Below are 144,179 nucleotides of genomic sequence, written 5' to 3'. Positions count from 1 at the left end.
CTAAAAAAGCAGACCAACAATAAGGGACATTTTATCATGTTTGGTGGATTCATGAAAAATCTAGAAAATTTTGGATTCAAATATACACATTTCAGAGAATTTTAAAAAATAAATATACAATTAAGACCAGAGGCTTTTCTTTTGGGGCTGATGGACAAACAACGGGGAAAAAAGTCATAGAACTTTTTTTTACATGATGATGAAGCGAAATTATTATGTTCACAAAGATACAAAGATCTGGCAATAGCTATAATGGCTGATGAAAATGATGAAATTTGCTGAGATGATTAAACTCATTTCTTTGATCAGAGAAATGTCAATTTCTATTTATTGCTGGAAACTCTTTATGGACTTTTTGCTAACAAAAGCGGGGGGGAATGAAGTTATGATTATTTTAGGGTTTTGATTATTAGACAGGATAATTTATAGAAAGAAGAGTGATATATTATAGTCATAGAATAAGAGATAAATTTATAATTGTATTTATATCTGCTTTTTTATACGGAAAAGGAATTGAAACACTTTTCTTAATTCCAGACAATGAGATAACATTTGGAAGCGGCTCGAGCAAATGCTGCCATTCACTACAGCAGACTGGCTGAGGAATTCTGGGAACTGAAGTCCACAAATCTTTGACAAACACTATGGTAGAATATAAGAAGGAGGGAGATAAGGACAACTGCAAGATTCTGTTATTAAAGCCAATCTCAATTCAAGTAGTTTTAGCCTTTTTGTGGAGTTAGCTTTCTGGTCTGGCCTGCCTAATAGGGCTGACAGCTATGCATTGCGTGCTTAACAACAAAGCTTATAATATTAAAAACAGGATCATATGATAAAATAAGTACTTTATTATCATTCTTTCATGTATTTTTTAATACCTGTGTACCATGTCTCATATTTCACTGGTTGGTTTTCTCTCTCATTCTGCTATTCTATAAAATTGTTTTATAAATATAACAAGACAGCATCTTGTCTGAGAAAAATGCTCTCTTCAAACATATGGGCCAAACCCATATAAATCCATATAAAAGTTTTAGTACAAATGCAGAGAAGTCAGCTGAGCACATATTCATGGATAAAACAATATAACCATCTAGAAGCATATTTGGGTAACCCTACAGCGTTCAATTGACTAATGTGGCACGATCATATTTTCAGCAGTTTTAAGCAATTACTTCAGGTTCATTACTCCCTGCTTAGATTTCAAAAGAGCACAGAATTTGGGCCCTGCTGTTCATCAGATTAATCTGCCCTTCTGCCAACCATGTAGAGCTTTTTCTCTTTCACAACAGAATACAAGAGAATTGTCCTAAGCTTTGCAAAATGCACAAGTGCTTGGTGCGCAGCCCAGCAGTATTGCAACAGCCCCATATGCAAAGCAGCCTGCTTATTAACCAGAGGTCTTATTAGAATCCAGCCCCGATTAGACGAGGCAAAAGCTACTGTCATCTGGCGCTGAAAGCCCCGCGCAGCCGCTGCTGTGCACAAGCCTTTTAATATTCCTTCATTTCCCATGCAAGCCTTCATCCACAATGGGTGCCTAAGCTCTTACTCTCTGGCAAATTACATTTAAAACTCTTTCAGGCTAGAGCGCCTGCACTGCTCCTCAGACGAGGGGTGTGAGTTTTGCAGAGGGCATAGAATAAATTCGACGTGAACCCTGAGATGCACGGTGGGCCCTGGGGAGTTCAGCAAATGAAACGCCTATCAGTCTCTGACACAGCAGACGCTCTTGACAATTGGCAGCTTCACGCTTCATTATGCATGGATCAGATAGATAGGTATGGCCTCAGGCTAACTCCCTGGTATAAGGAAGAGAGGCATGCTGGGAAAAGGCAAATGGTCTTTGCCCACGAGTTAGAAATATGAAGGAGCAAGGGGGGAGGAGGAAGAACTATACGAATACTCCATACCTCTCTTAGGAGACCTGTATGCACACACCATGCCACGGTGTGTATGTAGACGCACATACACGTGATATTATAGATATACAGATACACGTGAATGCATACATGTAAATACAAAGAGAAATGCACGCATGCAGTATTGAGAGGCAGGGAGGACAGAAAGGGGGAACATAAAGCTACTATTATGGCAGAGAGCAATTATTCTGGTGTGAAACAATTATTTGTTCCACAAAAGAAAAACTATTGCTTTAATTCCATTTTTTCACCACACATGCACAGAAACAGCAAACTTAAAGAAAAAAAAAACTGGAAGGAGGAAGACTCAGTGCTGAGAGCAAAAAAGTCAGCTATTCGCAAAATTCTGTAATGTAGCCTTACAATAAAGTAGAATTAGCTCATCTAGTTCTGTTTCCTAACTGGTTTCTCTGGAAGGACTGACATCAACCTTGCAAGTCTGAAAGTATAAACTTCCTGCCTGCTATTTTTAACTGTCTGATGCGTTAGGGCTAGTGAGTCCTTTCTCAGTTTCTTTCCGTGGTCATTAAGCAATTGTGGGCTTTTGCCCCTCTCGTCCAATTGTTTCCTAGGCAGCATCTTTCTTTCTTTTTCTTCAAAGCCACTGATGCATTCTACAATATCTGTTAACCAGGAACTTCAGGACTCAGTCCCAATTCTGAAAAGGCTGGGAAAGACTGATCTAAACTCTCATGAAGGATGATAAAAGTAAATTTTGTGCTATTATTTTCCAAACAGGATAGGAATGGAGTAGGAGAGGTCATGTTTATTTATGTGGAGGAGAACTCTAATGGAAAATAATAAAGCCCGAAATATGTACATTCAGTCATGGAAAGTTTTAAAAACTGGACTACACATCAATCTCAAATACATGTATTTGTTTTCAGTTGTAAAGTCTTTTTTTTTTTTACTTGTACATACAATATACAGTATCTTCCAGAAAACACTCATATCTCTTCAAGTGGCAGTAAGTGGTTCATTTTGTGAGAACTTTCATGTTAATCTATGAAACGAAGCAGGTCCAGGCCTCATTAGTGTTTGGATGGGCAACAGCCATGTAATCCCAGGACTATAGTCAACCCACTTCCATAGTCTTTTCCATGAGGTAATTAAACGTCAAGCTTGAATGGAAGACAACTACTCTTTTTACTTTTTTTTACCATTGTTGGTACCCAAGAAAATTAAAATGAATGTATATTATACATTATACATTTCCTGTTAAAAATCAGTAGAAATTATACTAACAACCTTTTGCTTAACAGTTGCTGGATGATGCCACAAAAAAGTCACCTTTTTATCACACCAATTGAGTGTTACTAGATTCTTCCTTAGGGAGCAGAGACTTGTTTGAAAGTTCAAAATAAATTAATACAATCCTCCAAAGCAGAGACATTTAAGAAGCTTAAGCCTTCAACGGGCAGTTTTTAAAGTAAGAACGTAAAAGGGGAAACACTACTAATATTTCTCTCCGTGCTCTATCCAGTGTGTTCAGGCAAGTTGTGGTTAGGAATGTAAAACCTGAATTTAAAGAAAGTGCATCTGGTAGAGATTAAAAAGGATAAAGGGGAGAGGAATAGGTTTGATGTGTACTTCAAAATGCTGCTCATAATGTAGATTGTTCTGTTACATGAAAAAAGGTCTTTCATGTTTTGCTTTTAAACCTAAACTTTTAAAGTACCTTTTTATTTGCTGCTCTTGGTGTAGAATTGCCTTTACCTCTGGCTTTAAATCCAGGTTGAGGACTCTGACTTGATTGGCTTCCTTTGAATAAGCTTCTGAGGTCATATTTTATCTTCTCTTTTCCCCATCAATAGTGTGTGAGAATGCATACCTTTCTTCTACCAAATGGCATTTTATGGCCCAGACAGTCCAAATTTCAATGGAGAAAATCAGCTGACATCAATCAATGATTTTACAAAAAAAGATCTTGCTTTTTTAAATAGATTTGCTGGCAACCACATTTTAGGACATATGTCAAGTATATGATTAAAATATCTTATATATGCTACTAAAAAGACCAGATAATCATTTTACATTTAGTTTAATCACAGAACATTGGAGCATTATGATGATCGGAAAACTATCTTTGGGAGAACAAATTCCAGTTCTTTTTTGTAGTGGGGCAGTCAATAGATATTCTATCGAACTTCCATACTTTTTTTAAGGGATTCAGTCGCTAGATATAAATTTTGGTGCTTAAATTTGACTAAAGTAATAATGTTATTCTGAGACATGTAAAAATAAAAAGGGAGAATGTCTCTGAATATGTGGAGGCTGCATGACTTTCATCATTTTATTTTTATATTTATTTATTTATTTATTTATTTATTTATTTCATCAAATGAGAAACAGCTTAATTCACTTGACGCCCGATCTTAGAAAGGGTGAGGTCAATAGTAGACAGTCTAGTTAAGTTGGTCATCAAATGAAACAGCTTAATTCATTATTACACATTATTATTGCTAGGCCTCAGTCGTTCCTTATGCAATAGCAAGGATGCCTATAATAATGTTTTGTTTCCCAGTATCCACCTATCAATACTGTCAGAAAGAGTAAGAAGAGGGTTGGAAATCAGAACTATACAGATGAAAGGGAGCATTTATACCAGAGAATCCAACCCTCCTTTAAATCAGGAATCTCATTTAAAGCATTCTCAACAAATGGTTTGCTAGTCTGTCTGAATAGCCAATAAATGAAAACAATTTTTTTCCAATATACCTGTGGAATTTCTCTTACTGATAAGTCCAAAAACAGTTTGTTATCAACAGCTATTCCAAGACTCAATTCATAAGTAACATTACGAGCCTTTTTTCTTTCTTTCTATATATATGCATTTGATTTCTGTTTCCAAATGAAGAACTCTGCATTTATGTTGTTTTCTTATTCCTTATGTTGTTCACATTCTGTTTTTTACAATTGTCTGATGCAATTCATATTCTCTTGTTGTAGGATTTCGCGTAGCAGTTGAATTGTTCTCTATTTTTTTTCTATCATTGTTATCTGTTAGCATTTGCCATCTTCACAGAGGAACTTGTATACTGCTTCTTTTCTCTTCCTTTTTTATTTTGAATGTATCTGTCTTGTTCTCTGCATCTTCTGCCAACCATAGCTTATTTTGAGTTTTAACCTTTCTAACACCATCTCTATATATCTGGATCTGTTGTATATATATTCCTTTTGTCCTTTGTGAAATTGTTTGCAATTTTGCTTTCAGTATCTTTAGAATCAACCTGTCTTGTGGCCATGATGATTGTAGGTCTACAGTTCCATTTAAGCAATGCATCATTTTTACACATACATAAAATCATAAATACTTAAAATGAAGATATGTTTTCCTCCTAATAGATACAAGCTAAAATCACTCCAGGGAATGAACTCTCATTGCCAGAGAATGAATCGGTGATAAGTTTCCTTCCTAAAACAAATTAGATTATTTAAAGGAAATAATAAAGAAAAAGAGCTCCAAAATATCTCCTTTTCCTGCACATTAGAATAGGTAGGTGAACAAACACAAAACTTCACACATTCACTAATGGGGTCTGAGCTAATGATAAATAAACAGGAAAAAGATATTGGAGCATGGTGTAATGAATTTGTCAGTGCAGAAGCTTCACTGTGCTCTAGAATCATCTCTTTACTTATGTGATCTCATGCCATCATTTTTGCTTGGCTGATGAGCTAACAATTTATTTCTGTCATATCTGTGATAGAAACCACCCTGATTATTTATCTGATTATTTTCCTTTGGATCACACAGATAAACACAGGTAAATACATGGATGGTGAGACGTATAATATATCTTTATGCTTTTGTGTGAAAGGCAGTTGGGTTTTCCATTATTCCAAGACCTGGGGTAGTTCAGAATAAGATTCCCCCACCCCCAGTGTTTCAAGACCAGCAAAAAGTAAGGATAAATATAAATACAATTAAAATGATTTTTGAGAAATTGGCGAGGGGAAAATATGTTAATGTGAAGATACCTCAAGTATGTGACTGCTGCAAAAATCCATTTGAAGAGATGTATATCAACTGATAACATTATAAAACCTCTGAGACAACTACAAAAGGAAGGGAAAATATACTATATCTCTCGTATGTACACTATGCACACTGTTACAACTAACACCCTCACTTAGCCAATTGAAAGCAGTATTGAGTATGCTACTTGTTTACCAACCTTGATAAAGCTTCTCTCAGAAGTGGCACACGCCTTCTCATTTAAAGCATTAGCAGCTGAATTCCTACAACAATTCTTGTGTCCACAAAGGACTCTCCATATAACCACATTAGTAATACTTTCATAGGATTATTGAAAAGTCTTAATTCCTCCATTTCAGATGTTAATGTACCTCAATATTATGAGAACAAAGAGCCAAGCTACTAAGCAAAGGATCAAAATAAATTTTAAAATCTGAAAGTCTAGGTAGACAGCTTAGATATATATCAGATCAAAGATGTGTGGTGCAGACTACTGAAGGAATTATTGAACCAAATCAAGCTTTGAGTTCTTCTGTGCTGAATGATCTCACATCAGATGAAAAATAGTGATAGAACTGGAGATTATGCATGAGGTCTTGATGATTTCACTATGAGAGGTTTAAGGGTGTGGTTCCTTTCCCCACATCAATCAAGGAAACTTCAAAGTCTGTTGGATCAAGCTTCAAATTTTTAGGACTATTCAACATCCCTCCTGTCCTAAATGGTAACTACAACATATACCGCAGTATAAACAAAAGCAGAAGGAAGTTCTAAATGTTTTCTCAAAAGGTCGTTTAAAATTATTGTCAAAATTAATGCTGTGTATATAATATGAAGCACAATTTTCTAATCCATGATTTCAACTTAACCTTCTGTAGCAATGGTGGAATTCAATTATTTTTAGTACCAGTTCTATGGGAATGGCTTGCTGGGTGTGGCAGGGGAAGGATACTGTAAAATCTCCAGTCAGAGGTGGTATTTGACGGTTCTCCGAACTACTCAAAATTTCTGCTACCGGTTCTCCAGAACTGGTCCGAATCTGCTGAATACCACCTCTGTTCTGTGGGCCAAAAATGCAGTCCACCAATCCTCATCAGTTCAAATATAGCTATAGATGTTGCATGAATTTAACATCCATAGTTTGTAGATTCAGATAACATATATTGGGTGTCCTACTGGACACTGGTAGCTTCATGAAAGGATTGTATTATGTAGTGAGGTATTGTGGAAAAATCTCACCAGGGAAAGGATAAATATTTAAATATTATAGAAAGAAGCACAATATTTGGAAGGATGGGAATATTTTTGTATTTCTTTTTCATGTGAAATAAGAGTTCTTGAGCTGTGGTGGTGCAGTGGTCAGAATGCAGTATTGCAGGCTAATTCTGCTGACTGCCAGCAGTTTGATCCTTACCAGCTCAAGATTGACTCAGCCTTCCATCCTTCCAAAGTTGATAAAATGAGGACCTAGATTGTTGGGGGAAATATGCCAACTCTGTAAACCACTTAGAGAGGGCTATGAAGCACTGTGAAGTGGTAGATAAGTCTAAGTGCTATTGCTATTCCTGGATGAAGGAGCAGTAACGATATTTTACATTCAGGAACTCAAAGCAACATACCTAGCAATTTCTTCTACATTTCTGGAAATTATAGTTCTAATGAGTAAGTAATCATCATTTGTAGCCCCATTTTAATCTTTAATATCTTATTTCACATGTTTTAGTTATCCCATATAACTCAAAAATAAAAGTAAAAACACCCATCTTTCATTCAATAAAAAGGAAGGCTTAAAATTACACATAACCATAGTTGACTATCTAGAATATTAAGACAATATTTGTGAATATTAACACAATTATTTTTTTAAATCTGTAGGGAAAATTTAATGAAAACTCTGTCTTTAAACACACACATATACAAATACAAGAGAGAGAGAGAGAGAGAGAGAGAGAGAGAAAGATTTCACTTCTCCTCAGGGACTATTTAAGCTACATGCATATATGTTGATTTTGTGTATATATGTGAGTCTAATCAGAATGGGTGCATGTGTGTTTCTGCTATCTCTTTAGGTTGCATCTGGGTGTGTATATATATAAGGAGAAGCAGAGGATGGAGTGAAAACACACTGCTTCTGAGTCACATGACTGGGAAGAAGGAGGAGGTGTAGAATGGAGGACTTGGCAGCATTCCGAGGCACTAATTGCCTCTTGCATACAAAAGCAGCCAGGGATATTATTATTATTTCTTTGCAACCCTCATTCTGATCTAGGCCCTTTTTTAAACTCAGTCTTTCTTCTGCTGGTTTCTCTCTCCACATCAAATCTGGTCCTGTTTGATTCAGGTTGCTTTTTTTTTTTTTTTACAATTATCCCTCTGATTAGCAGAAAGAAGATTCACAGATATACAGAACGTTAAGCCTATTTATATAATTTATTTTCATAATTCTCTGTGTTGGAAAGTATGTGTTGTTCTGACCTCACAATGGCTGACTGCTCTTACACTAAAAGAAGGGTTGTTATGATGCTAAATAGGTTGCTTTGATTTGTCCTGGGGGGGACTAAATGCAGAAAGGAAATTATTAGTGTTTGCTATTTGATTATTTATTATCAACTGTATTCAAACACTATATTTTTTTAAAAAAAAATGCAAATCTTTGCCTGCTTTTCTGCACTGGTAGCTAGGGAATTCTGGGAGTTGAAGTCCACAAGTCTTAAAGTTGCCAAGTTTGGAGATTCCTTATCTAGATCAACCCAGCCTTACATGTTAAAGCCGCTCCAGGCTATGGCTTGCCTACAAAAGTGTGCTGCCCACATAGTCGTGGACAATTTCACTTTGTATCCTATGGCTGCTCCCAGTGAGTGTATCTTCTGACATCTGGTACAAGCCACTGCTGCAACTTTTCATGCCAGATTTCTGTATGAATCAAATGACCCATTTCATTTCATTATGGAGAAGCTGTCACAAGAGAAAGCAAGAAGTCCAAAACCTTTGTGCTGAATATACCAAGTATAATACCACACACAGTTGTATGGGGCAAGAATAGAATAAAAGGCCACAAGTCTAGGAACTCTGTCATAATCCCCTGTTCCAATTGTGCTATCTCTATTGATAATCAGTGATATTTTCATATTTTCAATAAGTGATAGTAAAAAAAAAAAAAAAGGTTGGCGCTGGCTCTCATAATACTACAATATATAACACATGCTGTAATTCAATTGTATTAGTAAATTAAGTTGCAAATGTCACTGGAATTTCTGGTCTTTGGCCAGGTTTTTAATGTAAAGGTTTATAAAATGTTTTTTGAGTGCCATATATTAGATAAACTATGCAAGTTGTTAGTATGCTTTGGGGTTAGGCGACAAGACAGTTTCCTTGTTTAATCCTACTTTTATCAACATTGTTTTCCTCCTTCCTTTGCGATACCAGCTGAATGTGTGCAAGTTAATAATCAGTGCTTGTTTTGATTTCTTAACCTCTGGAAAAAGGAGCAGACATAGCTATACATGTTTTTTTTGTAACAACAGTTCAACTCTTGACCTTAATTCTTTCTTAGTTTACCCAAAACAGTTTTTTTCCCTACTAGAATAGCATCCTTCTTGCTTTTACAGCTTCCACTATATAAATGATCTTGCAGCTATTATTATGTTGAACAGTTATATATGACCCTAAAGATGATAATGGAAAGTAACATGATAGTTCCCTTGCATGACAGAACAGCGGCAGTTGATGATATGTGTCTAGAATCAGAATGTGGATATAGAAATATTAATAACCCTAATAAGGCTCTTATTAATCCTATGGAAATCATTGTTTCTGTTTTTACCAGAAAATAAAATCCATTGAATAAAGGAATATAAAACCAAGCAGCCAGAGAATGAATGAGTCCAGATATACTTCATTTATATTAAGAAACATCATAGTTTAATTTAAAATGTGACTCTGCAAAGTTCAGCACAAAGCTCTAGGATTAGTAAGATTATCTAGTGTATTTTACACACAGAATGTCTACAAAAGTCCTATATGCATGTTAAATATTATTATTAGCTTTTGAAATATTGGCAGATATTTTTGGCCACTTAGCTGACCTTGGCTGATCTTGAAAGTTAAGTAGGGTTGGCCCTGGATAGTACTTGGTTATATGAATTCCAGAGGTGATGAGTAGACTAGAAAGAAGGGAAGAAATATCCCAAGCAAAGGCAATGGAAATCACTTCCATAACACTGCCAAGAAAACTAAAATAATGCAGCCATTAAGAGCTGAGGTTGATTCAAAAACATCTTTCTTTATCTTAATGGAGACTGACTGATTGACTGACTGACTGACTGGTTGAATTTATCTGTCTGTCTGTCTGTCTGTCTGTCTGTCTGTCTGTCTGTCTATCTTTATTTTGGTAAAGCTAAAGCAGTATACATACCTAATGCACCCACCTCCAATTTTCCCCATGCAACAACCCTTTTAGCCAAGGGTGGGATTCAAAACATTTTTCTACCGGTTCTGCGGGCGTGGCTTGGTAGGCGTGGCAGGGGAAGGATAATATAAAATCTCCATTCCCACTCCACTAATCTGCTTTCCAGCTCTGTTCTCCTATGGAGGGCAATCAAAGAAGGCCCAGCCAATCAGCTGGGACTCGGGAAGCAGAGAATAGATGGGAGCAGGGCCAGTCACAGGAAGTATTTGCCAGTTCTCCGAACTACTCAAAATTTCTGCTACCGGTTCTTCAGAAGTGGTCAGAACCTGCTGAATACCACCTCTGCTGTGAGCTGAGAGAGAGAGAGTGCCGGGCCCAAAGCCACTCTGCCTGGAAAGACAAAAATTTAGTTTTCCTGGTTTATGTCTAACATGTATTATCAACTATATTAAATTAATATAGCTTGATTTGTTTGACCCAGTCTAGTTAACTAAATCTGAGTTTCAGAACTCCCTGTTGAATATTAATGGGGAACAAAACCCTCACTCCGGCACATATGTAAGAGAGAGGGTTCTGCACCTATTCTCTATTCTCTTTTTAATGTACAAAGATAGTTCTGTTGAAAGGTGAACAAACTGTAAGAGTTTGTATGAATGTCAGAAGAATCTTCTCATTCTTGTCATTCTGCTCTGGCTTTCCAAGTCCGCCAGCATGCCTCTTATTATTGCGTTCATTTTGTGGGCATTAATTTTTGGGGTGAGACAGAAACATGGATAACAAGAAATGAAACAGCCTGGATTTCTTTCTGCTACACAGGTATAGCTTTAGGAAGGGAGGGAGCTTCTGGTGAACCAGTTAGGGAGCCCAGATGGTAAGAAGTAATAGTTTGTTGGACCAGAGTGAGGTGTCTCTTCTTGCTCTACTCCAAAAGCTTCTATATAATCAATAGATTTGTGATCATTTGCATTTCAAATATAATGTATAACTTTTTTCCAGTTGTATGTAACCTTTCCTATTGTCGCTTAGCTGTTAGTTGCAGTTTTTAGTATAGTTCTTAATAATATGTTAATCTGTGTTGTTGTTTTTTTCTACTATTTTAAGTATTTTTACTTGTTTTATAATTTGTGAACCACAGAGTCACTTTGCAGAGCAGATGGATGGCACGAAAAGATGATAGATAGATAGATAGATAGATAGATAGATAGATAGATAGATAGATAGATAGACGGACAGATTGACAGACGAACAATCAGCACAGATACAAGGTTTTCTTCCTTTCCCCACACTTCCTCACATTCTTGCTGCATCATAGATATTTTTTTTTAAATGTAGCTTATGGGATAAACTGATATTTAATTCAGAAATACAAATCAGAAAATTACAGATCTTCAAATGCCTTTAAAAAAAACCATTCTAGTTATTGAATGTAAGGGTTTTAATGAAAGAAACAGCATCTGGCAATGGAATAGAGCTCACATTCTCCTGTGTTGCTCTTGCATATCCCCCCAGGCTGGCTCTGAAAGTTTTGAGGATTCTGTGCAACAGATTTGCAAACATGGAGTGGGGAAGGGAGATGAGAAAAACTGCAGAGATTAGTTCAGACAATCTCCAGGAGTCAGTGCTGACTCAAAGGCACACAGAGAAAAAAAGAAGAAAATCATGTGCATGGAAGAAAAAAAAACTTTTTAAAAAAAAAAAACAAACCCCCAAAACTTTAACCTTAGACTGTCTACTATTGACCTCACCCCTTTCCTAAGAGGTCTGTAGGGGGCGTACATAAGCGCACCAACATGCCTACCGTCCTTGTCCTATTGTTTCTTTTTATTTTTCTTATATGTATCCATTTTATGTATTCATAACTATGTTTTTACTTATACCTATTATCTTATAAGCGATTGACAAATCAAATAAATAAATAAGAAAAGCAGAGTTAATAAGTCTCTTGCCCCTATCTATAATTAGAACTAATAGTGCATTGGGGAAACTGACGGCTAATGATATACTGTAGGTTAATACCTGCAACCATCCCATGGCTTCAACAGAAGTCATACCAGTGCATACCCCACCAGCTTTTAAACTTTAAAATCAATGTCAGAAGGTCAATCACACATCAGATATATTACATCTAATATCTATCTTACTTTCATTTGAAATGGAATAATTTGAAATTATTTTACTACTAGCCAAATGTTTTCCTAGTTCTTACTCTCTCGTTAACAATGCCATCATAATGTTGTGGATATAATTAAGTTCATTTCTGCCATATACAAAAATATCAACATGGGAATTTTGAAAATGCAAATACAGTCAATCCTGTTCAGAGTTCTATAAGTTAACTTTTGGCTAGGTTTTCAAAATAACCCATTTTATGGGAAAAGCAATATTTATTTGTAAAAAGTGATGTGGGAAGCAGCATTTATCTGGTCATTTCAGCATAGAATCTGCTACAAGGAGATATCGGCATAAACAAGTATCTTTCAAGTCAGCATATTTTGTATGATAAGCAAAATGCAGTCAGGCACGCATTAAGCAGCCATCAGACTTCTTTTGCCAATTTCGTATTGAACTAGTGGTTGTCTTCACATGTGTTATGCTTCTCACTGTTTCGTTCAACTTTTTAAGGCTGCATAAAGATATTAGGATCCCTTAGAAGCAAATTCAAATATATGCTTGACAGAGGGTGTGCAGACAAAGCTGCTTCATTCAAAACGCTCACTCTGAATATAGTTGGACTCTTGAGTTCACATTGTCATATCCTGTGTACCCGCTGCTCTGGATTCTCATCGGATGATGGTAAACAATCACAGCAGGAAGCATCTTGCACCCAAGTATGGTTTCCACATAATTAAGTACTGATTTTTTCAGTAGCTCAGCAATTTATCCTCTTCTCAGAACTGATCTGGGCACAATATGAGCTCTTACTTGCATGTAGGAAAATAAAACAACGTTATTAGACCTAGAACGTGACTTTCTCTTATTCTCAGAGATTACAGGATTGCCAGAAATAAACATGGATAGGTTCCTTGGCTTGTCAGATGATATCTGAGATAGAGGGGGAGGGGGAGAGAGCAAAAAAGGGAGAATTACTGGGCCTAAGCAAATCCATGGCCTCATTCACATACTGAGTGGGGGGGCTGCTAGGTTCCCACAATAACATGACGTTTGGGATGACTTCTGCAGCTGCCACTCAATAAAGACCAAAGCATTTCCTTGAGAGTTGGTGGAAGGAGGGTTTCCCATTGCTGGGAACTCTTTCTTCCCTGTTCCTCTCTCCCACTTCTCACATTTCTCTTTGTGAGTCACCACAGCAATTTGCTTGCTGCCATTTCCATGAGACATAAGGTGTCTCTACTGCCCCCCACATAGACACAGTGACTATTTTTCCCTCTTTATTGGTACGAAAACAGATGCAGCAAGCTAAGGCCAAAGATGAGTAGGCAAAGCATGGCTGGTCACATAATTTAGATAATCCCTCTGAATGTTTTACTCACATACAAAATGTTCCTTTGAATGCTTCATACCTCTCTAAAAAAGACCTCTACAGATGAGGACAGTATTCTGTCCCACTCAGCCCACCACATTTCTAATAAATGGTTAATAAATCAGTTGTAATGTAGTCTTCTTAATTAATCTTTTCAGGCTTCTAGGGATAAAAGAATAAAAACATTAATGAGTCCTAATGTTTTATTAAGAGGCAGAAAGGGCAGTAGATACATTTGTGCGCATTCATGCATAGAAATATATAAATACCTGACTGGAGTGCCTTTTCCTCCAAGGTAGTCTTGTGTCAGCTTTACGGACTGATCCTGCAGCTGTCTGGGAGGTCAATCACATATTGCAGAAAAATATATTTAACCGACAGCAGCCACCAAATACTGCATCCATTGCAAGCAATTTCATTAAGAAAGCAGTGTGGTCTGTCCATCACTGGGATCACTGTGCTATTTTTTAATTGGCATGAAGATCCTGGCCTCATCATTTCTTTGAAACCATCAATCCGTTCCAACACTGTCCTCTTGTCAGTAGCAAACAGGAGGTATAACACTTGCTTTATTGCATTAATAATTCAACACTGCCCATGGTTTTCTTTAAAAATTCTCAGGTGGCTATTGGGGCACTGAGTCGGGCCACTAAACCTATCTCCAGTGAGTCAGGTCATATGTTGCCTGGCAACTGAGGCCTAGTTTGACAAAGGCAGGACACCTAACCATTTCCTCCCCCTTCTTTTTTCCCCTCCCTGCAAGAAATCAATATGTCAGACCTGATGTTGGTGATGGGAGATTAGATGAGAGAAAGCATAAAAATTGCTGGAGAGAGTCTATTTAGAAGGGCTGCCTCTAACTACATGACTTCCCTGCAGCTGTGTCATTATGGCTGTCCCTCCACCGGCGGCATTCATTAAAGTCCTATTTGCAAAGGCATTGTTTTGTACAGTACGTCTGCTTCATTTTAAATCTGCTGCCTTTTTTCTCGAATGATTTCATTTAGGGCCGAGGGAGAGAATGTTTCCATCCCCCATGCCACAAGCAACAGGATATGCCCCCTCCCACCTCCTGGCTCTCTCTTCCTCTCCTCATTCGTTACTTGGTTCTAATTTTCAAATCAATTTTTAAGAGATGTTTAAATTAAGTTATGCAGCATATGTGCTTTGCATTGCTCATATTCCTTGCCATAGGCTTCACACGAATTCTTCTTTAACTCCTGTTTGCTCGGGCCTGAATGAAAGTTAAACCTGCAATGGATAAGCCTCGTGGAAAATTTCCAGGCATTCATTAAGCAGTTTTGGCTCAGGCTTCAAAGCCCTTCTGGATTAGGGATTGGTAAAAATTTAATTCAGAAGTGGCCCTACCCGTTTGCTTTCTAGATGCTCAGGTCATCCTATAAAGTCTATCAGTTCTCAACAAGTGGTAAACCATTTCTCTCAAACAGCAATGACGCAACACTTTTCAATTAATTGGAAGTTAATCAGAGCAGTGTGGAAGGTCTGCTGCTGGTTACTTTTCCTGGAGGAACTATGACATCAGTCAATTAGATCTCTAAGGATGCCTTCTACAAAGAAAATGGAACAGGGATTTCCTGATCTGTAATAAATCCAGAAAGCCCTGATCTGTTCTTTTTTAGCACTGCTGGCTATTTAAATAATGTTGCTTCATGGATTGATTTTGTAGAATAATGCCTCATAATCTCTTACACTTTCTCAGAAATGGTCTAATCCTGCAAAAGAGATTCGTCTATTTTTATCTCATCCTCTGGGTATTTTATAATTTTTTAAGAAACGCTGGGGAGACCACATTAGATGTTTAGTAACATGGCTGCATTTATGGCCATTTACAGCATTCCCCGGTCATGTGACTGCATTTTATGACAGTTTTGCTGAAAACAGGAAGTTATTTCTGATTTTCAGCAAAATTACACCATATCAAACAATGGATTTATTTAATGACCGTGGAGTTCATTTCATAATGTCTTATGACTGCCACTTGGCCTCCTATTCTTCGCTATGGGTCTTCTCTAGAAAACATTTGAGACCAACAGGTTAGTAAGAAAGGTGATTATTTTGGTTTGTCACACAGTCAGCCAGATGTTTAGGTTGGACTTGACATTTATATCTGCCTATCAAGCCCTTCCTAAGGATCTGAGATAAGCAGATGTTCTTGTTTGATAGTGTTAAAGAAATCATCACAAGATATAGAGGGTTCCAAAAAAAGCTGCCTTTTGCAATTAACTGGTGGTGATTTTGTCAATGACAATAGTGTTCAAGTGTAGCTGCAAATGTTTTGAGATTTCACCCAAGGCACCTCTTACTATTGGTATTATCTTTGCTTTCTTTTGCCACAATTGTTCTATCTCTATTCCCGAGTCTTTATATTTGGGGATTTTCTCCAGTTCTTTCTCTTCTGCTGTTTCCAAATATTGTAGCATCCACAATCCAGGCGTTTTTCTCTTTCTTAACAACAGTTATTAACTCTGAGATGTTATGTGGCAGGTGCTTGTCAGTTTGAATTCTAAAGTCCTAGAGCACTTTAATTTCTTCATTTTTCTATCACTTTGTCTCTTGCTTGCAGGCAAGCAGTATTTCTTGCAGATATTCCAATGCACCATGGTTGCTACGTTGACAGGCTGTTGTCAATGTTCTTTTTCCGATGTCTGCATTTGTGGGCATTTTGGTGCTCTAAAATACACAGAAAGAGATTTACACATACACTTGTACAAGGGTATGTGTTCATGAAGATCTTCCCACAGGAAGGGAAGCAATTGCCCACTCTGTGCCTGGAAAAGAAAGGGAGAGCTTAGCAGCAGGGGAATTATCCAGTGAGAAGATGTTTTAGTTTACAGTCCAAACTGAACACCTTGCAAGATTTTGCTGAAGTGTCTCAGTCCAAACAAATTTTCTTAACTTGGATTAGAGTCAACTAAGCATGAGTGTAGAACAGGAGCAGTTTAAGGTGCAATGCAGATACGGTGAAGGTATACTAGCATTCACCAGCATCCAAGAACTCTTTCAAAAGCATGCTTCATTCCTGCATTATTTTCAGAGGCTGTGGAGGCCACATAAGGATGGGGTGTGCTCTCACGTGGCCTCCAAAGCAGTGGTGGGATTCAAATTTTTTTACTACTGGTTCTGTGGGCATGGCTTGGTGGGTGTGGCTTGGCGCGGCTTGGTGGGCGTAGCTTGGTGGGCATGGCAGGGAAAGGTTACTGCAAAATCCCATTCCCTCCCCACCTCACTAATCTGCTTTTCAGCTCTGTTCTCCTGTGCAGGGGAACAAAAGAAGACCCAGCCAATCAGCTGGGACTCGGGAGGCAGAGAATAGATGGGGGCAGGGCCAGTCAGAGGTGTGATTTGCCGGTTCTCCGAACTACTCAAAATTTCCACTGCCGGTTCTCCAGAATTGGTCAGAACCTACTGAATGCCACCTCTGCTCCAAACCCTGTGGAAGTTCTGACAAGGGTGCTCTCTTGCATGGCCTCCAGAATCTCTAAACATTGTGTGAGAATGGGGTATGCTTTAATGCAGTTTTCAGAGGCTGCAAAGGCCACAGAAGAGCTTCCTCTAAAGCTGCTTCAAGATTAAAGGCCTTGTGCAACCCAGAGCAGTCTTGGGTAGACCACAGGGACCTGTCAGACTGAAACAAAACACTACCTGAAGGTAAATGTCACACAGCAGGTCCTGGGAAGAACTCACACCCTTTGGGGAATGGCGCAAGGCAGCTTTTTGAATGTCGGTGGGTTGTAGGGTTGAGGCCCAAGGGTCCAGTGTTCTGACCAAGGCTTCCAAGACCGTAATTACGCACACACTTATTTTAAAAACAAGTCTTCTTTTATTGCAACACTAGGAATTATTTTCATTCCCAGCTGGTAATGAATTTCAAATAGTCCCTCGAGATAAGCACCCACCTTTCTTTCCTGTGAAGTGCTGCCAATAACAGAAGTGTCAAATAAACTAGAACAAAAACCAATTGAAGTACGAAGAGCTTCAAGAATGAATCTGAACCAAACAAATGACTTTGCTTCCTGCAAAGGTTTTGTCATCTTTGCCTGTCCTTTATACCTTATGGGAGGGGCAATCACCTTCCAGCCTTACTCCCGAGACACCCCTTTTGTTTCAGTTGCTCTTGCCTTCTAGCAGCTCTGCACACACACATACTGGAAATAGGCTCCCCTGAGTCCTCTGCCTCGCTGCTGCCAGACCCTGGAGACTCCGGAGGCAGCACCCCACTCCCAGGTGGTCATAGCCCCATCTCTGCATCAGATGCAGGACCCTACTCTGAGTCTTCTCCAGACTCCCGGACTGGTCCTCTTTCTTCCCCATTGTCTGATTCCGCTGCCGTCTGCACAGGCTGCCGGCGAACCATAACATCCAGCTTCAGTGCTGCCACTGTTAATGGTAGCTTAAATCAGGGAGTGAGGGATAGAGAATTGTTTCTCTTTTGTTTGAAAGGAGTGACATGCCAGTAGAATCAAGTTAGGTAATTTTTCCAAAATTTTGACACACCAAGTCCAAAGGTTTTGCCATCCCTGAGCTATGCTCTGGCAATACCAAACCCTCCACTTATTTAAAAGTGAGGCCCATTATAAGTTACAGGTAGTCCTCAACGTACAACCACATTTGAGCCCAATTGTTAAGTGAGTTTACCCCATTTTACAACCTTTTTTTGCCACAATTGTTAAGTGAATCGCAGCAGCTGTTGAAGTTAGTAACACTGTTGTTAAATGAATTTTGACTTTGCTTGTCAGAAGCTTGCAAAAGGTGATCTCATGACTCCAGGACACTGCAGCCGTCATAAATACAAGTCAATTCCCAAGCATTTGAATTTTGATCAGATGACCCTTGGGGATGCAATGATCATAAGCGTGAAAAATGGTCATAAGACACTTTTTTCAGTGCCATTGTAACTAAATAAACTGTTGTAACTCAAGGACTACGCTATATTCTTGAGAGACCCAGAGTACAAATAGCACATAAATACATGCTCGCACACACATGTATGCATGTATATTTCAATTCTTGTATATATATATACATTTCAATTCTTTCTTAATATTCGCCAGATGTGGGTTTCACAGTAATTTAGAGAGTTGAAAACCTCTGGTTTCCAGAAAGCAATAAGAACACTTGTGGGAAGAGGAAAAAGTGCTCAAGAAAAGGGTGAGGAAAGAAATGATAATGCTTGGGATCACAACAGAATAAATGCATTAAGAATTGCTTAGTATGCTTAAGAGATTCAGTGTATTTTCCAGTAAATGTCCATGTATCCGGAACATGCTACTTTTTAAAACAGAAACTGGATGTCTTTAGTTTAATCAGCTTTTCATTCCATCCCCTGCCATCATGTCACTAATTCAGAAAAAAAGGGGGACCCATATCATATCTTGGCAAATTAATAGTAATAGATAAAAACCTTCTATAAATATTCATTACATCTCATTACTGTAAATTAATGAGTAGGGTTTTTAAAATTAAGGATAGTCACATTTGGAGACATGTCTCACTTTTCACACAGACTAAGCTTTCAGCATAAATAATTCCAGTGAAAAGGCGGCCTCGCTGACTAGAGAACCGGCCCTCAGGATTATATAGTAAATTCTTTGATAGACAGGAAGCAAATGCTTACTTTACTTTCTAATTTAAAGAAACACATCCAATTAACATTTCAATAATTATGGAAATTAAATATAGTTTAGTAAGTTTAACTTGGATATTATAAGCTCCTTCACTTGCTCTGCATTGACAGTTGGGGGCCGGCAATATCAAAAGATAAATAAGAGTTAATGATGAAGAACCTGCTTTGTCCTCTCAAGGCGCTTCCACATCGCAGCCTCAGTTGAGGGTCTACCTTTCTGCTCATAAATTCCGGTCCAAATGGCTTGGCGGAAGGTTACAGTGTAGCTGGGCTCAATGTGGACTAAGGCCACCAAAAGAACCTGATTAGTCATTCCCCTGCTTTTTATGCTTCCCAAGGCTGGCTCTTGTGGACCAGTTTACGAGTACCTGCTTTTTCCTTTTTAAGAATTGTTCCCTTCTTTGTGGTTCCCATGAAGCTTTCCCAGGTGTTTGCACGCATGGATGCCTTCCCTCCCCCATTATTTCCTTTGACATTTACCCAGATCTTTTTATTATTATTTTCTTCCCTCTCTCTTATAATACCATGATGCTGATGCTGCAAGGCAATAGGTAATAGGTTATTCTTTCATTCCTATGTTCCTCTTAAAGCAGCGTTTCCCAGCCTAGGCAAATTTAAAATGTATGGACTTTAACTCCCAAAATTCTCCAGCTAGCAGTCATAGAAATGAAGCTTCATACAAAACTAAATTACTCAGAAGAATTGATAGCTTGGCTTCAGAGAAATTAATTTCTTCATTTTTTTCTTTTGCTCTTTTTATATTAGTTTGAATTAGTTTTAATTTTGCTTTTTATTTTAAACAAAATATTTGGATATCTGGCAAGTGGCACTTTGGAAGCTATATTTGTGAATATGGCATCTAGAGAAGGAATATATGGCAGATGACAGCTATTTCTTTTGCTACATCTTATGATGGTTCCATGGATTATTTTATGACTTTTAGTTCTTATTGTTTGGTGCAGCATAATTTTTAAGGGAAGAGAGAAAAAGTGAATCAGAGTGACGTACTGATTTTCCCTTCTGAGTGGAGTTTAGGTCATGCTTCTCTTCTTTTATCTGAGTCTTCCTTCCTTCTTTTCTTTCCTTTCCTTTCTTTTTTTTTCTTGTAAGCTAATCAGTCTATCTGTATGGATCCTCTAATGAGGAGTCAAGCCAAAATGTATGTATGTGCAGAGTTTATGGTACTTCTTACAATGAATTAGTATTTCCTGCTTGTTTGTTGACAAGCTGGACAACATGAATGCAGATAGAGGCCCCAGTCTGTCATACCCACAAACCCAACTTCTTTATAAGTGAGCACAAAAAGATGACATCTGATATTTTTCCCAGTTAACAAAGATTATATTTTTGTCAATGCAAATGATTCTTCAAACAAAATCAGATAAGAATAAATTATACTTCTGCTTTGAAATCATAAGGCAACCATCTTGATGATATTTTGATTGCAATGTAGCCATCTTTCCATCCCAAGCCCATTGCAAATATATCCCATATCCATATATTCTGGGTTTGATTCAAAATGGATTTCCCTCACAACATATTTCAATCAGAATAGAACTGGAAAGGACCTTGGAGGTCTTCTAGTCTAACCCCCTGCTCAAACATGAGACCCTACATTATTTCAGACAGGTGACTGTCCAGTCTTTTCTTAAATCTAAAAATCTCCAGTGATGAAGTATCTACAGCTTCTGAAGGCAAGTTGTTCCACTGGTTAATTGTCCTCACATTTAGGCAGTTTCTCCTTAATTCCAGGTTGTTTCTCTCCTTGATTAGTTTCCATCCATTGTTTCTCATCTTGCCTTCTGGTGCTTTGGAAAATAAGTTGACCTTCCCTCCTCTTTGTGGCAGAAAAAGAACAATATTGGAATACTGCTATCATGTTACTCTAGTCCTTCTTTTCTCTAGGCTGCCTATACCCATTTCCTGCAACTGTTCTTCATATTTTGTCTCCAGGCATCTTAGTTGCTCTTCTTTGCACTTTTTCCAAAGTCTCAACATCTTTTTTCTAATGTGGTGACCAAAACTGGATGCAGTATTCCAGATGTGATCTTACTAAGGATTTATAAAGCGATACTGATACTTCATGTGATTTTGATTCTATGCCTCTGTTTATACAAATGAAGATTGTACTAGCTTTTTTGGCTGCTATCATACGCTGCTGGCTCAAGTTTATGTTTTAAATTTTGATTGCACAAAGTTTAATTTTTTTTATCCAACATTTCAACCAAATCAAGATATCAGTATGTATGTATCGCTTGGGCGGGGGGTTGGACTAGATGACCTACAAGGTCCCTTCCAACTCTGATTATCTGTTATCTGTTAAATGTAATTATACACATCAACATTTCATCTCTCCTCCTCTTATTTGGGGGAATATATAATTCGGTCGGAGAGCCAGTTTGTTATAGTGGCTAAGGCCTCAAAATAGAAACTGGGAGACTAAGTTCTAGTCCCTCTTGAGACACCAATCCAGTTGGGTGACCTTGGGCCAGTCACTCTTAGACCTGAGGAGAAGACAGGGGCAAACCACTTCCAAAATCTTGTCAAGAAAATTGTAGTCGCAGTTGCAGTAATGGTTATGGTACAGAGGTGGTATTCAACCAGTTCTGACAGGTTCTGGAGAACTGGTAGCAGAAATTTTGAGTGGTTTGGAGAACCGGTAAATGCCTCACCCCCATCTATTCACTGCCTCCTGAGTCCCAGCTGATTGGCTGGGTCTTCTTTTGTTGCCCTGCACAGGAGAATAGAGCTGGAAAGCAGGTAAGTGGGGTAGGGAGGGAATGGAGATTTTACAGTATCCTTCCCTTGGAGTGGGGTGGAAATGGGGATTTTACAGTATCCTTCCCCTGCCACACCCACCAAGCAACGCCCACCAAGCAACGCCCACAGAACCGGTAGTAAAAAAAAAAATTGAATGCCATCACTGTTGTGGTGGTAGTTGTCAGGAGTCAACACAAACTAGAAGGCCTACTTCCTCCCCAAAAAAACAAAAAAACTGTTCCGGACTAGCGGGCTTGAAAGCCTGCAACTCGGATTGGTCTGTAAACAGCGGGTCGTGATTGGTCGCCTTAGACTGATCTGATTGGCTTGTAAACGGGCTGCCGCGATTGGGCAAACCAAGCGCGGCAAAGTCAAATTGCTGTCATTGGCTGCCTAGCCGCAGCCAGCCCTATAAAAGGGGCTGCTGCGGCTAGGATATTTCGCTCAGATCAGAAGTCACTAATAAAGAGCTGTTGTTACTATCTGAGTCTCGTCTCCGTTCTTGGACCCATCCTCCCATACTTAACACTGGCGACGAGGATGGGATGCGGAGAGAGCAGAGCTGACTGAACACTCGCAGAAGATCGACAAGCACATGGCTGATAGCACGCAGACACCGACGGAATGGCTAGCAATGCTATACCACCCGCCCCGTTCGATCTAGTCAGCGAGGATTGGGACTCATATATGGACAGGTTCCAAATGTTCCTAGAGTCCAACAACTTGAAGGATGCTACCCCTGGAAAAAAACGAGCAGTTTTCCTGACGCATTGCGGACCTGCCGTCTTTAAGATGGCCAAGGCACTAGTGAAGCCAGCTGAAGTCAAAACAATGGATTGGGATACCTTTGCCCCAATCCTTCGCAACCATTACACTCCAGCAGTACCGACTCTCATTCGAAGGCACGATTTTTACCAAAGAGATCAATGTGAAGGTGAGAGCGTCGGGGACTTCATGGCAGACCTAAGGAACTTGGCTGGATTGTGTGGTTTCGCCAATCTAGAAGAAGCCATGCGGGATCGACTCGTCCTGGGACTGAGAGATCAAACAGTCCAAAGCAAGATCATGGCCAAAGGAGACATCTCTCTCGCGGACTCCATAGCTGATGCCACTGCAGCTGAAGCCACCCGCAAATCAGCAGTGCATATGCGCCGAACAAATGGAGCCAACCGCCAACCCACCAACGACATGGCGACATCAGAAAAATACACGTCAGCCACTCACCACGAGGACATCGAATCCTCATCAGATACTGACGAAGAAGACGTTCACAGACTCTGGTCAGATCGAGAGCAACGAGACCGCCGTGGTCGTAAGTCGAATTTCCAATGCACCGGTTGCGACGGAAACCATCCTTGATCTGAATGCAGATTCCTAGACGCCATCTGTCGCTTCTGTGAAAAACGTGGGCATATTGCTAAGGTATGCTGGAACAAGAGAAGCTCCAGCCCCCAAAGGGGAGAGAACAATTCCAGACAAACTGAAGGCACCCCCACCACAAATCGGGACCACTCCAGCAACCAATGGAACCAGTACAACAGACCCCGGAAGTTCACCAGCACACCCAGACGGGAAGAAGCACATCAGACTATCACCATCGGCCACGCTTCATCCTTGGACACAAAAAAATCCGTGTAGAGGTCACCATTGACAATCAACCGTGCATCATGGAAGTGGACTCCGGGTCCTCCCTATCCATGGTCTCCTGGAGAACCCTAAAGCAGATGATTCCCAACTTCCACCGCCAAGACCTCAGCAACCAGAGACTCATATTAAAGGACTACCAGGGCAACCGGATTCCGGTTGTTGGCACCAGTCACTTCCAGGTCTCTTTCAAGGGCCACACTGCAATTCTACCACTCACCATTGTGGATAGAGACCGGCCCAGCCTATTGGGTCTACAGTGGTTCGCGCCATCGAAATGGCAGGCATCAACCAGACTGAAGGCGATGACTGGGAAGCGGCCCTTGTCCAGGACTTCCAAGAAGTATTCAGCGAACATCTAGGCAAGTACAAGGGGTCCCCCATCTCCTTTAATCTCTGCCCTGACATCGCACCCATTCGCCTGAAACCACGCCGAGTCCCTTTTGCTCTCAAACCTAAAATTGATGAGCAACTGGACAAATTAATTGCTCAAGGCATGCTAGAACCCATCGATCATGCCCGATGGGAGACCCCAATTGTTACTCCCATAAAACTTGACGGGTCTTTGAGAATCTGTGGTGATTACAAGGCCACCCTAAACCACACGTTACAGCAGAGCGCCTATCCGGTACCAGTGGTCCAGCACCTCCTACACTCGCTGGCGGGTGGCAGAATATTCGCAAAGCTCGTGGCCCAAGCGTGTCGATGCCGAAACCACTGAAGCCCAAACTATAGTTACACACAGAGGCACCTTCAAATGTAATAGACTCCAGTTTGGAGTCAGTGTAGCTCCAGGCATTTTTCAAAGTCTGATGGAGAGACTGTTATAGGGCATAAAAGGGGTCGTGCCCTACTTTGACGACATATTAATAGCCACCCCAACAAAGAGTCAATTAGAAAAACGACTAAGAACGGTCCTACAAAGGTTCAAAGACGCTGGCCTTAAGGTGAAAAAGGAAAAGTGCCAGCTATGCACAGAAAGGGTTGAATTTCTTGGTTACCTTCTGGACAAACAAGGAATTCACCCTACAGAAAAGAAATTGGCAGCCATCAAAAATGCCCCAAGACCACAAAACAAAACTGACCTACAAGCCTTCCTGGGACTCATTAACTTTTATAACATTTTCTTATCCCAGAAGGCGACCGTTACTGAAACCCTTCATAGACTCCTCAACAAACGGGCTTCCTGGTCCTGGGGACAACGGGAGGAACATGCCTTTCAACAAGTTAAGGACCTTTTAACTTCAGATGCCGTGCTTATCCAGTATAATGAAACACTTCCATTGACTGTAACTTGTGATGCCTCACCTTTTGGAGTCGGTGCCATCCTTAGCCACGTCCTTCCAAACGGTACAGAGGCACCTATTGCATATTTTTCAAGAACCTTGTCAAAAACAGAAAGGAACTATAGTCACCTAGACAAGGAAGCCCTTGCCATTGTACCTGCAATAAAAAGGTTCCACGAGTATGTGTATGGAAGATCTTTCTCCATCACCACAGATCATAAACCATTACTCGGCATCCTGGCGGGCGACAAACCTACTCCACACATTCTATCCCCTAGAATGACAAGATGGTCGGCGTTCCTAGCCGCCTACGACTACCAACTGAGACACCGCCCGGGGAAAACCATTCCTCACACAGACGCTTTGAGCCGCTCTTCACTACCAGAACTGCAGGATGACCCGGCTCCTACACTACAAATACTACAAATTGAGACAATTCCCTCACCTCCACTAACAGCACAGGACATCACATTAGAAACAAGAAAAGACTCATGCTTGGCCCGAGTTCTGGGCTGGGTGGAGAGGGGATGGCCAGAAATTGAACCCAACGAAACCTTTAAACCATTCAAGAACAGACAAACAGAACTTTTTTCCCAAAGATGGTGCGCATTGTGGGGAGACCGAGTGGTCATACCAGCAAAACTACAAAAAAAAAGTCCTACAATTACTGCACGACAGGCACCCGGGCATCATGCGCATGAAAGCACTGGCAAGAAGCTACGCCTGGTGGCCAGGTATGGACAAACAAATTGAAACCTGGGTCGCCACCTGTAGCAGATGCCAAGAGACGCACTCGGCTCCGCCAAAAGCTCCACCAACCAAATGGGAAACACCCAGAGGCCCGTGGTCACGCATCCATATCGATTTTGCGGGACCTACAAAAGGGCATACTTTCCTAATAACAGTAGACGCATATTCTAACTGGCTTGAGGTTAACAAGATGAAAACAACCACCACAGATGCAGTCATCAAGAAATTGAACAGACTTTTTGCAACACACGGCCTACCAGATGTCCTGGTATCCGACAATGGCCCTCAATTTACTGCTCTAGCTTTCGAACAGTACTTAGCAGACCGAGGCATCCGACACGCACTGACTTCGCCGGCTCATCCAGCGGCAAATGGTAGAGCTGAACGAATGGTTCAATTCACCAAAAGAACTCTACAAAAAATGGAACAAGGCAACATCCACTATAAAGTCACCAGAATGCTCCTTCTCCAGCACATCACACCAAACAGCACTACTAACAAGAGCCCAGCGGAACTTTTGATGGCCAGGAAACTCAGATCACCCCTGGACCGCCTCCACCCTGCATACACTCCGGAAAAACCCCTGGGCTCTAGCAGCAAACACCACGCTTTTCAGGTAGGAGATCCTGTATATGCAAAAAACTTTTCAGGAGACCCGTTGTGGATTCCTGCTAAAATAACTCAGATTACAGGCCCCCGCTCCTACCGCCTAGAAACCTCAGATGGGAAAATGTGGAAACGCCACATTGACCAACTACGATCCAGGCTAACCACGTGTCCCACCGGTGACCCTAACCACGACATCAGAGGGGGAAGGGAAACCAGGGATGTGGAAATAGAACCAACATTTGGCTGGGAAAGACAAACCCCACGATCACCACATCACAGCCAACAGAACTCACCAGCTGAAGTGGAGCCTTGGCCAACGGGCGATTCACCTAGAAGCAGCAGCCGAGCCCAAGCAGTAGTAACAAAGCTGGCGACTCAACCATTCCGAGGTCACCAGAAGGGAGTTCCAGCTATGGAACCGGTTCACCGTCCCGGCCGATTCCAGCGAGCATCCCATCGGAAACCGAGACCGAACACAGACATTTTGAACTAAGAAAGTCAGGTAGACAGGTGCGAAGACCCGCCTATCTGCGAGACTATATAACCCCACCCCTTAGACGGAACCTAGAGGGGAGGGGGGTTCCGGACTAGCGGGCTTGAAAGCCTGCAACTCGGATTGGTCCGTAAACAGCGGGTCGTGATTGGTCGCCTCAGACTGATCTGATTGGCTTGTAAATGAGCTGCCGCGATTGGGCGAACCAAGCGCGGCAAAGTCAAATTGCTGTCATTGGCTGCCTAGCCGCAGCCAGCCCTATAAAAGGGGCTGCTGCGGCTAAGATATTTCGCTCAGATCAGAAGTCACTAATAAAGAGCTGTTGTTACTATCTGAGTCTCGTCTCCGTTCTTGGACCCATCCTCCCATACTTAACAAAAACACCTCCTGGAAATGAAACCGAAATTACATTTAGAAACACTAGAGATTTAGAAGTACTCTTTTTTGGAGTATTTACTATCTAACATCTCAGAAAAAGATAGTAAGTAAACCCATAAAAACAAGGAATTCCTCAAACTGAATAATAAATAGCTCATCTGATTGTTGACTGAAAGAATCCCACAAAGATTTTCCTCCTCAAATACTAGTATTACACGTCATGCTTTGGTAACAATGCTTCTATTTGCACGGTTCTAAAGGCAGAGTGCAAAACCTAGATGTATTTTTTTTACGTGTACTGTGTTAACTATGTTTATGTAAGAAGCCTGTTATCAGACTGCATAAGGAATCTGGAAGCAGAATTATTTAGTGTGCCAGAACAATTTATACCTTTCAAACTTTATATGTTAAGAAAAATATTTTAGAGATCAATTTCCTTTTCCTTTGAGAGCCTTTGTTGAGGAATTGCATACATTCCTGAAAGGTTTGGCAAATGTCTTCTTTCCTCACAAAGAAACACCCAGCTCGTTTCCAATTTTCAGAAAGCCAAAGTAAGTATGAGAGGGCATTTGTCTTGCCATTTCATCTGTGGGAAATCAGAAATTACAGCCGTGCTCAAAGGGAATAGGAATCCTGGATACTCATGACCTTCATCAAAACCTCTTTCATCACTTGTCAGTTTTTTTAAGGGGCAATTTAATTGTAACTCTTTGGTGGTGACAAGGTAAATGCTGGCATTTTGGCACTGTCATTCATTAGTGGTGTGCGATGTCAGCAGCAATGCCTCTAACATATCACCATTTCACCTCAGCGATGGCAACTCGGCTTTTGAGATGAATATTATTTGGCTGGTATCTCCTAGAGACAAGTCTGCATGCTTTCATTCAAGTCTATCAGAGCACTGCTTGCTTAGGAGTTTCAGGACGTGTAATACAAGAGTGTTACCTAAGCAATTTGGTGCAATGGAAGAAAAGGGTGTTGCTTCACACTGGCTATGTGGTAGAAGGACCTCCAGCAAAGGGCTAAAGTAGTTCCCCTTGTAGACAGAGCGAGGGTGTTAGACCTGTAAGGCATTTCAGATAAGAAGCACATCCAGAAGTACTAACTCCAATTGTAATCTATGGTTACATTAACAGAATCTTGCAAGTCTGGAGCTATATCTCTCCCCCCTCAACTTTATAGTTCAGAAAACAAGGAAGGTCTCTTCTGAGGTGTTTGCCATGTTTCTTCTATAGATTCAGCTGCCTCCATTCCTTCAGTAGTCTCAACTGCCTCCTTCCTGACAGTTGCCTAATCTGTGGCTATCCTTCCTGCTTCCCAAGGTCATTCCTGCATATTATTTATATTGGACCAACATAAGTTAATTTTCATCACTGTCTCCTTCTCACAACTGCAGCATCCAGTTGCCCATTCTGTGATCGCTGACGGTAGGATTGCTCTGCACACCATCAGCCTTCAGAAGGCAATAGTCTCTTTTAGGGAGATTGGGTGACAAACAGAGACTCTTTTTAAAGAAAAGAACAGTTTGGAATTCCAGGAGGAACAGCCAGGAGGGTGTCATCACTGCTCTCCAATATCTACTCCACTCCACCAGGCAATTGTCTTGCACCAGGTAATGTTAAGTATACTTGAATGTCAGGGAAAGAGGCCAGTGGCTGCATATTCCACTACTGCAGGATTGTTAATGTTTTGGAAGGGTGTTTTGTTGAAAGCTTAAAACAAAAGTTCCAGCTTGAAGCAAAGCCATGGAGTAAAGCAGCTTTCATTCTGGATAGTAGAAAGCAGCACAATGTCTCTCTGAAGAAAGTTGTTTACCAGCTCATCTTTTCTTAAGGCAGAGCCATCAATCTCTGAAAGCTTTCAGCTGAATTGATGCACCTTGAAGAGGCAGATTGATCTATGCATGGCTAACATATGCATAAACACCACTTTATGCAAGTGTTCGCATGTGCATCTAAAGAGTTTCCTGTTTCATCACATAAGGATGCAAGGGTATACATTTCTTCTCTTGCCACAGAGATAAATCTAAATAGATTTTTTTTTCTGTATAAGTAGACATTATGCAAATGTATTGGTTATTTAGGATGACTTTGATGCCTACCTATATAGTTATGTTAATGCTTATGCTTCTTATAAAAAGAGAAGGAAAAAAAATATGGCAAAAAGAATTAAAGAATTTTTTTATGCATATGCAAAATGACCCGTACAAGAATTAGATAAAGCTTTTTACAAGTGCTAATTCCCTTATGAGAGCTTAATTCCTTTCAAACACCTGAAACAGAATAATTATTGAATTGTACAAAGCAAACATATTGAGAATGAGATAAAATGCTTGGCAGATTATTATCCTCTTGGCTGAAACAATTGCAACCATTTAATATTGCTTCTATTATTAGGAACATCTGGAGTAAAATATAAAGTGATTCAGACTCTATAAATCAATTTAAAAATAATATACTGAGTCAATTGTAATAGAGAAGGAAATTAACACATTTTTGCATAATATAGATTTTTCTTAAATGACACATTATTTAGTTGGCTGTTTAGCTTTTCAAGAAATACAATTACTTTCATGAAAATGGAAAAAGTGGCTAGTTGTTTTATGGAATGCTATAAAAGATTTTTGTGCCATTATGAGGTCATAATTATGCCTTTTTCAGCCTCTATACTGAAACCTATGCAGGTAGTCCTTGAAATATAACTGGTCACTGAAAAGTCATTCAGAGTTATGATAGACTCTCCAAAAATTACATACACCTCTGTTTCTAAGTTATGGCTGCTGCAGTGTCCCTGTGGCCATTCACCCTTACAATCAACCACAGGGACTGTGTTTCCCCCCTTTTTGCCCCCCCCCACCCCAATCCTGCCCTGCCAGGACCTGGCAGGGCTTGAGCCTGCTCTCAACACACCTGTCACCCATCACATACTTACCTTTTGAAGATTTCCGGATTTCCTGTTGCAGAAGAAGGACAGACAATGTAATAGTAACGCAGATGCATCTATCATTTTGTCCCACCAGACAAACTACTCCATTTTCCTAAACAAGGTTGCACAGCACTGTAGAAAGCTTCTGAAAGGTGCAGAAAGCACGTAACCATAACGGGCAGTCTGGTCTATTGTAGTTGTGCCTCAAGGACTACCTGTATAACTGACATTTTGAAGGCTAGCCATGCTAATTATTGTGGAAACAACGACTGATTACCTCCTTTTACCGGTCCACAATAGAAAGTGTCCTCGCATATTGCATTGCGGTGTGGTATGCTGGCTTGACAGCCGTGGATAGAAAGACATTACAGAGGGTGGTGAGGACAGCACAAAACATTGTGGGCTGTTCCCTGATACCACTAGATGACATTGCAAGGACTCACTGCCTTAGAAGAGTGAGGAAAATCCTCAGGGACGACTCACATCCCAGTCAGCACTTCTTCACTCTCCTACCATTAGGTAGGAGGTATAGAAGCATAGCCAGCCACACTAACAGGCTGAAGAACAGTTTCTACCCATGGGCTGCCAGACTTCTGAACGGAAAATAACTTTATGTCAACATAGTATGATATGTATGCAGGGCCGGCATGTTGTGCAACAATGTCACATAGTGTAATACGATTGGGGCTGGGTTAGGGTCTTCTGTCCTCACTGTGAGTTGTGTTGGGGGGGTGTGCACGAAGGGAGGCTCAGCCAATCTCATTGTACACATGTTGTACTCTGACTAAAGTAATTATAATTCAAGCTATTATCTAATTTCTTTGCTCATTGTTGACCCCTCCCCAAATAATATCATAGACAAGTCAATATTATGTTCAATTATTTTTCCTGTACAATCTGGTGTTATAAAACCATGATAATAGATTATTGACTTGGTTCTAGATCGAGATCTTGGTTTTACATTCAGAAAAATCACTACTACTTCTATAAGTAGACTCAGTGAATGTATAATATGCTTTTGATATTATACAGTGGAAATACTTTAAATAGGTTTTGATTGAATATGGACTTTATTCCATTTGGATTGATTGGATTAATATGTGCTGTTTTACTACTTATAATTTGTGCACCATTCAGAGTCACTGTGAACTGGGGAACTTTATACATTTTAGTAAATAAATAGAGTACCATAAATAGAATTATTTTCTCATTCATTAAGTTATTTCATTGAATTTATCAAGAATTACTCATATCTTCTGTAACTTTTATCTAGAGTTTAAACCAGACTTATATACTGATAATGTTTTATGCCTTACAGATAACTGTATATATGCTGTGTCAATACTTACTGATATTGTATAGCTGTTCAGTAATATCAGATTGTCAATTGCAATAAACTCCATCTACATTTTTTTAAAAATTTTATTGGTTTTTAAAACAAACATAAACAAACAAAACATAAAAACATCAAGCCATCTTCCATATATATCCATACAGTGTGCCGGTTGGTTTACAAATTGTTTTGTGCTTCCATTTCGTAGTCTTCAATTACAATTACATTGTATATAATCTCGTATTTTCAATCAAATATTAAATACATTAATATCATTATTAATCAATCATTTGACTATACTTTTATTCATTCATGCTTTATGAAATAATCATATTTTACTTAATTTGTTTTATGACAGTTCATATTATCATCCCAAATCTATCCTAGAATCATTTTGTAGATATAATAAGAAAAGAATACATCTTTATATATTTAGTATTTTCTAAAAGTCTACATATTTCATTACTATATTTTATTGTCTAACCATTGATAGAATAGATCCCAAATTTTATAAAATTGTTTATTATCTTGTTCTCTAATTTCAAATGTCAATCTACTCATTTCAGCACATTCCAATATTTTCTTAATAATTTCCTCCTGTGATAGTGTTTTCTCATTTTTCCAGTTTTTAGCAAATACAATCCTAGCCGCTGTTAATACATTTACAAGCAGGTATTTCAAGTCTTTACTATATATTTCAGGTAAAATTCCCAATAAAAATATCTCTGGTTTCAAATCTATATGTGTTTTTGTCATTTTTTCCAACCACGTGTGGATTTTAGTCCAGTATTTTTTAGCATCCGCACAAGTCCACCACCTATGGTAATATGAGCCAGGTGTCTAATGACATTTCCAACATTTTTCGGATTTATTCTTGAACATTCTTGCTATTCTTGTCGGGGGGAAATGCCACCTGTAAAACATCTTATACAAATTTTCTTTATATGCTGTTGACATTGTCATTTTATAATTTTGTGACCACAATTTTTGCCCAAACTCCATCTACTTCTTATGCATTCTAATATTTTTATGCAAATTTGTAACAAATTTGAATTCCAAAGTCATTTGAATTCTTGGGAATAATTATCTCAAACTAAGATTCTTTATTTGAATTCCAGTGAGGTTTTAAGGAAGCATAAATACAATATCAGCAAATATTATTTGAAGATTCTTATATTTAATTAGAGGTATATCAACACTAATACTATCGATTTCATAAAATACAAAGCATTGTTTACAGGATGAATCTTTAGTATCCCTAGTTTTCTTTAACTTATGATTATGATTTAACTATGATAGGGGCTTCACTTTGAATTTTCTAATTTTACTTTCATCATTGGACATTTAGAATATCTAGATTGCCTAAAACGTTGATGTTGCAATTTGCACCAAATTATATTGTGTAAAACTCCTTAATTTTTGGTACTGGCATATGCTTTAACAAATCCTAAACCTAGAATTTTCTTCTATAAGGAGTTAAAGATTATCATTCAACTAGATATTAGTTATTTGCAAGAACTTTTGAATAATGAGTTAGAATATTCTGTATTAGTAAATCAGGAAAGACTTTTTGTTTTTAAGTCAAGTATTTCTTATGATTTTAAGATGAAATTGATTCAATTTTTCCGTGTTTGCTGGATTCTCAGAGAATGTTACAAAAGGACTGGTTTTCAACTCCATTATGCTGGAAGGATAAAATGCAAGAGGAAATGCTTATATATATACACATAGGGACTTATTGTGTTAATGTTCTGTTTTGATTTAGATAACTGTCAGTTTATTAATGTGTTATTACAAAAATTAGTACAATTTAAGGATATGAATGTGCTTCTGAGATTATATATACCAGCATTCAGTGTAGGAAGTCCACATTTCATGAAGAATAAGGAGGACAGCAAAAATATCAGACACAAATTCAATTTACACTTTTGGATCACAATTTCTGCCTACTAGCATGATGGAAGAACTGGTGAATATTTTGTGCGGCCAGTTTAATGGTTTGTTTAGGCAGAATCATATTTCTTGTACCTAGCATACCTTTTTAGTTCTCCCCATCCACAACAAGCCCAAGGGAAAGCTTTAGGAGGATCCTATGTAGTATTAAAAGGAATTTACAAAGGGGTTTCCCAGATCCTTCTCCCTGGTGCACAAGCAGTGCTGATATTGTAGAACTCCAGATGTTGATTCAATGAACTTCTAGTAAGGCAGTGGGCTCAAAAAAGTAATCATTTGTCATCTAATGTCAGGCTCATATAGTATAAAGATTGTTATTTGTATGTATTCTCATCAGTTGGCATTGAATGTTCTTACTGCAGCAAATAATAACAATGCATTAAAGAGATAAAGCATGGATGACATTTTTAAAAGGGAATTGATAACAATCTTCCTAGAAACAGCTGAAGACTTAAAAAAAAATCTCTTGGCCACATTGAAAGGTGAAGAAAGGGAAACACATCCAAGTTCAGCCAAGGCCTGATCACTTGCCAAGTAAAGATAAAATGGCAGATTCCCCAGATAGTGGATGGTGTCTCACTACAAATAGCTAGAAGGTTTCAGTGGATGGTCTTCAACATTAGCCCTGAAACCAGTCCAAAAATCAATTCATATCTATTTCATAGCTAGTCAAATGTAGAGTTTGGCATATTTATAAATTCCATTTCCATGCCAGTCTTTCGCAAAGGAACTCTGAGTGTCTTGGAAAAAAATCCTAAGAATCTCTCAGTTGCTCTGCATTGGATAATTTATTCTGATTTACTTATTTTTATTTAAAACAGTTACATTGCTGCCTATCTTTCAACCAACTCTAGGGGGCTCCCAATCAAAGATAGTTGTAGATAGATAATTTGAAGCTATTGTACAGGTTTCTGTCAAGTAATACAGCACTCTCAATATCCTCTCAATATCCCATTCCCCCTGGAAGAAATCAAATGTTTGATTTCAAGGGAAAGTTTAAAAACATTATTTAAGAAATAGTAAATGGCCTGTACATAATTCAGAATATTTTCTGATACATTTCTCTTTTCCCTGCCTGAGGGAGAAATGTTCATTTCTCAAGAAGTCTGTATTCATTTTCACCATTAAGGTTTAAAACAATGCCTGTGTGGTGTGGTGGCCATGGTAGTGCAGTGATTAGAATGTAGTATTGCAGGCTGACTCTGCCCACTGCCAGGAGTTCAATCTTGGCCGGCTCAAGGTTGACTCAGCCTTCCATCCTTCTGAGGTTGATAAAATAAGAACTCAGATTGTTGGGGGGCAATAGGCTAACTCTGTAAACCGCTTAAAGAGAGTGATAAAGTGGTATACAAATCTAAGTACTATTGCTAACTAGCTGATGATATTTTGACCCATCTGCCCCTTTAAACTGACTTCTACACCACCTCCCATGCTATTCCTCAAGGCACATGAGTGCTCATCAACATTTTCTTATTGGGATGCAACGGGAAGCTTATGTTCTACAAAGAACATCAAAGTCTCATTTCTCTCAGTTGTATCTAGAAAATATATAAGTTCCCTGTTAATTTTAAACATTGATCAATTGATGAACATTTCTTTTCTTGCTTAACAAGAGTTTCCGTTCTTGTCATAATTAATATGGTAACCACCAGTTCTCTATTTCTTAATTTTTGATTGCTTTCTTAATTGAAGAATTCAACCAATGAAGGGTAATATAAAAACTCTTACCCCATTTTCCTATTTTATTTATTTTAATTATGATTTCCTTCTGTCTACCAATAATATAAGAACGTTGATCTAGTAGTCCATTAGTACCAAAACATACAGAATATAATAATATTAATGACAATAGTGGCTTATAATTATTTATTGTTATAGCATTTTATTTAAATATGCCACTAAGAGGCACACACAAAGAAGTACATTTCAAAGGTTGTACGACTTGCACTCTATTTTTAAAACATGAGAAAGAAAGCCATTTTTTTCATCCTTCAGCATCTTTGTTTCACAGATTTATTATGTGAAAATGGAAAGGAACACACAACCACTCTATTTATGATAAAATGCATTTTAATTTGCTGGCTCGAAGTAAGTTCCATATGCAAGCAAAATAACATATGCCGAATGTACAGGAAATTGCTTCCCTAAAAATAACTTTAGTCTTTTGTTTTATCCTGCATGGTATATTGTATTTTTACCCTGCCCTTCCTGAAAGTTTGCACTGTTCACCACTAAACTCCTTAATGCCAGAAGTTGAAGACCTCCAAAGAAAAAGGAAAGGGAAATATATATATTTTTTCAAATGGTTTGAAATTAATATAGCAATGTTAATGCATCAATCTTACATTGTTAAAACTATATGCTACATTTTTAAAAATGGACCCGATTTTGTTCAAGGCATTGTAGTCCTTGAGTCCATTTAAAAATGGTGTATTAACATCCTGTATTAAAATCTGGATCAAATTTCGGGATGTTTCATTTTACTTGCATTTATTCATGCTTAGGCTTATTGTTTATATGACATTTCAAATGACTTCTTCACCATGACTCATCCTGAGGACATGTTAAAATATGAGCACAATTCATAAAAGCACCATAGATTAAAAAAAAATACATCTGTTGTGCCTCCATAACCTGAATATAGTGCAGGCTTCTACATGGATTTCCTGCTGCATTTCCCTTCACTGTTAAGATCCATACAACTTGCTAAATCTAATGTTGCTACAGAAGTCAATAGCAAGGTTTTGGGTATGATAAGGGCAGCTGGGGAAAGCTCACCAATTCTAGCAAGGAATTTGTTCAGCATTATGCAAACTACTTTGGACTTTCCATTTGCCAATGTCATTACCACTACATGCCACTATCTGAAACATCAGGTCCTATCCTGTAGACCAGGGATCATCCAGGGCCCTGCAATACATCAAATGTGGGGGAGCTAATATAATAATAATAATAATAATAATAATAATAATAATAATAATAATAATAATAATAATAATATCTTCACTACTCAGAACACCGCATATTTTAAGAAGATACTTGGTTGATACCTAGGACGCTGGCAGCAACCCGTATCAACCATTAGCACCACTTACTGGTATGTGTGATACATCTTTAAATGTTCAGTTGACTGAGTTTCATGTTTAATGAAGATATAACAACAACAACAACATTTACTTATATATGCCATATTCAATGTTACTGAATGTTATTGTTCAAACTATAATTGGCTTTATATTTATATGTATGTTCATGAAATACAACACTCTGAACTGAAACAATTTTTCTGTGACTTTGAGTTAAATCTGCTCTTATAAATAATAAGAAACAGCTATGTTGGTGCCCTGTGGTGTTTGTGTTTGACTTCCATCAGCGGCAGAGTTTGCTAAAATGTCTGCTTATAGGGTGGCTTGCAACAGCTTTCATTAATAATATGACGGTCTATATAAAAGAAATGACGGGAAATCGTTGTTCTGAAGGCTTCTTTGCATCCTGCCATGTTGGCACAGGTTGGACTAGGTTCACTACTTTCAGCCAAGCTAATTAAATCTTCGTTGCAAAGTATACTAGGGCTAATGTCCATTGTAACACTCTTTTTTTCCTGATTACAAAGTATTGGCAAATCCATCTGAAACTACAGATACAGGTCTCTGTATAAGTGTGTGCGTGCACGTACATATTCAGAATTTTGCTTCAGCAAAATTAAATAAAATATTGGTTCTGAGGCAACATTCATATCTGCACTAAACTTTATCAAAGAAAAAACAACCATGATTTTAAACGATATTATGCAGAAGGAAAGGAAAAGAAATAAAAATAAAAATCTCCTGCCTTACTATACTTTTGACATGATTCTTTCATTTTAAAAGTAAAATGAGGGGAAAAAAAGTTAGACTTTTTTCAGACGAATACGGATTCTGGGAATAGAATTCATCATATACAATGACTTTTATTTCAGAATAAACACACATAGGATTCCTCTATAGGGTTAAGCACCTGGTCCAATTTGGATTTTAACCTCATAGCATGGGGCTAGGTTATCTGAGGGACTGCCTCTCCCCAATTATATTTGTCTCACCAGATCTGGCAGAGTAAGCATGCTGCGGTCCCATCTGCCAGTGAATTACATTTGGTCTGTCCCAGGAGATGGGCCTTTTCTGCTGTGGTACCAACCTTGTGGAATTTTCTCCCCCCAAAAAATAAGGTTAGTTCCTTTCCTCTTAACATTCCACAGGTCCGCCAAAATCAGACCTGGTGGTCTCAAGGCACTGGGGAGACCTTGTGATAGCTCTCTTATAGCCAATGTCCCCCTGTCTTGTTTTTTGTGGGTTTATTTAAAAAATTTTTTTTAAAAAAAAATGTTTTTATATAGTTATTGTTTCTTTTAATTAATCTGGGTGGTTGCACACCAGCCAGAGCCATATTTTGTGAGATGGGTGACCATACCAATTTAATAAATATCAATAATGAATAATAATAATTTGTAGACTAACCTGTGTAATTCAATTCCACAATTCTCAACTATGCCTTGGAAATGCTAGGAGTGGTATACACACATCTGGAAGTTGCACAGATTGAGCAACACAGCTGTTGAGGATCTTCAAGACCTAAAGGAAATAAAGCTATTCAAAGAAATAAGATATGTAAATCAAACAAGCATCTTGACTGGATAAGAAGACCTATGCCCCATCAATATCATTAAACACAATAAATTCAATGTGCTTAGAAATTTGCAGATGACCAAGGTTTATATAAATATAAATATAAATATAAATATAATATAAATAATATAAATATAAATATAAATATATATGTGTGTTTGCGTGTGTGTGAAAGAGAGAGAGAGACAGACAGACAGACAGACAGACAGGACAGACAAATTTTAAATCTATAAATTCTAAAGGAAGTTTGCTTACACTTATTTATCAATTGTTAATGATTACAATTGTAATTGTAATTCAGTTTAAGCAACTTTATTAAATTGTTAAACATATTCAGTGTTTTATATACCAAATCATTACTTTGTTTTAAGGTTTCCTATTCGAAACAATGCACAACTAATTATCAGCACCTATCCTAATCGTGAAAAAAGAGAAGGCAGGTCAGATCTGGTTGGCACTCAGATGGGAGACGAGCAGGAAGTCACAGACCTACTGTATAGACAACTGGAAGGTTTTCTTTAAAAAAAAAAATCCTTTAAATAATTCTTTAAAATAAAAATATAAAAATAAATAAATTTTAAGAATTATTAAAAAAAAATTCTTTTAAAAAAAGTAAGACAAAGGAAAAGTTCTGAGTCACTGAGAAAAATATATGAACATGTCCATCCAGTTACCAAGAATTGAACTCACTTCAAAGAAGATGTTACCTTTAGTCATATGCAATGCAAGGAAATACTTTCCACATTTTTAATAACCATGTTTGCAATTATTGCTGGAATGTCAACAGACCAAATTCTTTGGTTCCCTACTTCCTTTTATAAGCTGTATTCAGCTTACCCATTCTGTCATAAAATATAATGCATATTGAGCAGATGCAATGGTTTCCAATGGTTTTGCCAAAAAGTGTACAATATTGTTCTTATGTTCCTGAATTTCTTTTATTTCCCCCTTAGCTGGAGAAAGAATGAAGCTCTTTTCCAGGCCTTTAGAATTACAATACAGGATTATTATTATTTTTATTTGAGCCTTATCTTTCTTCACTGCAACTATATAAACAATGACCATTCAGCTCTGAAATCTTGGTTTCAAATAGAGATGTCCATGGGAGTCACCTTTCAGAATTCCATCTAAAAGTTTAGCACCAACATATTGGAAGGGTTCTTTTATTAATTCTATTGATTAGCATCCTATAGAAAATAATAGCTAAAAACATGATTTTGAACCTGCTTTCAGTTTTAAAAGTTAACACATTTATAACCTCTAGATGCATGGCATGGAAACACATAAGAAGATAATTGGGCACCTATTAATTCATAGATTCTTTTTTCAGCTCTGGCCTTCAGCAGGAACAGTTTAGTTCAAGTCTGTATTTGTAACAGTTGCTTTTGCCCATCTCAATGTCTCTTCAGGGGTTCATATTTTTCCTCAAAGGAAAAAAAAATAGCCAAGCGTATTCAGGGAGAGAAGCAAAAAGATTATTCATAGGTTATTCTCCCCCTTTTTTAAATTATCACTGCCTTAGGAAATGTTTTTAGTCTGCTTAGTCTGCCTGTCATCTCTGGGTGGTCTCCCATTCACATACTAACCAGGCCCAACCCTATTTAACTTATAAGCCCAGGCAAGATTAACCAGATGCTCTGCCCAAAGGATATAACAATAACCTCTTCAAAGTTTCCTGAGAAATAAAGCCCTCCAGAAGAATGAAAGAAGCCATAGAAGGCAAAACAGACATGGCACTCACACTCTTCTGTCTCCCCCCCCCCCCCTCATATTGACAGACCAATGTAGGTTTGAACCACAGGCAATTTCTAAGTTTTTGGGAGGATATTTTAAAATAAAAATATCCTTTTACTCAAGCTGAACTACATGGTCAACACCATGCAGTTTTCATGACACAGGACTGCAAAGGTTTGTCATTGTCTTATGGGATGTATTAGTTTTTCTGGTCAATTCCTGATCAACTTCAAATACTAATGAGGTCCAACCATGTTTATCTTCCAAGTCCAGACAAGTTAGCCAGATGCTACCACCCACTGAGATAGAGCGCTTTTGTGCATATGAGAACAGTCACCCAATGTTAGCTAGATGTATTTATTTAGGTACCTGAGCAGGAAAAAACTCTGCTAAATAGTCAAACTGGAAAATAGTAAACAATGACAGTTTATCCTAATATTAATTTTCAGATGATTAGTCATGAGTAAGATGATTTAAGAAAAAGAGGAGGGGTAGGGAATTTGGCTCCCTCTTTTTCACGAGTGAAGACAACACATCTTCCTGGGATTAAGCTCAATAGATTCCCACGTAGAGGCTAGATGAAACATAATTTCCAGACAAAGCCTTCTTCTGTATAATTTATTGGTTACCCATTTTTTAATTATTCACTTTTCTGATTAATGAAAATATGCTAATTAAGGATTCAGTGTTTAAAAGGTATAAATATCTTTCATTGCCTAAAGTAATTATGATAAGTAATTATTTAAACATTGTGATTCAGAAGTTAAATAATTTCTATGACAAAAATGGAAGGAAAAAAGATATCTGTGTAGCTTGTACAGGATAATTTAGCCTGTTCGGTGCTAATGAGAGTACAGGCATTCCATTTCAATGAAATGTCTCATAAAAGATTTTGTGGCATCATTTTGCTACTTACATGCAAGCTCATCTTCGCATTCACTGGTGTGAATTTATACAAGGCTGAGCTTCTAGGCACTTATTTAGCTCATTGTCTAACCTGGTCCTCATCAAGTAGATTAAGACTACAACACCCAGAATCCCAAGCCTGCCAAAGCAACATTCAGAACTCTAGGATATGAAATCCCAAACCCATTTGGAGAGGGCCATAGAACACAGAATAACAGAGTTGGAAGGGACCTTGGAGGTCTTCTAATTCAACCTCCCACTTTAGCAGGAGACCCTATACCATTTCAGAGAAGTGGCTGTCCAGTCGCTTCTACAAAGCCTCCAGTGAGGGGGCACCTTCTGAAGGTAATTTACATCCATTATTTCTTGTCTTGCCTTCTGGTTCAAAATACATTGACCCTCCTCATCTTTGAGGTAGCCCCTCAGATATTGGAACACTGCTATCATGTCTCCCCAGTCCTTCTTTTCACTAAACTAGACATACCCAATTTGGCTCTTCATAACCAAAATGGGGAAAGCTGAACCAACAAAATACTTAATAGCTTTCCTGGCCTGATACCAGTAGGAGCAAGCAGTCAAAGTGGAATGCTCCAAGCAACTATTTTGTGGATGTATTTATACAAGTCTTCAGCATTTTACCACCTGGTAGGAAAGTGACCTGAAATGTCAAGCAAACTATTACAGAAAGCTGAAAAATTTTGAAATGGAACTTTGACAGTTGGCCTTATGGAGCAGACCAGACAGGAATCCCAACCAGATGAGCTCATTCTACTTTTTAAAAAAAACAAAAAAAACCTTATGTTGTCAGAATCTTGCAAGTCTAGGACCGTGATGGCAAACCTATGGCACACGTGCCACAAGTGGCACGCAAAGCCATTTGTGCTGGCACACAAGCCACAGGCAAACTTATCTCACTCTGCATGCCTGCTCCTCACCGCTGATTTTTTTTGGTCAGTTTGAGGCCTTTTTAAGCCTCACAGAGGCTTTCAGCCTCTGCAAGTCTTTTCAGGACAAATTATAGGCCCGTTTTGTCACTTCCTGTAATACTGGAAGTGACAAAATTGGCCTATAATTTGTCCTGAGAAGCCTCTCAGAGGCTTTTTGCAAGCCTCTGGGAAGCCAAAAAAGACCTCAAACCAGCCGAAAAATCAGCTGTGAGGTGCAGTGCAGGTAAGGGGATGGTGGGGGATTGTGCATGCATGCGCAGGGACCGTGGGCAGGGGATGTGCATTGCATTCTGGGTGCTGGCATGCAAGTGCATGCACGCAAGTGCGCGCACAATGTTTGGCACAGGAGCCCAAAAAGTTAGTCACCACTGGTCTAGGACAATTCACCATGGCTAACTCACTGTGGCCAACTCACCATGGGAAAACTCACTATGACCAACTTGCTGAGGGACAACTCACTGCAGGACAAAACTTACACTAATATTGAAAAAATTGTGGAATAGAATCATCAAACAAATGATGCAAAAGGAAGGGCAAAATGAAATATGAATGTCAAAAATTAAAATATTTTTTAAAATTATTGTAAATAATTACATTAAGTTGTTGAATTGTCCCACAGCGAGTTGTCCCATAGTGAATTTATTTATTTATTTATTTATTTTATTTTGTCAATTGCTTTCAAGATAATAAGTATAAGTAAAAACATAGTTATGAATACATGGATACATATAAGAAAAATAAAAAATAAAAGAAACAATAGGACAGGGACGGTAGGCGCGTTGGTGCGCTTATGCACGCCCCCTACAGACCTCTTAGAAAAGGGGTGAGGTCAATAGTAGACAGTCTAAGGTTAAAGTTTTTGGGGTTTGGGGAAGAAACCACAGAGTCAGGTAGAGTATTCCAGACATTGACCACTCTGTTGCTGAAGTCATATTTCCTACAATCAAGTTTGGTGCGGTTGACCTTGAGTTTGTATCTATTGTTTGCTCTTGTGTTGTTATGGTTGAAGCTGAAGTATTCATTGACAGGTAGGACATTGCAAAGTATGATTTTATATACTATACTTAGATCAGACCGAAAGCAGCGTAGTTCTAGGTTTTCTAGGTCTAGAATTTCAAGTCTGGTGTCATAAGGTATTCTGCAACGAGTAGAGGAGTGGAGAACTCTTCTTGTGAAATATTTCTGGACTTTCTCAACTGTGTTAATATCAGATACGTTATGTGGGTTCCAGACTGATGAGCTGTATTCGAGTATTGGTCTAGCAAATGTTTTGTATGCTCTAGTTATTAGTGTAATATTAGAGAAAAAGCTATGTAAGATTAGGTTAACAACTCTTAATGCCTTTTTGGCTATGTAGTTACAGTCGGCTCTAGCACTTAGATCATTAGAGATGAGTACTCCAAGATCCTTGACAGAGTTTGGATCATCAAAAAGGTCTTGACTATTCAGCTTGTATTTTATTTTCTGATTATTATTTTTTGCCAATATGTAGGACAGAGCATTTATTTGTTGAGATTTGAAGTTGCCATTTGTTTGACCATTCTGATACATCGTCAAGGTCTTTTTGAAGGGTTGCAGTATTGTCTGTGATGTTGAATAGCTTTATTGGCCATGGTGAGTTGGCCGCGGCAAGTTGGCACTGGCGAACTGGCTGCGGTGAGTTGGCTGTGGCAAGTAGCCCCATTCTGACCTGAAGAAGCTTCCCACTGTACTGAAATTTTCTCTCTTGTACTTGCTGCAACTTTACGGCTCCAACCCAGCAAGGGGTTGATTTCAGGGAGACAACGCTCAGCTCCTTTTACATTCCTGGCTCTTGGCCTGACAGGCCTCACTTCACCACTGTCTCTGCTGATAGTGAAGCAAGTCAGTTGCATATCATGTGTACAGGCAGACTAAAAAAAAAATTGAAGCTCAGGATGATCCAGATTCCTTAGTGTCATCATGAAACACCATGCCAAGAGCTGGGTCAGCGCAGGTTTGTTCTGTGTCACTCTGATTATTGCCAAGTAAATCTCTTACTTGCTAGGCACTGCACAGATTCTGCCTGCTGCAACTCTACCCCGCATGAGCAGCAGCTTCTGTTTGTTTGGAGCAAATATAAATTTCTACCACTCAGAAAAAAATAATAATTGTGTGTGGTTCCTTCAGCAAGCAATTTTTTTCTAAGGAAGGAAGTGAGCAGAATTCTGTGTGTGAACATGTGTATGTTACTTGTGTGTATGCGTGTGTGTTGAACCCCAGGCAAGGCCATTTTCTCATTAAATAGCAATGATTGCATTAAGAAATTAGCAAGCAAGAAGCAATAAAACATGTCAACATGGCTGCTTCTTGTCTCCCTCTAATCTGACAGCAGGGTGTGTTAAAAGCAGCAACAGACCAGTAACTGGGGCCTTGCATGCATGGATCTTTAAAAAAAAAAATCAGCACTTGCTGCATTACTGTATAATTGGCTCATTTATATGAGGTGCTATTCAGGACACTCAAGAAAGCTCCTTCCTGTGGAGAGAGGTTTTTCCGTGATCCCGAAGAGGCGTGGTTTCGGGTGCTGCCTTGTATCCCACAGAAGCCCCCGCAGATGGGGCTTCCCTTGTTTGCATGGCCCGGTTTTGGGCATGCCGTCGACCTGTGCCAGTTCACAGATTGGGGATTAGGGACCCCTGTGCTACATGAATTGGGTTGATGTTCTCAGCTGAGGATCACCCAACACTGCATTCCATAACAGAAAGGATGCAACCAAAACAGGCCCAAAAATGGATTTTTAGAGTGCTCAGTAAAGAGTTCTTTTCTTCTGGATATTTAATCAAGGTAGAATCTAGCATTCTTAAGTGAATTGTACTACAGAGGCCTTTTAGCGATCAATATTAAGTCAGGATAACAAGAGTTCTGTAGTTGGGAGGCAAGATTTACTTATTTAAAGGGATTGCTATTTTTGGTGTTTTCCTTTAATTGCTTTTTCTGAGCTAGCATACAGCACTATTTATTGTGCTAGGGTTTGAAATTAAAAGTGCTTCTGAGTATGGACAGCATATAATTTCATTGTGAATCATTTCATAAAAGAATATAAGGACATATTGCCAATCCGTAGTAGTCTCACTCATTCTCTTTGTAGGCAGCGTAATATATAATCCTCTTGTGATTCTTAGATTATTACAGCACCCAGAATTGCTCTGGGCAACATATAAATTTAATAAATAAATTAAATAAGTAAAAATAAATTTTTCTCTCAAAGGAAACAAATTATTTTGGCTCATTTTTTTATAGTTTTGCTTCTGAATTGGAATAAATCAGGAGATGCTTAGTTCCTCTGCCTCCTTCTCCTTCCAATAACTGTATTATTACTATTTCAGAAGACTAATTTTCAGTGTCCACCTACACCAATTGGTATTTATGGGAGAAAAAAATGTTTTCACCATTATAAAGCTGACCTGCATTTCCTGAAAAAAAGATACCGAGGGCCTTTCCCCATTGCTGAGTAGTCACTTTGCAGAAGGGCAGCTTATAAATTTAATCAATAAACAAAATGCTAGCTGTCTAACTTTGTGCTCATAGAAAACTGTTCCTGCATGATTTGTTGTCCCTATTGCCTCTAAAAAAAGGTTAAAGGTTTCCCCTGTCCAGTTGTGACTGACCTAGGAGGCGATGCTCATCTCCAATCCTCAGCTGAGGGACCCTGTGTTATCTGAGAGACATTTCCATCATCATATGGCCATCATGAAAGTACGGAACATAGTAACTTTCCTGCCATAGCGGTACCCATTTATCTACTCGCATTTGCATGCTTTTGCATGGCTAGGTTGACAGGAGCCGGAGCAAGTAACTGGTTCTCTTTTAGCTTGCTGCTGAATGATAGCATCCTGATTTCATGATCTTAAGCCTAGCAATTCACCCTCTCTTGTTTTATGGACATTGTTAGCCAACAGGCATCCACCCAGCAACCAGGACAATAGGATAGGGATGTCATATGATGGGGCTTTAGATCTCTTGGGAATTTTGACATATGACTGGCTTGGCTGTTCTGTTTTTACCACACATGCCAAAGCAGGAACAGACACTGGGGGGGACAAGGGTGATCAAACAATGATCAGCCTTTTCCATTTTTTTCAAAAATTAGCCATTCAAACAGCTCATTAACAGCTGGGAAAGCCAAATAGCAAAGTAGGATACAAGGAGGCTCCCCCAGCTACTGCTTGGTAGGCTTGTTTCATGCTCCTTCAGAAGATTTTTCAAGAGCAGTGGTACCAGCTGTTAAATCTGGGAGATCGGTCCCGGGTAGATCGGTCCCAGGTAGATTGGGTTGCATTGAGACGCGAGACTCAGAGTGCACATTCAGCTCTTTATTGAATATACAGTTAGGTACAGGACCTGCGCTTAGCGCAGCTTTTCTTATAGAGCCGGCCGGCGGCTCGGCGGCCAATGACAGGGCTTTGAATCTCCCGCGATCGGCTCGGCCAATCGCGGGAGGTTCTTAGCGCACCAATCACGGCAGCTCAGTTGACCAATCGAATTGGGGCCCGTGTGGGCCAATCGGATTGCGAGGTTTGGAGAATGCTAATAGAGAACACCAGCCACTGGGCTCTGTTTTTTTTTCACCTTGAAGAGGAAACAAGGGGTGGGGTAGAATAGAAGCAGAGGAGAAGGCCTGAGAAAGGGCTGTCCTAGCTCATTCTGAACTGGGCCAAACTTATCTCCATGTACTACAGGTGTGCCACTGACAGACCAAGCAGCCAAATGTGTCAGATTTTAAACAACTGCAAACAGTCGTTGGGTGGTACTAGCTTAGGAGAGAATGCAACTGCTTTGAAACTAAGCAGGAACAGCTAAGAATTAAGCCTGTCTTGATTGTGAGCTGAGGATGAGATTTTTAGGCAGCCCACTACACCAGTGATCCCCAACCTTTTTTATGCCGCGGCCCGGTACCGGCATCAGCTGGGCGCCGCGGCCCGGTACCGGCATCAGCTGGGCGCCGCCATCTTTTTTTGATGAAAAAGTGCTTCCAGTGACCTCACCAGAAGCACTTTTCATCAAGAGAGCGGCGCCTTGCGCTTGGTGAGCTTTTCCGGCAGAAATGGCTTTCACCCGGAAAAGCTCACGAAGCGCTGGCGCCGCCATCTTTTTGATGAAAAGTGCTTCCGGTGAGCTTTCTACCGGAAAAGCTCACCGGAGCTGGCGCCGCCATCTTTTTGATGAAAAGTGCTTCCGGTGAGCTTTCTACCCGGAAAAGCTCACCGGAAGCACTTTTTCATCAAAAAAAGATGGCGGCGCCCAGCAACCAGCGGCCCGGTAGGACTTGTTCCGCGGACCGGTACCTGTCCGCGGACCGGTGGTTGGGGACCCCTGCACTACACCACAGAGATAAAGGCAATATAACAAGGACATGGTAAGATCAAAAGCTTGCCAATCAGTGTAACTGGTTTAAGTGCAAATGGAGAGCAGCCTCGAAACAACCCACCACCTGGTTCTCCATATCTATTGTTGGTACAGCAGGGTACTCTGGGTTGCTATAAATCTGATTGAAACCTTCCCATGCATTGATGGCACTTCCCTATGCTGGGACTTTTCCCCCCGTAAAGTTATATATGAAGTGTCTTTCCTTTAAAAATTTCCAACCTCTCTCTGCTTTCTTTGACCTGGCTAATTTGATCCAGATCCAACCTGCTTTCTAGGTTTGTTCAGAACAGCTCCCCTGAAGATGAATCTGAATGCAGGATTATGCTCCAATTTGTCATTCTACACCAGGGGTGTCAAACTCACGTCGTCACAGCGGTGTCATGTGACATATCAGAACTTTTTTTTCCCCTTCACTAAACCGGGCGTGGGCGTGGCCAGCCAGCACATGACGCATCTGGTCCATGGGCCAGGAGTTTGACAGCCCTGTTCTACACTATCTTGAAGCTCAGGATGACATGGTTGCTCCTTCCCAAAGTTCCTACAATTTTTACCTCTTCAAGCAGTTATTCCTTATTGGATAGGATCAGACCTAAGAGAAGAAATCATCTTGGCAATGCAGTGCCAAGGAGACCCTGATTGGTAGGAATTCAGCCAATAGGAAAGCAACCTATCTCCCAGCACGATAGAGATAGATGGATAGATAGATAGATAGATAGATAGATAGATAGATAGATAGATAGATAGATAGATAGATAGATAGATAGATTCAATTCAAGTTTTGCAGTAGAAAAATAATGCTACCGTGAGAATTCCTTTTCAGAAATTTGTACTTATAGTATTTTTACCATATGATGATTAATCCTTAAAATCCACCTTCAGAAATCAAGATAGTGGTTTCTGTTTAGTAGGACATTCACATTTATGGAGTCCTTGAGCTTGGTTGTTTGCTTGCAGATTTTTCATTTACAGGCAAGGTTACATCTTCAATGCACATTCATATTTTACATCCTTCCTATTCTTGGCAGGCTTCTCTGCCACATCCGCATTAATTTGGAAGGCTTCCCTACTAAGATTTTGAGGAGTCAGACACTGGGAGCTGCAGAACCCATGAGATAAAATTCAAAATCAAGTACTGCCCTTTGCAGAAAAAAGAAATGCGTTCCTCTATTTCCATACAATATTGATATGAGTCAAGAATCAGTTGCAACAATCTTATTGAAACTTCACAACTGTCCAAATATTACACCGATAGATTTATTTGTCTTATAGATCAAATAAATATTTTCCTCTCCAGCCACTGTACTTTCCTTCTTGCTGCTAAGCCATTAAGCTGTGTGTTGCTTTAATAATGGTAACCAAAGCTGCATTTCAAAGGGAATAAAAAACAAACACGAGATTTCCTCATCAAATGCCTTTATGAGATGCTCAAGGCAATATAAATCACTAATCCCTGGACGAGTTGTGTAAAGATTTCTCTCCTCCTCCCCCCTTTTCCTTTCCCTTCTTTTCCTCCTGGTTAGATTCTTCCTGAAAATATCATTTAATTAAAGTACCTGATGTGGAAAGCTGAAGCGCTTTGAAGTCAAGCATATGTGTTTCATGTTGAAGAATTTAGAAATCTCTTGCTACATATTTTACCTTTGTACCATTTAAAAAAAAAAAGGATTTATGTGTTTTTAATTATAAACAGCTTGTTGGATGGACAATCCCAATCCTTTATCAAGGTGGTAATATGCTCCAGCTATAGCTAGGAAACTATCTCATAGATGTGATTTCTTTTATTTTGCTAGTAATGTATGTGGCATGTTACAAACATGGTCAATAGTGGCCAGCAAAAAAATGTATAATGTGTTGCCCCAGGAAGGAAGAGAGAACGAAATGAATACAAGAATACAGAATAACAGAGTTGGAAGGGACCTTGAAGGTCCTCTAGTCCAACCCTCTGCTCAAGCTGGAGACCTTAGACCTTAGAGGTGGATATTCAGCAGGTTCTGACCAGTTCTGGAGAACCGGTAGTGGAAATTTTGAGTAGTTCGGAAAACTGGTGGTAACCTTCCCCCAGGAGTGGGGAGGGAATGGGGATTTTGCAGTAACCTTCCCCTGCCATGCCCACCAAGCCATACTCACCAAGCCATGCCACCGCCCACCAAACCACGCCCACAGAACCGGTAGTAATTTTGTTTTGAATCCCACCACTGCCTTAGATAACCTTAGACTGTCTACTATTGACCTCACCCCTTTCCTAAGAGGTCTGTAGGGGGCGTGCATAAGCGCACCAACGTGCCTACCGTCCCTGTCCTATTGTTTCTTTTATTTTTTATTTTTCTTATATGTACCCATGTATTCATAACTATGTTTTTACTTATACCTATTATCTTGTAAGCAATTGACAAAAATAAATAAATAAGATAAATAAATAAAGTGGCTGTCCAGTCTCTTCTTAAAAGCCTCCAGAGTTGGAGCACCCACAACTTCTGAAGGCAAGCTGTCCCACTGATTGATTGTTCCAACTGTCAGGAAATTTCTCCTTAATTCTAGGTTGAATCTCTCCTTGATTACTTTCCACCTGTTACTTCTTGCCTCGCCCCTGTTATTTGAAAAATAGGTAGACCCCTCTCTTCTTTCTGGCAGCCCTCAGATATTGGAACACTGCTATCATGTCACCCTAGTTCTTCTTTTCACTAGACTAGACAAACCCAATTCTGCAACTGTTCTTCATATGTTTTAGCCATTCTTTCATAGTCTCGACATCTTTTTTATATTGTGATATCCAAAACTGGATACAATATTCCAGGTGTGGTCTTACGAAGGCTTTATAAAGCAGTAGTATCAGGAACTTGATTCTATTTCTTTGTTAATGAGAGAAAACAGAATAGAGAAAGGGAGCAAGAAAGATAAGAAGAGAAGATGTTAGAAGAGTGATGGTGAACCTATGTGTGTCACAGGAGACACACTATGTTACATTTGATGACATGCCAGGCTGCCAGGCCCTTTTGCGGGAAGGCCCTGCTCCTGTTTGGCCTCTGGAACATCTGAAAATCATGCAAACATTCTCATGTGATTTTGGGAGGTTCCAGGCATGACTTTCAGAGGGTCTGGAATGTGCTTTATGCTTGGCTTATGACCAGTCACTTAGCCATCATTAAGATAGACCACAAAAAGGGGACTTATAACCCGATTTGACCACAATTGACAACATTTTTGCCAGAAATCAGTGTTTACTGCTGGTTTCTGGCAACAAATGCCTGTAGTGAACAATGGGTTTGCTTAATGACCACGCTGTTCACTTAACAACCATTGCAAAAAAAAAGGTCATAAAATTAGGCATGGTCACATAGTGACCCATTTTATGACCATCCTGACTTACAACCAAAATTGTGATTTACAGTCATAAGTTGAGGACCACTATGTATTTGCTCAATAGTAACTCAAGAGTTTCAATAAGCTGGAAATAACTGTATGTGCGCATGTAAAGTTTCAGTAATATTGTTTAATTTTGTCATCCCCAAAAATGTTATTTCTGCAAATAAGGCAGCTCGTAGTATCTTTTACCATTCAAACTAGTTAAAATTACTGTGGTTCATTTATTACTAGTTAACTTCAGGGTTAGAGAAACAAGAGTCAAATAAATTTACACACACACACACACACACACACAGACATGTGCGTATACATACATACAGGTCTTCTGTCATTTTTTTTAATAGGGGCATTTTGTAATAGATATTTAGAAATATGAGTTTTGGGTAACTTGATTAGAGACAGAGGATTAGCTATGATTTCCTGATGCCAAATGGAAGCTGTTGTAATTTGTGATACCATTTAAGAAATTCTGAGAAACAATAAATGAAGTTGTTTGGAAACATTTGCAGAAGTTGCATCAGCTGCTTTAGAAGTGCTTCATGGTTATACATCTTTTATGTGATAGAGAGCATCGCTTTTCTAGTCTCTAATTCTTAAATAAGATGATTAAAAGAAGCAAAATGCAGCTCTTTGTGTGACAGATCTGCAGCCACAGGAAGGATACTTTAATTAGTGGAAAACCAAGATCAAAGTTAGACGTCATCAGAAGATGACCTTTCTATACACTGTATCTGATAAAGAGAATGCAGATAGTGTATTTTAGGATTATGTCCACCCAAAAGTGTTATGAACCGGCAAACACGATTTAGGCCTAACAGCATTTATGAGGCTAATGGTGCTGTCTTCCTAAAATAATTTATATTGGGTTTATTTTTAAAGGCACCACTTAAATTATAGTTGGTGTAAGATTTAAGAGAAAAGCATTGTCTTGAATTATATAATGGAGTAGTTGTTTGAATTCTTATATTTACTCTTATTGAGTTTTTTATTGCTCTGGTGTGGAAACAGTAATTTCTGTAATTCTGAAAATTATATTTATTTCCTTCCTTCCTTCCTCCCTCCCTCTCTCCCTCCCTCTCTCCCTCCCTTCCTTCCTTGGCTTGAAATCTATAAGGCCAATATTATAAATTGAAGTCCTCCCTGAAATGTCATATTGTTTAATATGTATTCTTCAGTATGAATGAAATAGAAGTAGAGTTAACAAGATAGAAAATTCTGTCAGTCGAAACTCAGTTATAACATAGAGTGAACAATAATAATGCATGAAAACAGTAGTAATGTAAGAAACCAGCTACATTTCCAGCTTCAATCCTTATCTTATCAGTAATAATGTAAGAAACCACCATTCCTTATTCATGACTCAGAAATTTTACATAGCATTTTGGAAAGATGTATACCAAAGAGAGTGTGGCATATAAACAAATGGAATATAGCTGAAGGTTAAAATAATAATTATTAAATTTGCATACTAAATTGCTTCTACCACATAAAGTTGCATGCAACAACATACCTGGATTTATTTGCTTTGGAGTTACCTTTTCAAACATGAGTAAATTATTTGTGATTTTCTGATCCCTTCCTCATGTCAGTTCATTGTTCTTTAAGCTGTCAATATAGTTAACCACAAGCTTCCAGATTTGACCAGCGCATCTTAAATGAATCATTTCATTCTTTTTAGAACAGGTTTTTAACTTACCACTGGATACAATCTATTTCGATAGGTAAATATGCATAGGGCCTACCATCCTTGCTTTCCACATGTTTTGGGAAAGCATTTTAAACCCCCCTTTCCCCAGAAGGCCATCTCGGAACAAGGTAAGCTTACGGAATCTAAAATGCAAAGCCCTTCCCCCTTCATATCGCTTACTGTCTCCGGTACATTGCGTATGGTTGACAACCATTAAGGGCCATGGAAAAGCAGCTGTCAAAAGGAGGAAAATGGCCTCAAAGACTTGCCCCTGGTCTTTGGCAAAGGAGGAGCACGGGGCTTTTTTTTTTTTTTGCACGACTCTGATCATCACAGCTCATGACTAATTCCGTGCTTCATTTGAATTTGCTTTGTTATAGCAGTACCCCTGGGCAATTGCCAGGTCACAGTATGAAGTAGTACATATAAAGATTAAACATGCAGTGCTATAACTCTGTGAACTGTGGCAGAAAGGAACAGCAGGCTCCCTTTCAAATAAAAACAAAGCATAATCTCTTTCTCCAGACGTCCTTCCCTAGCACCATGTATAATTAAACACATTGGAAAGATGGGCTCTTCTTCCTGTCAATCAAGATCAGCAGAGATAGTTAAATCCATTAGATCCAGGAGGATCAATGGATAGCTTTCCTGTTTGAATTCAGAAAGGCAGCAGCATTTGTCTTGGGCCCACAATTCTTTTATTTCCACATGGCTGAATCACATGACGGATGGCCCCAGTGGCTGGATAGAGAGATACAGCAATATAGCCCAAGCATCTAACAGTTAGAGAACTGATTTGCATGTAATAGTTTCCTTCCCTCTTCTGCTTTAAAGTTTCCACTTCGCTTCTTGTAAACACAGTCATTATTTCTCGATTGCAGTCATTGAAAGTTGCAGCCCTGAAACATTAGTCACAAACACGAAACTCGAGAAATAATCATATAAAAATCTAGCAATGTTCCCCAGCATGTATCGATGTTTGCACTTAATGATAAACCTTTAATAATAGTATTTTTTTTCCACATTGCATCGGATGAATTATTCATAGAGGCTAATGAGACATATCAGGTAAGAGGAAGTTCAGGAAAAAAAGGTTTCAAGGGAAAGGAACAGCAAAGGAATTACTCTTTTAAAAAATGCAGTTTGGAGTACAAAAAGCCCTTTCAAAAAAAGCATTTCACACAAATGCCGCAAATTGAAAATGAAAAGAATATCTTTAAAAATCCATTTATTTCTGCCCCGTATTAAAATCACTGCCAATAATGAAGAAAAGTGACTATTAAAAACTGGGTAGAGCTGTTCAGTCAACTCTTTCAACTCTTACAATGCATGACTTCTTACGATGTATGAACTAATTTATTTAAAGGATCTTTACATCCAAAAGGGATTTCAAAATGCTATCGATTGAATGGTTAGTATAGCAAGAAGAAAGCTAAAACTGTAAAATAAGACTAGGAGGCAGAGAAGTGATTTTGTCCAATTAAAAATGCACATTGAAACAGAAAAACACTAGGGTGGAAAAAGCAAAGGCACCTTCAAGTAAAGTTCAATTTCTGGAGATATCCAGGACACATCCATGCAGTTTCCTGGGAAAAACAAAGTTTTTGTTTTATTGGGTATGCCACTCAGACCACTATATGAGATAGGCAGCTATATATATGTGATCAATTAATATTTTACAAAACCTACACAATTGGCCATTGCTTTGTTTCAAGATTTGCTTTTTCACATTACCTTCTTCTCTAGAGGAATCCTACAGAAGTCCTAATTCTGCTTAGGTTTGGAGCCCACACAGGATCAGCCGGGTACAGTACTGCACCTAAGAAAATCATTGCACCCCCACAGAGTTTATCTCCCGCAGGAAGGAATTCCAAATGCAAAACTCTATTTTTGTAATGGCAAGAACAGATTAATACGAAGGACAGCAAGCTTTTAGATGCTTTGGCCCTCCAATCATTTAACCTGTTAACAGGAAATCCCACAATCTGAATTGCTCTCAATCCTAATTAGGCAACCAATGTAGCTCTTCCATATATGAACCAAATATGGTTCAAATTAGGCACATCAAATGGAATTGTACCTATGAACCTATGAACCATTTTCAAAGGAAAAACCTATGTATAGGTAGGCCTTGACTTATTATATGATGGAGCCCATCATAAGTCAAAATGGTCACACACATGATCGGATCCAATTTTATGGCTTTTTTGTGTTGGTTGTTAAGCAAATACCACAGTGAAGCAAATCAATGTATTTTTATAGGCATTTATTTGGCAGAAACCAGCCCCCCCAAAAAAGGGCCATAAATCATGGTCACATGATTCAGTACACCACAACTGGTCATAAGGTGCCAAGTGCCGAAAATGTGATCATGGGACCATGGGGGAGATACGTAGCTTTTGGAGATAAGTGATCAGTCAGAAGACAAGAACTAGTAGCTATATAGGCACTGCAGAAATCCAGTCTAAGGATTTCCAGAATATGAAGAACTGCAATTGAATTATTTCTGGCCAGAAAAGACAACAACTGAGAAATAAATCGAAGATAGTTAAGTGGGCACTCTGGGCACTGGCCTTGCTAGAGATTCAAGTAATAAGGTTGGATCCAAGACCAGAAATTATATAACCTGACAAATCATCTGACAAAAAAAAGAGCAGAAAAAGACTTAGTGGTCCATTGAGTCTTCCCTTTGATTTTTTTCCTTTATATTTTTAATTTTTGTCAGATGATGGACAAATGTTTATCCCAAGGAAGTTTAAACTCAGTTACCTCAGCTGGAAGTTTGTTCCAAGCTTCCACTACTCTTTCTGTGATGTAATACTTTCTAACATTATGGTCAAGATTGAACCGTTTTGCTTCTTTCAAACTCTATCACTACTCAACTTGCCAATAAACTGGGGAGAGGGAAGGGTGAAATGGAATGCTGAGAAGCGGTGTACAGAGCGTGAGAGCCTGGAAACCACTAAGGTCATCACTGCAGGTGCTTGAGAAAGAGATGGACTGTTCCCATAATAAAAGGATGTCTCATAATTGAACAATGTGATCATCTGTGGGGGTGGAGCTTCTGTATTGTTTAACTAAGCAAACATTTGTGCAGGAAAACCAGAGCTGGTTTTGATTCTTCAGTACCAAATAAAGTGTATCCAATGAAGTTTTACTTTTGGGAATTCAAAGCTCCCAAGAGTGTTTCCTTTTTTGGGTTCACTAGTTGGACGGTTGATAAATACTTTTGAACTTTCCTAGTTTCTTTCCTAGTTTTGAACTTTCCTAGTTTATACCCCATCCCACCCCCATATTCTTGATATTAATATTGAAAATACTGCTTAATTGCACCCTTAATGAGGACCCAGGTTGTTGGTGGCAATATGCTGATTCTGTAAACTGCTTAGAGAGGGCTGTAAAGCACTGTGAAGTCTAAGTGCTATTGCTATTGATATATTTAAAGGTTTCAGTCATGCCCCCGTTTTCCCTTCTGTCCTCCAGGCTGTACTTATTCAGTTCCTCCAATTTCTCCTGATGTATTTTGTCCCTCAGACCTTGCACCATTTTTGTAAAACTCCTCCTTTTTAAGGAAAAGGAAGAAAATGATAATGCTTTCATGATGCCTCCATGACTTGTAGGATTCATTCAAAGCAACAGATGAGACTGTGGCCATAAGTGCATAGTGTGAGTACCACGATATCTGCAAGAACACGTGATTTGCATCAGAATAATAAAAGTAAATATGACATCATGTGTGTGACATCATGATACACATAGAAAATGGACAGGGCTTGCAGCATGATGCTGTAACACTGCTGAATCCTTATCCTATCCTGAAAAAATCCCCTTGGAGGAATAACCTGTTTCTGGTATGGGTAATCAGGTGGCTGGTTGCAGTTTCAGATAATTTTTCCTCTGCCTTTGAAGAGACAGACATTTGGGCTTTGCAGACTGAAAAAACAGTAAGATTTATGCAGAGAATTGGACTCACTTTCCATTTGGGTCAGTTTGCAAACCTAATAAGTTGGGATGTGATATGGGAATCATGAAAATAATTTGTTTCTCTAAGTGGAAAGAACATGATGGCAAGATGAAAGCAGAGGAGAGAAAGAGAAAGAGAAAATAGATTGAATAGATAGCTTTCTTATTTAAATCGCCATAATGTATTCAATAAAAACTTCCAAAGGCATAATTACTGTCATGATTATAACGGCTTGCAATCTCATTTACCTGAAGGACCTGGGGATACAAACTTCATTAAAACAAACAGGAGAGATACCAACTTAGAGTGCCATGCAGAATATAGCACAAATTCAGAGCCAGTTCATGCCTTTGCATAAACAGCTTGCTTTAATCCTTAGGTGAGTGGCGTGAATGGGTTGCACTTGGATCTCAGCCTTATATCCAGGGGTGGGCTTCAAAACTTTTAGCAACAGGTTCTCCGCCCAGTTGCTGGTGTGGCCATGGTGGGCGTGGCCTAGTCGGCCTCCTGTACCAGGGTGGGGGGGAAGTTTTTGCCCTCCTCGGGCTTCGGAAGCTTTCCTCAAGCCTCTGGGAGGACGGAAACGGCCTCCCCAGGCTCCGGAGGCTCTCTGGAAGCCAGAAGCAATCCCATTTCCAGCCTCCTCAAATTTCGGAGAGGCCCATTTTTTTGCCCTCCCCGAGCCTCCGCACTCACCCTGCACTTATCTGCATCCAAAACAGGCTGCGTGGGGACTCCTGGAAGGAGCGGGGTGGGGTGGGTGGGGCCAGCCAGGAGTGGGATTTGGGGGTTCTCTGAACTGTGCAGAATCTTAGCTAGAAGTTCTCCCGAACCCCTGCGAACCCCCAGCAGCCCACCCCTGCTTATATACCTTTGATACACCTGGAGGATTTACTTGCACAAGGACAAGATTTAATGTATAAACCACAGGTATCACAGACTGGACAAGGAATGAGTGTCAAGGCTGTATCTACTACTACTACTACTACTACTACTACTACTACTACCACCATTATTATTATTATTATTATTATTATTATTATTATTATTATTATTATTATTATTATTATTATTATTATTCAATGTACTTACTCTCTTTCAAACCCCACTGATGGGAGAAGGGATTGGTGAATTAGATCCAGATTGCTCTGTTTTCCCTTCCTGGATGAAATAAGGAACGAGTGTCAAGGCTGTATCTACTACTACTACTACTACTACTACTACTACTACCACCACCACCATTATTATTATTATTATTATTATTATTATTATTATTATTATTATTAGTATACAATGTGCTTACTCTCTTTCAAACCCCACTGATGGGAGAAGGGATTGGTGAATTAGATCCAGATTGCTCTGTTTTCCCTTCCTGGATGAAATAAGGAACGAGTGTCAAGGCTGTATCTACTACTACTACTACTACTACTACTACTACTACCACCATTATTATTATTATTATTATTATTAGTAGTAGTAGTAGTAGTAGTAGTAGTAGTATACAATGTGCTTACTCTCTTTCAAACCCCACTGATGGGAGAAGGGATTGGTGAATTAGATCCAGATTGCTCTGTTTTCCCTTCCTGGCTGAAACAACAAAAACATTCCCCCTTTTAAAGTTCACAGGAGGGGGTATGATGAGCTCATGATTCTGATCCTTCTGTTGGATCAGAACCAGGGATTTCTGATAATCGTACTTCACAGCATTGGAGATTACGAATGTTATTAAAATTCGGTTCGAACTGAATGGAACAGGAGACAGTTTGGAATCTATACGTAGCTTCTTGCCACAGATTAGCAAAAATTGTTTAACCGTAGCAAGAAAATTAGCATGTTAAACAAAAACTAAGGATAAAATCTACTATGCCTATATTTTAGCCTCAAGATTTTTATCATTATATTACTACATCATTACATTATATATGTGTGTGTGTGTGTGTGTGTGTGTGTGTGTGTGTGTATGTCAGTGGTGCGATTCAATTTTTTTTTTACTACTGGTTCTGTGGGTGTGGCTTGGTGGGCGTGGCAGGGGAAGGATACTGTAAAATCTCCAGTCAGAGGTGGTATTTGCCGGTTCTCCGAACTACTCAAAATTTCCGCTACCGGTTCTCCAGAACTGGTCAGAACCTGCTGATTACCACCTCTGGTGGGTGTGTGTATTATATTATATTCACTGGTTGCCTTTGGCTAGATTTTGAAGGAACTTTATTGGGTAGAATTGTATAGTGAAATCTGTGATCTGTATGTAGTCAGGAGCACTGTTGAATTGGCTCTATAGCCCCAAAAGAAGGATGAATGATTCAGTCTAATTCCAATTCAGTCCAATTCATGATTATTTCACTTTTTTTCCAGTTCATAATCTCATGCTGTCCCATACATAGAAACTGATGAAATTCATCCATTCGTTCATTCATTCGTTCATTCCTTACCTTTATTATTTTCACAAATAACTCAAAATGGCGAACATCTCCAATATACCTTCCTCCTCCTATTTTGCACACAACAGTAATCCTGTAAGGTGGGTTGGGCTGAGAAAGAGTGTCTGGCCCAAGATCACCCAGCTGGCTTTCATGGTTAAAAGGCTTTTCCCACTGCTGAGTGGATGTTACAAACCACTGGTATAACAATAATATTTAGGCTTATATACCTAAGCTACAATCTACCCTTTATATGGCAGAAAATTATGTCAACTTGAAATTTATCTTCTGCACTGCCAAGTCCACCCTGCCTCCTTGGCCTACAGTTATTGAAATTTCTCCAAGGCGATGAGTGACAAAGCCTAATAGATTTTACACACCTTGAGGTTGCCCTTGAATATTATCAGATTAAGAGGGAAAATATTATTTTAACTCAGGTGCTCCTATGGCCAACTTCAGCCTGATCTCACTTGGATGCTGGGGAAGACGAAGACTATATTATGGGCATATGGCAGAAAACAATATTTTTCTGGGTGATGTTAAGGTTTTTCTTTGATGAAACTGGGAATTTTATATATTTTATTTAGCGTATGGCCTCTACAGAGGTCATGCAATCACTGATATACAAAACTAATAAGACACATTATACAGACAGACACAAATGCAACAGGGAAGATGCCCACCCAATGGCCTTAATCAGATGAACGAAAATGGACAAATGCTGCAACAAATATAAAATATGATTCAAGGCATCCTTAACGAATCTTCCATTTTTTTTGTGACCTGGTTTTGACCCTGTCCCACCCCAACCCTCTCCCTCAAACCATTTCAGACCTGCAGCTAGTAGTGCTAAGATGAATCTAGGGCCTTTTCCCCATTAGTGGCATGACATTTTCATGGCTTTGGCCCTCACTCCTCTCTCTCTCTCTCTCTCTCTCACACACACACACACACACACATCACCCAAGTGATAAAAAGCTTCTCCTTGTGGCTGTCGTTTTGGCAGAATGCTTGGATGACTCTCATAGATGCTTGTAGGTAAATAAACTCCAAGGTAGAAAAATCAGGTGGCTTTCCATATAAAACATGGATCCAGTTAGCCTCTTTGTTTTCTGTGGAGATGTCTCTCTGCGTCCCTTCCAAAAACCACCCCTCTGCTAATCATCTATTTTCTACATAACAATAACTAATCTTCTGTTTGATATGTCATGTTGAAAAGAGTGGTGGTGCCATCAAAGCAGCCCTGGGTTGTCTGGTCATAGCTGAGCAGTCGTGGCTCACGGGCTCCTCGATTACAGCTATTGGAAGCTTCACAGCCAAGTCTATGATCAGTCCGGAGCTCCATTAATCTAGTCCTTCTTATCCTTTTCATGTGTCGCATGATAATGATAATGAACCAGGAAGTACCCATTTGTAGACTGCACCGTTGACATCAACAATTCATCATTCTCTGTTTAATTAAGGGACAACAATAAAATGAAAATCACACCAAACAGCTTAGCCTCAGCTGAAGGATTCATGACTCACACTGGAGTAAATGGCACACTGGCCAGCAGTGCCCTCCACAGATGAGCTCCAAGAAACCAAGGTGACGGTAGCGTCTAAAGGGCGCCACAAATCCCAAGGAGGCCTCTGGCTCTGCTCCACCAGTCATGTAAATTGTGGGTTGGGTGTAAAATGTGCATCTGGAACACTGAGAGATAAAGGCACATGGGAATCACAGAAAGGCAAGCAATTAAACAGCTGTTCCTGCCTTGGCAGAACAGACAGGAAGAAATAGGGATGTTCTGGAGATGGAACTGGGTTTGAATTATAATTGTGCTATGCCTGGTTTGGGGGATATTCAAATTCTCTGGCAAAGATTTGGGTTCAGGAAAGACAAGGCATGGGCAAATTTACCCAGTTTTGTTTCACAGTTGTTGTTTTATTTACATTTTAACGAGAATCCACATCATTTAGCAATTTTTTTTTTAAAAAAAAATAGTTTTAGCATGTAGCTTTTGTATAATGTAAAGTGCTTGTATACATTTGTTTCCTCCAATTTTCTGCACAGTTATCTTTAATATATACCTTTTTTGTTCATCCTGTTGAAATAGAGAACTGTATAAGAAAATTCTGGAAAGTTCAAATTGTATTGTACAAGTGAATGCAATGGTTTGGGAAAATGAAAATTAGGCAGGTTAACATAAAAAGTACCAACTTAATAACTTGAAAACCTCAGGCAAAAAAAGTTATTTTTATCCAAGCTTTTCATTAATAATGGATGCCATTTAGTTCATAATTTTATCCTGAGAATTCACAAGAGATTATTTCCCCCCAGAATCATTTCCGTTTTGGTGGTGATCTTGGTAATAAATATAACATCTGCAGAATGAGAGGTCGAGTTCTGAATCCACTGGATAATATCAGATCATTATGTTACCAATTTATTAGCGCTGATGTTGTCTGAGCAGGATTTTGTTAGAACCTTTTGGTTTCAAGATGAGAAAATACATGATGAATGAAGAATTGAGAACAATGGGCTTGCTTGAACTTCTTAGGAGATTCAAAAGAAGTTTCATGTTGTTTTTATGATTATACTCTCTTTTTCAACTGATGCTTTTGCAGTGTGAAGATCCCTGGAGAAATAAAGAAGCCAGCTGTGAAAATTATATGCAAAACTGTATGAATTATATAGGTCTTGGAAACCCTGAAGGCAAAAAAAGAGAGAAGAGGTTAGATAATGGGTTCATGATAGGGAAACCCAGATTCAAATTCACCTTCAGCCATGGAAATTTGTAAAACCAGGAGAAAACCACAGGTAGCCCTCCACTTACGACCATTTTTTAACAACAGTTCGAAGTTATGACAGCCTTAGAAAAAATGACTTACAATCTCTTCTCAAAGTTATGACAGTTGCACCATAGATGTGGTCACATAAATCTGGCTCTTGACAACTGGCTCACATTTACAACAGTTGTGACCTCTTGCAGTCATGTGATCTGCCAGAGATTTGCCACCTTCCTAGCCATTTTCCAACAAGCAAAGTCAGTTAAGGACTTCCAGGAGTGCAATGAATCCTTGAAACATTTCCACGGCATGAGGAAGTAACCACAAGAGATGTAAGATGAAGGAAAGAGAGCTGCAGAAAGTGGAGGCAGAACGATTGTTTAACTTTTTCTCAGCTTTGCAGTGGGGAAGAAGTATTTTTTAACATTAATAGGTTTGTTCCAATACCTCAGGCAGAAGAAAGTCCTACCCAACCTTGAGAGAATGAGGAGGAAGCTATATGTGCTAGGTATCAGTAGGAATGTAACAGAAATCCATTCAAGGTTATTCTTATGTCAAAATGCATTGATCTGCAAATTCTGCCATAGCCTGGGCAATAGCAGGGAAAGAACCTGTGGCTCCTATTTGTCCTTCACCAGAAAAGCTTATAAATATCAGCAAGGAATGTTAAATAAAAAAGAGGGATTATATTTCAAAAAGTAGGTCATTGCTATGACACATTTAATTATAAATTATGTAGAGAAATGTGAAAGAGAAGGGGGGGGAATAACAAAAAGGGAAAATCTTGCTGAAAATGTTGCCCCCAGCAGGAGAGGATATTTCAGATTATTTTTTTTAATAGAACTGGAAAAATCCCAACTTGGATTAGCTCAATCTTCCCTCTCTGTGTTGGATGGGAAGTCTGAGAAATGTAATTCCAGAGAATCATGAGAATATTTATTTAATTTATTATTTGTTTGTCAAACATGTACAAGATAACAAGTATAGGTATGAACATAAGCAAGAACAAAGGAAGTAAATACAAATAAATGGGGACAGTAAGACAGGGACAGTAGGCACCCTGGTGTGGTTATCCATGCCCCCTTTAAGGACCTCTTAGGAATGGGGTGAGGTGCACGGTAGACAGATTGAAGGTGTGCGGATTTAAGGCTGTAACAATTGAGTCAGGTAGGGTGTGATCAGGTGTGACCAGGTGTTGATCACTCTGTTGCTGAAGTCATATTTTCTGCAATCGAGTTTGAAGTGGTTTACCTTGAGTTTGTATTGGTGTATTGTTGTGGTTGAAGCTGTAGAAGTTTTTGACAGGCAAGATGTTGTAGATATCAGGTTAAAGAAGGATTTGCTTCTAAAAGTGAGTAGAAAAAGTGGAAAGAACCACTTCCTTTCAATATTTGTATGGGATATGAAAAGGCACTAAATCCCCAAATTCCCTTGTGGCAGACTTACTCTTCAATTAATGCTCGGGGAGAAATAGTGGAGGCATCCGGCCTTAGTACCAAGTCAAATATTTAGTTAATTGAGGGGTCCCCAAACTTGGCAACTTTAAGACTTGTGGACTTCAACTCGCAGAATTCTTCAGTCAGCTAGCTTTGGGGACTTCTGAGTTAATCGTAATAATTTGTGGTGGCTTTGAAAAACTTCCGGTTTGTCAGCTTCGCGAGTGGCAGGGATTCGCGATACAGCACGATCCCTGCTGCGCTAGTTTCTGGTGCTCCAACCCGGACGGGTCTGGAGCTAAGGCTGCCCTGCAGGGGTGGCTGAAGATAAGGGGATCCGGAGTGAGGTTTGGGGTGTTGCAGACCCCCTTCCCAGCCGGCAGAACCCCTTTTCCCAAGACAGTGCAGCGGCGGTCCGTAATGGCCGCCACAAAGAAGCTGGCAGCCGGGTAAGAATGCGCAGGAGGAAGTGGAGAAAGCTTTTGAAAAGAGAAAGTTTTTTGGTTCCCGGTACTCTGAGATATATTTAACAAAATTCCTGGAAATTATGGCTTTCTGAATGATACCTTCTAGAAGAGAAAATAAGCGGCAATTTGGTGGTGCTGAAAGGAAAGTTTACTCTCCTTCTCTACGGAATTAATAAGTGGATATTAAGAAACTTATTTTTTTAGGCATAAACTGGCTTTAAGTGATAAGTGAGAAGGGAGAGGACTAAAAAAATATTTGTATGCTAAGATTTTGTTGGAGGAGATGCCTTAAGGATTTGAAGACTGAAATATATTGCAATAAGACTTTAAGAAACAGATTTGGACTTCCTTTTTTCTGATTGATACTACCCCAGGAAGAGAAAGTGAGAACTTTGCCTTGGCTTGGACTGATTGATAACTTTGGGACTGTTTTATTTTATTTTTTTGAAATATCTTGGTTGCTGCAAGAAGAAAGAAGGGGAAGAGAAAAGAAAAGATTTATAATGGCTTTTTCTGTTGAGAAACTGAGAAAAGAATATGAGCAAACAAAAAAAGATGGTAAAGATGGTTTGAAAGAAGCCTTCCTTTTCTTAGAAATGGCGCTTGCTAACTATCAACAAACATTACAACAGAAGAAGAAGAAGGAGAGGAAGAAGCCATTTTTAATGAATTTCAGAATTTAACCAAGAAAGAAGGAAGAGGGAAAGGAAGAGAAATGAAGGACTTAAGATTTAAAAAACACTTAAGAAGGGGAAAAATAAGGTGCAAAATCAATATAATGATAGTAAACAAAAGGAAAAGGAACACAACAGAGAAGGGAAGCCAGTAAGGCAGAGGCTAGAAGAAGGTGGGGTAGAAAGGTTTGGTGGGGGAAGAAAGGAAGGAAAAAGGTGGAGAAAAGCCACAAAGTTTTGAAACTAGATGGGAAAAAGGAATCTTTTTAGGGATAAAGGGTAAAGTATAAATTCTTCAAAAATATTTTGCAAGGTACATAAGATGATATCGTAGCATTGTATTAGAAATAGAAAACTAAAATGGTTTAAGAGTTGATAAGAGATCAAAATGTTGAAATGTTTAGTAATGATTGATTTTAAAATTTAATAATATTAAAGGGAAGGTTTAGAATATTGAGTTTTAATTAAAGAGTTTAATAAGATTATGGTATTGATGTTATTATAAAATTTTTATTATAGCATTTGTTTTTGGAAAAGGCAATGGGAATGTTATAAGATTCAATATTTAGATCTACTGCTTAACTATGTATTTAATTATTTTGGATTTACTATTTAGATAGAATGTACCAAGCAGAATCGGATTGGGTATTTGGTGTTATTTTAAATGTTAATTTGATTAATTTAGAGGGGAGATAGAAAGGCATCATACTCTGATTAGTGATTTCAGGAGAAATTCTTTTTTATTATTATAAGGAACGAGACAAAGGGATAATAAAGAATGGACAAAAGATACAAATATAATGACTCAAATTAAGATGGATTAATTAAGATAGAATTAAGAAGAGTGAAATGTGTGGAGAAGCTAATATAGAAGACTTAGAATGGTAAATAAAATAAGTAATGACATGTAAGATGAGCATGAATATAATTGAAGTCCATGAAGAGAGAGATATCTGGGGCCAAGTTACTTTCCTAAAAGATCTTTTTTTTTTTTTTATGTCTTGTGTGTTGTGTGTTTATGTTTCTGGGAGAATTAATAAAACCTTGCAGAAATATAGAATGAGAATAATGGTAACCAAGTCAGAAAGAAATAGATGAAATAATAATAATGAAATTGAATAAGAGTAAAGAGAAGTGAAGAGAAACTGGATAAGAGGTTTTTGTATGCTTATATGGAAATGGTTTAAAATAGAATTATAGGTTTTATCTGACTTGTTAAATTTATAATGGAAAAAGGTTCAAGTATGTAATGGTTAATGATGATTTGTTTGTTTCTGAAAAATTAATAAAACTTGTTTTTTTTTAAAAAAAATAATAATTTGTGGTGGCTTTACAACCAGTCCCAGGAAGAGTCACTGCTGACACAATTTCTTTTATCTAACTAGGGGTCTTGTTATAAGCAGATCTATATATAAGTCAGTTCATCAGCTCAAGATTAAAAAGAAGAAAAAAGGAGGACAGAATGAATGGATCTCCTCAGCTTTTGGCTGTAGGCAGCTGTGACGGGCTAGGTAGTTAACACATTGTACAGATTTCTTATTAATAACTAACTGCCCTTTTTCTGTATAAAAAGAAAAAAACATATTATAAAAATAATTATTGCTAAAGCTTCCTGTACATAGGAAAAATGAACAAAATGAAAAAGAAATCCCAGAGCTGACCCTTGCTTATACCATACATGTAGCTCATTGTACACATCTGTAACACATTGGCTATTTCTGAGATTTGGAAGAAAAAAATCTGTTTGATGCAATTCAGTACAAATTTTTTTATTATCATTTGAGTAAATTATTTTACTCAATATTTGTTGAGTAAAATAATTCAATGAATATGAGAACAGATAATTCAATAGCTCAGATAATTTATGCATTCTTGCAAACCAAATTCTTTCCAATCCAAAGACAAAGAGCTGAAAATGGAAAGATACCAGATGAGGACAGATTGCTGGGTTTTAATATCCGTAGTTTTTCTTCAAGTTTAGCAGGGGCTGCTGCTTGTTCTATGTTCTGCCTATCAGAAAGCATCTCTCTGTAACTATGCTACTTTATTTTTTCTCAGTGACAGCAACAGCAAAGATTCCTTGAAAGACTACAGCTTAATAAATTGATTTTTGTGGAAATGTTTGTAGACTGTAGTCTAATTAAAGTTTATAGGCTAATAAATTGGTTGAGACTCTTCAAAAGACTAACAGGATACCTCTCTAGAATCCTGTCAAGGATGTGTTAATTATGGTTTGTTTGTTTGTTTGTTGCTTGTTCTCACAGGTCTTTGAGCAGCCTGGATGCATATTTTTATAGAGACCAATTTGCAGTCTCAAACCAAATGATTTTACAGTGTGTTGGCAGTGATGCTCCTCGGCTAAGTCACCTGATTTAGAGTCGCTGTTAGTAAATCTATCTAAGGATGGTAGAGGAGAAGAGTGAAAAAAATTATAGAAAAAAGCAGAGAGAGAAGTAACAGAGGGATAAGAGGTAAGGATAAGGGATAGCCAAGGACATAGAAAAGGGTTTTTTAAAGGGATCTTGGGCTAGCTGTATCAAAATGCATTATTTTCAAAATGTACATTAAAATTAGAATGCACTTCTTACTCCTGTAATTGACATTCTCGTCATATAAATAGAAGCCATTGCCAAACAAAATAAAAAGCACTTACTTCTCTCAAGGGGTACTTTACATACAGAAATTGCAGCATTTATAATAAAACCTAAGTGAGAAGAAATTGGTAGTGCTGTGGTAACCACTCCATCGAGTGTAGATAATTTGGGGGAGAGAGAGTTTCTAATGAGTCAGTATTGACCTCTAGTGAATGACAGAATGATATCCCTGCAGTTTTCTTAATAAGATTTCTTCAGAAATCCTTATTGCCAGGACTGAGAGATCGTGACTGTCCCAAGGTCACCCAGCTGGCTTTGTCTCCCAAAAGTGGGACTAGAACTCACAGTCTCCCAGTTTTTAGCCTGGTACCTTGACACTATCAGCAAACTGGAGACAGTGTACATGTTTACTATTACTATTAATTAATCCTCCCATCCTTCCTTTCACCCATCTCCTCTCACTTATGATTGTATGACTGTAATCTTGTTGCTTATATCCTAACTATTTTTATTGACTGTTTCCTAGTGTGATTTGATTGCTTAGTGTACCCTATGACTATTATTAAGTGTTGTACCTTATGATTCTTGACTCTTGATGATTGTATCTTTTCTTTTATGTACACTGAGAGCATATGCACCAAGACAAATTCCTTGTGTGTCCAATCACACTTGGTCAATAAAGAATTCTATCTATTATTTGTCCCATATAGTATTATTAAACTTTATGTTTTATTATATAATGTATAATTATGAGATGTAAGTTTTACGCAGATTGTCATTCAATAGCTTGTAGCTGATCTTGCTATATCAGTCCAACTTAAAATGTTTACCTCATGACTTATTTATAAGACTTTTATATGTCTTACTTACTTTCGCAGCTACAGTACTTAATGGCTCTGAAATTTGGACTCTGAAAAAAGGCAGATAGGAGAAGGGTGGACGCCTTTGAACTGTGGAGCTGGAGGTGACTATTACGCATCCCATGGACTGCAAAAGTAACAAACAAAGAAGTCTTAGAGTGAACCTCATGAAGCCAAGATCTCCAAACAGAAGCTGTCATACTCTGGTCATGTCATGAGAGCTGCTGACTCACTCGAAAAGTCAGTCATGCTGGGAATGATCAGCGGAAGAAGAAGAAAGGGATGCCTTAGTACCTATTGACTGGACACTATTAAAAGATGACACTGAGATGTGCATGACAGAGGCAATGCTAGACAGAAGGGCATGATCAATAGAGTGGCCGAGGATCTGACATGACTGAATGGCTGACAGTGACAATGAAATGTCTTATGGGAAAAGTTAAATTAAGAAGACAAGCAGAGGCCAGTAGAGTAAGCTAACAGAAAGAGCATACAGCTAACCAACTAAACCTTCTAGGAATAAATGCTGCAACATGACAAAGAACTAAAGCTCAAAGGCAAGAAGTTGTTTTGTGTACCAGAAGCTTGAATGATATGGAGAAATCAGAACTTGTGTACCTCCTATTAGCTGAATATCAGAATTTCCCAAAAGAGGAGTTGAAATGAAACCAAATTCTTCTCATCCTAAGAGTGGAGAATTTGAATGTTCCAGATGTCATCAGGTTATCCGTTTTTTAGAGTCTTAGACAGCATGGCCAATGGAGAGGAGAACTGAGATTGTAGCTCCTAAATTTTAGCAGCCACAAGTCCTCCCCTGCCCTTTTACTTTATCAGAAGTTTTACAGATGATGGAGGAGGGAGGCTAGCACATTGTGAGTTGCCTCAAGCTATCCTCTGAACTCATGGATGATCCAAATGAGATTCAATTACTTTGATTTCACACAACAGGCAAAGATAGTTATGCTGGCCATAATGGAAATGTCAACATTCTTTCCTAAGGGAAACACTTTCATTAGGCTTGTCCAAAGGTCACGAAATGGAAAGCAAAATGAAAACTGGCATGTTGTTTTGTAGGTTTTGAGTTGGTTGGTCCTATATTTTATTTCTAAAAATGGATTTGGGGATTTGTTACATCATACTGAGTGGTTTTAGGTATTATGTTAACTCCATAGTATGTTTGGTTTGGTTTGGGCTAAGCAAGCTTTGCAGACCCAGACAATAATAACTGATTAAACCAATCATGGCTTAGTCCAACATGTTAATCAAAAATCAAATGAATTCTGATTAGCCAAATGTAAAGTTTAAGTCATGTCCATTTTTCCAGCTGAATAGGTACACAGTTCTACTCACCTTGAGATAGATAAACCAGGATGCATGCAGACCATAGTCATGTCAATTTAATTCCTATGGGTAAAAAGTGTGGGACCAGGTTACAGACATACGATGGATGAACTGGGACCCCTTATTTGTTTCTCCTTATCTCAGACACGAAAGTCCCAAAGAGAAGTAATCAGATTGTTCATTTTGAATGGCCCTGGATTAGAAAACATTGAATCATCATGCTTTTTTGGCATAAGATTTTATTTCATAACACAGATTAAAGCTATTAAATTCATTGCTGTTATACAAATTATGAGAGTTTGCATTGTTCTTCTGTTATGGAACATTGATTATATTCAGATTCTGAGTATATTTGGAAGCCTGAAAGCTTTTAATAAAAAGAATGCAGCTAGAACAAGTTGAGTGGAAATTATTAGAAGGTGGGGGGGAGCAAAGAAGGGAGACCTAGGCTGCAATCTGCCCACTCTATATCCAATTCAAATTTATTAGAAAAATATCTAACATCCAAATAATCTTCTTTCCATTTCCAATAACAGTGCCAGAGAGAGGGATTTGTGAAAGTCAATAGAGAAGCCCGCAGAAGGTGGTGGATCAATGAGCTGGTTGTTGGTGGGTTCTTTTCACTTTTAGAGAGGCCATTCATTGATTAAACTATTGGATAGTTCCTAGGCAACTTATTGGTTGCCTTAGTTTTCATTCAACTGCCAATGGCTCTCTAGATGTCAATCAGGAGACTGACACAATCAATATTAAAGGGCACAGACATCTGTCAGTCATAACAGCAGAAGGGCTGTTTCTTTCCAAAGACCTGCTGTAAACATCCAGGGATAACTTGAGATGTTTTATTCGTGTTTGAACAACTGCAAGTCCTTCAGGGTCTAGCTGGGTAACATTTTGAGGGAGGAAGGGTCCCTCTTCTTCCTGGGGGGTGAAGCCCCCTCTCGTGGACCGATTCCTACCTAGGGGTTCCTGGTTTGGAGTGGCTCAGTGGGCATAAATATCCAGAATTGTTTTGAGGCTGTAAGTTCCTCCCCCTTCAGACTTGTGGGAAAGTACCTAAATAGCCATTCATGCATTCAAGGGCAACCACAGTTTATGACACCGGTCATAAACCACCGAAAACTGTCTCGCAAAAACTCCTCTAAGAATGCACATGTGCATCTTTTGTCTGTTAGCATGGGTGTGCAAACCAACAAACAGATAACAAGGTAGGCCGTAAGAGAAAATCATGTTTCTTTTTCAAAAAGTAAAAGAAAAAAGAAAAGAAAATATTTATAACAGTGTGCCAGGAGAAGAGGACACATGTGCATACAGCAAATATGGGGCTTTCCCGACATTTTAACCCCTGCCCCCTTCCAAAACTGGCCAAATAGTCCACAGGCTGAAGCAGCATCTTGCCTTTGCATCCCAGGTTTCTCATATTACATAAACAGGGCTTGGCTGCTTTCTTCTATAGGAGCATCTGCTCAGCTGACAGTCCCTAGTGAGGCAGCTTTGTTTTGTCCAAGGCACCGATGGTGAGTAATGGATCTGGCTAAGCCTGATAGTGCATGATGTAATTGTCAGAGGATTTTAATTATCAGCACATTTCATGTGGGATTTTTTTTCTCCCCCTCATCTGCCCCTCCCTCCTCAGTTTGGGGTTTGGTTTTCTTTCAGACAGTTTTGAATTTGCATAAACTTTGGCAAGTTCAGATAGGCCAGGAAGGAGCTGACATATTTCCATGTCCTCTTTTCCTCCTCCTCCTCCTCCCACTGCACGGGAGAAGCTGCACAAGCAATTTGCAAAAAAAATGAAATGATTGGTAATGCAGCAACATCTTTAAAGAGATAGATATCAAGGAGAATGCAGATTACAATCCAAATGTTGCATGCAGAGCTTTCAAAATATATTCCTATGATCCCATCGGGCTTTCAATAGATGTAGAAATGTCAACAGTAATTGAAAGTGGCAATCACTCCATGTTCTTTCCAGGCCAGTTGTCCTTGGACTTGGTTTTAACTGTGTTGCTTATCTTACCTCAACTCTGACAGGGTCAGAGAGAGAGAAAAATATGTGTCAATGTACAACAACTTCGAGGAGTAGATTTCAGGGTCTCCTGTTTAAGTAAGAACAGGCCAAACTTCAATCTCCCGGGAGAATAGATTTAGATGTTTGCTCAGTCTGTTTTACTAAAAATTATTCAAACTGTGTGTCATTTTTTGTTTAGTTTAGTTTGGGTGCTTTATTTCATTTCCATGTTCCAATGTTTCTTTCATTTTTTTAAAAAGAAAAAAAACAAATCTTAGACCAGAGGGCCTCAACCTAATTAATAACTGAATCATCTCTGGGTGTCTGAGAGATCCTGGCTAAGTGAGGTAAACAAAAGTAACCAGGTACAGATAGAAGATTGTCTTACCTCAATGGCTCTCTACATGACAGGCCTCGGGTGAACAACACGCATCAGATTGAACAAAAGTCTAATTAAGCTTTTTACAGCAAGTCTGAACTGCCAAAATGGATGGGGTTACAGTAGTTTAGAGAGTGTTTTGGAGGTAGTGTATAGGTAGTCCTTGATTTACGATCACAGTTGGGACTGTAATTTCAGCCACTAAGCGATGTGGTTGTTAACTGAGTCATCATGTGACAGGACCCAATGTTATGACCATTTTTATCATGGCTATCAAGTAAATCACATGACCTTTAAGTGAATCGTACTTCCACGATTGATTTTGCTTATTGGAAGCTGTCTGGGAAGGCTGCAAATTGCAGTTACATGACCAATTGTAATTACAACCATTACAAATGTGAGCCAGTTGCCAGCACTGAATTGCAATCTTGTGACTGTGGGGGTTGTGTGACAATCGTAATTTAGAAGAAGGGTGGTAAAATCACTTTTTCCGAGGCCATAATAACTTCGAATCATCATTAAATAAACGGTCACAAGTCAAGGACCATCTGCATTAAGGAATAAAATGGATATCTTAAGCTTCTTGAAGTGCCCAATTCATCCCTTAAATTCATCACAAACAAAAAGAAAAAAGAAAGGGTTAACAATGTCCATTCTGAACCCATAAAAGGGAGACAGGCAGGCAGGATGCTCTTTCAAATGCCTGCAGTAAGTTACAACTTCTATTGCAAGCATCTTTATGTGATGGATTTCAAGCTGTAGGAAAGGTCTCTAAGACTTTGAAAAAGAACTGCTAGGTATAACCAGGAAAATTTGGCTACATGGCCCAGTTGCCAAGGAACTGATTTAGGAAACAAGAAAAACATGAGCACCCACAAGGTGGCAATAGCTCCCAGGAATAAACAATGGGTGAGAGTATGTATGTATGTATGTATGTATGTATGTATGTATTTATTTATTTATTTATTTATTTATTTATTTATTTATTTATTCATTCATTCATTCATTCATTCATTTATTTATTTATTTTTGTCAATTGCTTACAAGATAATAGGGATAAGTATAAACATAGTTATGAATACATGGATACATATAAGAAAAAAAAATAAAAGAAACAATAGGACAGGGACGGTAGGCATGTTTATGCACGCCCCCTACAGACCTCTTAGGAAAGGGGTGAGGTCAATATAGACAGTCGAAGGTTAAAGTATTTTGGGGTTTGGGGAAGAAACCACAGAGTCAAGTAGAGTATTCCAGACCTTGACCACTCTGTTGCTGAAGTCGTATTTCCTGCAATCAAGATTGGTGCGGTTAACCTTGAGTTTGTATCTATTGTTTGCTCTTGTGTTGTTATGGTTGAAGCTGAAGTATTCATTGACAGGTAGGACATTGCAATGTATGATTTTATATACTATACTTAGATCAAACTGAAGGCGGAGTAGTTCTAGGTTTTCTAGGTCTAGAATTTTGAGTCTGGTGGCATAAGGTATTCTGCAATGAGTAGAGGAGTGGAGAACTCTTCTTGTGAAATATTTCTGGACTTTCTCAACTGTGTTAATATCAGATACATAATGTGCGTTCCAGACTGATGAGCTGTATTCGAGTATTGGTCTAGCAAATGTTTTGCATGCTCTAGTTATTAGTGTAATATTACCAGAGAAAAAGCTACCTAAGATTAGGTTAACAACTCTTAACGCCATTTTAGCTATGTAGTTACAGTGGGCTCGAGCACTTAGATCATTAGAGATGAGTACTCCAAGATCCTTGACAGAGTTTGGATCATCAACAAGGTCTTGACTAGTCAGCCTGTATTTTATTTTCTGATTTGTTTTTGCCAATATGCATTTATTGGTGAGATTTGAAGTTGCCATTTGTTTGACCATTTTGATACATAGTCAAGATCTTTTTGAAGGGTAGCAGTATTGTCTGTGGTGTTGAATAGCTTTACATCATCAGCGAAGAGAACGCAGTTGCTCTTGATATGATCACAGAGATTATTTATGTAGAGTATGAAGAGAGTTGGTCCTAGAACACTGCCTTGGAGGACACCACTATTGACAGGTACAGAATTTGATAGGACACTCCCAATTTTGACCATTTGTTGTCTGTCTGACAGGAATGCTTCTATCCAGTTATGCAGAGATACCGTAAGATTTTAGTTTTAGGAGTAGTTTGTCGTGTACCACTGAATCAAAGGCTTTACAGAAGTCTATGTAGATTGTGTCTATTGCTTTGCCCTGATTGAGTTGTGTAGTCCATATGGTTTTCAGTGTAAGAGTTGTAGATGACATGATAGTTTTTTCCTGAAACCAAATTGTTTATTAGAGAGCAGGTTGTTTGTTTCTAAGAGGAGGAGGATGGATTGGTTAATAATTGATTCCATGACTTTACAGGTGACGCAGCATAAAGAGATTGGTCTGTAATTTTCAACTAGGCTGGAGTCTCCCTTTTTGAAGATGGAGATGACCGTGGCTTGTGACCATAGTTTTGGCAAGCAGCTGGTCCTGAAAGATTTTTCAAAGATTATGCTTAGAGGTTCTGCTATGGCAGTGGGTAGCTTTTTTAAGAAGTAGGCACATTTTCCGTCCGGTCAAATAGATAGAGATGATTTTAGATTGCATAGTGCTTTTTCAACATTGTCTTCTGTAAAATCGATATGTATTAGATCATTGTAGTTGTCTTTGGTTCGACTAGGAAATACTGGGCATGATCCATTGTTGTTTACAAATACTGAGCCAAAGAATGTGTTAAACAGGTTAGTTTTAATAGTGTCGTCGTTGCAGTCTTTACCATTAGGTCCTTTCACGGGTGGGATGGACCTTGAGTCTTTTAGTTTGTTGTTTACAAAATTGTAGAAAGCGCGGATAGAATTGGTGCGTAGAAGGTTTTCTTCTTGTTTAATGTGATAATTGGTGCATTCAGTTTTTATCTGGTGGCATACATTTTTGTATCGGCTTTTGAAGTTGGCAACGTGACCAGATTTGTTTTTCCGCCAAAGTGATTTCTTTTTGGATTGAAGCTTCCTTATTGTTTTGGGTAATTTGTTTTTTTCTGGTTTTGGGAGTTGTTAATGGTACATATAGTTTGATGACTCTTTTGACATCAAGTAAAAATATGTTGTAATGGTCTTCTACAGTATTGCATCCAGAGAATAGAAATTGCCAATTAAGGGATGAGAGATCATTGTTTATAAGAACATAGTTGCCTTTTTTGAAGTTATAATTGGGGATTCTGTCATTGTGATGATTTTTGTGTGGACGTATGTTGAGACAAAAGTCAATCATGTTGTGGTCACTGTTGGAAAAGGGTTTTTTAATTTGTATTCCGTAAATTGAATTCAAACTATTGTAGAAGATGAGATTGAGGCAGTTAAGTCTAGTGTTGTTGGTTACAAGTTGTTCTAGTCCCAGATTTGTTACTGCATTGTAGAAGGTTGCATGTGTGGGTTCAGTTGTACATTTGTTAAGGGTCCAGTTCATATGAGGTAAATTGAAGACACCAAGAAAGATAAAAGCTTGTGGGCAGGATGCTGCCCATGTTAGTAGTATATTTAGCTTGTTTGCATGTTCGATGTCATAACCAGGGGCTCTGTAACATAGTAAGAACCGAAATGTGATATTTAAAGACAGTTCACAGACGACGGTCTCAGGAATAGCAAGCTCTTGGGTTATTTGGATGTTTTTTAGATGTAGGGATTTTTTATAGAAGATAGCAACACCACCTCCTCTACGATGTGATCGGTAAACATGATAGTCTCTTTCTGAGGTAATGGAGTCAGGGAGAGATGCGTTGAGCCATGTTTCACAGAAAAATACAATGTCGAATTTAGTCGTATTTAGTAAGAGGAGAAATTCAGGTATTTTATTTACAAGGCTTCTTGCATTGAGTAGCTTGCATTTAAGGCCAGTTGTGGTTGGAATAGAGGTAGTTAGGGGTGTGCGTGCCTAGTTTTGAGTGATGTTGAAGTAGTGTTGAGTGATGAGTAGCCTCCTTTTCATTTCATAGGCCTCAGAAAATCGATAGATGTTAGCAAATTTATATAAAGCCCATGGCTAATGGAAAGCAAAGACGTGGGAGGGATTCATTGGGGGTCCCAGTGACCTTGCCTTTCTTTAAGGGCGAAATGAAATGCTTTGAAACATATACTTGAGGAAAGAGAGGTGCCCTCTCCCTCAAAGAAACTCTTCATCCATGCGCTGATATCTTCATCCATGTGCTGATATCCATGCAGCAGTCCTACAAGGTCTGGGAGAGCAAGTTCAAACCATCTGCCCCTTCTCCAACTGCCAGGAATCATCTACCACTACCCCATGGGTTTAGCCATATGACAGCATTCTTCTTGACCACTTCCTGTAGACATTTGCAGCTTCTTCATCTGAAATGCCTTTTTTTCTCGTTTGGCCATTGATGCTTCTAGAGCAAGGTCAACCTGAGCTCTTCTATTGATCCTGCCTTATATCTTGTTCTCTACTCTTGTCTCTTCACTTTGCCTGTTAAACCTGATGTCTTCTCTTTGCTCTCAGTTCTTGGCTCCCCGTTGTTGTTTATGACCCCATTTTCTCATGAATGTTTTTATTAAGAAAATGGGTGATGGAGTCATAGATATTTCTGGTGGCACAGTGGTTAGTGTGCAGTACTGCAGGCTACTTCTGCTGACTGCCAGCTGCCTGCAGTTTGTCAGATCGAATCTCATCAGACTCAATGTTGACTCGGCCTTCCATCCTTCCGAAGTGGGTAAAATGAGGACCCAGATTGTTGTGGGCAATAGGCTGACTCTGTAAATGGCTGTAAAGCACTGTGGAGCGGTATTTAAGTCTAAGTGTTATCGCTATTTTGTTCTTACAGATGTCATATCTTCTAAAAACTTTTTGCAGCAACTGATATTATATTGGAGTGTTACACTTGAAAGCCTCCAAAAAGTGTTATAGTTGGCTACATTGATGTAGAAGGTTAATAAAATTTAAACTTCACTATTTTGTGAATCAGTGCAACCTACTTAGGCTAAACACTAAGCCCTTTGGTGCTATGCAGTACAGGAAATCCTCGACTTACAGCAGCGGCCGCCAACTTTTAGGGCACCAAGGACCGGTTCCGTAGAGAGAGGTTTTTCCATGGACTGGAGGGGCCGTGGTTTTATGTGCTGCCTGCATCCTGCAGATGGGGCTTGGCTTGTTTGCATGACCTGATTTCTGACATGCCATGGCCGAGTGCTGGTTCACAGGGGCTGGTGACATACGGCAATTCATTTAGCGACCATTCAAAGCTACAACAGCACTGAAAAAAGTGACTTATGACAGTTTTCCACACTTATGATCATCACAGCATCCCCACAGTCACATGATCAAAAATCAGGCACTTGGCCACTAACTCTTACTTATGACGGTTGCAATATGCTGGGGTCATGTAATTACTTTTGGTGACCTTCTGACAAGCAAAGTCAATGGGGTAGCCTGATTCACTTAACAACAGTGTGACTACCTTAACCACTGCAGTGATTCACTTTGCAACTGTAGCAAGAAAGGTCATAAAATGGGGTAAAATTCGCTTCACAACTGTCTCTCTCGGCAACAGAAATCTTGGGCGACTCAACTGTGGTTATAAGTCAAGGACTACCTGTATATAAAATTAACTCATAGGTATTTCATCCCCCTAGCTGCTGGGAAGACCCATCAACAGGGGAATTGTCCAATGGGAATACATGGAAGTGAAATGCCTGGAAGTTTGGGATCCTTATATATTCCTTCCATGTTTTATTCAGGCATTGTTTGCATCATTCTCCATCCTCATGCAGGTTGCCACATCAAATCACCACTGGCACACTATCGTCAGACTCATCTCTGGCATATTATTGTCAAGGAGAAATGTAAAGTGCTAATTACGTGATAATGGATGGGATAGAACAAGTTCCCATGGGATTCCATTTTTATCCGACGTCTACAATAATGGCCTTGAATCCTTAGAACCTAAAAACTTAAATACTGACAAAAGTCAGACATTATTACAGCTGTCACAGATCCTTTCCATACAGACAATCCTTGTTTAGTGACCATAATTGGAACCTGCACATCAGTGGTTAAGCAAAGTGAAATCACAATTGTGCACAACTGATCTTACTTCAAAAATTGTCAATGAGGGGATTGGTCACAAAGTTACTTTTTCAGCAGGAATAGTTACTCAACAAAGTAAGCTGCTGAACAAGGGCTACCTATATACAGGCAAAACACTTGGCCAGATGCTTTCATCAGATTGGCATAATGCCTTCTTTTGCCTCTGCCCCACTTGGCATCTGAACCCAGACTTGTACCACTGAGAAAAGAAATCAAGTTAAGTGATCTTGTGGATTTTGTCAATTAATCGGTTAAGTAATTATTCAACTTGCAATCCTAAACATACTTACCGCAGAGAAATTAACTGGGTTATATTTATGTTTGAGTAAATGTGCTTAGAATTATGCCTTCTAATGTCCTATTATGTGGAATTATGACAGTAAACATGGTTCTCATTATGCTGCAGATCTGCATCCATTTGCATATGAGAAAAACAGTTTAAATATAACTAGTGTTATATTAAAATGAAGGTTACTGCTAGAACAACATTCCGATTCTTCTCCCTTAAGCAGGGAATTCTTCTTTTAAGCCACTAAGTGGTATATGAACAATCTTTATAGGTATTTTAAGAACTGTACGGGTAGTTCTCAACTTATGACTACAATTGGTACTGGAATCTCAGTCATTGAGCAAAATGGTCATTAACTGAGTCACCCACATGACCGCTCTGGTCAATGATGACCATCCCGGCTCTCCTGATTTGGTTGTTAAGCAAAAGTACTTTAAGCATACAAAGCTAGCTGCCAGTTGAAGGAAGGTAGGCAGCTCCCACAACTGTGGAAGGGAATTCTTGCAATGGAATGCAGAAGCAAAGCTCGGATCTTTGTGATCCAAGCTTTCTTTCTGCAGCCCCTTCAGAGAAGTTCCTTCCCCTCCATGCTTGGAAGGGAACTCCTTTGAGGGACTGTAGAAACAGGGCTCAGACTTTTGGCATCTATCCTCGATTTCTTCGAACCAGTAAAGAGTTCCTCTCACTTCTGTATGTGGTGGGGAACTCCTGTACTGGGCTGAAAAAAACCCAATATGTAACAGTAACAGAGTTAGAAGGGACCTTAGAGGTCATCTAGTCCAACCCGCTGCTCTCACAGGAAGCCGGTCTCTATTTAAAAGCCGCCAGTGTTGGGGCACTCATAATTTCCTAAAGCAATTTGTTCCACTGGTTAATTGTTAGGAATTTTCCGCTTAGTTCTAGGTTGCTTCTCTCCTTGGTTAGTTTCCACCCATTGTTTCTTGTCTTGCCTACATCTGTTTTGGTAAATAAGTTGGCCCCCTCTTCCTTCTGGTAGATCTTCAAGTATTGGAAGACTGCTATCATGTCATCCTTGATCCTTCTTTTCACTAGACTAGGTATACCCAGTTCCTGCGGTAGTTCTTCGTATGTTTCAGCTTCTAGGAAGGTAATCATTTGTGTTACAGATAATCAGAGTTGGAAGGGACCTTGTAGGTCATCTAGTTGCTCTTGTCTGAACTTTTTCCAAAGTCTCAACATCTTTTTTGCATTGGGGTGACCAAAGTTGGGTGCAGTATTCCAAGTGTGGTCATACTAAGTCTTTGTAGAGCGGTACTAGTACTTCACGTGATCTTGATTAACCCTCTGTTAATGCAACCTAGGATTGCATTGGCTTTTTTGGCTGCTGCCGCTCACCTTTAAAAGGTTGTCCACTAGGTCTCCAAGATCTCTCTTGCAGTTACTGCCATTGAGCTTGGTTTCACCTAGTCTGTACCTGTACTTTTGTTTTTTCTTGCCTAAGTGTAAAACTTTGATTTTCTCTATATTAAATTTCATTTTGTTGGATCACAAAGATTTCAGCTTTGTTTTTGCAGCAGGCCAAAGAATTTCTGCCCCAGCCCAAAATAACGTAAGACCCTAAAATAATATAGGAAAGCACTATAATAAGGAAAATGTGTATATTTAAGCATCAGGATCTGTAAATACAGAATAAAGGTACAACTAAATTTAAAGCAGTTAACTACAAAGTTTCTTTGTTTAACCCTGCTTTCTTCTCCAGATTTGCAAGTTTCTGGAAGGGAATTACATTTTAAATTTAGTTTACCATGTACTTGAGTTTGGACTTTTGGATATAATTAGGCTTAGAATAATAAATAAATTTCTACTTGCTTCCTTTTCTTTCCTTAAATTGCCAACAATATTCTTAAAATTATTATATAAAAAAGCAGAAGAGAAATGTAATACTTTTTTTTAAAGTTTATGCAGTATAGACCCAAACTATATCTAAATCATAATAGTTGCATGTTTATTTATTTTACAAAATGTTCAAATTTATCCCCTAAAATTTCTCATTACATCAAAACTATCAGTGATTTGAAATCTGCCATTATCAAAATCTAATACTGGGTTTTTTTTTAAACAGTTGAAAGAGATACAATCTCATTTCTATTGAGTACAGCTACTGACACCTATTGATCTTGTGTCAGACTATTATCAAATCCATTGACCTTCAATAGTTTAGCTTAGTGTTTCTTAGAAATATTGATAATCTGCTGTAATAGAGTCTCGCACATAGCCTAGTTTTAAGAGTGTCTGTTGAAATTCTTAGAAAGAAAAATAGGAATTCTGCGAAATGGCATTTTTCTAGCAAGAATTGTAACATGGGAAGATAATTGAAGAAGTTGCAGATACTAAAAAGGGTTTTCAGTCATGAATGAAATAATCCCATTCGACTTTGCTTGTACAAGTCCTGAATAAAAGCTGTCCTAACGTCCCTCCTTTCCACAGCTTGAAACACGGCTGGATTCTCATGACAGCTATACGCATGCAAAAAAAAAAGTATGCAAGCCAATTGCTGTGCCTATAAATAGGATGTGCAATTCATTGGGAGAAGTGAGAGATGGCTAAGCAGCTCCTTAATCGTTCATTTTTGTTTCTTTTTTTATTTTTAAAAATATTTTTTTTAAAAAAAGTGATGCATGGAAGCATTGAAGAAAATCCATTTAACATTTGACAATATGTGCCCCAAAAGTAAATCCAATTAAATGGTCTGTTAAAGTATGCTTAAGAATATTACAGTCTTCATTTCTGACCTTTTCCTGTTCCCATCGCAACGAAAAGTTCATTTGTTTAATAGGATACCTAAAACTAAGCCGTTCATGTTTGAATCCACTTACCTTTGACTGCCAGATGTTGAAGGGTGATGGTAACGGACACCCAGGTTCATTTGCTGGAGGCCTGTTCCAAAGTGGATGTACACACACACAGACACACAAACACACACTGATCTGATGGACAAAAATTACAGATGCTTGCAAAGAGAATGGTAGAAAAGTGACAGGAAATTTTTGAAAACAGCATTTAAAAAAAAAAAGAAAGAAACCAATTGGGAATAAAGGCAGATTTCTTCATATATCAGCTTATAGAATTTTGTGGTAAATTGAGGACTGCCAGAGATTACAGAATGTCCTCAATTTACAACAGTTTGTTTAGTGACCATTCAAACTTACAACGACAGTGAAAAAAAAGTGATCTATGACCATTTTTCACACTTACAACTGTTGCAGCCTTCCCATGGTCACATGATCAAAATTTGGATGCTTGGCAACTGGTTCACATTTATGACGGTTGCAGTGTCCTGGGGTCATGCGAATTGGCCACGGTGAATTGTCATAGATCCTCTGCTCCTTCCTAAATGTCTCCTCCTAGAGATTTTTCATGGGAACTAGTCCATAAGTTTTAATCTTTTCTTCTTTCATGGAAAGTTCTCCAGCCCAAAGAGTCAAGAGAGCTCAAACTCTCTGGGTTGATGACTTTGAATGCAAAATATCTGCACAAAAGTGATCCCCGTAAATCATAGAACAGATGGTTTACCCTATCTCACACGAGGGATTTCGTAATATTGGATTCAGCAGCAAAGTTGCACAGCAAGTGAACGCCATACATACAAGAAGATAATTAAAGCATGCTTGTAGATTGAAATATGGATGACCCATCATTTTCTGTTGCTCAAGGTTATAAATACTTAGTGCTTCCTAACTAATACACTCACGTTAAAAGATTTGATGTTATTTGTGTATGTGTATATGTAGGCATACACACAGTGGTAATTTAAAATGTCTTTGCTTCTGTGATCATATTAAGAGCAACTGCGTTCTTTTCGCCCCAATGAATCCCTCCCATGTCTTTGCTTTCCATTAGCCATGGGCTTTATATAAATTTGCTAACATCTATCGATTGTCTGAGGCCTATGAAATGAAAAGGAGGCTACTCATCACTCAACATCACTCAAAACTAGGCACGCACACCCCTAACTACCTCTATTCCAACTGGCCTTAAATGCAAGCTACTCAATGCAAGAAGCCTTGTAAATAAAATACCTGAATTTCTCCTCTTACTAAATACGACTAAATTCGACATTGTATTTTTCTGTGAAACATGGCTCAACGCATCTCTCCCTGACTCCATTACCTCAGAAAGAGACTATCATGTTTACCGATCACATCGTAGAGGAGGTGGTGTTGCTATCTTCTATAAAAAATCCCTACATCTAAAAAACATCCAAATAACCCAAGAGCTTGCTATTCCTGAGACCGTCGTCTGTGAACTGTCCTTAAATATCACATTTCGGTTCTTACTATGTTACAGAGCCCCTGGTTATGACATCGAACATGCAAACAAGCTAAATATACTACTAACATGGGCAGCATCCTGCCCACACACTTTTATCTTTCTTGGTGTCTTCAATTTACCTCATATGAACTGGACCCTTAACGAATGTACAACTGAACCCACACATGCAACCTTCTACAATGCAGTAACAAATCTGGGACTAGAACAACTAGTAACCAACAACACTAGACTTAACTGCCTCAATCTCATCTTCTACAATAGTTTGAATTCAATTTACGGAATACAAATTAAAAAACCCTTTTCCAACAGTGACCACAACATGATTGACTTTTGTCTCAACATACGTCCACACAAAAATCATCACAATGACAGAATCCCCAATTATAACTTCAAAAAAGGCAACTATGTTCTTATAAACAATGATCTCTCATCCCTTGATTGGCAATTTCTATTCTCTGGATGCAATACTGTAGAAGACCATTACAACATATTTTTACTTGATGTCAAAAGAGTCATCAAACTATATGTACCATTAACAACTCCCAAAACCAGAAAAAACAAATTACCCAAAACAATAAGGAAGCTTCAATCCAAAAAGAAATCACTTTGGCAGAAAAACAAATCTGGTCACGTTGCCAACTTCAAAAGCCGATACAAAAATGTATGCCACCAGATAAAAACTGAATGCACCAATTATCACATTAAACAAGAAGAAAACCTTCCACGCACCAATTCCATCTGCGCTTTCTACAATTTTGTAAACAACAAACTAAAAGATTCAAGGTCCATCCCACCCCTGAAAAGACCTGATGGTAAAGACTGCAATGACGACACTATTAAAGCCAACCTGTTTAACACATTATTTGGCTCAGTATTTGTAAACAGCAGTGGATCATGCCCAGTATTTCCTAGTCGAACCACAGACAACTGCAATGATCTAATACATATCGATTTTACAGTAGACAATGTTGAAAAAGCACTACGCAATCTAAAACCATCTCTATCTATTGGACCGGATGGAATATGTGCCTACTTCTTAAAAAAGCTATCCACTGCCATAGCCGAACCTCTAAGCATAATCTTTGAAAAATCTTTCAGGACCAGCTCCTTGCCAAAACTATGGTCACAAGCCATGGTCATCCCCATCTTCAAAAAGGGAGACCCCAGCATAGTTGAAAATTACAGACCAATCTCTTTATGCTGCGTCACCTGTAATGTCATGGAATCAATTATTAACCAATCCATTAACCAATGCCATATAATCTACTCAAATTGGGGGTGCTTTTTTGATGAACAAGCCAAGACGGTTTTCTTTTTTATGAAAAAGGATATCCGTGGAATATATTAGTCCAGACATTTCTTCAAATCCTCAGAACTTCACACATAACTGAACAGTTCTGGCCTTATGGAGCTGTCAGATATTTTAAAATAGTTTTTAACTTGTGTGTCTTTAACAGCTGGCTCATCTGAGGAAATTTAGCAGGAAGTGCACTTTCTTTCTTTCCTAAAGTGGATTAAAAACATTTCAGTTGCTCAATTTCTGTACCATTAGATAGAAAAAACAGGCAGGATGATGGTTTGGTTATTCTAAGTACTTTTCATAGGTGCCCTTCAGGCAATTCTCAAAGATAAATACAAAACATACAATAGGCTAAAAGCTGCAGAAAAGAGCAAAAATTACATCTGCAAAGCTCAGGGTTATTTTTCTTTTTACTTTTTTTTCCTGGAACCAAAGGATAATATCTAAGCTATCTATCTATCTATCTATCTATCTATCTATCTATCTATCTATCTATCTATCTATCTATCTATCTATCTATCTATCTATCTATCTATCACCTATCACCTATCATCTATTTATCTATCATCTAGCTAGCTAGCTAGCTATCATCTATCTATTATATGTATGTATGTATGTATGTATGTATGTATGTATGTATGTATGTATGTATGGTATTCAGCTTTGTTCAGGTATTTTCCCACATCATTATAGTTGTGCTTTTAAAGTTGTAGCAACATTTCTGCAGAATCTCATCTGCCATCATCAGGCTTGTGTATTGTGTTTGTCTGTGAGTCAGACTTTTACAGCCATTTCTGTTTTAAATTTGGGGCTAGCCTACTGTTGTGCCAGAATGGTTTTTTCTTCATCCTGATCTGTGGTCCATGGTCTGTGTTGATTGGTCTTGGAGTTTGCTGTGTTCTGCTTGATTGGTGTTTCTAATATATTCTGTCTGTTTTGTGGTGGTTTTTTTTGTCTTGATTTATGCTACACAGGGTCTTTTCCTGTGTAAGATTGAGAGTAGCTTGGTGACATTTTGACGAGGTCCCACTCGCCATCTTCAGGCTGGTGCTTTCGGCTTCATGCATGTGCGAGCAAAGCATGATCGGAGCTGCTGTCTCTCTATAAATACTGGTGGGGAGATGTAGTGTGCTGGCTCTGTTGTAAGCGGGCTGGTTGGCTGTGTTGTTATTTCTTGATTGGTTGATGGAGTTGATGTTTGCAGATTGGTTGGCTTTTTCGTAAGAACCTGTGTGGCTGAGGTACTGGCTGTGTGTCTATCAGCCTCCTGTGTTGTAACGACCTGGGTAATGGGCTGTGTGATGACCTTCTGAGTTCTATTGTTGTGACATCTGGGTCTTGTGCTGTAATATCCTGGGTTGTTGGCTGTGTTGCAACATCCTGACGTTTTGTAGTGTAACCTCCTGAGTTCTGTGATGTGATATCCTGAGTGGATGGCTGTGATGAAACGTTCCAGGTTTTGGTCTGGCTCCGAGTTTGAGGTCTGGCTATGTGTTCATGGCGTGTGTCAGTTTGCTTAGTTTGGGGATTGGGGTGTGTGGCAGCTAGTGATGCAGCCGTGGTCTGGCTTCTGGACGGTGGCTGCCTTTCGTCTATGGGACAGGTTTGATTTGAGTCTGGTGAGGGAGATTGGTGGTGGTGCCATGTATTGTTTTGGGTCCGGTGTTGGTTTTCGTGGCTGGGACTCATTTGCTGATAAGGGCTAGTTTCCAGATGTCTGGTAGGCGGGAGGTATCATCCCGTTTATTCATGTTATGGGGGTGTTTCTCTATTTTGATGGCTTCCCTGATTATTCTCTTGTTGAGGTATTCAGTATTGGAGATTAATTTGGTTCTCAAAATTAATTTCATGTCCTGTGGCTTTAAGGTGCTGGAAAAGAGAGGAAGTATTTTCTTCCTTTCTGACTGCGCTCTTGTGTTCTGCGATGCGTGCACTTATTTTCCTGTAGGTCTGTCCAATGTATGTGGCTGGGCAATTGTTGCATGGTATTTCATAAACTCCTTGGTTTTCTAGCTGGATCTTGTCCTTGGGGTTTCTTAGGATGTTGGCTATTTTTTGGTCAGTGCCAAAGGCTGTCCTGATATTGTGTTTATGGAGAATTTTGCTGATTTTGTGGTGCCTTTGATGTAGGGGAGGAGGGTGATACTGTTGTCCTGTTCTGTGTCTCGGTTTTGGGGGGGTGTCTCCCTTAGGATTAGGTTGGTAATTGTGTTTCTTTGGAATCCATTGGAAATTAATACGTTAGTGAGGGTGTGTAATTCTGTTCTCAGGTGGTCTTTGTCAGCTAGGTGTTTGGTTCTGGAGATGAGGGTTTTGGCTACGGAGTTGATCTGTGCAGGGTGGTGATGGGATTGTACGTTTAAGTAGTGGTTGGTGTGTGTTTTCTTCCGGTGGATGGTGTGTCCTAGGGAGTCATTGGGTTTTTTGTAAATTAGGACATCCAGGAAGGGAAGTTGGTTGTTGGCTTCTGTTTCCATGGTGAATTGTATTTTTGGGTGTAGGTTGTTGAGGTGTGTGAGGAAGTTTTTGTCCAGTTTTTCTTTCCTGTGTGGCCAAATTACAAAAGTATCATTTACATATCTAAGTCAGAGTTTGGGTTTGTGTTTGGATTTGTCTAGACCGTTGGTTTCAAAGTGTTCCATGTATAGGTTAGTGATGATGGGTGAGAGGGCTGATCCCTTCTATCTGTTTGTATCTTTGTCCATTGTGGATGAAGTATGTGTTGGTTAGGCAGTGGTTGGTCAGATCTAGGATGTGCTTGGGGGGGGTTGTATTTGTTTTGGATAGCTGTCAAGTCTTCTTTAATAGGTACTTGGGTGAAGAGGGATATGACATCGAAGCTCATGAGTTGTTCGCTGGGTTGTAGGTTTTGTTTCTTTATTGTTTCTATGAAGTGGAAAGAGATTTGTATGTGTGAGGTGATGGATTCTGTGTAGGGCTAGCGTTGTTTGATGAGAAATTTGGCAAGATTCTGTAGAGGTGAGCCTATGGAGTTGACTATGAGTCTGAGTGGTGTTCCTTCTTTGTGTATCTTGGGGAGGCCATAGAGCTTAGGGCATCTGGATGATTTTTCTCTGGGGATGATTCTTTGCTGGATCTCTTCACTGATGGGAGAGGCTTTTATTTTGGATTTGGTGGTTTTTTTCCAGGTAGGTGGTGGGGTCTGTATTTAGAGGTTTGTAAGCAGGATCTTGGAGTAGGTTGGATAATTTGGATTGGTAGTCCGATGTGTTCATCACAACTGTGATGTTGCCTTTGTCTGCTGGGAGAATGATTATGTTGTTGTCTTTCCTCAAGTTGGTGAGTGCTTTTTGTTCTTCTCTGTGTAAGTTGCTTCTGGGTGGACTGCTGGAGCAGAGAATGTTGGTGACTTCAAGTCTGATTTTATTGGCTACATCTGGGTTAATTTTGGCTAGGCTAGCTTCAATTCCACGTATGATGTTTTCGGTGGGGATGCGTTTGGGGGCAACTGCAAAGTTGAATCCCTTGGAAAGGACATTGGTTTCTGCTATGGTGAGGGTTCTGTCTGATATGTTGTGTACTGTTTGTTTCATGCGTTGTTGTGGGTGGGGTTGAGCTTCTGGCGTTTTTCTAGTCTGTGGAGTTTGTTGGTGTGTGTGTCTGTCTTGTGGGAGGTTTCTGTTTCAGTTCTCCAGAGGGTTAGTTGTTTGGATTTGTCCCAGAGTGTTGGGTGGATTTTGTTACTGAGTTTGAGGTGGAGAGTGAGTAGGTCCCTGTTGATTTGGTCTAGTAGGAATCTTTTCCTGTGGAGTTCGTTTCTGATTAGGATTAATTCCGTTCTTTTCAAGATCCTTTCAGTGGCTGAGGTTTTGGAATGGAGTTTGAGTTGGAAGCATGTGGGGATCACTCAACTAGCCCTTATGAACAAATGAGTCCCAGCCATGAAAACCAACACTGGACCCAAAGCAACACATGATGCCACCACCAATCTCCCTCACCAGACTCAAACCCAAACCCATCCCATAGACGAAAGGCAACCACTGTCCAGAAACCACAGCTGCATCACCAGCTGCCACAAACCCCGACCCCCAAACTAAGCAAACTGACACACGCCATGAACATATAGCCAGACCTCAAACTCGGAGCCAAACCAAAACCCGGAACGTTACATCGCAGCCATCCACTCAGGATATTACATCATGGAACTCAGGAGGTTACACTACAAAACGTCAGGATGTTGCAACACAGCCAACGACCCAGGATATTACAGCACAAGACCCAGATGTCACAACAATAGAACTCAGAAGGTCATCACACAGCCCATTACCCAGATCGTTACAACACAGGAGGCTGATAGACACACAGCCAGTACCTCAGCCACACAGGTTCTTACGAAAAAGCCAACCAATCTGCAAACATCAACTCCATCAACCAATCAAGAAATAACAACACAGCCAACCAGCCCGCTTACAACAGAGCCAGCACACTATACCTCCCCACCAGTATTTATAGAGAGGCAGCAACTCTGATCACACTTTGCTCACACAAGCACAAAGCTGAAAGCACCAGCCTGAAGATGGCGAGTGGGACTTCATTGAAACATCACCAAGATACTCTCAATCTTACACGAGAAAAGACCTGAACACGCCAAAACCTGCATACCTGTACCCATGAAAATCTGCGAATATATTATATAATAATCGATCTATCATATTTATGAAGTCTCCATCTCCCTCTGGGCAATGTCCAATAAATATTAAAACATAAATTTTAAAGGAGGTAAGGAATGTTTAAAATTAAAAGGCAGGGAGAGGCATTAAACAGGTCTAGGACAACACATTACGGCCAGCTCGCAACCACCAACTTACCTCTACCAACTCACCACCACCAAGTTGCTGCAACAGAACTCCAGATGGTCAAGTCGCCATGGGGACAACTTGCTGAGGGCAGCCAGATGGGTGAGCAAGCAAGGGGGCAGAGCGTGGAGGGCAGTGACAACCCATTTTCACACACTCTGCTGCTGCCGCCACCATGCCAGGCACCAAATAAAAGAGACAGGGGATAGCAGCAGTGTGAAAATGGGAAGCCGTCAACAGCTGCTACCTCCCCAATGCCTGCTTTAACTGCCATTACCGCTGCTCAGAGCCTGGCAACAGCAGCTGCAGCAGGGGGTGTGAAATTGGGATTTTCCTGGCTGCCGTTGCCTCTCTGCTCTGCACTCTACCCATGCTCTCATTCACTGACCTGTGTGGGTCTCCCTCTGGCCACCCGCAATGAGTTGGCTGTCTGGAGTTGTCCTGCAGCAACTTGACAGAAATGAGTTGGCAGTGGTGAGCTGGCTGCAGCAAGTTGTCCCATTCTGCAATAAGCAGCCCCATGGCTGCATGCTCCTCTGTGCGCCCAAGCAAGGCTGCAGGGCCATGCTTTATGCCTTTCTGGGAGGCCAGGAGAGTAGGGGCCCACCTCAACTCCTCCAAGGCTGGAATTTTTCCATAGGCTGGCACAACAGCAGAGAAAGCTCTCTTCCTGGACCCCACCAGTCAAAATTATTTGGCTGACATCATCTATAACATACCTTCCCTGCCTGACTGGGTTGGGATGGGCTGATGTAATTGGATAAAAATAATTTCATAGGTAGCCTGGCCCTGTGTCATGTAGAGCTTTAAAGGTCATATCAAAACACTTTGAATCTGATCTCGAAGCAAACTGGCATCTAATGCAGCTCAACAGCAGAAGTGTGACATGTGCCATTCTTTGGGCACCCAAATGGTCTTTACAGTTACAGTCCTGGAATCAAGGAAGGCCTCCTCTTTAGAAGCCTTCTGCTTCACTCCAGATGACAGGGATATCTTTGGAAGGCTGCCTGCTGAAGGTCTTGGCAAGGGGAGTTTCCTTCTTTTTTGCTTGATAGGAACTCAGTGGCACATCTAATTCTCTACAAATCTCTCTAGATGAGAAAGAGAAGGAGAAGACATTGTGCTTTTGACTAGGGATCCATTCTCATGGACCACAAAACCATGAAGCAGGCAACATGAGGCCAGACATGGTCCTGCCGTTTTCCCCACCTCTAAAAGCATGAGGCATTGGCACCATACTCTGCACACCTGAGAATATTGTCTCTTATTAGGAGCAGAACAATATTGTGTGAAGTTACTCTCTGAAGATACAGGTGAAACTCAAAATAATAGAATATTGTACAAAAGTTCATTTATTTCAGTAATGCACCTTAAAAGGTGAACCTAATATATGAGATAGACTCGTTACATGCAAAGCAAGGTAGTTCAAGCCGTGATTTGTCATAATTGTGATGATTATGGCTTACAGCTCATGAAAACCCCAAATCCACAATCTCAAAAAATTAGAATATTACATGCAATCAATAAAACAAGGATTGTACATAGAACAATATCGGACCTCTGAAAAGTATAAGTGTGCATATATACTTAGTACTTGGTTTGGGCCCCTTTTGCAGCAATTACTGCCTCAATGCGGCGTGGCATGGAAGCTATCAGCCTGTGACACTGCTGAGGTGTTATGGAAGACCAGGATGCTTCAATAGTGGCCTTCAGCTCTTCTGCATTGTTCGATCTCATGTCTCTCATCTTTCTCTTGGCAATGCCCCATAGATTCTCTATGGGGTTCAGGTCAGGTGAGTTTGCTGGCCAGTCAAGCACAGTAATCCCACGGTCATTGAACCAGGTTTTGGTCCTTTTGGCAGTGTGGGCAGGTGCCAGGTCATGCTGGAAAATGAAGTCAGCATCCCCATAAAGCTCATCTGCAGAAGGAAGCATGAAGTGCTCCAAAACCTCCTGGTAGACGGCTGCATTGACCCTGGACTTAATGAAGCACAATGGACCAACACCAGCAGATGACATGGCTCCCCAAATCAACACAGACTGTGGAAACTTCACACTGGACTTCAAGCATCTTGCAGTGTGTGTCTCTCCATTCTTCCTCCAGACTCTGGGTCCTTGGTTTCCAAATGAGTGCAAAAGTTGCTCTCATCAGAAAAGAGGACTTGGGACCACTGAGCAACAGACCAGGTCTATTTTTCTTTAGGCCAGGTAAGACACTTTCTGACATTGTTTGTTGTTCAGGAGCGGCTTGACAATAGGAATACGACATTTGAAGCCCATGTCCAGGATCCGTCTCTGTGTTGTGGCTCTTGATGCACTGACTCCAGCCTCAGTCCATTCCTTGTGAAAGTCCCCAACACTTTTGAATGGCCTTTTCCTGACAATCCTCTCCAGGCTGTGGTCATCCTTGCTGCTTGTGCACCTTTTTCTTCCACGTGTTTCCCTTCCACATAACTTTCTATTAATATGCTTTGATACAGCACTTTGGGAACATCCATCTTCTTTTGCAATTACCTTTTGAGGCTTCCCTCCTTATGGAGGGTGTCAAGGATGGTTTTCTGCACAACTGTCAGGTCAGCAGTCTTTCCCATGATTGTTATTCCTACTGAACCAGACTGAGAGGCCATTTAAAGGCTCAGGAACCCTTTGTAGATGTTATGGCTTAATTAACTGATTAGAGTGGGACACTTTGAGCCTAGAATATTGAACCTTTTCACAATATTCTAATTTTCTGAGATTGTGGATTTGGGGCTTTCATGAGTTGTCAGCCATAATCATTTCAATTATGACAAATCACGGCTTGTACTATCTTGCTTTGCATGTAATGAATCTATCTCATATATTAGGTTCACCTTTTAAGTTGCATTACTGAAATAAATGAACTTTTTCACGATATTCTAATTTTTCAAGTTTCACCTGTATTTGTGAACTATTTCAAGATGCCACTGTCTGGGAAGGAGTATAGAAATATTTCTTGACTAGTGCCAATAAATTAATACTACATTTGCTAGATCTGGTCTGAATGTTTATTGGATTTCCCCCTGAATATTTAGTATATGCAACTTCTATGAGATACAGTTTTTGGTTTCAGCCATTATCTCAAGCGAGAAAAGTACTTTGATTGACTTGCTGTCTGTAAATATTAAGGCAGGGCACTGATTTGAATCTGATTTGGAGAACTGCTTCCAACTGCTGCTGTGTTATATAGGTAGTCCTCAATTTATGACCACAAGCCCAACATTTCTGTCGCTAAGTGAAACATTTGTTAAGTGAATTTTGTCCATTTTATGACCTTTCTTGCCACAGTTGTTATGTGAATCACTAGAATTGTTAAGTTAGGCACTGCAAACGTCATAAATATGAGTCAGTTGCCAAGCATCTGAATTCGATCATGTGACCATGGGGATACTGCAACAGTCGTAAGCGTGAAAAATGGTCATAAGTCACCTTTTTCTATGCCATTGTAACTTGGAATGGTCACTAAGTGATCTGCTGTAAGTCGAGGATCGCCTGTAATCAATTTCCGAGACGTGCTGTTTTTGGTTTCCCCACTTTTCAGTGTGAATTCTCCCCAAGTGAATCTAAAGCTTTACAAAGCCCAGCTAAAATAGCATAAAACTTTCATATTCCTCCACTTCAATATTTTACTCTCAGCAGTTCTGGAAGGAAGATTTAAGACCACATGCCAAAACATTGCACCCTTGTGTTGGTGGAATAATCAAATTGCTGGCTTTTCTTTTATTATTCTGCCTTTTCTGTACAGACTGCTGAAGTTTACTTGCACCTCTTATCAACTTTTTTTCCTGAGGGATTTGATAAATTTTATGTAGATCACCTTTTTTGCAAACAAGTCCCTTGCTTAGCATTCATTGTAGTTGAATGTTCAACAAACAGCAAGCACAATTTACCAGCAAACAGCATTCAGCTAGCTTACACACACACAAGCACACAGACACACACACAAACCACCCTTATCTTTATTTTTGTTCTCTAGCTCTGCCTTTTCATCACAAACCGTTTAGCCGGCAGTTATTTATTATTATAAACTTGGAAAAGTAAATTGATACCACTTATTTCTAGTGATTTTAACTGTTATATAAATGTTTTGTAGTTTGTCATTAGATTTAATTATTAGTTATCTGTAATAATAGTGACTATAATAGTAAAGGTTTAAATTGACATTTAACACATAATTTCATATAAGTAAATATTAATAGAAATGTATTGTCAATTATTTGATTAATCAAAATATTTTGCTGTCCAAAGAGCTGATACAGTCAGTACACTTAACAATCACCACAAAAAAATGTCACAAAATCAGGTTGCTCATGGGATAACCTGTTTAACAACCGGCACAATTTAGAACCATAATTCTAGGCTCAATTAAAGTTGTAAATTGAAGATCATTTTTATCATTTTCCTTCCCACTTTCCAGCATTTATCTGATCCTTGCTAAACTTCAGAGAAAATTGAGTTTGTATCACTGAACAAGAGGCAGATGAGACATACCTGCTCCTTGCAGCCATGTGGGTGACTATTGATTTATCAGTAGAGTGGCTGTAATGGTGACAGACACAAGCCTTAGAAAAGCTCCCTTTTGATGGAGATGTTTACTCCAGTTCTTTCTTTGATTATAAAATTTATAATCAAATCTTTTGATGCTTTGATTGACTGAGTTGAGTTAGTCTAATTGCAAAGAGGATCTGGACTGAAGCCAACTTCCTCAAAATGACTTGATCTGATTTTCTTGCTCACATGACATACTAGCCTGACACCCAATGACCTATTTAAATGTGTTGCATAAATAGCTATCAGATTATGAACAAGGAGATAGAGACTCTCCTTCTCTCTCTCTTTGAAACAATTGTTCACGTGGACTGCTGATGGTATGTAATTTGTGATTACTTGTCATAAAATTTGGAAAAGGATGCACTGTCCATAACAAGTCAAATTGTACATCAAGATCTTTGAATTTGGGCTCATCTTATATAAAAGCATGACTTGGTTTATTTGGATAGAGAAGGTGGAGTTGCTTCATTGAAAAAAAATTAAACTAGAGCAAAGAACCATTGTTTTGAAAAAATCAAATAAATGTGAACTACTATAGAAACGATGGCATGAACAAAACCTGGATACAAGGTAATTGGTTATGTCTACAGAGAGGTCTGGGAAAGGAATGATTAAGTTAGATAATTGGAACATTATGCAAGTAATTTTGGATGAAAAAAGAAAGCAAGGATGATTCATAATAAGGAAAGAAAAGGGTGATAAGAATTAATGATAAACTCTAGAGATTTATGGTGTCTTGTGATGCCATCCAATAGCACTGTGCAGATCTATCAGTAATGAATACAGGTTGCCTATTGCCACAACAAAAGAGGGAGCAATTCTATGATGCAATAAATACTCGGGCTTTGGAAAATTCTTGCATAGGATCTAACTTGGAATGCAAGAAGAAAGGGAGAATAGAAAAACTTTTCCAAGGGGATGAATGAACAGAATTAAGAAGACTCCCTTGAGTTAATTACTGATAACTTGAGGGACAAACCCATAGAGCAGTGGTGGCTAACCTTTTTCAGCTCCTGTGCCAAAAATTGTGTGTGTGCTTGCACGTTTGCGCTTGTGTGCCAGCACCCAGAAGGCAATGCACCCCCCCCCACTTCCCCTACGCATGCGTGCACAATCCCACCCACCCACCCCGCCGCACCCTTACCTGCACTGTGCCTCACAACTGATTTTCGGCCGGTTTGAGGCCTTTTTCGGCCCCCTAAAGGCTTGAGGAAGGCTTCTGCAGACTTCTATAAGCTTTTCAGGCCAAAAACTACCCCCATTTTGTCACTTCCTGTTTTTCCAAAAATACTGGAAGTGACGAAACAGGGTTAGATTTAGGCCTACAAAGCTTGTAGAATCCTGCAGAAGCCTTCCTCAAGCCTTTGGAAGGCCGAAAAAGGCCGAAAAAGGCCTCAAACCAGCCAAAAATCATCTGTGAGGCACGCACATGCGCAGTGAGGTAAGTTTGCCTGCAGCTCATGTACCGGCACAAATGGCTTTGTGTGCCACCTGTGGCACACGTGCCATAGGTTCGCCATCACGGCCATAGAGCCTTTTTTAAAGCGATTTCCTCCCTGTACCCCTTTTCCTCCATCTTCTTTCAAGGATGCTTCCTGTAGGCCAGTCTGTGGTAATGGCCTTAGGTGGACAGAAGAGTTCATATAAACAACTCTCTGCAAGGGTTGTCACCTATAATCATCCTGGTAAATGGCATAGAAGTGTCAGCCTTACCAGGTAGACCAGACAGGAATACAATCAGAAAAACCAGGGGTGTCAAACTCAAGGCCTGGGAGCCGGATCCAGCCTGCAGGGTGCTTAGATCTGGCCCATGGGGCCACCCTGGAAACAGCAAAGGACTGGCCCACGGTGCCTCTGTCAGCAAAAACAGAGCTCACAAGGGCCACACATGGCCCTCCCAAGCTCTGTTTTTACTAGCAAAGGGTTGCAGGAGGCCATCACAGCTGAAAATGGAGCCCGTTTTCTCTGGCAGAGCAGTTGGGCCACCAAACACGCCCCGACATGAGTGATGTCGAGCTGGCCACATCCACTCTTCGCCCCCACTTGCCCACTTCACCCCCTCATGCCCACTTGCCCCCCCCCCCGAGTTAAAACGCAATGCTGATGCGGCCCTCAATGATATCGAGATTGACACCCCTGAGATAAACTAATTCTACTTTATTGTGAAGCTGTATTGACAGAATCTTGCAAGTCTGAAAATGTAAGTTTCGCTCTGTCACCTTTATGGCTTGGGAACTTAGGGGTGGTCCCTTCTGAGACACTGGCTCTGCTCAGCATCCAACTGTGGGATATGCTGTCTCTTAGCTGGTATTACTTAAGCAGCATCTCTTTGTTCTGTTTCCTAAGGTCTTTTTCACATACCGTTACAGTGCCGGAAAAAGAAGAAATTCCAAAAATTGAGTCGTTGAAAATTGCCAGGTTGCCACTGAAATTTGGCAGTGTGATTCGGGAGGGGGATGTTTTGTGATGAAAAACAGCTTAGGAGCCATGCAGTTCAACAATCAGATATTCTTTAAACCTTACATGAGCAACTTTTGAAAATGAAAAAAAATAAAATCTTGACAATACTTCTTTAAAACACACAAGCCAAACATAGAGCATAGAACATTACTTGCAGAATCAAAATTAAAATGGAAGGCCATTTCCTAAGCATTTAAATTATGAGAGGAGAGCATATTTCATAAGTGCAGTTCCTTTTTGCTTTTATTTTTGAACACAGAATATAAAAAGGGTTTTTAAAAAAATATTTTTGAATAAATATAACACTTCCTTAGCACAAAATGCAAGAATCTCTAGTCATCATTAAATCCAATTAGCTTGACAAACACTATAAATTCTAAAACCTGTATAGCTCCAATAGCTAAAAAGAGACAATCTTTTAAATGTAGTGGACTGAATCTCCTTTGCACCAGCTGTGCTGGCACAGATATATTTTGGCTACAATTGTTTCAGCATTTAAATATCTTGAATCCTCTTCATTGAAATAAATTTTCAGGATTTTGTGCATAAGAAGGATTCCCTGCAGGGTTGTGCAAAACATTCCAGCTTTCACATGTTCTAACCTTGGAAAGAGCATTTAAAGTGGCAATGAACTGGCAAGAACATAGAAGCCTTAGAGCATATGGCCAGATGGAAGATGGTGGCTGACTCAAGTTGTAACCCTGCCAACTTGCCTGGTTATAGCTATTTGAAAAAAGAAAATTTTTCTTGTGGAATAGTTAGAACGGATGTGAATAGATTGCATGTAGGTTATGCTACACTTGATGTAAACATTACTAATGCTTTAAACTACTAGTACACATCAAATGTGGGCTTGATTGTTGCTTTTTTTAAAAAAAATGTGTGTGTGCGCATTCTGGGCATGCCCTTGTATTGAAACTTATCATTTAAGCATTTCATCATCATCATTATCAACATCATCATCATTCTAGCTCAGGGGTGTCAAACTCAAGGCCCACGGGCCAGATCCAGCCCGTGGGGTGCTTAAATCTGGCCCACATGGCGGGCCTGGAAATAGCAAAGGATCAGCCTGGGTTGCCTCTCGCAACCAAAACAGGGCACAGGGGGGCCTTGTGCACCCCCCACATATCCCGTTTTGGCTGGCAAAGTGCTGCAGGAGGCCATCCAGGCTGAAATTTGGGCACAGGGAGGCCCCCGCATCTCGTTTTGGCTGGCAGGGTGCTGCAGGAGGCATCATCCCATCTCCCCCCTGGCCAGCATGCAGAGGAGAACTACAATGCTGATCCGGCCCTCAAAGAAATCCAGTTTGACACCCCTGTTCTAGCCATTGTCTACCCACTGCAAGATGAAGGCCTCTTCCACATGTTTCCAACCAATACGATCCTGAGCTTTCTTTTGCCTGTTGGGCCGCCAATACTTGCTGATGTTGTCAATCCATCTTATTTTAGTTCTCTTTCATGGATGCTTTTTATCAAGTGGAATCCATTCATGACTGCCTTGGTCCACCTGCCATCAGTTCTTCTTGCTGCATGACCAGCCCATATCCATTTCAATTCTTTTTTGATGGCATCTTATACTTTTGATAGTGTGTTCAATAGTCTACTACCTGTTGTAACATATGCCAGTGAAACATGGACATTAACTTCACCATCAATACAAAAGATATGAGTGATGCAAAGAATCATGGAAAGATACACGCTCGGCATCACAAGACAAGATAGAAAGACCTGCACATGGATTAGAGAACAAAAGTATATGATATTTAAGCATTTAAAAAAGTAGATTCCAAAATAAAGAACTGGAAAGAAATATAATTTGTGTTAATTGACTTGTTTATTTTAGATGGGATTTGTTTATTTTTAATCTGGGAAATACAAGAAGAAAGACTCATTGAAAAAAATGTTGGGAAAGACTGACTGCAAAAGGGGATGGCAGAGGATGAGATAGTTAGATAGGGTCATTGATACAAGGAACATGGAATTGTCCAGACTCCAGGACACAGTAGAGCAGGGGTGTCCATCCTTTCGCCTTCCCTGGGCCACATTAGAAGATGAAAATTTGCTTTGGGCCGCACATATAATAAATTATTATAAAATAATTATATTATAAAATTATATAATAAATTATAAATTATTTTTATTATTAATTATTAATTAAAAATTATTTATTTTTATTAATTTTCTGGCCAAATTTTGCGGGGTGGGGGGTGGCGGCGTGGGGGGCGGTGGGGAAGAAGCGGCGGCGGGGTGGGGGGTGGCGGCAGGGCAGAAGCGGCAGCAGCGGCGGCGGGGCAAGGGGTGGGGGTGGGGGTGGCGGCGGGGCAGAAGCGGCAGCGGCAGCAGCGGCGGCGGGGGCAGAAGCGGCGGCGGCGGGGTGGGGGGGTGGTGGCGGGGGCAGAAGCGGCAGCGGCAGTGGGGGCAGAAGCGGCGGTGGCGGTGGGGGCAGAAGCAGCAGCGGCGGCGGCGGGGGCAGAAGCAGCAAAGGCGGCGCCCACCTTTTCTGTTGCTGCTTGGCGTGGCGCTCGCCTCGCCCGCCTCGCGCCTGCCTCTCCTCCTCCTCCTCGTTGGCTCTTGCCAGAAGGTTGGGGTGGGCACTGGGCCGCATTACGAGGCGACCTGGGCCGCATGCGGCCCGTGGGCCGCGGGTTGGACAAGCCTGCAGTAGAGGATGTACTATGGTTCATGGGGTCATGAAAAGTAGGACATGACTTAACAACTGAACAATAAAAACAACATAACCATGGTTTGGACTGAACACTGGGCTACCTCTATAGTCAAAGGAGAGGAAGAAGTTGAGATCCAGAAAGAAAGTTCTTAAGATGTATTCTATCCATTTTATACAAAACTGTCAAGTAGTTTTTAGGGTGGGCAGGATTTAATTCTGCTCACTAAATTATGTTGTTACTGCAAACTGAGCAATTTACTTAGAACTAAAATGATAAATAATGGAAGCCAAAAAGATGTATAGTTTAGCATTCAATATTTCTTGAATATTTAATGTCTATGTATAATTGTTAGCAATAAAGCAGGATACAATATTTTAAAAAGAATCTATTATTGTATATTTAAGACTTCAGTCAAGTGCAAATCCAAATACAGTCTTTCCGTTGCGCCAGACTCTTTCTTTTCTTTTCCACTCTTGAAACACATTTTTCAAAATTCATAATGAAGTAGCTGCTATAGATTAAATAACTAACATGAAACATAAGAGATTGAGTTACATTTAATTTTGCAGCTTTGCAAAGTCTCGGCTTGCCACATATAAACAGATGGTCTATGCAACATAAAAATATGGTTAAAATTAGCATTAGTTTCTTCCTCTGACAGTTTAGCTTTGGAATTCATACTAAATGATTGATGAATTATTACTTTGTGTAAGTTCTGGCAGACACAATTAAGATATATTGGTCTTGCATCAAGAGAATGAAAATCACGGTATAATAAAAAACAAATAATATAATCTGTTGAATAATAAATGTAGGACTTTTCACCTCAGACAACAAGGAAATTAACAAATGATCCAATAAAGAACCAATAAAATATTTAGAAGCCCGATACAGCATCTTTTCTACAAATAGTTGGCCAATATCCAAAGGGACTTATGGGTCATAGATGTATTTTTTCATTTTCATTCAGCTTTCTAGTGATGAAACATCACTCCTATGGATACCTTCCTTAATAAAGTATTTATTGATCTGAAATTTATTTTCTGCTAAGTGCTGTTTAGAAAAGAACAATTTATCAGGCATGCAATCCACCAAATCTCCAGTCTCTATGATCCCTTATATTATAAGGTTAGGAAAACATGTCAAAAACATGTCTCTTTCTACACTCACTCAGCCCATAGAGGTTGACAATCAGTGAGCAGGGCTAATATTTTGAGCTCTTTTTGTACTTTGGGATCTGGGGCACTTCTGGAAGCTGTAAATGGGAGACAGGAGGGCATGTTTTAACTGTGGGTTACATATTCTAGTGCAGGGGTCTCCAAACTTGGCAACTTGAAGACTTGGAGATTTCAACTCCCAGAATTCCCCAGACAGCATGGGGAATTCTGGGAGTTGAAGTCCACAAGTTGCCAGATTTGGAAAACCCTGCTCTAGTGCTTCTGTAGGCATGTCCAAGAATTTCTAGGTCAAGTCTGTGCTTGAGTTTTGATTGACATCCTGAGCTCCAGAGTCCAAAGAGGACCAGAGCTAAGACTCCTTTTTATTTTTATTGGGGTATAAGGTAGGAACTTCTGTGGTAGAATTTGGGAAGGGCAAATGGTTTGCAGATTTTTTGGTCATGTCATTTGTTCTTATTTTATTTTTATTTGTTTATTTGTCAAGCATGTATTGGTTAACAGATATAAGTATAAACATGATTATGAATACATGAAATGGATATGAATAAAAGGGAACATTAGGACAGAAACAGTAGGCAGGTTGGTGCACTTATGCATGCCCCTTACAGACCTCTTAGGAATGGGGTGAGGTCAACAATAGACAGTTTAAGGTTAAAGTTTTTGAGGTTTGGGGAAGGAACAACAGAGTCAGGTAGTGTTTTCTAGACATTGACCACTGTTGCTGAGGTTGTATTTCTATTTGGTGTGGTTTACCTTGAGATTGTATCTATTATGTGCTTGTGTATTGTTGTGGTTGAAGCTGAAGTAGTCATTGACGTGTAGGATATTGCAATATATAATTTTATGTGCCATGCTTAGGTTGGACCCAAGGCAGCATCTCCCCCATTCATTTCAAATGACTCATTCCCTAGTTTCTCTCAGTTAATCTAGATCAGACTTTCATACCTAACAAGATTCTCATATACGTAGCAGGACTATATTTTCCAGAATTTCCCATCATTCCAATCTTTATAATACTTGGTGATGTTGGGGGTTGTAATCTCCATGTACTTATAGAGGAATATGGAGATGGCTTTGAAGAAAGAATGCAAGAGTTCCTCTGTGAGGGAGATGAGTGGTTCCAAAATGTGATAAACAAACAAGCAAATCCTAGAGTGTGTGCAATGAAAAAAGGCAACTTGGCAACCACAACCATACATTCATCGTCTCACCCTTTTTGTCAACAGATGTAAACATCGGGTGAGGTAGTGATTGTATTGTTGTGGCCACCATCTTGACCTCTCCACTCCTGTAAATAAACATCAAATTAGCCATGAGAAAGAAGAGGGTCAGAAAGAAACTCAGGATAACCCATCTTAATTTTTATGGCATTACAGGGAGCAGAGAAAAACTCTATCACCCTTTCAAGATTCTGTTTGTACACCCTATAACAATAATGTTCCAGCAATCCTTGCATTTTCTGTTCCCTGACTGCTGTACATAAATCTCTTGATACATATTCCCTGTGATTTCACATTCAATTAATGTGTCGTTTTGCCTGTAATTTTGGCGATTTATTATGCTTCTTTTTTAAAAAAAAAATCACCTGGCTGGTAATTGATTAGTGAGCTTTGAAGCTTATCTTTTTAGCCTTCAAAGCATCCAATCAGATGAATTTCATTTTAAAAAGTGCAGAACACTTGCTGGACTTATTATATAATGAGAGATGAACAAGCAGAAATGCCCCGATATTTAGCCTAAAATGGCAGATGCTTGCATTTGCCCAACTTGCAAAGAAAGAGAGGGTGCTTTCTTCCATGGACAAAAGTTTACCATCCTTTTGCAGCAAAATCTAATGGTATTCCAGGAGCATGACTTTGGTCACACTTTACCAAATAGGCCAAGAAGTAAAAACAGTTCTGGATGATAATCAGAATTGGCATCAGAGATTCCTGTAGAAATGAGCTGCCTTAATCAGATATCCGGTTTAGGGTGGCACAATGGAACACATAAATTTTGAGATTGCAAATGGAGCCCTTCACAAACAAAGGAACTAATACAATAGAGCGAAGACTAAACTGGGCTGTTGTTCTCTTTTGGTAGGCTTCCTTTCTTGTTTGCTTTTTTTCTTAACCTAAAAACATAAATGGTTGTTTTCCAAATGTGGACATGTACTCTTTGTTAAAGTGGCTTCTTCTACCTTAGAACACTTTCATTTTGTGGCACCTACAGACCAAGCCATGGCTGCCCATCTTTAGACAGAGGGAAACATATGTAGGTTATAAAATGTAACATCAAGCTTAAACATGTTCTTAATCTTCTTTTAATAATAAGCAGGAATTGCATGGATATTTCATAAAGATGCCAATACTGTACAGGCTAAAACAAACTAATGAATTTGATGCTTCTCCAATAAAATCTAGATCATTGGGATTGCGTGCTCAGGGAACACTGGTGAAAGTTCTCCTAGGAGCTACAACAATTTACAGCCTTCATGCAGGATTCCTCTTAACTTTGCAGTATTATTATTTATTAAATTTATGTACTACACAAGTCCCAAAAATCTAGCAAAATCTTGGCCCAAGATAAAAGCAAATGTATACACGCTATCTGAATCTTGGTGAATTAGCTCGGTGTATAACTGAATGTGTGCAAAAACACCAAGAAGCAAAAACACCAGGTACAAAATAGATCTGTTCAGGAGGCTGTTCAGTGAGGAATGTGTCCTCTTCAGTCTGAAAAATATTGTATTTCCTTAGCCATGAAAGTCAGCTGGGTGACTTTGGGACAGTCACTCTCTGCACTTCACAGGATTGTTTCTGAGGGGAAAATAGGAGAGGGAAGACATGTTGGATATGTTTGCCACCTTGATTTATTTGTACAAATAATAAAGGCGGGATACAAATAACTAAAATAAAAGTAACATCAAGCCCTGCATTTTAAAGTTGGCTGCCTATCAGTCTCAAACAAATGCAAACAAAATCATCATCAAAAAGCTTCAAGACTTTCAAAGATGAAAGGGTTTCTGGCTTGGCAAGATAACTAAGTAGCTAAGAGGAAAAGTTAGCTAGGCAAGGGATCTAGTGAGGATTCATTCTTTGCCCAGGCTTATTGCCTGACAAAATAGAGATTGGAAGTGCAAAGGGTTTTTTTTTCCTAGCATAAAACCCACAGAGTTCTTGAAGCTAAGCTCAGGAAGTTCTCCCCTCTGAGTTCAAATCAAAAAAGTGGTTAAAAGGTAGCTTATAACAGGCACAAGCTTCGTCATGCCAGAGTAACTGGCTCTATGCTACTTTTTTTTTTCCTGTATGGAGATTAATAGGGCTCGCAACAGGAGATGGCATGTATTATAGGGAAGAAAATAATGAAATGGAGACTGCACCCTATCCTGTCTTTTAGCTATCACCAGGGTTAAAAAAAACAACCCACTTCCTCTTAATCCCAATACATCCAGAATTGACTCTCCCTGCCCCAGATAACCCCACTCCACCATCCACTCTAGATCAGAGGTGTCCAACTTTGGCAACTTTAAGACTTTTGGACTTCAACTCCCAGAATGGCTGGCTGGGGAATTCTGGGAGTCGGAGCCCACAAGTCCACCAGTCTTGAAGTTGCCAAATTGGACACCCCTGATCTAGAGCAAAGAATAGAAGGCTCATCACTAGCTCACAGCATGGCCCAAGGGCAAGCCTTATAAGGAAATTGCAAGCTATAGGAACCCCAATCTTCCATCCTCCATCAGTTGATGGATCCTCCATCAGTTGAGTTCAACATCTCCTTTTAACAAGGGTCATCCCAGCTCTGCTATCCCCTGAAAGGCCCACTTGCTTAGTGGTAGAACTAACCTCATGTGTAGGGATGAAGACCTGCTCAGCTTCTCCAAACAGGACACTCAATCAGATCCCTAGGATGTCTCATCTTGTGGCCCTCAACTTCTACAAACATCTTTGCTTTTTTATTGTTTTGGGATCTTGTAAAGTAGACACCCAACAATCTTTGCAGTAAACTCAGTTCTTCTCCTTTGTGTTGTACTCCTTCTTCAGACTGAATCCATGGCAGTATTCACCATCATTACAGTTCCTCTATGTACAACTCCTGGCAGAGGCCTTCATGTTTTGTCACAATGACCTGAACATGGTATGGAAGGATAAGGGTGCTTCTGGGTACCTGTACCCAGAAACTTGTTTTCCTATGACAGGGCATTGAATAGGCATGCATAAATAGCTAAAAGTTCTGTGTTACCACATGTGTTAGAAAAGCTTCAGTGTGGGTTTTTTTTAAAAAAATGTAGAAAATTATAAAACAGATTACAGATAACAGCATCTGTAGGATCTTTCTTTCCTTGATTTTTGTAACTAAATTTTTAAATAGAAACATATAAATGATCACAATAGTTCAGTAAGAATTACTTTTGTTTCAAAGTGAAAATCACCGCTTTCAACCTTTGATGTAAACTTTTCTCTGATGTCTGGTTTTTTTTAATGCAAATTTTACCAATATAAATGGTTTACATGCAATTTCAGTGGCATTTGTTTTTCTTTTAGATGCATTTTGACTTTGGGATTTTTTTTCTGGATTTTTACTAACACTCACTAGTAAACTGTGATGCTAATGATCCAGTGGTTGGGCAAAAAACAGCTGCAGAGGGCTTCTGTCTCCCTAAGATATCTTCAGTAGTGCAGAACATCAAATTTGCTGCCTGGAGTGGTGCTTCTCAACCCAGCACTGCTTTGAATTGCTCCGAAGTGGATCCCCCTCCATACTGTGTATATCAGGTGCATAAGAAGTGGTAGAATTCCTGATAAAGTAACATACTGCATATTTCTATTGCTGTCTGATACTTTGTGTTATATTCTGGGCATGGGTGCAAGTAACTGAGACGAGTCAGTGACTTAGTGAACTTCAACTCTTTATTAAGGATCAGAAACAGAGAGCAAAAACCTTGGGCAGTAGTAGCCCTTTTATAGAGCTAGCTACTGACCTGTTAACCAATGACCTGTGTCCACATGCTTAACTTTTGCCCAATGAAAGATGTTAAAATAATAGCCAATCAGGTTGCTCCGTGAGGACCAATCCTAGTTCGCTATCCAAGGGCCAATCCAAAGTGCAGGTTTTCAAGCCTGCTTAACATGAGGTTAATAAGTTTTATTAAATGGTTTTTGTTACTTCATAACACCCCTCCCCCCTAGGTTCCATTTGAGGGGTGCGGTAACATACTCGCGTAGATATGCAGGTCGTTTCACCTGCCTGTTTGATTTTTGCAGTTCCACCGGTTTTTGTCTGCAGTCCGATTCCGGTGGAACGCTATCAAGGGTTTCTGGTACGGCTAGTTCCGTTTCCGCGCGGGAGGACTCGGCGCGGCTCTCGTTGTTGTTATTCCAGTCTCCTAGGCTTACTTCCGGGTCCCGTGGGCTTGCCTCCCTCGTGCTATTTCTGGGCGGAGATATCACCCCGCTCCCTGATTCTTCTTCAGGTTGCACGTTTCTTCGGTTAGGTTGCTGGGTCCCCGTGATTACGTCGTCATCTATTTCATTTTCGGCCTCCTCGATATCCCCTCCCCCCTTAGTTTGTGAATTAGGGAAGTCACGGGAGGTGGGTACCAATCTGGATCGAAGTTGATCTATATGGCGTTTCCAAGTTCTCCCGTCATTAGTCTGTAGGCGGTAGGATCTGGGGCCGGTGGGTTGGGTAATAGTTGCAGGAACCCATAACGGGTCGCCTGAAAAGTTTTTAGCAAACACCAAGTTGCTTACCTTGAATTCGCGGCACTTCCCGCTGGATCCACAGGGTTTTTCTGGTGAATACGAGGGATGGAGGCGGTCGAGGTGAGAGCGAAGTCTCCGCCCCATTAGCAGTTCGGCAGGCGTCTTATTCGTGATGCTGTGTGGGGTGATGTGTTGGAGCAGGAGTATTCGGTTGAGCTTGTCGTCGATGTCCCCATAGTCCATTTTATGTAGTTTTTTTTTGATAAATTGTACCATTCGTTCCGCCCTTCCGTTAGCCGCAGGGTGCGCTGGCGAGGTGAGCGCGTGGCGGATGCCCCGGTCCGCTAGATACTGTTCAAAAGCTAGGGCCGTGAACTGGGGCCCGTTATCAGAAACTAAAACGTCTGGTAACCCATGTGTTGCAAATAATTTATTCAGTTTATTAATGACTGACTCTGTTGTGGTTGTCTTCATCTTCTGGATTTCTAGCCAGTTTGAATAGGCGTCAACTGTTAATAAAAATGTGTGTCCTTTGGTGGGTCCCGCAAAATCAACGTGGATACGGGACCACGGACCCCGAGGGGTTTCCCACTCGGTTGGCGTCGCTTTAGGTGGGGCATTGCTAATGTCTTGGCACTTCTGGCACGTGGTTACCCAGGCTGCAATCTGCTTATCGATGCCCGGCCACCATGCGTAGCTTCGTGCGAGCGCCTTCATGCGCACGATGCCTGGATGTCCCTCGTGTAATACTTTTAAAACAGTCTGTTGTAGCCTCTCTGGGATGACTACTCTATCCCCCCAGAGAACGCAACCTCTCTGGGAGAAAAGCTCTGTCTGCCAATTCTTGAATGGTGTGAAATCGTCATGGATTTGGTCGGCTGGCCATCCTCGTTCGACCCAGCTGAGGACTCGTGCCAGGACAGGATCCCATTTTGTCTCGATCGCGATGTCTCTCGCTGTTAGTGGCGGCGAGTGCAGCGCCTCGATTTGGAGCGTCGTGAGGGTTGGAGCTGGATCGTCAACGGCTTCCGGAAGTGGAGAACGACTCAACGCATCAGCGTGGGGAATGGCTTTCCCTGGGCGATGTTGCAACACGTAATTGTAGGCAGCTAGAAACTCAGACCATCGAGTCATTCTTGGCGATAATATATAGAGGGTTGGCTTGTCTCCCGCTATAATACCAAGCAATGGTTTGTGATCTGTAACTATCGTAAATGCTCGTCCATACACGTACTCGTGAAAGCGCTTCACAGCAGACACAACAGCAAGGGCCTCCTTATCGAGTTGGCTATAGTTCCTTTCGGCCTTTGATAATGTTCGTGAAAAAAATGCAATAGGTGCTTCGTTTCCGTTTGGAAGTACATGGTTTAAGATTGCTCCCACTCCAAACGGTGAAGCGTCGCAAGTAATAGTTAAAGGTAAAGTCTCGTTGTACTGCATCAAAACAGCGTCGGAGGTTAGCAAGTCTTTCACTTGTTGGAAGGCGCGTTCCTCTCGAAGTCCCCAGACCCAGGTAGCTCTTTTATCAAGAAATCTGTGTAAGGGCTCCGCTACAGTCGCCTTCTGGGGCAAGAAAATGTTGTAGAAGTTAATGAGCCCCAGAAAGGCTTGGAGGTCTATTCTATTCTTGGGCGTTGGGGCGTTTTTAATCGCTTTTAGCTTGTTATCAGTGGGGTGGATTCCTTGACTATCGAGAAGGTATCCCAGGAACTCCACCCTCTCAGTACATAGTTGACATTTATTTTTTTTAACCTTCAGGCCGGCGTCTTTAAATTTCTTTAGAACCATTCTGAGATGCTTTTCTAAGATGTCTCTATTAGGGGCGGTGATTAAAACATCATCAAAATATGGTACGACCCCTTTTATGCCTTGTAAGAGTCTCTCCAATAAACTTTGAAAAATTCCCGGAGCTACGCTCACTCCGAATTGGAGTCTATTGCACTTAAAAGCGCCTCTATGCGTAACGATAGTTTGTGCTTCCGCAGTTTCCGCATCAACGGGCAACTGTTGGTACGCTTGTGCCAAATCCAATTTAGCGAATATCTTATAGGGATTTTTAAATTTAATTTTCCCATGCTCTACTCCCTTCTCTCCTTCCCTTTCTCCCTTTTTAGATTAAAATGCTGTGTTTTGTAATGAACACTCAAGCAAACTTTAGATGCTTAATTTGTAACTAGTAATCAGGCTAATTAAAGAACACTAAGAGTAAAACATTGTCCGATCCTCAGTCCTGATGATCCCAGTTTAGTTAAAGAGCTCAAGTGGCGTGATCTGGTTATTTGTGGTGTTGCCACATCTGATGCATCTGTGCCTGGAGAGGAGGTACTTCCAGAGGGGAGAAAACTGACAGTACCATTCAGTGGGCAAAAGACTACCAGTACTTTGATCGCATGATAAATCCAAAAGATGGTAGAAAACTGAGAATCCCCAGTCAAAAGACATGCAATGAATGTTCTGTTCAGTCCTTCTAGTTTTCCTAGAAGACAGAAAGGAAATAGTATGAAGAAGACAAAGCAAGGGAATTAATTTCATCCTAGCCCAAATGGGGTGTCAAGCCATCATAAAAGAAACAGACATGTCTGAGAGAAACCATTTTCTTTGAAGTTCCATTTATTCATCTAGAAAATGGGAATAATCAGAACTTCATTGATGGGACTTCAGACTGTGATGCAAGTAAAGTATATTAATAACTGCAGCCTGATCAATAATGATTCACTCCTGCTTTCATGCTTAGTGTCAACCTGAAGCATTATGATGTGGCTGTATAAAATAAAATACAGACATTGTGTGTATGTGTTTGTGTGTGTGTGTGTGTGTGTGTGTGTGAGAGAGAGAGAGAGAGAGAGAGAGAGAGAGAGATCATTCTCTTTTATTAAATCCTGCCTGTCTTTAAAGAGATACAAATAGTCCTCAACTTATGACCACAACTGAGCCCAAAATTTATGTTGTTAAATGAGAAATTTGTTACGTGAGTTTTGTCCCATTTTACGACTTTTCTTGCTACATTTGTTAAGTGAATATCTGCAGTTGTTAATTTAGTAATGCGATTGTTAAGTGAATCTGGCTTCCCCATTGACTTTGCTTATCAAAAGGTCACAAAAGAGATCACATGACTCCAGGACACTGCAACTGTCATAAATGTGAGTCAGTTGGCAAGCATCCAAATGTAAATAATGCAATGCCATAACGTCCATAAGTGTGAAAAATGGCCATAAGACAGTTTTTTTCAGTGCCTTTGTAACTTAGAATGGTCACTAAATGTACTGATGTCAGTTGAGGACTGTCTATATTCTTTTGGAAGGCTAAGGGGAAAAATTATAGTTTTGCCTCTCTTTACACCCTCTGGACAGGAAAAAAAGTAGTTGTTTGCCAAACCAATAGGAATACCCAAATAGATCACAAGGTTTGGAACTATTCTACCTCAAAATAGAAATTAACCACTTTGATTTTCAATAGTCTACAACTGGGGATCAGACTAACAGAAAGACCTTACAAGCTTCCTCAGCCTTTAGGATGTTCTAGATGTACCCTTCTCTGATCATCAACAACGTTTGGTCCAGAGAGGACCCAAGAGTAGTGTGCTTCCCAATCTGTGTTGGATTGGATGAGTGGTTTAGAAATAAAATATAGACGATAGATAGATAAATAGATAGAGATGGATGGATGGATGGATAGATAGATAGATAGATAGATAGATAGATAGATAGATAGATAGATAGATAGATAGGTAGACAGACAGACAGACAGACAGACAGACAGACAGACAGACAGATAGATACCCTGTTTCTCCAACAATACGGCCTCCCCCAATAGGAAGTCCCAGCATGTTTTATAGGCATGAAATGAAATTAAGCCCCTCCCCCAAATTAAGGCCTATATTAAAACATGCAAAATGGGGGGGGGGGAATGGGGGGGGGGAGCTTGCCATTAGGAAGTACTTTTGTTGCATACCTGGATATGGTGCTGCCTGCGTTGACCCCGATACAAAGTGCCCCACCAACGCCGAGGTCAACATCCAAGCCGTCACTGCCCGCCCGAAGATGCAAGGGAGGAGAATTAAGTCACCCCCGAAAAGACGGCCTAGCCATTTTTTCGGGGCTCAAAAAAAAAAAGACCCAGCCTTATTATATGAGAAACACGGTAGATAGATAGATTCCCAGTATTCTGCAGCCAGTATGATTGTTGCTGAGAATTCTGAGAACTGAAGTCTGTAGCAATAGCACTTAGTAATAGCACTTAGACTTAAATACTGCTAAATATAGCATTCTCTCTCTTTTTAAAATTTTTTTAACAACAAACATACACAAACACAAACACAAAACAACAAATAAAACCATCTTTCCATTGTACAGTGTGACAGTTGGTGCATGTCTTTTGTGTACAATATCAGCAGTCTTTCCCTTCTAGATTTAAATTATAATTCATATTATATATATCAACTATGCCTATTATATTATATTATTATTAACACCTGATCAGACTTTAATTATATATTCACATCATTCTTTTTGAGCAAATCTCAACTATTACATGACCTAATACGTAATATCATTTATTTCACTATGATCAGTTGTAACATATCATTACCTTATCTTATCATTACTATCATGTTATATTTATTATTATAATATATTTTATTCCCCCATTTTCTTATCTAGCCATTGAAATCCCAAATTTTATAATATTCTTTATCTTCTTTACATATAGCACTCTCTGAGTGATTTACAGTGTAAGCATACTGCCCCTAATAATCTGGGTTCTCATTTTACCAAACTTGGAAGGATGGAAGGCTGAGTCAACTGAGCCCACCAGGATCAAGCTCCAGACTATGGGTAGAGTTTGTTCGCAAATACTGCATTCTAACACGGCATCATCACAGCTCCTACATCTCAAAGTTGCTCAGACTGGGAAACACTGGTATAAATGTTATTCCCAAGCTTTGGAACTCTCTGCAAAATTGCTCTAGTAGTCCCTTCTCTTTACCATCTTTCCTCTGCCAGCAGGAAATTACTTTTATTTAAATATGCCTTTATTTCTAAGCAGTCCAATGACTTTATTTCAGGGGTGGCATGATGGGTCAGTAGTTAAGACACTGGGCTTGTCAGCTGGAAAGCTGACAGCCCAGGTTTGAGACTTGAGGGTTGCATGACAGGGTGAGCTCCCATTTCTGCCCCAGCTCCTACCAACCTAGCAATTCGAAAGTATGCAAATGCAAGTAGATAAATAGGTACCACTTCAGTGGGAAGGTGACAGTGCTCTGTGACATCATGTTGGCCACCTGACCTTGGAAACATCTTTGGACAGCATTGGTGCAATGGCTTTGAAACGGAGATAAGCGCTGCCCCCTAAATTCAGCTATGACGATAGAAGTAAAATCTGCAGGAACTCCTTTTTTATTTCTAAGCACATTTTAGTAAATTAATGGGGGTGGGGAGACTGAAGTCTTTTGTCTTACTATGATTCCATTATGTTTTTAATTGTACTTTAATGACACGATATTAATTTGTTCACTGACTTGAACACAATCCATAAAAGCTGGATATAAATTCCACAAATAAATTTTAAATTATAAAGAGAATAAATTAAGCCAGATTGTTATGTAGTTTGTTTTAACCACTGGGATTTTAAAAGTGAATTTTCTACCACAACCAGATATAAAATACTCTGTGAGAGAATTGAATACATTCTAAACTGCTTTCATTAATAAGTATATATTGCACATAACTGAATAATATTTCCCTTTGCCTGAAGCAGCAACCTTCCCAACTGTATTTTTTTGTGCTAAACAAGAAGGAAGGAAGAATTCTACGCATGCTCAGGTGAATATCTGAAGTCAGCCAGAATGGATTCTGAGAAAATTTCAGAATGTTCTATAATTATTTTATGATAGCCATTGTTTCTGTCTTCACTGACAGTCTTGCATGGTATCTTTTTCTTCTTAATGGACGGTGATTATGAAAGAACCTATTTTCAGGTAGTTCTTGATCAAACTACCACACTGCAGCCATTTCATCAGTTCTACTTTAAAGAGACAGTAGAGGATAGCTAGTGTCTTCAAATCAATGAGTTTTGTTTAATAAAGTTATTGAATGCAAAAGATTGCATGCCATTGATTCAGAAATATTAATCCAATCAGACCATTGATAAAACCAGACTCTGCAGTGTGAAGAAAGATCATCTAATGAATAACAACAGGAATCCCAGCAGAAAGGGTTAACATAGGCAGCCTTCTGTGGTAGTACTTCATGAATTACACTGAGGCATATTGAGAAAGCTTTTTCCTTCTATCAATCATAGCATGCCAATATCGTCAAGAATTCAGTAATAATTTTCAATCTATATGTAAAATATTTCATGTACATGTTAGTGTAATTATGAATAGAGTTCAATCTCATTTATCCGAGCTTACCCTGTTCAGAAAATATCATATGCAAGATGTATGTCTGCTTGTTTATATCGTCTCATGCCAAAAAAAGAGCTAAGTAGAATATATAGATGAAATGTGGAATATGTAAAATAAGATGCATCTAGCATTATATGATTTAGAATTTGGGGTAGGTTAAAAAAGTAATATTTATTTACTCCATAATTTCTGAACTAGTGTATGAATCAAAACAGCATTCTATGCCACACTTGTCTGTAGTTCAAAAATATGCCAAAAAATGTATGTGTTAGAGGAAAATACTGATAAAATGCATAGGTTGTAAGGAAAATATTCCCAAAGGTTATTCTAAAGTAAAATAATTTTTGCCTGGAGTATGCAGACTAGAAGAATGTGGTTACATTGGAAAAATGTAGACGAAAATGTGTGTGAATACTCATGTGGATTGATTAATTGATTTGTCAGATTGAAAAAGACACGAAACTGGGGAAGAAACAAATTACAACTGAGAAGATAAAAAGCAGCAAAGATAAAACAGAAAGATTCATCCATCCCTAGAAATGAGTACATTTATTGTATTGAAAATTCTCAACAGGTGACAATCCTAGCTGTTCTTTCCTGGTCTCAGAAACAAAACTGAATAAGCCAGACAAAGTTAGTTCTAGTTTAGGAAGCTTCCTAGAAATATGGAAGTTGAAATAGGGGAGGGGAAAAGATCCTTGAGGAAGGTAATACTTCCAAAACGCTGCTAAGGATATTCACCATACTCCCTCAGGCCTTGCAGGATGCAAACCCCTCTTCCCCATTGGCTATGCTGCCTGGGAATGCATGAGACTTGCAACATCTGGAGCAGGGGGGGGGTGTTAGGCAACTATGCAACATCTGGAGCAGGGGTAGGCAACTATCGAACAACATCTGGAGCAAGGGTGGGCAATTATGGCAATTTTTCAACCTTTGGATTTCAACTCCCAGAATTCCTGAGCCAGCCATGCTGGCTCTGGAATTCTGAAAGTTCAAGTTCACAGGTCGTAAAGTTGCCATAGTTGCCCATTCCTGATCTGGAGGGTCAGAGATTCCCTGTCCTGTTTTACCCATCTTTTTTCCGTTGAAAGGGTTGCCCATTTTCTAGTGACAAATATTAATTGGCAGAAAATTCTAGCTCTCTGATTCCTAATATTACAGATTATGAAACTACATTAATCAATATGTACTAAGCATGATAATTAACGAATGTTACAAAATTTCCCCTAAAATATGTAAAAATTAAGTTACCAGTGTCGAACAATTGACTGGCACGTTCTGTGAGGTGATTTGTTTCAATTGCCTCATTGTTTGTTTTTTTTCCTTTTCCACAGCAAAAGGATAGATTATTACATAGGAAAATTAAAGCTGTTGTAGGATATTCATTTTCAGCCTTGTGTGGCATGCTTTAAGGAAACTCTGGCCAACTTAAAAAACAATCCCTGAACTATTTAATACTAGTTAGAATCATTGAACATTAATGTTATTCAGTATCCAGCACATCAAGAGTATGAATCTTTTATTTTTAATTTATCATGTTTATTTACTCTGGTTGATCTTTGCATGTGTCACTTTGTCTTTTGTGGCACTTCTACATCCAAAACCTATTTTTCACATAACTCTGTAGCCATTGAGTGAAAGACTGAGGAAACAAAAAGTCATTTGTTCAACTAATATCTTAGACACAAACTCACCCAATCAATGTAGGCCCACATATAACTTAAATTTCTTACCCATTAACTTTCCAATGCTGGTTTTTTCTGCATTTTTAGCCATTTTTATTGAAGGTAATTACAGACTTCAAGGAGAAGGTGATTTCAGGGATGGGATGCTGGGTTCTGGCATTTTTTAGTTATAGGGCTGTGTAAGGGATATGTATAAATCAGAGGTGGTATTCAGTAGGTTTTGACCAGTTCTGGAGAACCGATAGCAGAAATTTTGAGTAGTTCGGAGAACCAGCAAATAGCACCGCTGACTGGAGATTTTACAGTATCCTTCCCTTGCCATGCCCACCAAGCCACGCCCACAGAACCGGTAGTAAAAAAAAAATTGTATCCCACCACTGGTATGAATGTCCAGTTGTTCATTATACAGTCTGGTGTTCTGTTGCCATCTGCTCTTCCCACTCTTCAATTCAATAATGTGGGATTCAGTGAAGAGAAGTCTTTACATGGTGCTTTTCTAGATCAGGCAGGAGCAGCTAGGAGGGCCACAGAATGGGAAAAAACAATAATATCGTCTCTGGTTTTCTTCCAACAATAAAAGGCAAAACCTGAATAATTTCTGAAATAGCCACTGTTCTATTATGAAGAAGCTTCTTGGATGAGAAGCGAAATGTCTTCAAAGGAAAAACAGAAAGTCCAGCTGCCTCTTGAAACACAAGAATCACATTTTTGCAAGCTGGACAGCCATAGGTATTCTTTAATTAAATTAACAAAAAGATCTCCATATGGCCATTCACTGCAAACTAAAAAGAATTCAGCATAATTATTTTTAAAAAGAACGTGCAACTTTATGTTGTGTCAACAGAAATATAGATTCCAAATCCTGGTTGAGTGATGGTTCTCCTTGATTCTGCTTTGTTCGGTTCAAAGATTCTGACATCACACCTTAAAAAGAAATAAAGAGAAAATATGGTGCAGATGGAGAGGAGGGCAAGGAGGAGAATCTGAGGCCTCCTAAATCTGATGATCAAGACCAAAGTACTATCATTCCAGGGTTCAGGATATGGCAACATGGTTTTGAAGTTACAAAAAATCGGACTGTGACTATTGTGGGGGGGAAGGCCCACTGTAATGATAAGAGCAGATTGACATGGGAATCAATGACCCTAAAGAAAACGTTGATTCTCTTTTAGTAACTGAGTTGAGGTGAACCCAGGCAGCCCTCTGTGTGGGAGGCTTAAATTGAATTCCTGCTCACAGCAGGGGATTGAATGTGATGGCCTGGATGGCACCTTCCAGATCTTTAAATCTGTTTCCAAACAACCTGTAAAAGTTATATAATTCTGTGATTTTTCTCAGTATTAGAATCGGTGCCATTTGTGGAGTACATTTTGGCAGGACTGGCACATCTGCTCCCATAGAAATGTCTGGCAAATTTCATTTCCATTGAAATGATGCCTGATTTGCTAACAGGTGATTTTAAAAAAAATATGACCACCTTTTTGATGAGATTATGATGCTGTATTGTCCCTGGGAATCTTTCCAAAACTTTCAGTCTTCTATCACTTTCTGCTTTGCTTTATACTCAAGCTCTTGCAATATCCTCCTGCTTCCCATTTAATATGGGAATAACCACCTGCTGCCTGTTTTATAGGCATTTGACATATTTTCAAAGTATTTCTTTTCAAAACTAGGTCAACAAATGGGTCATTCTATTACTATCTGGAATCAAAACTGCTTTTTTGGTTCAATTGTTGAACAGACAACCATTCTGTAATCTTTTTTCTTTTGCCTTCTCTTTTAAAAATTCCTCTTCTCTTTCCAATCTTTATTTTATTTTATTTGAGTTAGTTAAATGGCTTAGTTTCATTTCATTCAAACCTTGCAAATAAAATAGAACTGCGCTTTTTATCAAATTCCTTTATTGTGGTGGAACAATGTTCCAAACCTTCTAATACTATGCCCCAAACCACTATGGGAACTTTAATTGGCTTCACTGATATTTTTCGGCAGTAGATATATTGTGTATGGTCTCTGGCAAGTTGCCGCTGTTTTTAGACAGAGGGAGGGAGAGTCTGGCTAGCAGACAGTCAAATATATCCTAATGACAGGTTTTAATAACTTATTAAAATAATGTAAATGCAAACGGGATGAAATGCAGAGTGAAACAGGCACAGTTGCAAAAAATCATATTAAAATGGATGAGGATATGTACCATAACTAGAAAGGCCCAGTTTTATAGAGTGCAGAGAAGTACAACCAAGATGATTAAGGGCTCAGAGGCTAAAACATATGAAGATCAGTTGCTGGAATTGGGCATGTCTAGTTTAATGAAAAGAAGGACTAGGGGCAACATGACAGCAGTGTTTTCATATTTGAGGGACTACAACAAAGAAGAAGGGGGCTCAACCTGTTTTCCAAAGCACCTGAAAGCAGAACAAGAAGCAGTGGGTGGAAACTAACCAAGGAGATAAGCAACCTGGAACTAAGGAGAAATTTCCTGAACAATTAATCAGTGGAATGACTTGCTTGCCTTCAGAAGTGTGGGTGCTTCATCACTGGAAGCTTTTAAAAAGAGACTGGACAACCATTTGTCTGAAATAGTATAGGGTCTCCTGATTGGCAGGGGAGGGTTTGGACTAGAACACCACCAAGGCCCCTTCCAACTCTTATTATTCTGTATTCTGACATGCCTTCTGGACTGCAGGTATCATTTTAAACATGAGATTTATTTATTCATGAATGGAACATGTATGGCTACCAACCTACCCCATGCTAGGTGTTGTGGTTAGCCGGCAGCAGGTGCGGACGGCTGAGGAGAGCGAGGACTCAGATGAGGGGCCAGGAGCATTAGGGAGTGGACTGCTGCCTTCAGAGATTGTGAGGGCTGGCAGCAGTGATGAGGAGGTTCCCGAGGAGCCTATGCCAAGTGCACATGCACGCAGGATTGCTCATAGGAAAGAGCAGCTACAACAGCATGGGCGACTCGGGAGTAAGGCTGCAAGGTAATGGCCCCTCCTTCGGGAAGATAAAAGCCAGCTGTGAAATGAACATTCTTTGCAGAAGGCAAAGATGTTTTGAAACTCCAGCCTCGTGGACATTCCAGTATCCTGAGTTTGTATTTGAAGACTCTTGTATTGCAAATTATTTCTTGTCTGTTATCTTTTGGCAAGTCTTGCACAGTTTGGCAAGGCTTGTGCTTATCACAGCTAATTATTTTGCAAAAGCATTACAAGGTTTCTGTTCTCTTTGGATTGTGTTTGATTTGTTGGGGAAGGGCGTGGGTCAGAACACTAGGTGGCTCACAACAATCAATAAAAACAGCCATGCCCTTCTCACCAGGCACCAGATCAGCCCTTGATGGACCCCCTAATTCAGCCTCATCCTAGCCCAATGCTTGGGGGAAGAACCAAGTCTTTGTGACCCTTTGAGGAAGGCTAAAAGGGTAGGAGAGGGCCTGGAATCCCAAGTGAGGATTGGGTTTGCTATAAAGAAAACATGCTTCTGAGATGCCATCAGATGACAGCATTTAAGGGAAAGCACGTGGCATATGCCCACTCTATCCAGTGCAATATTCTCAGGAAGAGGTCACCCTGCAAATAATCAGACTATGTGTGCCATATAGGGCTTTAACAGTGATAACCAGTATCCTGAATTGCACTTGGAAAGCAACTGGGAGCCACTGCAAAACATGAAACAGCAGTGGAACACATGCAAATTGCAGAAGTCCCAAAGCAGCATGTGCTGCTGCAATCTGGACCAGTTGCAGCTTCTGGATGGTCCAAGGGCAGCCCCTTGTAGACCACACTGCAGTAATCCAATTGGGAAGTGATTAAAGCATGAGTGACTACAAGCAAGACATTAATCATCTGACTCTCTCTCCACAGAGAAGGTTAATGAAATATATAGGGACTGATAACAGAAAAAAAATAGAATTTTGGAAACTTCTGGTTAAATAACTGAGGTTTATATTTCCATATTTTGTGGCAATGTGTAGACAGACAGATAAACAAACACATGAATGCACACATACAATAAACACAAGAACACTTTAGGCAATTCACTGTTGCTCTTATTATTGCTATCTAAAACAATATCCAGATATAATATCAAAGTAGATTACCAGAATATAATACGCCAAGTTTTTCAGAACATTTGAAACAGTTTTGTTAGATTTGAAACAAGGACTTTGCTTTTAGCATTGCCTGACAAATATCTGAATACCTCCATGTTCTTATTTAGAATTTCCTCCTTCTTTCTTTTTCCAGTTCTGGATGGGTATTACCCTGATGTCTTGGCTATTGGCTCTACTTCAAACCTTTGGTTAAGAAGTGCTCTTTTAGTTGTATTCTTAACTAGCAAATCAGTCAGTCTGGATAAATCATTTTTATCATCAGTAGTACAGACAGGTTTCAGAATGAGCAAATGTTCTGTTCTTGAACTTTGATGAGAAAGATCTGGGGGCATAACGGTGTAAAACTTGTATTAGGAGATGCACACAATAGCCAAGGGCTAGGATATTTTTCTTCCCTGTCCTTTAACATTCAAAAGACACTCAAAGCAGTGTCCTGTGAAGAGCATATTTATTCTGATGGGTTCACAACACTATGGTAAGGCATAGATTCCCTGCAAATATCCATGCATCAGTTGAAGTTGACCTCAAGAACAGTTTCTTTCTACTTCTCTGGGCACTCTGAAACGCAGGTGTCTGTTATAAGCAGGTGGGGTGCTTTGTCCTCATCTTCTTCTCATGCAGCATTGCTAATTATCAATGAGAACTGCTTCTCTCCAGAAAAGTATATGGGAGATGTCAAAATGAGAAGCGTCAGCTGGCTGTTTTCACTTCAGACACAGGCTTCACAGGCAAAAGTGGCAAAGTCACAACTTGTCATAGCACATTAGCTAATCCACAGGGTCCATCATGAAAGCACTCAAACATGCAAATGCCATCTTTCCTCACAAAGGCAGTAAATGTGGAGAAATGTCTACCTTGACCTTTCTGCCCCACCTTTTTGGGTGACTCCCAAGCATAAGAACTTCTTAAGAGTAGCAGTGAGAAGAAGAATGAAAAACAAATGGGGACCTTGTATCCATGTTCATAATGATGGCAAGAATTAAAAAGTACCCTAAGCCAGAAAGAAGCATATTGAGGCAAAAGACCAAGAAAGTTATTATTGATCTTTGATGACTGGAACCCTCTTGAAAAAGTCTTTCTCAGTCACCAGGCCTCTAAGGAAACATTCAGCAGCTGTACCTATTGGAACTGTTTAGATCTTTGTGCATGAAAATCTAAGAGGCAGCTAAACATAAGAAACGCACTTCACTTGCATTTGAGTGCAAGTTGATACTTCTGAAACTGTACGTAAATAGGAAGAGTCATGCACTGTGATCAAAGCAGAATCATATTCTGGCATTCACAACTTCAGAGAAATGAAACGTAAGTGCCTACTCTGGCTTGGCTTCCACTCTCTCTATTTGGACCAGAAAGGCCAAAACAGAGTTTGCAACCATTTGAAGATGAAAATAGTTAAAATAATTATTTGGCACTTTCCTGCCTTCCAACCAACCCTCCACCAGACTAGAAAACACTTAAACAGGCTACATAAAGCTCGAGTTCACTTCCACCAAATCTTCATTTATCCTTTTCCTAATTCCAGTCTGCTTCTGGGTGCAATTCAAGGTGCTGATTATCATCTTTTAAGTTTTACATAGTTTGGGGCCTGTTCCCCATTACATCTTCCCAGCCCACCAGGAACAGAAAAGCAGGGCATGTTGTAAGTCCCATCTATTAGGGATGTATGTTAGTAGGATCACAAAAATGGGCCTTTTCAATGGTGGCCACTTGTCTATGAAAAGTCATTTCCCCAGAAGTACAATTGACCTCCCTCACCTTGTTCCTGTTCCAAAAGGCCCAGAAGACATGGTTTTGTCAGCAGGCCTGCAGATCCCCATGTCAAGAATAGATCACTCTTTCACCTAGTTACTTCTTTGCTGGGCTCAATGGAAATTGAGCCAATCAAGTGGTTGTTCTGATTGTATTGCGGCTGCCATGGGGGAAAGGCAAGTTATGGTTTTTATACTGTGGTGTGTTTTTTTTTCTGTTGTAAGCTGCACAGTCACCTGTGTGTGAGTTGGACAGACATATAAATTTGTGAACGAACGAACGAATGAGTGAATGAGTGAATAAATAAATAAATAAATAAAATTTTATCCATGCCTGCATGGTCACAAAAATGATGGAATATGTTGAGTTCCATCCTTTTACTAAATTCAAAGATTAGAACAGCTTTCCTCTCCTGTCATGATGATAAACCCTACATATGCTACAAAGCAGTGGTGGGATTCAGCTGGTTCGCACCAGGTTGGGTGAACTAGTTGTTAAATTACTCACCCACACCCACCCCTTGCTATCAAAGTGGATCCTGGGTGCTGAGCTGCAATGAAGAAACAGGCAACAGAATGGCTGGCGCACAGGAAGGAGAAGGCCGCTTACCCTCTTTCTTCTCCCTGCTGTTCCTCCTTCCCTTGTGCTGGCCACTCGGTTGCCTGTTTCTTCATTGCAGCTCATTGATAGTGGTGTGTGTGTGATAATTTGCCTGGCCAAACTAACCCCGCAGTCTCCCCTACATTGGGCCAGCTTTGATCATGCTGCCAACTTAATTCGTCGCCCCTCTGTCACTTTTGCCTGCAGACTGACCAATGCCCCCTGCATGCAGCTCCATGGGGAGGAGGGAATCCCTCCCTATGCTTCCCCCCACAAGATCTTGTGCAGGAAGGCTTCACCTTCCCGTGCAAGCTCTCAGGAGCATCAACTCCTTGACTTTATGGTAACCCCCCGCCCTTGTTCCTCAGAAACCTCGCCTCTTAAAGGAGCCGCATCCAGAACGCTTAAAAAGCCATGAGCCTAATGTGCAGACAAGCGCCCTTAGAAACAGCCTTTTGGCAAAGGGTGGAAATTTAACAACTGGTTCACCCAGGGTCAAGTTGGCTGTCGCGGGAGGCTTCTCCTGCATGTGCAGTGGAGCTGGAGGATGGGGGTGGGCCATGCCTCCCACAACAGCCAACTTGACCTGGGTGAACCGGTTGTTAAATTATTTGAATCCCACCACTGCAACAAAAAAAATGTAGAAACTGCCTAATTTCAGTACACATTTAAAATGATGCAAAGACCACTATGAATTAAGCCAAAATTAAACACCAAAGGAATATTCATGATCTAAAATGCACTCAAGAGATGTTGGTTACTGCAATGAGCGAGGTTTCTGATTAAAACAATTGCAGTTTAATGACCTATCTTAATTTCCAACATTGAAAGAATAAAGATTAAAAAACAAAACAAAACAGACGGTCCCTTGGTTTTCCTCAATATTTGGAAAGCACTGTAATTTTATCTTTAATATTAAGTTAACACTCCCCCACCCACACACACACACGGGGTGTGTGTGTGTGTCCAACTACAGATTAATACAAAGGTGAGACAAAGACAGCAGATTCTTTGAGCTCGAGTTTTCTTTCTATACACAACCATTTCAACAGCACTTATACTATATATGACCTTGAAAAGTGGTCTTGCTCAATGGAAAGCACTGCCACTGCTCCAGGAAAAGAAAAAATCAATAACAAACAATGTCATTACTTATATATCAAACACCTTGCCCATAGGGCTTCCAGCTCAAAGGAGAACAATTTCTCTGCTCTCACACTGCACTATACCATGGCAACCCATTTGGCCTTAATGCTGGGCCAGACTCAGCTTTTGTACAATTTGAAGGGATGAGACTGAGGTGAAAAAGCCTTTGAAGATTTTCATAAACACCTATGGAGAGTTTAATACTTTCTGGAGTATAGCTTCACATTATGTTTAGGAAGGACGTGGCAGGGTCAGCAAACTCTGTAAAGCTCACAAGAAACACCTAAGAATGAGAATGTGAAAGATTTGTGGAGGATAGTTTGGGAGGAGGCAATGAAAAGAATTTCAGCAACTGTTAAAATTTTGGAATGAGCCGCATATGGAGAAATCATGTGGAAACCCTCTTAGTGTTTGTTCTCCAGCCCACCCCATTCAATGAGCTGCACAGCCCTGGCTGTGTGTTGTGCAGGTTGTCTCCTACTGTGCTTTATTTGCATACCATCCAAAAAAGCTATCCTGTTCTTCCCTGGCTTTGTAAGAATTAACACTTGCAAGGAAGGATTCTTTCTACCCTGCTTAGTACCAAAGCTAAAAAGGTCACAAAATCAACTTCAAACTATTCTCAACCTGTTTTCTCCAAAGCACCTGAAGGCAGGACAAGAAGCAATGGACAGAAACTAATCAAGGAGAGAAGCAACCGAGAACTAAGGAGAAATTTCCTAACAGTGAGAACAGTGACAACCAGTGGAACAGCTTGCCTTCAGAAGTTGTGGATGCTTCATCACTGGAGGTTTTTAAGAAAAGACATATTGTTTGGGGAAAATGAGTAAAGTGACATGGGAAGTCGGGAACCTTTCAATCTGGCTTCTCACCAATTAGTGCCAAGATGGTGTAATTAAATAAAATAGTTCTTGAGGGATAAAATGCCTCTGAGTTCATTTAATGATGATTACATTACTCAAAACCTGACACCAACTGTCTGAAATGGTACAGGGTCTCCTGCTCGAAGATTGGAGGTTGGACTAGAACAGTGGTTGCCAACTGGTGGGCCACGACCCACTGGTGGCCCATGAGAAAATTTTGGTGGGCCGCAGTGCACTTATATCTGCAACAGAGGTGATACTGGCAGTAGATGGACTGATGCGCACAGGGACAGAGGGTAGCATGCAGGAGACTGTGGCATCAGAGCCCTTCCTGGGTGTTCCCTGGCCTGTAAGGGGGTGGGAGTGGGGGAAAAGGAACCTCTGAAGTGGTGCTGGGTGGTGGGAATCTGATGTCCGGAGGCCAACGAGCCACGTGCTGAAGACCAGATGGCTGGTGGGGAGGTGGGACAATCCTGTAGTCTCCTAGCAAACCCGTGTTGTGGCTGTTGCCTCCTGCCTCAGTGCATCGAGGAGGCCGAGCAGCAGCAGGAAGACGTGCACCTCTCTGAGCTGCAGGAAACAGCTGCCAGCAATGCCCTCAGGTGAAGATGTTTCAAGGGGGAAGCTCGACCCCCTCTTCCTCCTCACCAGAAGCGCTCACATGCCCAGCAGGAAGGAGGAGGCTTGGCGAGTGCCAAAGGGGTGGGGAGCGCTTCTGGCGAGGAGGAAGAGAAGCTCCTGAGGGGAAGAGTCGAGCCTCCCCCTCACAACATCTTTACCTGAGGGCATCACTGACAGCTGCTCGGCCTCCTCGATGCATGGAGGTGGGAGGTAACACCAGTTCCGAGGTTCCTTTCCCCCAACCCCCACCCCCTTGCAGGGCAGAGAACACCCAGGAAGGGCTCCAATGCTGCTATCTCCCATGTGTATCAATCCATCTGCCACCAGTATCACTGCTGTTGCCCCACTTCCTCACCAGTCATCTGGCCTTCAGCACGTGGCTCATCGGCCTCTGGACATCAGATTATCACCACCCAGTACCAGTTCAGAGGTTGATTTACCACCACCACCACCCCTGGGGACAAAGACAAGAGAGAGAGAGGGAGGGAGGGAGGGAGAGAGAGAGGGGGAGAGAGAGGAGAGATCCCGGTGTTTTGTTTTCTGTGGAAAATGGGTCCAAATGACTCTGAGTTTTCAAAGTTGCAGAAACAGGCAGCCAAGCTAAGTGCCTGAAGGACCCCATCCCATCAGTGGGAGTCCAGGCGCTTCAGCAAGCAGCATACTGGATTCATATTAGTGGTCCGTGGGATTTAAAATTATGAGTTTGGTGGTCCCTGAGGTCCAAAAGGTTGGCGACCCCTGGACTAGAAGACCCCCCAAGGTCCCTTCCAACTCTGTTATTCTGTCAATAATCCCCTTGCTTAGTAGTTGAAATTTTGTTCCCAATTGTGATTGTAAGTCAAGGACTACCTGTACTATTATTTATCCATGTCATAGAAAGTATTTTGGAGCTAAATGTTAAACAGTGTAGATTATAGTTATAATAATACTTCAATTTGGAAGGGATCAATGGCAAGTCTTTAGGTAAGGGATCATCCTCTCCCTTGGATATGACCATTTTATGTGTTACTTATAAGTGGGTAGTAAAAGCCCATTTAGTTAGTTAGTTAGTTTACTTTATTGTCATTGCACCTCGTACAACAAAATCAAACACCATTTAAATTAACTTAAAATATGCAGATCCTATTATTTAATTTTCAACCATGTTATTCTCACTTCTTGGCTTCCAGACCTATTCTGGTTCCTGCTCAGATGCACTTTTCTATCTGATCATTTTGGCAAATGGGGTTTGTTTTCCCCTAAACTATGTAACTTGACTCAATTGTTTAGCCATTCGACCAACTGTTTGATGAGAGAGCTACTTCCCCACTCCTGCGTTGCGTTAAGTGAGTCCAGTGAGGCCTCCCAACAAAAAGGCATTTGTTAACTGCATTAAAACCTGATTAGGTCAGTTTTGTCATTTGCTGATTGATAAAGAAATGAGGTAGGAGCTTAATTTGGATAATAGATTCAACTGGCAGCCATCCCAGATTTGCAGGTGCTTGGCTTAAAGCACGCTTCCTTCGATCTTCTACCAGCCGGGTTCCTTACTTAAAGCAAAGCTATACAACTGGCAGCCTGATTAAAAATGCTGAACTATTACTTTGCATCTACCTATAATCAGCATTTTGATGACACACACACAAAAAAACTTCAACAGAATGCGCGCATATATCTGTAAATAGCGTATCTTCTCTTTTTCTACAGATTCAGCATCCAATTAACAGGAAAGGAAACTATTCAATGGAGAAGAACTGATAACCGCAACCGCAAACATCCACTTCTAAGAATAACTCAACCAGGGGGGGGGAAAAAGCTTGCTTCTCATACAGATTTTAAAATACCTGTAACTCCAAGGGTTTCTTTACCTTCTGGATCTTGCTACCTGATGGGACTCTTCCTTTCTGTATGCGGCACCAATAGAACCTATCAAGCAAAGATAAACTTATCAGGAATTGCATAGAAATTGAGATAGCAAAACAATCTCTTAAAGATTTCTCTTTACAAAAAAAAAAAAAAAAAATGCTGTTCCACGAAATTGGGCATTATCAGAAAACCACCAACAGCTTCTGTGGTTGACGGCATCCATCATTTTTTGAAAAGGAACTTGCTTATGAAACACCACACCATTACAAGTGTTGTGTATAAGATCTAAGAAAGCTACACAAGAAAATAAGCCAGTTGTGGAAATAAAATACGTAAACTATCAGGGGAAAATTTTCTATGAAAAGAGATAAATGTCCATTGGAGTTGAGCAGCTATAACAAATATGAATACATAATACATAAATAATAAATAATTGGATAGCTGTGAGTGGAAAAACAGAGTTATGGGCACTGACTTGCATGTGAAAATGCTTTTCAAATTGAACATACCAGCAAAAGAGGCTGATTTTTTTTTTTCAATTAAAAAAAGGATTTATTGAAAAAGATATTTAAGAAATTACTTTATGGCTTCCTTTTTTTTTTTGAAAGAAAAATACAAATTGAAATCAAACCTAAATAAAGAAAGCAAAATACTGTAGATTACATTCAGTGATTCATCCCAGAGTACATATTAGAAAAACTAAATACTGAACTCAATTTAACACGATGTAGCATAATGTACTGTACTCTGGAATCCCCAGAGGGAGGGTCTACATGCCAGAGGGCAAAGTGGCAGGCTGAGCTTGAAAAGTCTGGTAAGTGGGGAAAGGGTTGACTGCCTCTCCCTAGCAGATGACAGAGTGTATCTCTAGTTATGCAAATAGTTGCTTTATTCTGGCAAGATTCTGTCTGTAAGTGAACATTAGTAAAGAAACTATTTGGAAGTAATTCTACCTTGGTTCTTGGGGCTTAACTTCAATCAGATTTTCCAAGATTTTACTCCGCCTCTTCACCCTCTGGCAAACAGTCTTCTCAAAATAGAAATTCCTTAAACTTTTTATGATATTCAGTAGGAATGCCATCTTACCCAGAGAGCTTTGGGGATGACATTGTTCCACTAGTAGCATATATCACCTTCAAAATTAAAACCTAAACTTAAATCCATTGACATGTTTCCAACTTTTCAGAAATATTTATTCCACATAAACTCTACCCTGCTTGATGGATATCTCTATATTAACTCTGTAAATTCAAATTTATTTCCTTATAATGTTTATTCCTTATCCCCAGAGAGTCATTTATTAGAAGTATGACACTGTTTAGTTTCAAATGTTTAAAATATGGAAACAAATCTTCAAATAGACTTTAAAGGATGTAATTGATCAAGCTCCAGTTTTATGGATCTAAAGGCATGATATAATTTCAATATTTGATTTCTGGCATAAATATTTACTTTTCTTTTACATCTTTTTCAACTGGTTTACAAATAAATATTTCACTTTTCCCATGATGAGCATCAACTATTGGCATACTTAATAAATGTTTTCAATACAATCCAGACAAGCCTCGCATTTTTTGATTATCTGTTGATTTAGGAAAAATATTATTTCTGTCTGTTAGTCTACATGCTGAAGATCTTCTAGCAATAATGCATTAGAAAACAGATTTCCCACTAACTTTGAATTTTTCATTTGTAAAGCTATTATTATTAATGAAATTAATATTATTATTAATAAAATGAAATGAAATAACACAACAAATTTCAGCTACATTAGCCATTGATCAAACTATTTAAAACATTATCTTGAAAACATTCCTGCACACCAACTGCCACGGGGTGTTGGGTCCCAAGATAAGGAAAGTTCAACACACAAAGTTTTTAATGACATGTTTGACCTTGGAATTGGTCCACATTTCCTTGGCAAGCTATCGGTTGGTTGATTTTTTTTTTCTTCCTAAGTTGTTGTCTTCTTCTTCTAAATTCCCAATTCTTTTCTCATGTAATTCAGCAAGAGTTCTTTGACTTTTAACCTTTTTTTAGTATCAGCATATTTTTTTTCTGAAAATTTATTTTGCCAGAGTATTCCAAAAGCCTTCTGCTGATCGATCAAATTATAATCAAAAGCTCAACGTTCATTGCATCTCTAGCTGCTGCAGGTAGTCCAGGTAATTCATTTAGTGACTGTTTAAAGTTACAACAGCACTGAACTTATCACCATTTTTCAGCAGCATCCCCATGGTCACATGACTTATATTTGGATGCTTGACAACTGGTTCACTTTTATGACCGTTGCATTGTCCCGGGGTCATATGATCGCCTTTTGCAGCCTTCTGACAAGCAAAGTCAATGAGGAAACCAGATTCACTTAACAACCAGGTTACTAATTTAAGAATGGCAGTGATTCACTTAACAAATCTAGCAAGAAAAACCGTAAAATGGGACAAAACTCACTTTCTCACTTATCAAAATAAATTTGGGGCTCGTAAGTTGAGGACTGCCTGTATAATACAATGCAATTTTGGAACCCAATCACTGCATAGAAAAATCACTGGTTATCTGTGTTATATTTCTGGTTATATTTCAGCCGATGTTGTTGTGAGAGTGGAGAAGTGGTAATTTTTTTTCCAGAAAGTGCAATTCTCATCTCAATAGCTACTTCATTAGAAGCTGGAAATGAGACTTTTGAAAAGACAACATGTATAATGAAGGATTGTTTCTTCTACCTACAAGGCATTTTCCCCCAGTTTTTTAAAAAAACAAACAAACAGCAGAGAACAATTCAGTTAATAATTCTGCTTACCATTTGTTTTGACAAGCAGTCCACATGTTGTTCCTATTTTCAAAGTGCATTATCTTTATCTGCTAGCTGAGTGTGTGGAATTAGTTGAGATAAACAAACCATCCTGTTTTAGTAGCATAAGACCGTTTTCTTTAAATTAAGGTATTAGCTACAGAAATGCAACCATCGACAACTCAGTAATAAATCTGAATTATTGTAAGGTACTTCTTGGTTATTGAATTATTTATTATTTAATATAATATTAATATTTACTATATGCTTATAGTTAACTGAAATTTACTAGCATCTGTCATAGCTTTCTACAATGTAACAATCATGAAAGGCAGAAACTCAGTGAGGCTAAGCATTACCCATATTTGACATTATATCAAGAACAACTGATTTCAGTCTATTTCTGCATAACATTTGCAGAGAGTAAAAACTGAACCAAGTGGCTACAATGAGAGTTTCATTCACCCCCACTGTAATAGAGGAGCACCTGGGAATGGCCTTCATATGTGTGACCATCGTTGGAAACGATGTGCTGAAGGTTTAAATGCCTGCCTTAGAAGGCAATTTCACCAGAGTGCCTTTCAAAAGTGCAGCAGGAACAACACAGATTAAACAAACTCCTGTAGATAAAGTGAAGGCAAAATGGCAACTGTGTTCTGGTGTATAGCTGCAGTCTGGGGGACAACACTGATGAATTGTCTGTAGGACAGGAGAACAGGAGCTGGGGTAGGTTTCATCAGCAGATCACTTTCACCTCCCACCTCATTCTGATTTAAATCCTACATCAGTTGAGTCATTCCGTGCATCTGATGAAATGAGCTTCAACTCGCAAATGCTCACATCTCTTAATAAAATGTGTTAGTCAGAAAAAGTGCTACCAGACTCCTGACTTTTGGCTGCTGTAGACTAACACGGCTCTTCTCTTATAATGTGTCATTCTAGCCATGTTCTTGGAATCTTAATATTTGCATGAAGGGCTGGAAAAGTAATCTGATAGTTCCAGGTACATAATCATTAATATGCTGGTGATGCCCAATTGTGTGTTGTTGCCAAGATCGTAGAAGAGATGCTGTCAGTCTCTTGCCAAGAGTACGGAGGAGATAAGGGTCTCGGTGAGAAGAAATAATCTTAAGCTGAGCCCTAGGAAAATGGAATTACTGTTTACCTATTGTGGATTCCTGACATCTCTGATTGTGCCTCAGGATGAGATGGCACTGCCATTGAAGGACCACTTCTGTCTCCTGGGGGTTCTCCTGGACTCAATATATGACTGAATGAGCAGATGGAGATTATGATCAGGGAAACTTCAACAGATGACTCAAGCTGAATTGTGAATATTGTCCATCAATCTTCCTTTCTTCTTCCCTTCATAACCACTTGCTCGGAATATTGTCATATGTTCTCCGCAAGGCTGTAGACCATCCAGAAGGTTCGATTAGTACAGAATGAAGCAGCCAAGTAGGTATATGCTAACATGAACATGTGATGTAATACCAGTGCTCCAAGCTCTGCACCGACTTCTACCCACTTCCACATGCAACTTAAAGTATTGTGTCTGCCCTTTCAAGCTCTCCTCAGCTTCGTGTGGAGCTTCAACACACACTTCCTCTACCCCATTTTGACCCGCCCAATTCGGAACTTGGACTACCATTTTCTCATTTTCATGAAATAAGGGGGATAGTAGACTGAAAATATTGTTTTGCTATTATTCCACTAAGACGGTTTATCCCTTTTATGCTGCCCAGAGGCATTGCTGGGAGATGCATGACCATTCTTGTTTAAGGGAATAAATTAATAACATAACCTCCCCTGAAATTCAACCCGGTCCTGCCTGATAAGACTTTGGGACATTTTTACAAATAAAAAAAATTAAAGGGTTTGTTATTTATAAATTCTGCCGTTTGCATATTTGTTGTTTACATTTGCAAAACTCCTGGAAAGTGTTAAAGGTGTAAAGCAACATAAAAGTATCAAAATGTCAGAAAATACTTCCTGGCTAAATTTTGTTCCCCTCCAGTACATCTTCTTACTACTAATTCTCCTTAGGAGTTGTGAGATGGAGATAAAAGAGGCAATGATAGATATAAATAACAAAGAATCAGCCTCCTTTCCTTTTCGTTATTTCTCCATATCTCTTATTCTCTCCAAATTTCTTTGTGGGCTTTGAAATGGGTTTTAATGCTTTTCACAGAGAAAATGTAATTACAGTTTGTTCTGTCTTTTAATCGCTGGCTGAATATAAAGACAGACAGACATACTCTACAAAAGCTTCCATACAAAGTTTCTTTATTGGGTCACAAGGCATCCTCAAATATAACTCACGGTTATGTCGAGATCCATCTAATGTCCAATTCTTTGCATAGCTGACTTCATAGTGTATAATTATAGTGATCTTTCATCCCATAATGCTGGAGCAAAGGGTGAGACACCAGCACGGTGCTGGGGTCCAAGCAAGAGTAAAGGAAACTTCCATAACCCAACCAAGGGTCAATTCAGTGACCAGTCAGGATTACAGATGTGACCACATGACATGAAGTACATTTCCCATGATGCATTAACTACATTTACCATGAGGCATTCCTTTAAGGGGACAGCTCCCAATTCTAATTTAACTATCCCAATTTCCAATTAACTATATACTGTCTGCAGGCAAAGCAGTTCTTATACTATTTAGCCATGGTTATTGTCAGAAAGGAATGTTATTTATTCTCCATTCAACTCTGGTGAGCAGACTATGCAGTTTTTCTATTATTTGGAAAATCTACACAGCCTGTTGGAGCAGATGGAAGAATAAACCAAAAGACACATGTACAGAATGGGAGAAAAAGTTTCCAGGTTCACTTGCTCTTCTAAAAACTACTCCCAACCTTCTCCAGCTTTACTTTAATCAATACTGCCAAGATTGAACTGATTCAGGAACTGGTCAGAAGTATGCCCAGCCAGGAGGCAGGAAAACAGCAAAGCACCATCTGGCATCTTCCTTTCTTTTTAACAGGAAATAAATTATACCTGTCTTTTTTCATTTTATTTTCCTTCAAGTACACAACTCAGAAGAGTCAACCTGTTCCTGGGATCACTCTTCACAGGTACTGCTTTACCAATGTCCTGGGTTTTTTTCTTCCACATGCTATTCTCGCTTTTCATTAATTCCTTTCTTCCATATTTGTATCTTTCCCCACCCCCTCTTCCCATTTAAACAGGAACAAATTGTTTTGTAAGGTGCAGTTCCCACTGAATTAATTATTGAGCTACTCTTCAAGTCATAGGCAAGCTATCTTCTGTACGTTTCCATCTGGAATGTGCACGTTAGAGATTTGGCAGCCTAATGCAGTACTTCAGTCAGACAACAAGAAAGCAGAGGATATTATGAGGATGGGGGAAGTTCAATCTTTTCATACACATCCCTCCAGAAGACCAAGAAACTGGATTCAAGATAAGGCTGAGGCAGAAAATGGTTGCTGACAGAACACGGCAGATGGGAAAACGTTTCAAATCTTTCTGTCTACTAATTACCATCACACAAGCAATTGATATACTGTATGTCAGAAGCAAATACCAAAGCAGGAATCCAGCATCCACTTTTGAACCTTGGGTTTAGCGTATCTTTGCTCTTTGATGCAAATCTGCTATAAGAATTGCTGAGATAATACAAGGGAAGTGTCCTGACTATTCAAAATTCCCAGATAAAGTTGGTGATGATCTTTCCATACTCCCCAAAATTGATGGTGTGGATTGAATGGTTAATTGTGAATGTACACAATAGGAGATTCTACTCAGCTGATGAAGCTTCTCCAGATATTAGTAGATATTTTTTTCTGAAATGTACTGAGGAATCTGAATGTTTGAATCCTCTTCCATCAATATTTAGAGGGAAAAAGTAAACCTGGATGGAGATTTGAAGAAAGGAGAAACATAATCTGTCATTTCTTAATCTGGACACCTGGATCAACTTGGTACAGAAGTTGTGATTTTTTTTTTCACCAAGCAATTTTTTGTAATAGGGTTATTTCACAATTGCACAGACACTAACAAGAGTGAATGCATTTTAATGAAAAGTTGAAGGATCTGCCTTAATGAAAGCACTTCTCCATCTTGCTATCCCAGGCTTTGTGGTGTCATCATACATGTGTTGAGACTTACATCATTTTCATCAGTTATGTGAAAACATTGTGATGCATTATGACATCTTCATGGCTCCTTAAAGACCCTTATGCTGCAATGTCATCATGAAGAAACAATTTCAAGCGTGAATCTTTTCAACCTTATCTTGAAATGTTGCATGCACAGTATTCTGCTAAGTCCTGAACTGCTATTGTTTTTCATATATAAAGCCCAGATATTGTGATGAGAATTAAGCATTCTCCCACCTCCCTTGCCCATTGCCTTCCCAATACTTTTACAAGACAGATATAAATACAGTCTTATTTAGAATAGAGTAGAGTAGAGTAGAGTAGAGTAGAGTAGAGTAGAGTAGAGTAGAGTAGAGTAGAGTAGAATTCTTTATTGGCCAAGTGTGATTGGACACACAAGAAATTTGTCTTAGTGAAAATGCTCTCAGTGTACATAAAAGAAAAGATAAATTCATTAAGAATCAAGAATCATAAGGTACAAAACAATAATAGTCATAGGTACAATAAGCAATCAAATCACACTAGGAAACAGTCAATATAAATCGTAAGGATACAAGCGACAAAATTACAGTCATACAGTCATAAGTGGGAGGAAATGGGTGAAAGGAAGGATGGGAGGATTAACAGTAGTAGTAATAGTAATCCAGGCTTAGTAAATAGTTTGACAGTGTTGAGGGAATTATTTATTTGGCCTCCCTAAAATAAAGACTCCCCGCAGACTTTTCTTACATTGTCAGCGTACAATTAAAAAAAACAAAAAACAGTTAAGTCGATGCTGCTGAAGCCACACGGCTGCCTTTCCACCAAGTGACAAGGCAAATGACATTTCAGACAGCCCCTTATGGAGCACACATTCCCTCTGCTACCTGATAGGCGGTTCAGGCTGCAGATTAGTTTTTATGACAACCTGTATAAGCAGCCAGCCAGCCGCATGCAGAAGGACAGAAAGCGGAACGCGTGCTTGGCTGTGTGCCATTTTCTATTTGGTTCCTGATAGTGCTTAATCAAAGCCCTCAGTGGGGTCCCCCCTTTCCTCCTTGCATGCATGTAGGCTGTCGCTTGTTATTTGCATCACGTCTCTCCCATGCCTAGGCAGGATCAGAACACTGGAATATTCTGAGTTATTTTTATTTTCCTTCTGGTGAAAGGTATGATTGATACACACGCAGACACAAATGCACATATACGCATACGCACAGGAATATTGGCCTTTTGTTGAACTCTCGCACTATATAAACCCTCCGATTCCCCCCCCTCCTCCTCCTCCTCCTTTCCTTCTCCTGGGAGATACATAGTGTAGCAACAACAAAGAAAAAGAGTTTCCTGTTTATGAAAACTGAATTTATATTTATACATGCCTTGCGTGTGAGTGTGGGGTGACAGAATGAGAGAGAATTAGAGCTGTTTTAAGATCACACCCCCCCATACCAGGGGATACCATTGATAAATCTGTCCTCAAGCTGCAAAAGATCTAATTTGCTTCAAAAACAAAATGGACCCAGATAGTTACCATTTTTTAATAGAAATGAAATAGTTTTTTTCCTGGAAGATGGGGGGGGGGGGCGTGCAGAAGGAAGGAAAGATGCAATTTTGCTTACTAGGTACTCCAGTGTTTATAGCACCCACAGGATATCTTGTTGTTGTTCAGTCACTAAGTTGTGTCCAGCACTTTGTGACCCCATGGACCATAGCAAGCCAGCCCCCCCATCCTCCCTTGTCTTCCAGAGTTTGCCCAAATTCATATTTCTTCATTGATGACACTATCCCATCATCTTATCCTCTGCTGTCCCTTTTTTGCCCTCAATCTTTCCCCAAACCAGGGTCCTTTCCAATAAGTCCTCTCTTCTCATTAGGTGACCAAAGTATTTGAGTTTCAGCTTCAGTATTTGTCCTTCCAAAGAACAGTCAAGGTTGATTTCCATAGAGGATATGCACTTCTTGCTCAGGAACTGCCAGTTTACTTAGCTTTCTAAGGATATTGTTCAGTTCAGTGACTATCAATCACACTCTTCGAATATGCTTATGCAACAATCACAATCAAACTTTGAAAACTTTATTGCCCCACTCCAGTCCCAAACTTAGTCCTAATTGCTCAGATATTGATCAAAACAGCCATCCCTGACTCATAGTTGCTTCTCAAGCCAAGGAAATCTTGAATCTTGGGAAAGAGAAAAAGACATGACAACAGTGCACCAGGATTAATCCTAAGTAGCAAGATTCATCAAAGTGATTCAGTCCAGGAATCAGTCAGAATCCCTGAAGGCCATGTTGTGAAAAAAGAACCCAGACCTTCTAGCTACATTCAGAGAGCCCCAACTTGCTTTGCTATCTTAATCACAAGATCCTCCTAAAGTTCTAGTTTTCTACCGCAAGAGACTCCAAACTTGGCAACTTTAAGACTTGTGGACTTCAAGTCCCAGAATTCCTCAGACAGCCATGTTGAAGTCCACAAGTCATAAAGTTGCCAGGTTTGGAGATCCCTGTTCTAATGAATCGGGGCTGGCATCAGTTTATTTATAGGCCTTTGTAGGAGAACTTTGAGGGTGGAGTTGTAATGTTTGAGAAAGGTGACCAGGTATACCACAATGCCATGGAATGGAGTGACAATTCATTTGTGGATCTTTCCCATCATGGTGACAAAGGCCTATTTTTTCCTCCCTGGTTTTGCATATTTCTGTTAAAAATTGTAGGAAAACTTATACAAAACCTAATGTGGCATTTTCTATTTGTTCTTCTAAATAGGTGGATTTTGCCAACTTTCTTAGTAGATGGTTTTTCAGCTGTCCTCAGTATAATGCATGTTATTTGTGCTTTCTTGAAATGCTTTTCTGTGTATATTTCTATCTAAAATATACACATTTCAGAATATTATTAGAAAAGCAAGGATTTTTATGTACAGTGGTCTTCCCTTAATGACTGTAATTGAGATTAGGAACTCCATTGCTAAGCAGTGTTGTCATAAAACAAAAATATCACCTGCCAATCTTAAGATAGCATTTCTGACAGTTGTGGTTCCAGATGATAAGTGATTCCCACACAGTTGTTAAGCACAATGTCAGGTGGCTACAACTTGTAAATTTCTGCTGTCTTTTCCATTCACTTTGCTCGTCAGAAGCCAGCAGTGAAAGTCACAGATTGCCAAGCACGTGAATCATAATCACATGACCTTGAGGATATTGCAATGGCTAAAACTTCAAGAACCTGTCATAAGTCTCATTCAATGCCATCATAATAGCAAACAGTTGCTGAATGAGTAGTTGCTAAGCAAGGATTACCTGAACATTCTAGTTGTTTTCTAAGTCTGGAAAGTATAAATATATCCAAATGTAGATTTAACATTAAATCATTTTAATCAATCAATACAAAGCCAAAGAGTGAAATTCAGACTTACTTATATGAAAATAAAACTACTGTAAGCAAGTAAAAAGATACATATTTCTAGAGGAAAATTCCTGTGGTCAAATTCACCATTTCCTTGGAAGTAAGTCCTCAGAACGCGATGTGGTTTCTTTCTAAATAGGCAACTATGTCCTTCCCTTTACTTGAGTAAGTTATGTAGTGCTCAAGCTTATAATTACTACAAGTGTAACTAAATGTGGATCCAAATCACTTAGTTTGAAAGTGTTTAGTCAGTGTAAAGATCTACTGAGTTTATCCACTACATTCATTTATAAAATTATCTTGTGTTCTATATTTAGGAATTACATTATACCTGCATAAACAGAATATGAAGCAACACTGACAATTTTGGCAAATATAGTTCCGGGTAGGCAATTTTACTTTTCAGCAAAAAAGAAAACCCCCAAACTAATTTTTCTTGAGCAATGCCTTTGGGGCTTTTTCCTAATATTCATAAAAGTGAAAGAAAATGGTGGCAATTCATCCAGAATGGCTTCAGATATCATGAACAGGAAGCAATTACTGTATAGTGTTAGTTGTATACTATGCAGTAAGTGCATCCTATCCCTGTTCATAAGAACTGAAACCATTCTGGATGAGTTGCCGCCATTTTAAGATGAAAGAGCTTTAAACCATGGAAAATTCAACATGCACTACTTTCTCGGCTCTTTCCTCTCTTTTCATTAGTGATGGGCCACATAAGTAGCAGGGGGAGGAGTATATACCTATTAAATGAAAGGATTCTTTTTCTTATAAGATGCAATGACAGACTAAGTTCTTACTTCCTCATATCTAGCATAGTTCTAAAATAGACTATTTTTTTGGCTGCTGCTCAATTTCTTTAATGAAGGCAGGAGAAATGTGAGTGTAGCCATATGGTAGCCAGCAACTTCAGTAGAGAAGAAAAAAAAACCCACATATTTTGGCATGTAGAAACAAATAAGTCAGAAAACTTAACAAGCCAGTATGAACTTCAGGCTTTTGTCACAAGCATAAGATCCGAGGCTTCAAAAACACCAAACGAGTAATGGGGGTATTTAGATGTCCTCTCCCTCTCTTTCCTTTTACCACATAGCTGAGTTTTGGGGGCATTTGATCTTCTTTAACAGAGGACATCAAAAGTTGAATGGAGATAGAAGAGAATGGTTTCCAGTTAAGACTCGAATGTGGCTTTTGTCCAATGTTCAGCCAGCAGAGCAGATTTCCAACTCAAGAGCAGCTGCTACTTTAAAAAGCTATCAATGAAAAAAAGAGAAAGAAACTTGGATCCCTTTCTTCTCTTAACACCCACTGTACCTCTTCATGTATCTCTCTGATATAGAAATAGGACCTATATTTTTTTTCAATGCAAGAGCATTAAAGCAGCCAATGAATAGATAACCAACTAATATTTGAAAAAGTGGTGATTAGATAGAGTAGAATTTAGAACTGTAACTCAGGGTAGTAAAAGAGAAGGCTGCTACACAAATATTGAGCTATAGTGTTATTGCTTCTGATATCAGCAATTGTATGCTGATATGAATATATATGATCTCCATTTGTATATCATACAACGAAGTACACATCTACATATGCATTCATCAGAACCCACTATTTATGATTCTAGAAAGCTGAGTTACAGTTATGATCAGACAGTTAAAAACAGACTGTTTGGTGATTGAGTTATCCATCTTTTACTCATATCTGTATAAATATTTTGTGATAAGCCTACAATGAACATTTTCAATGGTAGTTTTCAGTAAGCATCAAGAAAGTGAGGTCTTCCAAAGTCCATTTTTTCCATCCATCCAATGTGCCAATTTGGCTTCTTTATCTCACTGAACAGGATGGGATGCTCAGAAATGGTGTGAATCAAATCCACATTTCATAACAAATCTCTCTGGGACACGGTTCTTCATCATCTTCCTTAGGCTAAACTATTTTGCATGTAGACCATAACCATGCATACATTTTTCTTTTTCTTTTTTTCTTTTGGAAGGGGCGGAATGGAAGTGATCCCAAGAGAAGTACATTGACATCACAATCATTTGCATTATCTTAGCCTCTTTTTCTCTTAATAAATTACATACTGCCAAAAGCAAACTCTGAAGATTTTTGTGCTGCAGCCTAGTCCTATCTAACTGACATTTTGTTTCTTTCAAGAGACTTTAGGTAAAATCTATGTTTCACCTTTTATCAACAGAATGGTTCTTGTTGATAAACAAGACTAAGAAACAATTTAGATGCAAAGGAGGGACTTAAACTGCAGACTGGGGGTGGGGAGTGAGAGGGGGTATTGCTGGTTTTCACATCAGGATCAGATTTTCAGATAGCACAAGATAATCAAGAGAGGGAAAAGAAAAAAAAATCAAAAGTATCCTTAGGCCTCCATACCACAATAATCACATTCATCATCTGTAATAGTACCTCTTTAGTTCATAGTAATTTTAAAAATGATCTTCAGCTACCAGAATGTCTGGCTTGTTATGTCTTTGAAAGGGTTAAGCATTTGAACTTTATTACATGTCAGAGAAAGTCCAGCAGCATCAAGAGGGATTTTATTTAATAATATGCAGTAAAAGAAGGTTTGACTAAAGGATTCAATGGATTAGCTGCTCCATGGCAGCAGCTTTGAGAAAAATAATACAATATCTGAGGCTGAGATTGCATTGGTCAGAAATATATTTTTAAGGACTCTCATAAAGGAAAGAAACAACCACCAGGTATTAAGTTATATACTTATGGTGTCCTCTTGAATTATCTGACTCCTTCGAAACATTTAATTAAATGTTTATATATAACCCTATCTTGGAATAAATCAAATGATTTAGCAAAAATAAAATTATGGCTAGGTTTATATTTCATTTAGCATGTTTGGATTTTGCCATTGGGATTATCTGACAAAGTAATGGAAGTTCCTTGGGTCAAATCAATCATTTCTGTAGCTCCCAGAAAAAAATAATTTAGGTATTTAAATTGGCCCAGAATATTTGAATAGCCTGGTTATGCTGAAGCATACCAAAGTCCCTGGATAATTAATCAGCCAGATTTACTCCCATCATAATCATAAGGAAAAGATTTTTACCCTCTTTTATTTTTGCCAGGTCTACCATTTTATTTCCAAGTAAAACAAAGGCTTGTATTTTTGTTAAAGTATTTGCACTTCTAAATTCTGCAATATATTAATCTAGAGATAAAAGATGGTAGTTTCCAACATAAACAACAAAGTGTCATGTAGACAAAGTAGTTCATTCAGTCAGTTGCTTGGAAATATGAGGTATCTGAAGTCTAAGGGTCTAGGCCAGCAATTTCCACTGTTTAGCTATATATATGGGAGGATAAATAGACATAGTACATGTGAAGAAAAACAGATTTTCAATTCATTATCATGCCAATCCTTTGTTTCTTCCTATATATGTGTTATTTTCATATACCCGAGGTACAGTTGGCCCCCACCTTGTTGCTTTACCAAAAGACCCTAAGTGGTTTTGTCAACGGGGACCATGAATGGAGATGGAACTGATGCAGTGGTTGTTTTGATTGCAGTATTGTTGCTTCCATGGGGGTGATTTATTTATGGGTTTTTATTATACGGTGGAGTTTTAAAATTCTGTCAGCCAAAGCTTTTAAAACAAAGGTTATAAAACATAATAAATAAATATAGAATCTGTGGTAAGGAAGAACATTAAACAATGTTTGTTGGTTACAATTTGATTTGATTGTGTTGTTGCTTCCATAGGAATGGGGTGGAGGGATTTCTTTATGGGTTTTTATTACATGATGGAGTTTTTAAATTGTGTAAGCTGCCCAGAACCACCTATGGGTGAGTTGAGCAGCTATATAAATGTGTTTATTAAATTCAATTTATTTTATTAAAATACATTTAATACATTTGTTTTGTTTTATTTCTTTGTTACATTTTTATGCCACCATCTCCTTTACAAGGTAACTCTGGGCATCTTACAGGTTATAAAACATAATTGAAAAGTACAGAAGCAATGGTAAGGAAGAATATTAAACAACATTTGTTGATTAAGATTGGATGAAACATGTATTTTGTGATAAGAAAGGTATTAATAAATGTTGATCTTTTACCCAACAGAAACTCATATACATAAAGAGGATCACAACAATGCCTTTAAAAAATAATAATAATGCAGCTGGAAGCCATTCAACATTTTAGTCTTACAGCTTTCAGGCAATAAACATCTCTCTGTTTTCCTGGTTTCTGAGGGCCCTGCTCCTTTAAGTCCTAGTCTCGCCATCCTTCTGTGACACAGAATATCTAACAGACAGAGTGCTGTTTAATTTACACCTGCTACGTGCTAGGAGTGCAAAAAGGCTCTATCAAACATACTGCTACATCCTCTTGGTGGTGCCAGATTTATTTATTCATTTGTTTATTTATGATATTACCATGCTGCCCCATCCCATAATTTCTAACCCAAGCTTTTGGGGGATCATTTTAAAATAATGTTGGGCAAATTTATCTAATCCTAATTTATCAGTAGCATCTAATAAGGAAACATTCCATCTATCCTGATTATAAATCAGTATAAGTCTCCTTGGATTTCACCCCCACCCTGGTTTTGTATGTATAAGGAAGTAGAGTAGTATGTTCTCAGAATGATAATAATCTATTTCTCTCTGCACACTACTGAGCTGCTGGTGACCCCAGCTGACCCAATTGAAATTGATTTTGTTGTTGAACTCCTAGCTGGTGCAAATTAATCTCAGATCCATAGAAGATCAGGGAAGCAAGACAGGGAGTACAAAGACCTCAAACACTGAGGAGAAAAATTAATTCTGGAGAAGGTATTTTAAGTTTGGGAAAGATAAATGGTTACAATGACTTGCTTTGATAGAACATATGTAGGAGAAAAGAATGACAAGAGCTAAAAGAAATGAGAGAGAGAGAGAGAGAGAGAGAGAGAGAGAGAGAGAAGCTGTAATTTAATAGCCTAATTTCCTGCCTGGACCTATAGAAATACTCATCTCCTTTCTGACAGCTGATGAAAATGCACCACAATTTGATTTGCTCCCCAGTGTGGGACAAGTTGAGTCCTATCTTCCTCAGCAGTCCCCTTGGGCTATGGCAGGAGAGAGGCGAGACCCCATCTCTGGTTTCTTCTACCTTCCCTTATTCACTATCAGTGCGTTGTTTTCTAAAGAGTATTCCTATCACTGGATTGACTTGATTTCTTATTTCCCTTCTTGATTTAGAAGAGAGGTAAGGAACTATGGCCCTTTTATGACCTGTGGACTTCAATTCCCAGAATACCTGAGACAGTGTGGCTAGCTCAGGAATTTTGGGAGCTGAAGTCCACAAGTCATAAAAAGGCCATACTTCCCCACCTCTGTTTTAGAACATGTCAACAGCTGCTCTTCCCATCCTAGAATTTAATTGTCAAGCCATCTATCTTCAATGGCAAGGATTGCTAAGATACTCCTTCATACCTACATGGCCTCCTTTTCCGCTTTTTGGGAGAGCAACATTATTTCAAGCACAGAATGGAAGCAGTGGTGGGATTCAAATTTTTTTACTACTGGTTCTGTGGGCGTGGCTTGGTGGGCGTGGCAGAGGAAGGATACTGTAAAATCTCCAGTCGGAGGTGGTATTTGCTGGTTCTCCAAACTACTCAAAATTTCAGCTACCGGTTTTCCAGAACTGGTCAGAACCTGCTGAATATCCACCTCTGAATGGGAGTAAGACATGTTCAGACAAAAATTTAAAAGCATGGGATCAGGAGAAAAAAAGATGCTATACTTTGCAGAGGAAGAACTGGCTCTACAGCTGAGCCAATGCTTAGTGTTACCTCTACTGTAGTATCATCGACTTCTCGTCTCCTGACTGGGGAATTCTGGAAGTTGAATCCACACATCTTAAAAATACCAAACTTGAGAAACACTGAGCTAGATAGAGTCTATCAAAATGGTGATACTGAATACAGAAAGTAATACAAATCATGCTAAGCAGATGTGTACAGTATATATCACATTTTATTTTATTTTATTTGCAACCTATTTCACAATTTTAATATTAATTTTACATGCAAGGTCCATATATCATATAATTATTATATTTAATGAGAGAGATATATTAATGAGAGAAATATACAATGTATTTCTACCTCTGGAGTATGTATCTGTAGCTTGTATCCTGTGATGAACCTAATGTAGTTTACTGTGAACTAATTTATTGAGTAGATTATTGAAATGAATGAGCAGAGCAGGACTCATCGTAACACCCTTACGTCTTATGGTTTATTCAAATTCAGTCATATTAGAAGATCTTATTTATTTATTTATTTTTATGAAATGTATATGCTGCCCATCTCAACTACAGGTGACTCTAGGCCAGAGCTCCCCAACCCCTGGGCCATGGTCCACAACCAGGCCATGACCTATTTGGAACCATGCCACACACCAGTGGCAGTTGAGTATGTGTTGCACACAGCCTCACTTGCACGAGCGGTGGGCGCCATCACTTGTAGCCCCACTTGCACATGTGGTGGGCATGTGCGCCTGCTGTTCACACAAATGAAGTTGTCTGTGTGCACATACCACACCTGCCCCTCATGCAAAACCGTCCCCTCTCTCCCTGGCCTCACACCGGGCCACCAACCCATAAAAGTTGGGGGACAATTGTCTAGGCAGCTTATAATCGAGTAAAATAAACAAGATAAAACTTTAAAATAATAAATATTAACATTTAATATTAACAAGATTACTATAAAGAATAGTTAATATTAATACTTAATATCACTTTACCCTACCATCATATCGAGGCACTACTGTTCTGATTTTTTTTTTCTCTCTAATGTTTGACATAGGCTATTTCCAACTCAGAAACTGGTTTTCTTTGAGTTTGGCTTAACTTGTTACGTGAACATAAATATTCCATAGATAAAATTGTAAATCCCAAATTATGATGTTTTTATCATGTGAACCCCATTAGCAGCAGGTTATTTGATAAATCATGGCTGATCAGGTGAAGGCTTAACTCAGTGGCTAAATTAACTTCAAGTACTCTTAAAATGGTTGTTGTACCTGCTGTTATTATCCTGGCCTTCATCTTTCTTGAAATACATTGCATGTTAATCATGTTTCAATGACTGTGGCTTAAAGTTACTTGTAACGGCTTCAGCATTAACCATCCTTCAGTAACAATATCTGCATGACTAAGAGAAACCATCTGCCAAAGGAGATGTGCTGCGTAGCAAGTTCTAACGAAAGTTGATGACATCCCCTTTTTTTAAAAAGAAAAAAGAAAAGAAAGAAAAGAAAAAGGCAAATTCAAAATATGTTCAGCCTGTGCATTTGTTACATTATTCTCCCTGACAAGGTGCTCTGTGCCAGTGGCTGTTAAACATGCTTCTACCAAGGCTCTGCAAAAGCATCTAATTGGTGGTCATAGCCTAACAGTCTGTTTATATGTTAATGAATCGGGTAGCTAAATTACATGCATGAGAACTCGCAGGCTCAGATTTGAGACAGGTCAGGTGACAGCCATTACCACCGCAACAATCTTTGCCAGCTATTTTAAGAAATGAACATTACCTCTGAAGCAGTGTGCTATATATTCCCAGTTCCTGGAGTTAGAAAAAAGTTGGGTGAATGCTGGCTGCAAGCACCAGCTACGTTCTCTATGGCTCCCTCTGGAAACCCATTAGCAGTGACAACATCAGCATATCCTTCTTCTAAATGAAGCATTGCTACAAGGCTCTTGCGAGCACCAGCAGCTTTGGTTTACCTGCTCTGATCCTTCCCTTTCCCCCACCACCACCCTCCCAAAAAATAAGGTACAGGTAGTCCTCGACTTCTGGCCACAATCGGGGGGACAAACTGATTCATTGTTAAATAGTGCAGTTGTTAAGTGAGGTATCACATGACCACACCTGATTTTTACAACCTTTTATTGCCATGATTGTTAAGCGAGTCATCACACGATCATGACATATGACTTTCCCTGCTGGCTTCCCAACTGTTTGCCAGAAGCAAGATGGGCAGGTCACAGACAGCAATCACATGACTGCAGGATACTGCAAACCTTGTAAATTTACAATGGTTGCCATGTGGCCAGACTGAGATCACATCAGAGGTGGTATTTGGCAGGTTCTGACCAGTTCTGGAGAACCAGTAGCAGAAATTTCGAGCAGTTTGGAGAACCGGCAAATACCACCTCTGACTGGAGATTTTACAGTATCCTTCCCCTGCCACGCCCACCAAGCCAGGCCCACAGAACCAGTAGTAAAACAAAATTGAATCCCACCACTGGATCACATGGCTGCAATGGTTATAACTGTGAGCACCAGCCATGACTCACTTTTTCCAGCACCATTGTTAACTTCAAATGGTACCTAAACTAATGGTCATAAGTCAAGGACTACCTGTATAAAAAGAAGGGAAACTTGAGGTGAGCTTCCCCAAGACATTCTGGAGAACACAGTGCAGAAAGAGGCTTTAGTGGAGATGCTATGGACCAGATACAGCACTCTAACTAATTCAAAACACTCAGTTAGGTGGAACTTCCCTCCATGTTAAGTACATTGCAATCAGAGGTGGTATTCAGCAGGTTCTGACCAGTTCTGGAGAACCAGCAAATGCCATCTCTAACTGGAGATTTTACAGTATCCTTTCCTGCCACACCCACCAAGCCAAGCCCACAGAACCGGTAGTAAAAATTTTTTGAATCATCTAGATTCCAACAAGAATTATCATTCTTGAAGCATCAACAGAAGCATCAAACTACATTATCTGTTCTTGTACCTCATTTAGATGGGCAGACTCTCCAGTTCCCAAAAGCACAAAGGTTTCATCTTGAAGGGATTTGGGTCCAATGTGTTGGATCTCATCCATGTGGTGATACAGGATGTTATGAATCAATAAAGTAACTAGCATAAAATGCAAAGTAGGGTTTGAAGGCCTGCACACCTGATTGGTCCTCAAACAACGAACAGGGATTGGTCAGGATGAGGCCACTCCTTATTGGTTATTATTTGAACTTATCACAAAGGTTATTGGTTAATAGGGTAGCAGCCAACCCTATAAAAGGGTTACTGCTGCCCATAGAGTTGCTCTGTTCTATTCCTATTCCTGTTATTATTAAAGAGTTGAAGTCACTGGTCAGATGTCTGGTCTCCTTATTCATCAAACATAACACAGGAAGTGAATAGCCTTTCCTGATTGAGCAGTTCTGAAATTACAGACCGGAAGGTCATTTGCATGCTAGTGGTATCCAGCTCCATAACTTCCAAACAGGTCCAAGAAGTTTCATGTAACAAATGCCCATAGCATGGCTGCCAAGGAAAGAGAGAGAGAGAGAGTAATCCAATTCTCTGAGCCCATCCCTGCAAGTAGGAGTAGCATTTCTACAACACAGTGCTCCAAATTCCCAACTTATAAAAATGGTCCAGAATGCAATGGTTAGTGATACTGAAAGCTATTGAGAGATTAAGCAGGTTTGATAGAATTATATTCTCTCTTTCTTCCTATAGACGTGGCAAAGCAAACATAGCTGATTATGTCTCCAAACCAGGCCTCAACTCAGACTGAAAGGGATTGGGATAATTGGTGTTCTCCCACTCCAATACTTAGCCCCTCAAAAGGAGTGACTAGGTAGTCACTAACAAAATCTTTTATATCCAGTGAGACTTTCTTCTAGAGTTGATGACTCACTGCCTCTTTAAAGAGAATGTGACTATCCCATGATGCCTAGCTTGGGGTTAGGATATTTGAAGGATCGGCTGTTCCCGGATATATCTACCCAGCCCACCAGAGCGGAAATTCAGGGTACATTGTGTGTCCCGTTTATTAAGAAAATAAATTAGAAGAAGGGCTTTCTCTGTGGTGGCACCTTCCCTTTGGAAGATCATTCCCTGGGAAATAAGGTTGGCCCCATTCTTGTTGCTTTTCCAGAAGTTCCTGAGTACGTGTCTTTTTCAATGGGCCAGGGCCCCCAGCTTGATTTGAAAGTGATCAAGTGGCTTATGTGATTGTGTTTTCACTGCCATGGGAAGTAGGGGTTACTGGGTTTTTGTTGTCATTGTTGATGATTTTTAATGCTTTACACCACTGGGAATCACCATGTCTGAGTTGGGCCACCACATAAACTGATTCAATATATAAATGAATGAATAAATATGTATTCACCCTTTTCTGGATACAGCCAATCAAGGCAAGGCGCAGCACCGATCGACTGAAAGCGAAAGCCAGCCATCCCCGCTTCTCGCCACCTTTAACTCCTCCTTTGCTTACCTTCTCACGGTCGATGGGCTTTTGGCTCTTTCTTAATCTCCCCTCCTGAGTAACACGAGAGACTCCACCACC

This window comes from Notechis scutatus, chromosome 1 (genome assembly GCF_049901735.1).
Source record: "Notechis scutatus isolate UNSWTSFEM ecotype Mainland chromosome 1, rNotScu1.2, whole genome shotgun sequence".
Taxonomy (NCBI): Eukaryota; Metazoa; Chordata; class Lepidosauria; order Squamata; family Elapidae; genus Notechis; species Notechis scutatus.
The sequence above is the reverse complement of the archived record's forward strand: the minus strand, read 5'-3'. Positions refer to the sequence as shown.